The 144,179-nt window shown below is 32.2% G+C and overlaps 8 protein-coding genes across 12 annotated transcripts; 6 read left to right on the top strand and 2 right to left on the bottom strand.

The window, feature by feature from the left end:
* Window positions 1-4,030: 4,030 nt before the first annotated feature.
* LOC137932304 (uncharacterized) lies at window positions 4,031-5,440 on the top strand (the record flags this gene model as incomplete). The annotated part of the gene is made up of 2 exons (XM_068775910.1): window positions 4,031-4,798; window positions 4,874-5,440. Coding segments are annotated over 2 exons (1,335 nt in total), but the record flags the coding sequence as incomplete, so codon positions are not given.
* Window positions 5,441-39,893: 34,453 nt separating this feature from the next.
* On the top strand, window positions 39,894-62,811 carry Mnr (Membrane-bound Notch regulator). Of its 2 annotated transcripts, XM_068775663.1 has the most exons (6): window positions 39,894-40,062; window positions 54,765-54,832; window positions 59,426-59,560; window positions 59,892-60,419; window positions 60,522-60,633; window positions 62,640-62,811. In XM_068775663.1, exons 2-6 carry the CDS (start codon window positions 54,772-54,774, stop codon window positions 62,698-62,700), a joined length of 897 nt encoding a protein of 298 aa, XP_068631764.1. In that variant the 5' UTR covers window positions 39,894-40,062; window positions 54,765-54,771; the 3' UTR covers window positions 62,701-62,811. The 2 variants fall into 2 exon arrangements, with proteins under 2 accessions (XP_068631764.1, XP_068631763.1); XM_068775662.1 differs by having other exon boundaries at window positions 59,892-60,633.
* LOC137932094 (lysophospholipid acyltransferase 7-like) lies at window positions 62,318-65,447 on the bottom strand. Its single transcript, XM_068775661.1, has 7 exons — window positions 65,149-65,447; window positions 64,766-65,073; window positions 64,542-64,693; window positions 64,201-64,412; window positions 63,719-63,892; window positions 63,504-63,642; window positions 62,318-63,424 (listed from the first exon to the last, which is right to left on the bottom strand). The coding sequence occupies exons 1-7, from the start codon at window positions 65,376-65,378 to the stop codon at window positions 63,173-63,175; spliced, it is 1,467 nt and encodes a 488-aa protein (XP_068631762.1). The 5' UTR covers window positions 65,379-65,447; the 3' UTR covers window positions 62,318-63,172.
* Window positions 65,448-66,231: 784 nt separating this feature from the next.
* Window positions 66,232-78,741, top strand: Rint1 (RAD50 interactor 1). The gene is made up of 13 exons (XM_068775536.1): window positions 66,232-66,830; window positions 67,056-67,211; window positions 68,043-68,215; window positions 68,855-69,075; window positions 69,798-70,044; window positions 70,475-70,652; window positions 71,142-71,334; window positions 72,234-72,375; window positions 72,883-73,004; window positions 74,167-74,348; window positions 75,228-75,402; window positions 76,394-76,521; window positions 77,149-78,741. The coding sequence occupies exons 1-13, from the start codon at window positions 66,379-66,381 to the stop codon at window positions 77,357-77,359; spliced, it is 2,580 nt and encodes an 859-aa protein (XP_068631637.1). The 5' UTR covers window positions 66,232-66,378; the 3' UTR covers window positions 77,360-78,741.
* A 103-nt stretch (window positions 78,742-78,844) lies between these two features.
* On the bottom strand, window positions 78,845-117,411 carry LOC137931972 (putative inorganic phosphate cotransporter). Of its 4 annotated transcripts, XM_068775489.1 has the most exons (9): window positions 117,214-117,265; window positions 116,952-117,030; window positions 92,096-92,280; window positions 90,810-91,049; window positions 88,976-89,185; window positions 88,100-88,264; window positions 86,083-86,299; window positions 81,500-81,738; window positions 78,845-80,081 (listed from the first exon to the last, which is right to left on the bottom strand). In XM_068775489.1, exons 2-9 carry the CDS (start codon window positions 117,004-117,006, stop codon window positions 79,893-79,895), a joined length of 1,500 nt encoding a protein of 499 aa, XP_068631590.1. In that variant the 5' UTR covers window positions 117,007-117,030; window positions 117,214-117,265; the 3' UTR covers window positions 78,845-79,892. The 4 variants fall into 4 exon arrangements, with proteins under 4 accessions (XP_068631590.1, XP_068631589.1, XP_068631591.1 ...); XM_068775488.1 differs by lacking the exon at window positions 116,952-117,030 and having other exon boundaries at window positions 117,214-117,411; XM_068775490.1 differs by lacking the exons at window positions 116,952-117,030; window positions 117,214-117,265 and adding an exon at window positions 101,434-101,667.
* Window positions 117,412-120,244: 2,833 nt separating this feature from the next.
* LOC137932303 (ionotropic receptor 75a-like) lies at window positions 120,245-125,424 on the top strand. Its single transcript, XM_068775909.1, has 11 exons — window positions 120,245-120,314; window positions 120,498-120,649; window positions 120,720-120,900; window positions 120,966-121,158; window positions 121,546-121,718; window positions 122,073-122,305; window positions 122,820-122,919; window positions 123,058-123,245; window positions 124,402-124,509; window positions 124,811-124,977; window positions 125,181-125,424. Exons 1-11 carry the CDS (start codon window positions 120,245-120,247, stop codon window positions 125,422-125,424), a joined length of 1,809 nt encoding a protein of 602 aa, XP_068632010.1.
* A 3,970-nt stretch (window positions 125,425-129,394) lies between these two features.
* Window positions 129,395-131,555, top strand: LOC137932301 (uncharacterized). Its single transcript, XM_068775907.1, has 4 exons — window positions 129,395-129,513; window positions 130,292-130,422; window positions 131,084-131,213; window positions 131,398-131,555. Exons 1-4 carry the CDS (start codon window positions 129,453-129,455, stop codon window positions 131,553-131,555), a joined length of 480 nt encoding a protein of 159 aa, XP_068632008.1. The 5' UTR covers window positions 129,395-129,452.
* Window positions 131,556-132,145: 590 nt separating this feature from the next.
* On the top strand, window positions 132,146-141,674 carry INPP5E (Inositol-3-phosphate synthase). The gene is made up of 10 exons (XM_068775872.1): window positions 132,146-132,889; window positions 132,966-133,085; window positions 133,370-133,498; window positions 133,601-133,758; window positions 134,102-134,374; window positions 134,866-134,966; window positions 135,815-135,940; window positions 136,324-136,441; window positions 138,402-138,540; window positions 141,434-141,674. Exons 1-10 carry the CDS (start codon window positions 132,228-132,230, stop codon window positions 141,546-141,548), a joined length of 1,941 nt encoding a protein of 646 aa, XP_068631973.1. The 5' UTR covers window positions 132,146-132,227; the 3' UTR covers window positions 141,549-141,674.
* The last annotated feature ends 2,505 nt before the right edge of the window (window positions 141,675-144,179 follow it).

Here is a 144,179-nt window from a genome sequence, read left to right as displayed (position 1 = left end):
ATATTCCACGTACTAATTTTCTTTTTCTATTTTTGTTCCACTGCTCATGAACGTGACTTGTAGATACGCTTGGTTTTTTATAAACAGACAAATTAAAGTTTTTGTTTACAATTGCTAAATACGAAAATTATTTATAAGGGTATTTGGTTATTTGTGTGAAAGCTTTAATGGCGTGAATATATAACAAATTTGCTTAAAGGATGCGTGTAGATATTCAAAGATGGAGGTGTGAGATATTATAAATTTACAAAATTATATACATTTACAAAAATCGTTTTAGAAAATTCGTATGTACTTGAATTAATCGCTGTTTACTGTGTGTCTGTGCAGACTGTACTGCCTAAAAAGACCTAATACTTTCCTTTAGCGTTCAAATTACAAAATTAATTATAATAACATATTTCACAGAGGTCACTTAATCGAGGCTGATTAGAAATAGATACAAAAGCTTTAAATGCTTTTTCTGACAAACGAGCTATACACACATTTACCTCTTTAAAGCTCTTACACTTATAACCAATTACCCGGTTTATACTTAATAAAGTTGTTTTAATAACAACACATATAACATATATGATAACTTTCAAATAAATTTGTAAATAAAACTAATCTCTGGAAGCATTTGAAAAGTATACCTCAATACATCTGTTTCAAGAATTAATTTAAAATCATCAAAGACTTCACGCTAACAACAATACATTACCCGTATAAGCAATTACAAAAATTTTAATTATCTAATAATTCCGTTACTTTCAGTAGGTTAATAATAAATCATAAATAATAATAATCGAAATATAATATAATAAAAATAAAAATAAATAATAAAATTCGAATTTATTGAGTACACACAATACAATTTAAACCATTATATAAATATATAAACAGACATAATATATAAACCATAATCTTTGATCCCTGTTTAGTAATGTTTTTATTTGTTTTGTCCTTGTTTAACTATAAATCATAAAATATTCTTAGTGAGATAGTTAGGTAAAAATTGTTACTAATTTTATATTTCTAAGCTTCTAAGTTTGTACTTTCTTACTGCCATTTGTTACTGTTTATCTCCAATAAAGTAAATAAATAAATTATAAACTTTCCGCATGCCACCACTAGAAGCAGGTGAAGCTAAAGACCAGCACTGATCAGAATTACCGGTCCGGCCTGCACGAGCTAAGCTGCCTCCTCTTGTGGCGTGTTCCTCAATAACAAATAATGGAACATCCTCAATATTCTGGGTAGAATGATCGCGGGAAGGAATTGGATGCACGCAGCACAAGAGTTGTCATCGTGGCGATCTTTGTGGGAGATTTACGCCTTGCAGAGGGTATATATCGGTGGACATGTTGATGATATTTCAAATATGTTATTGATATTGTACTAAAATAAAGCAATAAATTGTTTTTTTTATTCTTTCATTTTACTTATCATACTGAATTTTCAGTAAAAGTAAAAATTAATCAATCAATACAAATAGTTACATCAACTCTATTCTTTAGTACTTCAAGTCAAAACGACTCTAAAATTACTGTATATTCCTTAATAAACCCGATAAAGGTTTAGCGTTATTACTTAAAAGTTTAATTTCCTGTTACGAGCTTGCCTTAAGGAAACAAATATTTACATCTGATTTCTTTATATAAAAAATTATTGATATTAAAAAAACATCGAATTTTCAACACTACTGTTTTACGTGCCCTAACTAAATTAGTTCATTGTTATATGTGAATACCCAAATATTTTTAATGCTTTATAAAATGAAATAGAACGCAATTAAGGTGGACAGACTATCTTGTTGAGGTCGTTGGAATACACCGGATGCAGCCCGCTTCGCCCGGGTCAAATTCGAAATTTAAACTCAAAGCATCTTTATTCAAGTAGACATTCGTACGCACTTTTCAATCGTTAATTATTTACATCAATAAGTAGTGAGCTACCACCGGCTCGATGCCGATCCGCTGAGAATAGCCGGCCAGAAATAACAGTTGCTCTTTTTAAATGAAATTTAACAATATTTGATGTACACATTATTACATCAACAGTGACAATTCTTCAAAAATATGTCATACTTTAAATTTATTGGGATGTCCAGTTGTAGACGTGATACGGATGAAATGATGATGAGGATAGATAGCTAGCAATAATTTCTATTAGCGGCACGAATTTTTTATGCTTCATTTAACATTTCATAGACGTATTTATTAACATACGCTATCACAGTTGCTAAGGATTATTTACTGTTGTCAACCCTTTATTAGGGCAATTTTTTTACTAAATGATATATATCTTGTAACAGTGTAAAATAAAGAAAGTTATGTATTATGTAAACGGGGAGTTTTTTATTCGTAAATTTTAAATTAAAAACTTAAAATTTGATCTTTTGATCGACATGTTTAAACATTTTTATATAAGTAATTGTAATGCTACTAAAACTAGCTAGACTAAACTAGCTATACGCACAACAAAATGTTACCGAAAACGTGAGCCACCGACCCACTTCGAGTTCCGAGAAAAAAAAAGAATAAATTGGAAGCATTTCTTCTTTTTTTCTCAGCATGCGCTGATAGTGGTCTGTCGGAATGGAACAGTAGTATCAGCTGTTCCCCCTCGCGCCGCGTGAATACATCAGGCGCGGTACAACGGTTTTGGTAGCACTAAAATACGTTAAATATTTTATCAAAAACGACTGTAATTATATATGTAAAAACGCCGATTTAAAACGTTTAAAACCAAAAGTGGCGGTTTAAAACCCCAAATAAATCTTTTTAAACGGTTTAAAACTCGCCTACTAAAATATAAGAACAGTGTTTTTACACATCATTATCGACAATACTTGGTCTTGTGTTAGTTACCTTTGCAGTTTATACCTATGTAGGTAAGTATATTACATATAAAGTACTATAATTATAAAGAAACAATATTACATACAATAGATTAAAATATGTACCTAAATCATAAAGAAATTGTATGATCATCATGTTGTCGAGTGGACTGTGTAAGATTAGCCAGTTTTTTTTATTACTTTCAAGAAAAAGTCGGGTACCTAATAATCTAATTTTATAACAGCTCATTACATTTTAGTTATTTAGTAATGTTTGGCATATTTGGTACGAGTACCTTTATATTGAATCCAAATTTGTCCATTTTTTTACAATACTGGCAACACTGACATGTCTGCACACAACACGCTATGTATGTGTGTGTGTGGTGTGGAGTAGGCGAGCTGGCAACGTTGCATCTTGACGTCTCTCCGCGTGAGAAGTACAAGTGTGTGAGTTTGGTTTTAAACCGAATGAAACTGATTGATAAATCTTTTCAAAATAACCAATATAGTTAACTAGGTAATAGTTTTACAACTTAGCTAGGTAATGTCTACGCTTGGAATAGATAATGTGTTTTGTAATAATATTGCTATATAAAAAAGCCGCCAGATGTGAAAGTTCCCGCGGACGTCGTCACAACGCTCAACCTTTTGTTTGTCTCGCCCACTCGTCTCGCTCACTCGCACGGCGTGCACGATACGCGCTCTTGCTTGCTCTTGGCAGGTAGCCAAGACGCGCAGCACGTGCGCCCGCGGCCGTTGGAGTTCCAGAGAGTCGGATTTGAGCCATGGTTCGATGCGCAACCGCGCGTAGGCGAATTATTCATTTTCCGCGCACAAATTGTTTAATGATTAAATAAACGTTTTTCCACATCACACTGGCTCCCAACCCGTGGCCTACACGCTAATTATCGACGAAATCGCGTATTCAACCGTTCGCCATCTTAGCGTCGTAGAAGAATCCCATCGAAAATTTAACAATTGTGCGTTATCGGAGTGAATTTCGTCAGTGGTTTGCATCTGTTGTTTGCGATGCCGCGTCGCAAGGCTCCAGGCGTCCGTAACAACGTCGAGGATGAGGACTCGGACAGGTTCATGACCGAGGGGCAGCTATCGTCGTTCGCCAAGGCTCAAGCGGAGTCAAACCGCCAGCTAATCGAGAGTCTTTTGCTGCGATCGCCGGCCTTCACCACAGGAGCGCCCTCGCCATCACCATCACCATCGTCGTCTTCGGCTCATCCATCTCCGTCGGGAAACTTCGCCGGTTGCACGGCTCGTTTCAATGGCGCCTCACGCGACTCTGACATTCTGGAAGCATTTATCGACGCGATTGTGATATACAAAGAATGTATAAACATCGCGGACGATCATGCACTTCGTGGTTTACCGATGCTACTCGAAGGAGAGGCAGCTGTATGGTTCCGAGGCGTAAAATCATCGGTAGCGTCGTGGGAGGACGCGATGCAGCGCTTACGCGCTATGTACGGAGCGCCCCGCCCCCCGCATAAAATATTCCGAGACATCTTCGCTTCTGAGCAAGGAGACCGGGAGCAATCGGAAGTATTCATCGGTCGTTTACGCGCCTCGATCGCCAAACTCCCGTATGCATTGGACGAAAGAATTCATTTAGACATGATTTATGGTCTGTTAAATAAGCGTATTCGGAAGCGATTAACACGTGAAAGTGTACAAAGCGTTGACGAGTTGGTCTCAAAGGCGCGCTACATAGAAGATTCTCTGATGGAGGTCTCATCGGTCGCGCAGTCCCGCGCGCCTTCAAATCAGCAAGCAGGAAGTGCGGGCTCGCGCTCGCGTGCGACGTGCAACGCCGCCGCCGCCGCCGCTGTACCTGCTGTGGTAAGCGCAGCGAATGCGCCGAATCGAGGTAAACGGTTTTGTGTTTATTGCAAGAAGAGTGGACATGATCGCGATGAGTGCTCAAGGCTTAATTCTAAAAGTGATCCGCATACAGTTTCGTGTTACGGTTGTGGTACGAAAGGTGTTATTCGTGCTAATTGTGTAAACTGTAATACAAAAAATACGGACACTAAGGATTCGTTCTTTTCAAGCGATTTTATGTCCACAAATAGGCATTTATATTCCAAAACCGAGCAATGTCAAGCCCATGTTTCTTTTGATTGTAATACTGTTTTTTTAAATTCTGTTTGTAATGTATATGATGTGCCTGATGCGCGGTCAGTGGATAACTCGCGTACCGAGCGCTTGCGTCCGGATGTTTGTACCAAAGGCCGTCCAATTTTGGACATAGAGATGTTTGGCTATCGCGGTACCGGTCTATTAGACACGGCGGCTAAACGTAGCGTTGCCGGATCCACGCTGTACTCCTTGTTGCTTAAGTTAGGGCAGCCGATGCGTAGTAGCGTCATGACTGTGAAACTTGCTGACGGTGTAGTGCGTGACGTGACAGTCAGACTGGTGGACGTTGTGGTGATGCTCGCGGGCGCATCAATACCTATCACATTTATTATTTTTCCAGATGCAGTTAACAATGAAACATTGCTAGGCATTGATTTTATACGTAAAGCTGGTTTGGTTATTGATATTTTTAATGAAACGTGGTTCACAGCTGATCAACCTCAGGTCATTCACCCCTTGCGTTGTGAGAAATCACGTAACTACATCGGGTGCGCCTCTGCCGACATGTTGCGTTCGGACGAGGGTATGATGCTGTCACCACCTGAAAGAGCAAGCCTTGCGCAGACATTGCAGGAATGCGAGGACATTTTCCGAGAAGGGGGAGGACCGACGTCATTCGCTGAACACCGCATTGACACCGGCACCCACCCGCCGATCGCCGTCCCGCCGTACCGCCTGACGCCTGCGAAAAAGGAAAGTATTGAACACCAACAAGACCTCCGCAAAGCTGTTAAAGATAAAATTCGTAAAAGTGACAGTCTCGACGTCGGCGACCTCGTATTGATGAAAACGCACGTTCTCAGCAACTCTGCAAAAGGAGTCAGCGCTAAGTTCGTACCTAAACGAGACGGGCCTTACGTCGTTCAGAAGGAAGTTAGCCCAACTACGTACCTGTTAGCGTTTCCTGATAAGTCCGACATTACCATTGGGAAGTATCATGTCTCTGACTTAAGACGCTATCACTCGCGAGAGGGTGAGTGCACTGAGATTCCTGAGCCTGTGGCTCCAAAACGTCCTCGCGGCCGACCGCGAAAGCTTGTGTCGGTTTGACCAGTTGTGAGGTCACTGGTCCTGGTCAAAAGGGGGAGTATGTAATAATATTGCTATATAAAAAAGCCGCCAGATGTGAAAGTTCCCGCGGACGTCGTCACAACGCTCAACCTTTTGTTTGTCTCGCCCACTCGTCTCGCTCACTCGCACGGCGTGCACGATACGCGCTCTTGCTTGCTCTTGGCAGGTAGCCAAGACGCGCAGCACGTGCGCCCGCGGCCGTTGGAGTTCCAGAGAGTCGGATTTGAGCCATGGTTCGATGCGCAACCGCGCGTAGGCGAATTATTCATTTTCCGCGCACAAATTGTTTAATGATTAAATAAACGTTTTTCCACATCACAGTTTATATTTAAGAAAAACATAGTCGTCAACACTAAACGTTTAAAATCGAAATAAATGGGTTTTTTCGGTTTTAAACGGTTTTTTTCGTTTTAAACCGATTGGTTTCATTCGTTTTAAACCGGCCTTACATCTATAACTGTAATATAGAAATATCTGGTGCAGAAATTTTATATTATTATATTATATATTTATAAATATACTAAACCTATAATTTTTATAATTTACCTTTATTGTATTATAATTCATTTTAAAGCTAACTTATTACATCAACGTCAAATTACAAATTAAATTAAAAGAAAACTAGTAAGTAACATTTTGCCAATATTGGAAATGATTATTCAGCATTCTTGATTAGCGTTGTCCGATGTTAAATATAGACTACAGTAACTAATAATTTCAAAAACAACCACAGACAATAGAACATTGATTGTTATACAAAACAACCACAGATAATGTAATATTGTATTATTATCAAATATTTTATTGATATACTTAAAATTTATAAGTAAAAGGAAAGGTATTACTTATTATTCTATTGTCTAGTTGCCAATTTTACAGCTAAATCGAGCAAGCTTTTCGATATTGAGTTGAGAAGAGGGTGTGAACATATTCATACAGGTGGTACGCTCGTTCTGGCGACTCAAGGAAACTACAGTAATGTTTAAAAAAATTTTAACAGCTTATTATTAATTTTATTTACAGAAGAATAAAAATATGTACGCTGAGATTAACGGATGATCTTGTTTGTTGGAAAACGATGGATGCAGACAGCTTCCAAACGGTGTATTTGGAAATTTATATGAAAACCTGTGAAGAGATAATGATAAGGGTCAAAAATATTTTCTGTTATAATTGCTGTCATAATGTGTCTGAAGTGGCAATGAATGGGGTACGTGCGACGGTCATTGGAACTGAAAGGTTCTTGAGTGACGATCACGAGCTGCTGAACACGGCGCGGGGGGTAACCCATCACCAAGTGAACCGACGAAATAGTTAAGATCGAGGGAAATCGCTGGATGTGAGCATCACATGTCCAGTCATCGTGGCGAACTTTGGTAGGGGCCTAGGCTTTGGCTATGTTAAAAAAAGCTTCTTCTCTTCCTTTTCGAAATCCAATCTGTATTAAAATCATCTTTGTTAACTGCAGTATTTTATTACCCGTGTCAAAGTACACTTACCAGCTGGCCGATGTTATATCTTGCCGTGTAATGATAATATATAACCGTTCTGTATTATATACGGGCATGAACCGCTGATTTATAACTTGCTAAAGAAAATATTAAAACTAGTATATGAAAAAGTATTATCGCTCTCGTGCCTTTAAAACTTTATTTCGTTTTAAAATCTGCTTTGTCTTTGGTATGACGACCACATCACCCATGTTTTTTTTTTTGCTTTGAATGTCTGTGACGCTTTTGAATGAAAATGGTTTACGGAATTTATGTAACGTTTAACAAGTTGTACTAAAACAAACAATTTGTTCAGAACTTCAAATATTAGTAAAGATGTTAATAAAAGTAATAATTTTATTATCCAGACGAAAATTTTAATATTTGTGCCAGTACTATCTTATAATCTTATATAAAAGAAAGTTACTCTTCTCTTGAACTAAAGATAGAGTCACAAACTTAAGATAATGAAAAAACTTTCTAGTCGTCCTGACGTATTAAGACAGTGCCAAAGTTATTCTTCGAAAAAATGTTCTAAGAAATGTAGGTAATGCTTATTAAAATGTAAACGATGAAGAAACTTATAAACTCAATTACCAGGAGCCTTGTTTTAAAAAATAACATCTTACTTGGCATTTATTGTATATTAAATCGATACCAGTCCTGTTTTACGGCAGCGAAACGTGATCTCTCACTTTGGTAAGCTCACAGTCGCTTAAGGAGCCAAGGAGAGCGTTATATCCTCGATTTCTTTCAAAGAACTAATTATGAATGCGGTATTTTATTCTACTACTATTGTTTCTGACGATAGTGTCGCTGTTAGTTCGGAGAGCTTTTACAGCTTCGTCGGAGTTCCCGGAACGGAAGGGCCCGTAAACTTACAAAAATTTGACAGGACCAAACGTATTCCAGTTGCACTATGAGGTTCCCACAAAAGCAGTTGCAACGAGGGCCAATCAGCAGTCTACGGTAGGATACGACTCCTACCTCGGATCGCCCATGCTGTGTGGAGGCTGCGGCGGGCGGGCGTCCTAGAAGATGGATCGGATTTTAAATTCTAGAGTAGAGACCACGGACTGGCAAATGCTGCGTAGGACATCCAACCACAAGGCGAAAAGGCGGCCTTGTTAAGAACGTCGTAACAAATGTAAGTCTTTGAGGGAGGCCATTTTACAGCTAAAATGATTATAAAATCGATAGCAGTCAAAAAGAATGTTTTAACATAACATAAACAATACAAATAAGAAGCATTATAGCATGTGCAATACACAACATAACAGTAAACTGTAAATATTTCAGTGGGAACGAGAAACACTAACCAGTGCTGTAGTATCCAGGGAATAAAACAATTATGAATGCTGTTAAGGCTTTGGCATGTTGAATTATAAGAGCAACTTTTTCTGTGTTCTTTATTTAAAACATCTGTTATATTTTTATTAAGTTATCTAAACCGATTATGATTACAATAATACGAAGTTGTTCATAAAGTTTATGCCTTATTTTTTTGCACACACAACTTTGCTAGAAGTATCTTTGGTATTATAAAATTTTCGGATTTTAGTATTTTTTGGACAAATGCTAGTCTGATGACATTTACAATACATCTACATTATTTATTTTATCTAAATGGGAACCTTCCATGCTCCTAGGTTTGCTGTGCCTTATTGCAATATTACCTGAAATAGAGACATATGTACAGATAGACAGATATAAGGCATATACGCATTTGTACATTTCATTAGAAGCACTAAATAAAATTATTTCTAAATGAACCCCTCGTGAAGACAGTTTGTCAAGAATATTTTTTGTATAAATTAAGATAATTTTGCACTTTATGGCATATATATTAGTATTTTTCGTATTAACATTGTACATGTTCCCGATACGTCAATATAGTTCTCCCAAGTCACTCCAACATGTTGCGCACACTTGCGTCAGTTATTTATTAGTCACCTTTCCTATAATCGAATATGAACAGAAAGTTCCTGATTAATAAAGTCGAACCTTTTCTTACAGACGTGCAAGTAAAAATAAACTATTTTATATTTTTATATTTTTGATCATTGGTGAAAATAATTGTGATTTTATTAACTCCTTTTTTAGATGTTAGTGAACAACAATAGGCGATGGACACTGAAATAGGTGGTACAATAGATTACTGTTCATGGCGCAGTATATGTAACACTATTGTGTTTACTAAATTAATACCATAGAGATCATGCCATGGCTCTTTGCAATACATTGGCGTTGACTTTCACCGACTAGACTCTCTATTTTTTCCTACTTAATCATATTTCAGGATGATCCTATCAAAGCAGCTTCGGAAGCCCGTTACTAAAACAACCGAATCCTTTAGCGGGCTAAAGCGAAGCTTCACCGTTAAATCTCTTCTAGCCTCCATCGCATATAAGTTTACAATGAATTTATTCCTAGTTATTTCGTTGGTTAGGACGCAGTTGGTGGCCTAAGTTGTATGTCTTTAAGTATAATTGTTTCCCTGGGAGCAGTAAGTTCTTTTAGCACTATAAGTTTAAAAGTTCCTGGAGATAGAAATAACTTCAGTGTTGAAGAGGTCATCAGCATATTCTTAAGAACACTACATTGCTCCTAGTTTTAGTTTATAACTAAAAGATATGTGTTACTAAACTATAAATTTCATTCGTACTTATATAATTTTAGTCAAAATAAATTATTTTCATTTGCTTGTTTATTTTATGAAACAATCGAATATATAATAATATATTAATCTTACTTTGATTTTCTCTGACAATATTTATAACAATTTTTTTTTCATTTTGTTATTTCAACTATTATTTACTTTTCTATTTGCACAGTCTTAAATCACTCTGAACTTTAAGACCTCTGAAAGACCCTATCAATTTTAATCTACGATAAAAACTAAGCCAGACAGTTTAATCTCTCCTCCGAATGACAATATATAATATATTACAGGGTAGTACGTTAGTTAAACTGAAAGTTTTTACAAATGACCAGTTTAAAAATAACTATTTTTTTAAAGAAACTTTTTAAAATTATTTTTATTTTTCTATAAAACCGTTAGTTTTACTGAAAAAAAAATATACGAAAAAAGAACTCTTTAATAATATTTCCTCATTAAATCTGCCTGTTATTTATTTTTACAAATTTATAGTGAATTAAAAATCACGTATCAGCGTCATAATGGATTAAGCCTGTAAAATTTTTTTTGACTTCTCATTATTTTTTGGTTGCGGGCTCTGTCAGCAATAAAATCTTGATAGACGGTTCGGTTGGCTTTTGGTGATAAAATTCCAATTTGTTCTTTAACGATTTATTTACTACTGCTTTAACGAGTTCAAACTTTAAAGTACCTATCTGAGTCATAATCCACGTGGCGGACGTTCTTCAACACAGAATATTACAACCAATATCAAGTTGTGCGGCACTTGATAGTCTGAAAAGAGAGTTGCTTACAAGCAAATTCAAATAAGCTTTTGCAAATGTATGAGTCATAAAACCTTAGGAATATTTGTTCTAGAAAGATACCTAATATTTTGACCGAAGCTCAAAAATGCCGTTGCAATGACAACGTGGAATGATTTTAAAATTCTACGGTAATACCTCTCGCTGTGTGTGTTATTAGCAAAGACCAAGAAACTTGGATCTGTCGCTATGATCTTGAAACGAAGAAACAATATAATGGATTATAAATAAAAGTAAAATTACGACCTCGTTCTTTGGTCGGATAGTCTGTAATGCAACATTTGTTTTCGAAAACATTAACGACAGTCGTATACTAGCATTTATTTAGGTGTTGTTTTGGAAACATTTTGACCACTATGGGGACACATTAAGTTCCTCCATTAACAGAACAACACTTGGTCAAAGGAACATCTGAGTATTTGCCTATGGAAAATGAGGAATTTTTGGGTCATCTTCTAACCTTATACTTAGCGACTTCAATTCTACGAGAAAAAAGTTCATTGAAAACGGTTTCAAGATGCCAAGAAACCAAAGCAGCGTTCGTCATTGCTAGAAAATACCCCCAAAGAGGAGTAGGTCATTGCTTCTCAAAGTGATTTTAGAGAACGCAATGCCGCATAGATTGCTAAGAGAACTACTTTAATATCAATTATTAATTTTTGTTATTCGTTTCCAACAGGAATTAAGATAATAAAGTATAAAATTATATCTGATTACCTATTCTATGCTAGCTTGCACCATTAATAACTAAATAAAGCAAAAGCCTTTATCATTCGAATCTTTAAATAATAATAAAACAAGACAAAGTCAGTTTTATACTTTCGTTACAGATTTTATACGAAATAAAAAGGAAAAGTAAATGATTTATTATAAAAGTTTAAGCATTTTATGCCTAAAAGCATGTTCACTATACGTTGTTTGTTGATGTATTTTAAGTTGACACTTAATACAAATTTTGCTATTCTAAAAATTGGCACATCTCTTATATACAGTATATACTGCCATCGATGGGCTTTAGAAGCAATATTCACTGCAGGAAGGGCTCTTCTTATTGTCATGTAATATATGTATACTCGGTGTAATAAATATCCGTATTAGACCGCAAAACCGCTGGCCGCCGGGTTGCACACGTTCGATTACTGTAGAAAAAATCTACTCACTAGATTAATCACATGCTTTAGATAGAACTCATCAGATTCATTTCGTGATTAAATCGGAAACAAGATTAATAGTAAAAGGTGAGAAAACATTTATTTTGCCCACATTCGCATTAATCTTCTCTAACTTTACTTGTTTTAGTCTTATTTTTTTGTATTAAAATAAATTGGTTTGCATAACATTTATTTCAGCAAAAAACTCGAAGCCCTCGGCATATATTTATATAAAAAAAAGTTTGAAACGTAGTCACTAAAACAATCTTCCCAGGTTTAAAATTATTTTGAATATTTAATTACAGTAAAAAGTAGAAGCAGTGGCGTACGTTATAGCATATCAATCTTTACTTTGTCAATAAGTAAGATAGAATGAATTTCATTTGTTACGTTAAATATTGCTCTTTATCTGCAAAGAAGTAAGGGTTTATGCCAAAAACTAAGGCACCATAAATACGTAGTTTCTTAAGATTTCGAGATAAACATGGTGTTATTTTGATGGCAAATAATAAAGTTACTGTAATGGTAACAATCATTATCGTTATTTTAGTCGTAGAAGGTACACTGATGTGTCCATCAGTGGACCTCCCTATAGATTTTCATTAGAACTATTTCAGAGCGGCTCGTATCCTGACAACCATAGGCAAGGTCAAAAGCCCAACTGTCCACCTTACAAGTGGACATCCAACACTGCGCTTGCCGGTCCGTAGTCTCCATTCCAGGACCTTGAGGTCCCAGAGGCTATTTATTCTTCACGCTATGTGACCCGCCCACTATAACTTACACAATAATTTATTATATAACGAAATTTCCGATACAAAAACAAATGACAGATAATTTTAAATTTGTGTGCAGCACCTTAGCTTAGCGTATCTTACAAACGATTTATGTATATAATGATTAGTTTACATATAACACAGAATGCTGGTGAACGAACATATTGACAATTTTATTCGAATAAGTTTATCTCTTGGTTAATGTTCAGATTACTGACAATGTTCGACGGTTTTGAATACAACGGCTCTAATTTCCATCGTTAATAGGCAGCCGCAGGCTGAAAATTACTCTCATCGGAGACCAAAGACTTTAATAATTCTAGTAATTAAAAATAATTTCGAAGACTCCGGAGGCGCAAAGGCATTATTTCCATTAATTATTAGTTAGGGCTAGAAAGCCGGTTTTCTTTTGAAATGTACGCAACAAATATTATTCTGTCCTATTCAATCAAGTTATAATTTATGTAGCTTAATATTTTATTTTCGTTTTAAGATTAATAATCTTCGTAATGTAAGATTGGACTATAATAGGGTATCTTTAAATTATTTTTTCCCTTATTTCAAATAACACAAGGGAAAGATGGCCGTTGGCGCCATAAGATTCTGAAGGAGCAAGCGCGGCGTAAGATTCTGCAAGGCGGGCAGATAACCTTGTTAAAGTCGCTGGATACGGGGATCTATGGGAGGAGGTCTATGTCCAGAAATTGACATCCTACAGCTGAAATGATGGTGATGATAATGATATAATCTTTTATATGTTTTTGTTAATAATTTGACTAAAAAATTTGTCCATAATTTTAGCTGTCTGTACCACAATATTGCTTTCTGATAGTTAAAAGTTTGTTAGTACTACTCATTAAAGTTACTTAAAATAATTAAAACAGTTTACTTAATATACGTAAGAATATTGTTTATTCTATCTTATATTTCGCTCCATTAAAATGACAAATAAACCATTTCCGTATTCCAATAGAATGTAGGATAGTACCCAAAGCCGCTTTCGAAAACACTGTTATCGCGCAGTACAAATGGATGAACTCATAAACAAAATAGATATTGAGAAAGATTATATGTGTAGCAGCTGCCAGAACGACCTTAGGTTACAAAATTTTACGATGCTAATGATATATCTAGATATGGCACACTTTTAGCAACATATATCAATTGTTATAATACATGATTTTTTATTAAAAACAATACATTTTTAAATGTAAAATAACTGTTTACAGAATAATATAATTAAATTACGAATAAAAAAGACATATCAAAGTTGTTTATAGCTATCACTATAAATTTCAAAACGCATTGAATAAAGTTATTTTAATTATATTTAGAACTGACTTTTAGGCAATAAGCTACAATATGTATAAAAGAATTATATTTTTAAGACATGATTGTTTAAAAGAATGTAAAATTTTTAAATGGATCAAATTAGTATCACTAATTTATTAGTATTTGCTTTATTAATAGTCCAAAATTATTATTTTATTAATCCTATATAAATATTATTTCACTGACTTGATATTTAGTAGAAATAATTAGCAAAATAGTTAGAAATAAGCGCTAAGATTGATAATATTTACGACAAACCCTATCTATCTTCAGAAGAATTATTTAAAAAGTAATTTTTCTCTGAGAGCTAACATAAGTTACCTAAACTATAAATAGTTATTTGGTTTACATTCTTTCCCCACGCAATACCCAACGTGTATAATACCCATTTTCTTAAAATTTTATCGGAATAATCAGTGAAAAAACGTTATATTTTCTGAACATATATTTAAAATGTTTAAACTTTTCATGCTGTATACATTGTTTGGTTATTAGTTTAAAAGCCTAAAAGAAATGAATAAAAAAGAGAGAAATAGCTCATGAATATTTACTTAATGATAAACCTTATCTAAAAATCAATGGTCAGGAAATAATATATAACATGATAATATATAAGATGCATAGAGAAAAGGCGTTTCAAAATTATAATAAATATAATAAATTAATTTTAGATATTTCAGGATTATCAAGGTATATGGAAGTTTTGGGAAACGTAAAAGTTTTAAAGCTTTATACCAACAAGTGAGCCTTTAAAGCTTTTAATCTGTACTAGCTATTGTACAGTAAAAGTTGTAAGATATGTACATAAAAAATAAATATTTTTTTAAATTGCACCTTCTAGCTAGAACTTCGAAACATATTAACAAAGCGAGTTCAGTGAAAGCGCCACCTGTGCTATAATAAACGTTACGTTAACATTGAATCGAGGCCGATAGTGTGTAAAATGCGCTGCAAAATTTACTTAAAAGCAATGTTATGACAACGTTAGCTTTTTAACGTGCATTTTTTGAGCTACAAAGTATTACACATGATACAGTTTTAAAAACTATATATTTTTAATCAATAAAAACCTAAGATCTCTGATAAAATATATCAAGTTATATTTTATATAATTAATTCTAGGTAAATTTACTTCAATATTTGTAAGTGTGTTTAGTATGTTAGTAGCACAGCGTAGAACGTCCAGTTCACAATGTTGACAGATGACTTTTGAAGGTCGTCGGATAAAGCTAAATGCGGGTCTATTTAACAATTATTATAATTAATTATTATTATTATTATTATTATTATAAATCTTTAGGAGAAGATTTATGTACAGCTATGGATGTCCTTCATCTGAAATGATGATGATATTTTTTTGTAATATTGGATTAAAATATGTACTCATTTTTGGATATCAGGCACTTTTGTGTGTTATTATCCGTAACAAACTTTTCATGGTATGTTCGTCTTACCTTTTTTTGGGTCTACCAGTGTTCCTTTTCCTTAATAGGAAAAAGACTTCACACATAACTTTTTAATTTTACAAGGATATCTATCATGTCGCCATAATTTACTGAACAAACTTTAGGGCCTACGAGTGTAATACAGACGTTATGAAGAATGCTACTAAATTAAAGTAAAAAGGTAAAAATATTGTTCTCCGTCAACGATAGAAGTGAACAAAAGAGAGAAGAGCTCTGCTGTAGAGGCCCTATAATTACATTACGTAGACTACTCAGTAAAATAACAGGATTTGTTTGTAAATTAAAGTATCTCGTGGACATTTCAGAAGTTATAAGCATTATTTCTTTGTGGTCTATTTCTGATAGGGTATGTTCGCAGACATGCCAGATAATTTAATATGTATTAATAAATTTATTTTTAATTATAATATTGTATAGTATACTGATGGACTTATAAAGTTCATCCACATTCATTGCTACCAAACTTTTGTTGAGTTTAAAAGAGTAATAAGCAACATTATTGGTAAAAATAATTTAAATTGCAAATGAAAGAAAAGAAAAACAAAAAATTTCTATTTTTTCCTTGGTATAATTTTATAAAATAATGATGGTGAAAATATTTTGTATCTAAAATAAACTTACGTTAATAGAAAAACAAAAGAATAGAAATAGGAACTGACGTTCAAGAAACAAATCAAAATTTTAAATTTATATCGAAATAATAAATTAATAACGATAAAATACTGATTCCAGAGGTGGTCAAAACTATCCGAATTTCCTAAATAAATTTATAACGAGCTTTATAGATAATTCTTCATAATTTAAATGTATTTAAACACGATCACAGTAATAGAGGCCAATTTAAGTACTCATGGATGAATAAAAATTACGCTGGAAAAATCGAAAACTTCACTCGTAGCGACACCGCACTGTGAAATGAAGTAAATTCAATAATTCTTCTTTCTCTCCAACGCCTCCGCTTACGGAGAGTGAAAAGCAAAATGGAGAAAAATGTCTCTAATTCAGTTTGCTGGCTCTAAAAGGTTTATTCAACGAAGTTTAGTTCAAACGTTAGTTAATATAAGTGACCGTCGGACAATTCTATGAGAATATAAAGATTTAAGAATTACTTTTATTTCTTATTTATTCTTATTAAACTGTTTTTAATGGTATACAGTGATTGTTTATAATGATAAAAGGTTTAAATGAGTGAATGTATAGCTCATTTGCCAACAAAAAGTACTTCCAATCATGATTCGTATAAAATATTATTTTTTCCTATTCATATTCGTCAAACCATTAACTTCCTCCAGTACAAAATATGCAGGGACAGATAATGAACAATATTAAATTTATAATGAAGTAATCCAATTTTAAAAATGCTTTTTCTTACTTTATTATCATAATGCTATTTACCACACATCAGTCGACAGCCGAGGAGCTATACATTTTCCCTTTACAGTTTTAACATTCTTTTGTTTTCAAATACACTCTGTATCCGGACAGACATTCTCAAATTTTTTTTTTTCGTAAAACTTACTGCTATATTTCATAATAAACATGAGCCAAACCAAATTTGAGAAGGCAATTTATAAATTTTTACAAATTAAAAAAGAGCTATTATTTTTTAATTTAGATAAGATATTTATTTTTTTTTAATTTAATCTACATATGCTATAGAAGTTCTATCAACGTTGACTTGATAATTATCTGAAAGAGAAAGAATTGATCCATTGCATATTCAACGGATTAATTTATTTTTATTTAACAATTATTAATAATATTAGTCAATTATCGTTTAGTCTTAAAATAATTGTTTTAATTATTTGTTGAATTTATCTGTGAAATATATCGAAGTAATTATGGTCACCACACAGTATGTCCACCGTTGGACAGGGCGGTCTGCATTCAACGTCCTCCCATGACGACGTTGACTCTTGTTAAGGTTGTCAAACTTCAAGGTTCTATCGATGAAAGACTTATGTTGTATTATTTAATTATGATCTGGTAACTTTTAAACCAGCGTCTGACAATTAATAATTTTTCAATTTTCTTCCCTATTTTTTTTATTTAAGTTCATGGTGTCTGAATCGTTAAGCCTTGAGTTTCACAAAACTGCAAATATAATGTGAGTGAAGATCACGCCACATCAATTAACTTAATTAATAAGTCCATTACTTTTCCCTGTCATATGTTACTTTTATCTAAAAGCACATAGAGTAAATAAACATTTTTACAGACACGTTATAAAAACTTTTTCCAGCAATGTTTTTATACGATTTCAAATCTTATTTAAAACCTGATGAATCGCTTAATTGTCTTCGATAAGCTTTTATGGGTAAATCACCTTATAAAGCGACTGTGCACCGCTGATTACCGAGTTTATGTGCGGTCCCTTAAATTTGAATAATGAGGTAAGAAATTATCAACTTTTGTGGCAGAAAAAAAAAGTAATACTTGAAAAGTTTTATTCAACAAATCTGGAAAATGACATACGCGGAGCTTTAGCTATAATCTGCAAACTAGAACGAAAAGCGTTCATGATGTCTTACTCACAGCCTGCGCAATATTCGAGATTGTTTCGAACAAATTATCCCAAAATCGAAAAAAAATTTTAGAGAACACACCGCCAAAACAAATATCCACCTCACGGCTTTGATTTTGCACCGTGCGACTTCATCTATAAAATAAAGTTATCATTGTCAAAAGTTGTGTTGCGGTGAAGAGTGCTTTGAAAAAGTTTAAAAAAAATGTAGCCTATAGAACGTATGTTATTTATTTTTAATCTTAAATCCTTCGTTTATGCAAAGCGTCATTCATGTTAACTGTTAGACATAATATACAAAGGTTTACTTGGTAATTAATTTATAACTAATAATTTAAAAAATTAAACTTGGTATTTAAAAAGTTAAGATATGAATTTTTTTAAAAAAAGGGAATAATAAAAATTAAACAATACCCAACAATTAATAAAACTTTAATTAGCGATTTGTCAAAGCTTGCTCTGTTATATCACTTTTAACTTTTATGTGGCAAGTCGTCGACGTTTCGGCCAATACATGTCCACTGCAAGGCATAGCCCTCCCCCAAAGATATCTATGAGAAGATATAGTATATTAGTCCCGTTTGGCATGTGAGTTAGCGATCGCAGAGAATGCTGCTGTCCATCTTCTGGAAACTTTTTTGGAAGCAGTGACAATCGTAATTAATGCACAAAGTGTGAATTATGTTCGTTTATAATTCAACACAATTCGTGATTGTATCCAGGGAATGAAACCGGCGACCCACAATCGCAAATCCCAGTCTTCTACCGCTGTACTACCATTACTCAATAATACAATACACTGTACGCTGTGTATCTTATACTATTAATCACTATAATAATTTTATTAATCAAACGTATACTCTATATACACTTCATTCCATTCTGTAATATTCTAACCATTTTAAGGTCTACATTTTTATCTTATTTAAATTGAAATTCAATTATTATATCCCGTAATGATTTTTTCTGTCTGATTTAATTAACACACATTAAAATCAAATAATATTACATTAGTCAAACATTTTATTATTCTTATAAAGATAAAAAATATGCTTAAAAGGCTTATCCTGTGATTATTTACTATTGAAATAATGTTAGTTAGTAGAGTTAATATATTTTTTTAAATCATTATTGTTAGTAATAATAAGTTTTATATAAAAACTAAAAATAAAGTATATTATAATTTTACTGTGAATCCCTCCCTACTTTAGATGCTCCCAGATTTGTTCGTCCCTGCCGAGACTCATTCAGTTTGCTGCATTCAGCTCTTCTCTTTCCTAACGCTCCTTTACTTGCCGTGACTTGTTCACTACCACTACAAACTTAATGCTTGGATTTTACTTGGAATTTTTGTTTAGAGTCCATTAGTTTTGCTTCTTATTTGGTCTTTCTTACATCACTATCTTCTAGATCCAAATCGTTTATTATATTTATGCTACACAATATTATTATATAAGCGTAATTGCATTATGATATATATTATTAACATAACTATTTTAAAAACTGTGTAATTATATTGCTATTTTTATTTTCATTAATAATATAATTATATATTTGTTCAAACTACTGTTACAAATATAATTAATGTGTGATACCTGACATAAATTCAACCAGTTATGTGTCACGATATAAAATCAGTTATCAGAGTTTATTAATATTGAAAAGTAATCAAATCCACGAACGACAAACTCGGACAATTCAGACAACAGTCATTTCAAGGCGTTAATATTTCTCGTTTATTTCAGACGCCAAAATTAGATAAAGTTTTCTTTCGATTTCGTTTTCTAACCTAACCTTCTTTTAATTAAGATGTAGCGAGAACGTTCAGTCCGTATTGTATGACTCTCATAAAGCCAGATCAAGGCGCTAAGTCGGCCACCGGAGGAGAAAATTTACCCTGGTTTTATAAGTAATTCTCAAGTAACTTTCTTCGTTATAGTTTTTTTTTATTATTTTTTGTGTATCTTAATCATTAACTATTTATTAATTGTTAGAGGTGCGATGACTTTCGTGGTACCGAACAATAACCATGTGACACTGGCTCCGTGTTCCTCTTAGGTTTTAGAAACTTTTTTTTTAAATAAATATGTCCAATTATTATAAAGATAAACCATTACATTACATACGCCTTAAATAGTAAACTCCGTTCATATTCACCTAAGTAAATATGACGTTTATTATAGCTAAGGAAAAAAAAGTGGACGTATAAAATATTTAATGTATTATAGGAAAAAAATCAGAGGCTTATTCTCAATGTTTTATGTAAACATTTTTTAGTGAGAATAGATAACGAAACGCTGTTTACATTTTTTTGTTATTCTATTTTTTTGCTAATAGACTATGATTTTTAATATTCTTTTAATCTCTAAAAAGTGCACAAATCAAACACGTTCTCACATTGATATTTACAGGACAGTTTGTCTGGAGCCTTAAAATTCTGGAGTCGATACCACGGCCCGGTAACTGAATCGTCACCGAACGTGGTCCCACGCTGGATGCAGGCTGCTTCCGACCAGTCTTTTTGAAGGTCTTTATCCCACAGTGAACGTCCTAGAGCTGAAACTTCAATGATGCCTTTAGTAAAGTTACAATATTGCTATGGGTTATGAAAATACTAAAAATAAATTTAAATGAAATATTTCGTTTTATTGCAACGAAATTTAGCTGTAAGCCTAAAAAAAACAAATATCACAACTTGCTGAAGGCATTTATAAATTCCAAATTAATTAACAATGTCCCAGATTGTTTATTTTGAAATTATGCCCACAAATTATTTTCTTGAATTTATTAAAAGAGAACTGTCAAAACATTTAAATCAATATGAACATGCTGACATGGCCATCGTTCATAGCTTTCTAATCGAATCAGTGGATAGTTCTGTACACTGTAGCCTGCTTACTGCCATTTTAACTGATAAATATACCTAACATAAATCAGAAGAAACAAAAGTTTAACTCCGCTGTATCTCTTACGTCTAAATAAATTAAAAGTATTTCAGTAGATCATTTCCCACGGGAATAAATTTTACATTGCCTCGAGCACTCCTTTAAACTTTGTGAGCTTTTCAACGGTTTCAATAATTTTAATTAACCCTTAATTATCAATCTTACTTCGGATTAAATTTTTATTCTTAACACAGTGTAAATAGATTAATTTTTATTTAGATATCATAATTATGTTTTCCATTTATAAATACTTTTAAAATTAAAATAATGTTTTTATTAACGTATAAAGTCTAAATTTTGTAGTGTCCGATATTTCAAACCCCCGAAATGGTTAAAGCAATTTGTTTTTGTAATATCTCATTCCCTCTAGAAAATTCTCTAAAATTATTTTAATGACAGCAATTACAGGAGTCTGCTCTTTGGCGAGAGTAATTTTCAGCTAGCAACTGCCAATTAACTACAGAAATAGTATAAGAAAATCATTTGGTAGCCATTTTTAAAATTCGTACCAAAATGTTAGTTGGAAATATAAAATAAAACTTAACGATGAAGTTAGAAGAAGGTAAACTGCTAATCTTATGAGAAGTACACCTTGGAACTCGTTACAATGTAGATAATTCCAGGTCTTTAATTACAAAACATTGTGTGTGCGTCTTTTGCTCTATGATCAAATTCTCGGTGCAAAACTTTTCATCGTCTTTTAAACCGTAACACTTCAGCCATAAGTACTGATTTTTAATTTAATCAAGCCGTAAACTATCAAGTTTTTTATTAATAAACGCAATACAAATATTAAGCGAGAAACATTTTACAAGACTAATATTACTAGCGAGTAATGGTAGTTCACTTAAACTGGTGTTTTTCTATCTAAAAAAATCCAAAGTTTCTAATATTCCGGCATCTTTGTAAATCACGTACACAAAACCGATATTATTTAAATAATTTGTTAGATCGAAGTTATACAACCTTAGTATAAATGTACATTTTACAAAATAAAACCATAGGTTATTTATACTATTGTTCTTGACAAAATAATCAAATATTGTTCATTGTTTAAGTATATGATAATTTAAACAGAACTTCCACTATTAAGTTTCCATCCCAAAGTCAACTGTTCAATATGTCAACCTTGTTACTCCAATTCAAAAGGAGGCTGGGTAAATGGCTTTGGGACAATATGCCCCCTGAAACTTGGCTATGTAACTACCGACGAAACAAAACAAAAGCTTCATTAATCACTGTTTTACCTTTTCGTCTGCTGTCACTTGTAACACTAGCTCGTAAAGCTGTCTAATTGTATACTGTACAAGGATAATTACAAAATAATAATGATTTATTTATTTTAAAGTTAAAAACTGTTAAGTTTTATTATTTATTGCTTGTATACGAGTATGTAACAGCTTGTGAACATAAGACGACGATAGATTATTTATCAGTTCGATATATTTTTGCAATATAAAAAAGCAAGTTTCTATTATGCCATCGCAAATTAAAAAATAGTTTTTTTTTGTTTATTCGTGTAATGACTATAATTGTTTTAATTATTTAATACATTCCACTTAGTATTCTTCGCTAGCAGTGTCAGTATAAAATATTTAAAAATTTCAAGATTGTTAGGCATTTGTTCAGCAATAATTTTAAAACGTTCGAAAAGCCTTTCTTGATTATTTTAATTCAGTTCGTGTAATACACTCATATTTAATCTAAAATTGAAATGTTAGTAAATTAAATCATCGTTAATAAAATACTGTCAAATTGCCACTTGTTCTCTAGTGTCTCTTATATGTCAACGCTGCTAGCTTTGTGGGGCTGTTACAGCTTCGTTGGTCACAAGTGTAATAATTTTATAAAAGGTAGTTCTTTTTTACTTATATGGCAACACTACTCGATCCCGTCACTCTTCGTCAGAGTGGTGGGGTTGAAACAGCGTTTTGATTATTGAGTCGGGAGCTAGGTCACTCGTTCGATAACCATATAAATGAAAAGTTGTCTAGCGGGAACTATGCTAGTTGGCCTGTAAGGGTAATAAAAGTGGAATAAAAGTTTTTACTGTGCTGTAAATTGGAGTTTTACTGATACAAGGTTCGCGGATTTAAATTTCTCTTACTACTAGTTCTAGCCATTCACGGGCCCCACCTTGAATGTGACTCGGGTACACTGATTCTTCATTCCTCCGGATGGACTTGGGAGTTGCAGTCCTCGTTCCGTAGATATAGCAGTTGTTTTTGGTGCTTCTGTAGCTTTCGGTGTTGAAGTTTTCTTCTTTTAAGTGATGCATGTTGATGGCCTCCGTGTTCTTGAGAGGCGGAGTCTTGTCACTGTTGATCAGTTTGAGTCAGTATAAGTCATCAAGCTACTTGGTAGATTTTTCTGAAATTGAGTAGGGTAATTTCATATTTATGCATACAGTATTAGTATCTGATAAGTAATGCTGATATTTAACTTTAAATAAAAAATAAAAACTTGTACACAAATATACAACAAATTAAGCATTATAGTATTGGAATTCGCCACATTTAAAAAAAAAACATATTTTTGTATATCAATTGCTGAACAATATCATGAATAACATTAACATTCAAAGTAAAAATTTATATTATCCAATTATTCCTATAAACAGATATCAATGTATATTTACCTTAATATATTTACATACATATATAAAATATCAAAATGAAAGGTCGGTCAAGCAGCGGTGTAATACACGATTTAGAATGTGTTACTCTAGCAACATATGGTAAGGATGTACGAAGTTAACCAATAAATTAAACCCTTTTATTGTTTAGGAGCTTTTCACGACAGACGTTTGGGTCAATAACTGCGATCTCGTGTTATGTCCAATTATTTTAAGAAAGGTGACAATTTAAGCTATTATAATAAATTGATTTTTGTATAATTTATCGCAAAAATTTAGAAAAAAAATATAGTCATACAAGCATAGAATATTTTTAAAAGAAATATTATTTTACTTTTTGGCTATCAATTTCACAAATATTGATTTCGGCGACACATTTTAAAAGTAAACCTAAACTTACATTTTATTAACATGTTTGCTGCAACAACGAATAAAATTTTTCTTTCATATAAAAATTTCAAGATATTGTTTCAACATTTTATATATATTAAATATAAAATGTATTTGAAATAGCAAAACCACCGTAAATAGATTGTGTGTTTTTCGCTAATTTATTAGTCTAAGTTGAGCAAAGTTTTCATTTCCTGGTTAGAAAATTACAAAACATATCTACCTATATATATCTTGTTGTGTATATAGGTATTTTTATTAAGCTACTTGACCTATATTATTTAAACAATTCAATTTGTTGAAACGAAACATAATTTGTGAGCACGGCGCTATTTATCGCAATCCCGTGTTGTTTCCAGATATTGTTCACAATGGTGCGTTAAAGTAATTTTCAGTATGAACACATGAAATTTCGAGTTTAATTAATACAATCTACATTTATTTTAAATCTATTTAAATTACTTACGGTGGAATAACAGTATTAATTTATATTAATACACGTGTTTGATTTTTAGTTTCGTTCAAAATCATACTTTAATATATGTCAATTATTACTATATAATTATTATTATACTTTATTTACTAGAATTATTGCGTTTTATGTGTACTTTTCTAAACGTAAAACTTTCTCTGAAAATAATTTTATTTAATATTCTTTATTGTACACGTTAGATACATTTAATAAGTTTTACAATAATATACAAAAAAGTACAATGGGCGGTCTTATCATACAAAGCAATCTTTTAATCGAATAATAATTTTAGTAAACAATCCACATAGTGTTTAATTATATTGAGCTGTTCCACGATAAAATAAGACCACTTTGAATTGCAATTGACATATTTTTCATCACTCTAAGTCTGTTCGATGAAAGATTGAATGACAATTTGTCCCCAATTGAAACGAGGCAAATGGGTTGTTAGGCAGGGGTAATCCGCTTTCACTCCAGGATGTTCTGAAGCCACGACTTTTCTGTTGTGTAGGTTACCTCCTATATTCCTTTCATAATTAGTTAATACTGTTGTTATTATATAGTACCAGAATACTTGATGTTGCGGTTTATAAATGCCAACTTTAGTTTTATTATTAATGAGATTTAACACGGTATCTAACCTACGCACAACATACAACTGTAAGATAACCCATATGACAGATTATTTTTTTATTTATACTTTATCGAACACCATAGATAATCACTAAAAAAGAAACAATTTATATAGAAGTATAAGAGGCGGTCTTATCGCTCGAGGCGATTTCAACCAAACAACCTTTGGATGGAGATCAGAGACATGAAAAAGAGGACAGTTTAGGGTGTACATATATACAAATACATACATTACTATACACAAATAGCTTAGCTAGCTTTATTATACTCATTATGATCGTTATCATAATTTCTGCCGTAAGACGAGCAAAACTAGCCATTTATTTTCACTCCTCTTTTTCCCGTTCTCCTCCATAGATTTCCAATAGAGGCAATAGGCAGTAGTAGTAGTCTACATTCAGTGTATTCCGACAACCGAGCAACCCTTCCTTGCGTTTACTGGTTCGCTGTCTCCACTTCAAAAACTTCAAGTCAGAGCGGTCATCGGTTTTAAGCGCTATGTGACCTGCTTACTTCCACTTTACTTTGTCAATTCGTTGGCCTAGGTCTGGTAATTTCTGAAAGAATTTTTCAGAAATTTAACCATAGTCCTTTCCATAGATCAATAGGCGACCGGAAGCTCACTAATGAAGACCTAAATGAAAGAGCATGCTTCACTTCCGTACGTTGTCATTGGTATCAAAGCGTTTCGGTACCTTTGGCAAATTATTTTTTACGATAACAATCATAAATATTTAATTTATTTCAATTCTATTGCTCCTTCATCTAGTAATTCTAAATTATACATCAATAATGCTACCCCTGAAGAATTTCTGTTTCGAAGTAAAATTTGACATAATTTAAATTCAACTATGGTACGTAAATAAATTTTACTGCAATTTAAAGTTGTCAACGTAAACATTAAGGGTGTAGTTTTGGCAACTTTTGCAACGAGGGTACGTAACCAAAACTGTGTTGCTTCTAAATTGTTATCTATGTTAAATGTATAAACTGTAATTCATGTTATATTGTCTCGAGTACTGTACGCGTTTAGTTCAGTTCCTTAACTTTGTGTAAATTAAATTGCTTCATTTATAAATCCTAAGACATTGGAAGCCGCAAGGGATCCTTGAAAGAGTGTGGTAGTATTTTACTTTTTTAGAGGCACTGTTAGTTGGTGATCAAAACTTTCATTTGTTCAAAGTTGAACTAAAAACAAATTTAAAATACAGAGAAGTATCTCAAGTCAAGTATGACTCTTGAAATACTCAATTTATAAACCAAATTATAATTATTTTGTCTTTAAATTACTATAACATACACATTATTTTAACTACGAGGTTACATTGTTACAATATTAAAACATTCTATTCAGTTGTTCCTCCACTACAAGATAAAAATATATGCAAAAACTTTCCCGGTTAACAATCAGCACGATGTTATTATTTGATTCGAATAAGCAGGGTGAATTAAATCAAAGTTTCAAACGACTGCAATTTCACAAACATTGTTGAACTATTTACGTTACTGAATTGTTAATTAAAATTAACCTCCCTCTGATAATATGATGCTCTCTATTGACTTTTGTACTTATCTTGAAAACAAACAGTGTTTCTGTTGCTCATTAATTTAATTTTATGTAAGCATATCCGACGTTAATGCGTACATTGGATCGTCGGCAATCATGTTAAAGTTAATTATTGTTATTTTAAGCATCGAAAGTCTAGTTATTGATATAACTTAAAGTTGGGAACAAACATGTGCTTAATGAAATTTTGTATTTTATGGACTTAATTATAGTAATACCGCTTTCATAGTCGAGTGTATACCATTATCTCGTCACTTGTACAGTAGGAAGCAATTATATGAAAAAGTCCTCTACGGCAGCTATAACCGCGTCATTATCGTGAAATTTTGTTCCACGAATTTCCTCTTTTAATTTTGGAAATAAGTGAAAATCACTTGGGGCTAAGTCCAGAGAATATGGTGGGTGGTAAAGGAGATTGAAGCCAGCACAGCGGATTGCGTTGAGCGCAACTTCCGATCGATGAGCAGGAGCGTTGTCTTGAAAGAACAACACGCCCAACGACAGTTTTCCACGACGTTTTTCTTTAATCGCTTCACGCACTTTCGGGATTAAATTTGCATAATAGGGTCCAGTAATCGTCTGGCCTTTTGGCATGTAATCAATAAAAAGGATTCCTTCACTATCCCAGAACACAGAGGCCATAACTTTGCCAGCGGTAGGAGCAACTCGAAATTTCTTAATGGATGGAGAGGATGGTCGTTTCCAAGACATGCTTTGTCTTTTAGTTTCAGGATCAAAATGGTGGACCCACGTTTCATCCATGGTGACAAGACGACGGCAAAAATTATCCTAATCACGCTGGAACATTTCGAGATTACGCTTGGAAATTTACAAACGTCGCTTTTTGTTTTCGTCGGTTAACATTCGTGGCACCCATCTTGCAGACACTTTTTTGAACCCCAGTGAATCAATTAAAATGGATTGAACGCTACCAAAAGATATCTTTAGGATCTCAGCTATATGTTTTATAGTCATTCTTCTGTCTTCCAAAACCAGATTCTCAACCTTTTTGACATTTTCTTCTGTAACGGAGGTTGAAGGCCGCCCAGAACGCGGGTCATCTTTACAGCTTGATCTACCTCTTTTAAATTCAGCCACCCAGTACGCAACCGTAGAATAGGGTACAGCATCACCCCCTAATGTCTGCTGAATGTCCAAAAAAATTTCCTTCGTAGACATTTTTTTCAAACTGAGATATTTTATCACCGCACGTAACTCACTTTTATCCATAATTTTGACTTTTTAGCAACTCGTTGCACAAAAAAAATTATTACATGCGAACGAACTGACAAAAGCAAGTGACAGTCTGCATAAATATAGTGTGATAGGCACTCTTTACTTTGAATATCGAATTTGATCCAAAAAGATTTCATATATATGCACTTCTAAGAACTTTTTGATTCACCCTGGTATGCATATATTATCACAGACCCTGAAATTTTTATAAACCTTTGGTTTTAAGAATATGTTCTCAACGGAAATGGCATAATCTTATATCCACCGGTATACACGATATGCCCGCTAAATTTTTCATTAATATATTCTATCCTGAAAGCCCGTAAATATGCACATTTGTATAGAGAGCTTGTATAATTGGATTGCGGAGGCGTTAATTTAAAATATGATATTATTTTGACATTATTAAAATAACTCTTTTATTAATAATAATAACATTTATGTTTAGATAGATGGTACCGCTGCGGCGACTATTTTCGCTATTGAGTAATACTTACAATACACTGGATAATACTTTTATGTGCAATTTGTAAGTCGATATAATTAGAGACTTAACCTGTTTTCTTCTATTTAATTGTTTTTTCATTACTGAACTCCGTGTGTTACTTGAAATGCCTTAAAACGACAAGCTATATTCTGTCCTCGGTTTTACTCGGGATTTTATTTATAGAAAGTCCACTTATTGACTTCAGTTGAGAAGATTAGCGGTTAAGTGGTCATCCACGCGGTCTTTTACAGTTTACTTTCACTGTAACCAGAACTTTGTCGTAGTAATCTGGTTTTTTGCTTGCAACGTGCCCGAAATAACTTTGGTAATATGTTGAAATTATTGTACATAGAGTAATACGTATACAACTTTATTTCTAGACAGTGAGCGCAAAAAAATATTACGAAAAGTATTTTAAAAATTATATATTAAACTAGTTGTATTATTAATTATTAACTATCGTATAATCGTCCTATTCCCTTCATCAGCTTCTTGGTTAATAGAAAATAATTATAAAGAATGGCGAATAATTCTAAAGAGAGCGGATATAAAATTGAGAGAGTAAATAAAATAGGTTCTAATGAGTAAAATGTAATCTTATTTATCTTAAAGTATAAATATAAACACAAAATAGAAGCCGACAACGCTATTTTCCTATCAGCTAAGCAATTTTTATCCACGACACCCTTTTGCAAGAATTCTCCTATTATCCTTTTTTTCTGCATGAATCCATCTGACAGTTGTTTTATTTAAATAAAACCCGCTCTCTTTGAGAGGTTACTTTCTCTGATTTGAATATCGTCTGAGAATGCGGTTCTTTCGTGGTATTTATTTAAACTTTAGAATTTTAATACAATTCCTACCGATGTTGAAGGAACAATAGCTTGTTTTATATTAAAAATTAAACGCATCTTCAAGTAAATTAATAAGTTAAAGGTCATTTTCACTAAAATGATATATTACTTACCGAAACACAGATATAAAAATTACATTATCAGCCACAATTCTTTGACCAAACAAAACCAGATGTTATCAATTATTAAAATTACGCAGTAAATTTTTTTACACGTTTTAGAAAGAGTTTGAAATATTGGAAACGAGATTATTCTTGTAGTGGATTGTTAGAATTAAAAAGTAATCTTTAAAAAATAGTAGGGGCGGCAAAGCTTATAAAAGCGGCCATTAGGGTCTAAAACACCGTGTAGTATCAATCGTTGTGAGGCGAGCGCTGAAATATAGAGATATGTATAAATTTTGATGTCTAAAACATCATACGTTGAGATTGAACAAATAAATAAAAGTGACAAATAGTCACATGCCTACACATGTACATACATTTATACTCACTTTTGTTCAAGGTGTAATTGCCTTAATAGTTTGAAGTAAGAACTATTAAAACAGAGTAGTGATTTATGCATTTTCGTATTTTTAAAAATACCCTCCATTTATTCAAACAAAATCTTGGAAATCGTTTATTCTTTCTACTATTGACCTAAGTTGACTGGCGGCAAAACGTTTGTACATCCATAAAGCGACAACCATTTGAATAGATTAAACGCTCGCATGAAATATGGTGTGCAAACTGTCATTGAATTTTCGAACGCTTTATATTTCTGCTTAGAATGTATATTAAAAGCAAAGTTGAGAGAATTAAATGTAGAGAAAATGTTATTCCCTTTATAAATATATGTGTTTTTAATTTAGCCTAGTATTAATATTTTCACCAAAATTTCTTCATCTAAGAACACCGAATACTTATGTAAGAAAAGGACCAATATTTAGCCACTTCCGCACATGCAGTGGTAGTCGTGCAACAAAATGCACCGCCCGCCAGCCCGCAGATAAATACGCATTATTAATTTATTTTTTTATTTAATACACTTATACAATTTAGGTATAACGGCGATCTAAATGCCGAAGGGATTCTCTGCCAGTTTACTGTTTAGAGTGGTGCAGAGATAAAATAATGCAGGTTGGTGAAACAAGTAAATATTATAAAAGGCAAAAACAAAGATAAGAAAAAAATCCGGTACTTGGCATAGGCGATGATAGATAAGTTTTAATATTGAATTTCCGCAGGGTGTACTCATTGAATAATCGGTTTCCACAATATGTCAAGAATGTTGTATTCGTCTACGGATTGTACAAACGCCAATGTGTTTGTATTTTGTAATATATGTGTTATTGACGATGGTGACAAAATAAATAATAGTCATTAGACTTGCAAAGAAAAATACGGTTAAAATTGTAACAAACATCAGTAATATTTATTCTTAATAAAATATTTTATTCAAATTATGTTACAAGTAATCTTAAACGATGTTATAGCATCGACGACTTTTTTAGTTCGAGTTCATAATACACAAAATGCTCAAATCTCAGTTGAGGTTATAAACTGAATATTATGTTTTATACGCTGTCCTAGCTTGTTTAGTTACGTTTGTGTTCAAAACATTAAATAAATGTCATCTTTATTTAAACATATATTCAAACATCACTGGTTCCATCTTGAAGTTATACAACTCAAGTGATATAAATGTATGAACGAAAGCGGGTATGAATCCGCCTAATGTACAACGGAAATAACCCCAAGGGAGGTGAGCACGGTTACCAGGAAATTGGCAATTCATTCTTGTCTAATGAACATGGCTGGAGTGGTGATGAAACATATGCTATAAAATTTCTATTAGAAGACCTGACGGGTTTTAAATAAAAAGACGCTATCTACAAGAATGTAGTTATTTTATATATAGGCCTATAACTATATATTAAAGTAGACTCAAAGAGAAGCCATATCTAAATTACCATTAAGAAATCAATAACAATTAAATCAAAAAAAGAAAAAATAGAAACTAAAATATTGAAATTAAAGTAAAAGAAAAGGACCAATATTTAGCCACTTCCGCTATGCAGCAGTAGTCATATAATGAAATGCACCGCCCGCCCGCCCGCTGATAAATGCGCGTGCGGTAACAATGCGAAACACAACTACCACCGTTAATCTACTCTACACATGTTTCACCCCTCCACGGGGCATCCTCAGAAGATGTTAAATCGACCAGTGCCAAACACCGAGTGAGTGACTACTGCTGCATAGCGGAAGTAGCTAGATATTAATTCCTTTCTTAGTTAGGATGAACTTCCGCAAGGTAACGCCTGATTCTATTACCGGCGCGTGGTCGCCGTTCGAGAATGTTATATTCTTTTAGAGAAGTTAAGTAAAAAAGTGCTACTTAATTCGTAAGGAGTTATTCAGAAATAGTAAGTAGAGAAAAAAAAACTAATTGAAATTAATAAAATAAACAAATATTAAAATTTTAAATAAATATAGAGTTTAAATTTTTACAAATCGCGAAAAATCCGTTCGACTTTTCTGAAAGATTTATTATAGTTTAGAAAGCTTTGAGTCTTAAAGCACAGGGTATCCATCCGGTCCGGTTCCAATGCACCGGAGATGGTCCATTCATTCCACAAAAGCGGGTCCGCACTCGTGCTAGGAATCGATTACTCGTGTTCTAAGGCCTCAAATCACTTGGTTGCTCGACTGCGGAAATGCTGTCCTTTCATATTAATGTGAAAGATAGTACTTTTGTTCAGAATATTATTAAAAAGGTTCGTAGATTGAAAAGAAATGTAGATATGAGAAGATATCGATACATAACAAAAAGAGTACGGAATTTTTTTTTAATTATTTCCTTTTGCATAATACACAATTACCATAATCATAGTCGCACGTGAGACATCCACCCACAAGGTGGACAGAAAATATTGCCAGGGTCGGCGGAAGACTTGTTACAGAACTCTTTATTTACAAATCCATGGGGAGACATATATCAAGCAGTTGATGTATTATGACTTTAATGATAATGATGATAATATGCATTGAAGAACAATGAAGTCTGCAATTATGCAAATAAGTGTCAATTTTGCATCAAATAGAGATGAGGTAAGCAGTAATAAATATTTTAATTTAGGGATAAATAAAGGCAAACACATTAAAAACTTTATTATTGATTTTAATAATTTTGAAAAAAGAACTTTTATGTACTTTTTATATAAACTTAAAATTTTGAAACCAATGTTAAAAAACTTAGGGTAGAAGTTATACTCCCGTATTAAATATTTGGGAATAATTATATCTAAACAAAGGAATATTTTTTTCATCTCTTATAAATATTTCAAATGAAAATTGTTTCATACAAATTCTCCTTATGTATCATATGTGCACGATGCTTGAAACGTTTAAAATCGATACACAAACGGTGCATTAATTATCGTCAAATCTATTTTAAAAACTGTCACGATAGTAGCAATAAAAAAAATGTTAAAACCCTTAACATTTCCAACAGATAATATCATACATGTTAGTTACTATCGTTATTGTTTAGTTTCACTCACAAAGGCTTTTCCCTCTGTGTGTACAATATCCAGTTCGTTGAAACATAAGCTTTTGTCATAAAGTATAATTCAATAATAATTACGAGCGTCTATGTTGGTAAAATGAAGTAATAATTAAGAAAAAAAACTACTGTTCAAGATAGTACATTTACAAACATGGTGATTAATTATATGTATGAAAGCTTTAAAAGGAAAATGTATAACTAATATGCTGCCAATTAACGTTTGATATACTCTATACAAAAATCAAAATTTAAAAATAAAGACGTAATAATAATACGGTAGGAAATAATCGGAAAGCTACAAATTAAAATAAATTATTGTTTATTAACTATCCTTGCAAACTTTGCCTTGCCAAAAGTAATCGGCCTGTCACATTACAACAAAAAAAATAAAATAATATAACTTATTAAAAGTGATCACTTCATACTGGGTGGTTTGAAAGAGATTTAAAAAGCTTTAAGTCTTTTTGCTGACATATGAGTAGTACATTCATTTTAAAGCTTTTATACGTATAACCAAACATCCTGTTTCGTGTAAAATTGCCAGGAACTTTTTTATATATGTATTCACTTTTTTAGTATTAAAAGAAATATTTTACATTAAATATTTGACAGATGATGGACAAGTAATCTCTCGAAATAATTCCTCAAAGGCCGACCCTATATCGATCGCTAAATGTTGATTTTTTTGATCTAGCACCACTTTGATCTTTATCTTTTAGTAGTTTTTTTAATGTACTCTAATATAATAACTAAAATATTTGTTGTACAGTAAAATTTGGCTAAATATCGTTCTGTTATTACATCTCCGGTGACTGAAAAGATTGTCTTATGTTTCCCCGATTTTATGTCAATACTTTTAAACGATGATAATTCTAAAAAGCCCAGCACCAGATTCTCCATATTTTCAGAACAGGTCCACGAATACTGTATGCCGCTACACATAATTTTTACTAGGTTTATGCCTGAGAGCATTATTCCTGAGTAATGGATGATGATCAAAATAAATGAAGTACATAAATCAGGGTCCAAACAAAGTGATGAAAATGACTGATCTCTTTTCACTGTAACTTGATAGGCATGCTATGTACAATGAAGTCCATAGAGATGGAAATATTTCTGACCAGCATGAATTTTTAAAAGTAAAATAAGTATTCAAAGTCAATATTTACTGTGACCTGATGCCGGTTTTCTTCATAAGTTTATAATCAATTACAGAAGATTGTAATTAAGAGTTGTCGTTTATTTTCTTTACATGCTAGCACGGGTATATATTAAATTTGATATTGGATCCTTTCTTTTTTATTTTATTTAAAAATGATTCAAGTAAATATTTCAAACACTTCATTCTCTCTGTACTAATAACCTTGAAAAACTTTGTTAATCAGGTCTCTAATGTAAATGAATTACATAGCATTTCCAAATTTAAATTGTAAAACTAAAGTATTTACCGCAAATATTAACATACAGTCATTTTCATAGCGAATTCTCCTGATACTAACTTTGTCCGTCGCATGGATTCTCATTACATATAATTATCAGACTCCGACTCCAAGGTTCAGTGATACAAGTTAGCACAGTCGCAACAACGATAAAGTTATGATAGAAACGAAGTTACTTAATTAAAATATTTATTTATTTCATAACATCACCACTCCCACCGAATAGAAATGTAAGTTCGAAAATGAAACTTTTTCTGAAGAGATAAAAACTAAATTTTGGATATATCTCAAAAATTGATACATTTAAAATTATAATCTTAGTATAGTTTGAAAGCTAATTTTATACCTAACTATCTTTGAATAATAATATTTGAAAGAATGTTTTCCGTAAAATCTTATTGTTCTTGTTTGTAATTTACGTATTTTTATTTATTTAGAGAAAATAAGGTAACTTTGCTTACCAACGCCATTTTAGGCAGAAAATTATGAAAAAATATTGACAAGGTGTAATGTAACTCGTAGAGTGCAAATATATAAAAACTCTGAATGAAAATGATTAGAGCGATTGTCATTTTCTTCGGAGGAGCAGCGATATAATATACGACAAAATGTCTCTATATGTCTATGAACATTATCATACAGCTTCTATGTCTTGCCATGAGTCGGAAGACGCAGCTTGTCTAGGTCTCTCACTAGTTGTACCTATGACATAGTCAAAGTCACGAAAAGTTGTTGGATGCGGGCCTTGCAAGATAAGTCACCGTGGCGATCTTTTGAGGAAGCTTTTGCCTTATTGTGAGCATCTATTGGCTGATATAATGATGATGAAGTCTTTCTTTCTCTCTGTATGCCTTGAGGAGTATTATGAATATACACAAGTTTCTTGTATTACAAACAAAATGTTAACTTAAAATAAAGATAAGATTGTATAAAAATTACGAGAGATCTTGATCCATTTAAAATTTCGATACTTTGAGTTTATTTACTTTAAAAGTTGTAATCCAAATCCGAAATTTAATTAAGTTAATCTAAACTCTAGCGGCCATTATTGAGGAGTTGAAAGTAATTAATACTCCTGTTTATTAATATAACATCAACTGTCTGGCTTATTATTTACGGACTATAATTGTGAGTTAATGTAAGTGAAACTCTCTAAATAATTGTCCAAAAATCTTACGAAATTATCAATAGGCTTATTTAAGAGAATTGAAGTAAATGGTGTATCAAGAATGATAGAACACTCTCTTAGTCTGGAAATTTTTTAGTCACTTTTGGGGTTTTAGAAGGTAGATCGATGGAGACTGAGCGCTGACAGCTCCTAGACCTATGTTGAGTAATTAAATATAGTCAATATTGAAATTTTTAATAAATTAAAGAAATTATAGAAAGTATCAAGAAAATATCGATATACACAAGTTTATACCTTGTTAATATATACTTGTTATAATTTTTTATTGTGAAGTTTGAAAATCACGTTAAAATACGTAATGCTATAATCATCATTATTAGCGCTAGAAATAAAGATAGGCTTGTTATACCTTTCTCTGGGCTTCTTAAGATTAATAACTTTTACATTGGCAACTGCGTATACGCCCATGTAATGTCTATCAATAATCATCAAAATTAAGAAGTTCATTAAAAAAAAGTTTCAAAAATCCTGCAGCAGTTAAATATTTTTAGCCAGAGTAAAGCTTAGGAATGAATATCTTTGCCAATGTTTTAAAGATATAGTAAAAGTGACCATGAAAAATCCCGTCTGAGTATGTTCTGGCTTCTTTGAAAATCTATGCGCGTTTAGAATCCTCATAGCTTTAAGTTGAAGGTTGTCATTATAGGGGAACTCAATCAATTTCTAGTTCTGTCAAATTTTGCTCTTTTGGTATTTTTCTCATTATGTACATGAATGGTAACTTTAACAATGCGAATATAATATAAAAATAGCCTTTATATCTACTACTAAGTACTCGCATCTTCGGCGAAGACCTCTCTTAAACCCCTTTAGCCATTACGCTCCCGTGCCACAGGCATCCATAAGGGTCCCTGGTTATGGATAAAGATTTCGTTCCGCTTTTTACTTGGTCGCTTTCTTCTTCTTTTCGTGTCTCTTGGCACTCACTTTATTAGACGTTTTATCCATCTGTTGTTGTTCATCCTACCTATACCACTTCAGTAACCTCGCTCTTTCCTACACATCTATCTATTATATAAGTTTTTTTTTTTTATTGATGTTGATATTGTTGGCCTCATCGGGGATGACCTTCTTAGTCCAGTACGTATAATAAGTATAAATAAAAAGCTATTTTTCATGGTGTTAATGTCGACAAAAATGTAAATGAAAAAACCGGAACGCAATAAAATCTGTTGGATACAATACAGTCAGTGCGAAGCTGTATCCTCATGAGAAATTACCCGCTCCATTAGTTTTAATGCGCTCTATGTTTCTGCGGCAATGTTTATCGTTTTTAACTATTTTGTACTTGAAAATAATGCGATCTGCGAACTGTAGTAATAAGGGATTACTAAATTAGTAGCCGTGATTATATAAATTTCTAGTACACATATCCAATGCTTAATGTTATATTATCAAGAATTTTCGTGAATAACATTAATCTGGCAACGCAAATATGTAATACTATATGTTTGCAATTAACATACCATTTACGCTTGAGATGGAATTAAAATATTTGCTTTATTTACTACAATGTTTATTTTACACTTTATGTACTTTATGGTTGCTTATATGTGTAAAGGCTTTAAAGTATGCATTATGCACTTAACATGCATAGCAGCACCGATTCACAGCTTATATAATATCAAAAAAGTAGTTTATGGCACCTAATTAAAAAATCAATAATTTTTGGAATAAAAAAAAACTCGAATTGATAAAACAGTAAGAAAAAGCTTAAGAAAATTGCAGATAACTACAATTTTAAATATATAATTGTTTGCTATCTCTCCCTGCACAGTATTTTTACTGACAAAAGTTATTCGCTTGTCGAATTCCAATAGAAAAAATTAATTAACGTAACATATTTCAGAGTGATCACTTTACATAGAGTGATTAGAAATACTTATAAAAACTTTAAAGTCCTTGGCCGATAAATGAGCTATTCATTCAACTCTTAAAATGTTTACACCTATAACTAATCATCCTGTGTAGTAAAATGAGAACACCATCATCATATTAATACTAAATACGGCCCCACGTTGCCGCTCGACAAACAATTGAAAGTAGAAAACACCTTTTCGAAAATACTAACCCGTATAATAAACCAAAACTTGTTGAAGATAAGACGAAATTTATTTGCAAAGCGAAAATCTCTGCTCAGCGACTTTCCATTGCCCCGCCCCAGTCGTGAATCGTATTTTAAATCCTTTTTATCTCTTTGGTCCAAGTGAAGTGACAGACCGGCCTGTGGCCACTTAGTACTCTGGTTGTAGCCGTATTTCACTCGAGTCAGTTACGGCCATTTTTACGATTTCTCGGTCACACCGTTTTCGAAACGATGGATCTCTCGCTCTTTGTATTTATAGTGAAATATATAATTCTGATAATGAATTTATGTACAATTAATGAAAACTTTAATTGGTCTTATGTGCAAAGCAAAAGATACGCTGAAATATTAAACAAACCTTTTTTTAATTTATTTATTCCAGAGATATATTATTTGATTTTGCTTGTGTTAACAGCAAGAATAAAATGTTAGTAACAAAATAGTTTTATTTTCTTAATGGTGTTAGTTCAAGGTTAGCCTTATGCGGTGAAAGACCACTCGTGCATATATATGTTCATTTTTGGGGGGCGAAGAAAATTAAAACTAAATGTCTGCGATATAATGTACATTACATGTATACAGGAACTATATATACTATCTTGTACTATTTATAATTTTGACTCGAGCAGACTGGCTGCGACTAACTCACTGATAGCGTCCGAATTCAAATCGACGTTCAAATTTGAATGCAAACACGCAGCAATAATTTAACTCTAAAAAGTATTATGACCAGAGTAATCAGTCATACGGAGCTTTCTCTTGCAAAAATAATTGTTGCTTTGTCTCAGTTTTTAAACAAAACGAACAACATGTCGATGGCAACGACGATAACGGCAATGAACTATATATTTTTAAATTTTAATAATTTTCCTCTAAAATTTGGTAATATTAAAAAAGAATATTTTATTTTACTAACAGTATATGTGCTGTTTGATAACTAAGTATCTATCTGTAGGTTATGCATTTTTATTGACGTTACAAAAAAAACTTGGAATTCCAATAAAGATCATCATATTTTACTTTTGAAAACTGCAGTAAAATGTGCGTATGCAACTAAAAAATTTTGCATCAAAAATGAACCGTAGTTTAGCGTAACAAAAATGTTTAAATGCATTTTACACCGAAAGCGGCAAAAATAATGAACCGTACTGCACGAGCGTTGAGTAAATTAAAACTAATGGAGCACTTAATTTCTCAAGAGGATAAAGCTTTGCACCGACTTTAAATTTTATCCAACAGATTTTAGCCTCTATAGTTTACTAAAAATTTAGGTTTTAAATATAAGTAAAAATAACAACATATAGTACAACAAAATTTTCAAATATGAACAGCTAGTTCGACTGTAGAAAAACTTACTTAATTTATTGCATAAAAGTCACATATTTATGTACTTAGTACCAATTGTAATAAATACTCTTAAATAAAATTCGTACCACATTTCCTGACTATGGGCACGATTCCAATAAGACATAGATTACAAATTTTCTAATTCGTAAAACCAACAATATTTTTAGTAACACTAAACCTATGTAAACCTTAATGCTATGAGATTTTTAAAAATGCAAAACCTTAGTCTTTAAATATCGTCGAAAATTAAAAATAACACCGTTTTGATTTTTTTTACTATTTACTATTATACATGTTAATATTTAAGAGTAGGTTTTCTTTTAGCAGGGGTTGTATGTAGGCTTTGTTCCATACATCGAATGGTAAAAGAAAGAAACCGGAATGCATATTTCATCATACAACAGCGAAAATTTTTAAGCCAATTAAATGATAAACTATTGTAAGCTTCTTTATTATTCAAGAATTACCTCGTGAGAAAATAAACATTCATTTCATATTAAAAATGAAATGAAATATGAAAGATCAATTTAATAATATGATTAAGCAGCAGTGGAAAATTCTTTGACAATGTAAATATAAATATGAGAGTTGTGCATAATTTATAAAAGTGCGTTCAAAAACCAATTTATTCTTATATGAATTAAGTAGCAAAAACAAAATCGCACGTACATTAATTTTTATACATTTTTTTAATAATACCATTTAAAATTATATAACTTTAATGTTTAAGACTTTGATGTATTTAAAAAAAGGAATGTAAAAAACTTTGAACAAACGTCATAACATTCAATTTGACATCTACGTCAATGTCAAATGCTGTCTTGTATCTTGGTATAATACTTTAATGCGGAATTTGTTACATACGAACCTAACTTAGCCGCATTGCTATAGTCGTTTAATATTGACCTTGTGATAGTCGACGAGACCAGACAGACAAGTGTATTATTGTGTCATTATAACGGGATCAAATCATATATTTCCAGGTACGTAGTTATTAGAAAGTGTAAATATTCAAACGTTAAATTTCACTGTAAGATTCCTGCTAACATTATATGAAAATTAGTGAAAAATAAAGTAAGTATTCTGTTTATGTCCAAAACAGAAAGTAGCTACAATTAATATTCACTCATTTCCTTATGACGCACATTAACCCATTCATCGATATTAAGCAATATCACATGGATGACGTATAAAATTTATCACTTATCAATTTAAAAATAGTTTAGATACTCAAAGTTCATGCAAATCAATATGTTATTATTACAATAAGTTTACCATTTTTATTTCAGAGTTCATTTCTTTTTGTTTTGACATTATTCTGTATATATACTGTTTATATCTTATATTACATCCTGCATGTAATTAAAATATATAGTAGATAAGTTTTTATTTAAACATATCACATGTAGCAGAGCATGTAAAACCATCCATAGAGTATACTTTGCTTTAGTTGCTTGTGCTGTGATTTGCATGTTCCGTTTTGCATTTGCCTAAAGTGGTAACATCCTGTTATTTCTAAAACTAGAATAATAATAGTTTTATATTCATTCATCTATTTATAACTAGAATAGTATTACTAAGAATGAATGAATGAAACAATGTTCAAATAATTTAACAGATGTTTCAGTCTAAAAAGTTTTTTTTAAAAGTGTGTCTTTTTTAATACATACTTACAAAGAAGCTCACAGTGATATAAATTCCAATTTTAAAATTTGCCATTAAGTAGCAGGTAAAGCAGGTATTTCTAATAATGGTTCCCAGTAGTACATACCATCAGCTATTGGGCACTATAATTTTTCAAAGGGATGGTTTTGGGTTCTATGGCCAACAGGGGATATTATAAAAACTTATATTTTCTTCATTAAATATTTTGAATGTATAAATTACATGTATAAATAGCAGACATTTAAATTTTTACTTATTATTTAATTTATAACAAGAGGTATTAAAATGTCTCTTGTTATTGGTTCAAAGGCTGTAAAAGTTTGAGAACTAGGTCTTATATAAATTTAATTTCAGAATGTAACTTTCTTTGGTAATTGGTACCACTCAATTTCATGTCAATGATTTATTTTTTACAGTATTACTTTTTACTTGTGTGTATAAAAGGCTTCACATAGTCATTAGCAGTTAAAAGGATGCTGTGCAGGTGTCCACATTAAACTATATTTAAAATGTTGTAATTCCCAGTAGTATTTGATAATTCTCTTATCAATTAATGCCAAAAGAATGCTAGAATGTAAATTATGGAAGAGAATATTAATCTGCCAGTACAATATAATTACAGTTTTGTGTTTAATTTTTTTTTATTCAGGTTATGATACATAATTTTTCTTATTGCAAACAAAAAAATTAAAAAATAGAGAAGAAAAGGGTACTTCTTAGCATATCATGGATCCACTGTGCAAATGGTCGGTTCATCACAAGCAAGAGAGGGGTAGAGTGGAAGTCTTCTTGCCATGCTTAGGCATCCACCTTCGCTGATCAATTTCTTCTATATGTACAATTTTGTTTTTTTTTTATTTAATGATTATAATTTTACAGTTCCATTTCACTTTGCAGTTGCTATCATTTTTTACATTCTCATTTAGTAAGAGTTAAATCTTTAGAATGTTCTTAAAATAACATAACATGACATTACATCCAATACTTGAATTTGATTAAACTTCAATTTTGTTTATTATATTATCTGCTACAGTTACTTTTGAGCAATAGGATTGTCAGTTAGGGAATGGAATGTTTCTGTCGACTTCTTATGCTAAGAAATACATAAACATTCTTATAATGAGGAATATACAAGGTTACTAATAACTCAATGTATTCCTGTGGAAGGCGTTGACGGAGTCAAAATAGAAAAAATCTTATTATTTATACAGATGTGTAAAAAAAATTCTTTCTATTTGTTGGCAATGTTTATACATTTGTTCAGAATGGGGCAGTATAAACAGTTGTGATTGTTGACTATGTATGGCATTGTAAATTATGCTATCTAGAGTGGTGTGGATTTGATCAGTTCAGCGCATTGGACTTCTCCCCTTTGGCCTTTTTACCTTTGATCATGCCTGTAATTATCTTAGCTTATTGTTATCTCAAGGTTCTCTCCATCTTCAGGAGCAATGTGTTCAAAATCGCCAAGAACTCTTTGTAGGCATAAAGATGAATGCCTCGTTGGCATTTTGAAATCCTTAAAAATGGAGACGTTCGCTCATTGCGTAGCAATCTCTTCCAGCATCACATCTGGTTTATGATTATTATATTTCAGTCGTCTGGCAAGTTAGTAATTACCCTGTGAAACTATCAATCCAGTATAAAACTCCACTATACTATTTCTTATTTTATAACAATGGTAAGTAGTATAGAGAATTCTGCATTGTTTTTTTGTGTATACAAATACATCGTTTTTTTTTCAAATAACTCATGCCAGTTTCCTACAATACCCATAAAAGCACTGACAATAAAAACTTTATTTGTTGCCCAAAATGCGCGGTCAATTATCTTTCCATGAACATTTATTGCCTAAACATTGAATATAAATACACATATTAACTCAAATATTGACTTCGTAATGTAACCTACATTAACGTAGTGTATTCTCAAAAGGTCCATCCATTCTAAAAAGTTTCTCATGCGTGAACAGTTCGCCATAAAGACGTCTAGCTATGTGAGGGATAACTTCCTTTCGAGTGATCTGGAAGCCCAGTGGGCAAACGAAGAACAATTATGGCATCACGCCAGCCATAGTTCGCTTACATTGACGATGTGTTGAACACGGAATCGTTTCGTTAAAAATGTACATACACCAGCAATAAAAGTCGATGTTTGATGCTGAACACGTTATTTTGTTTCTGGTGTAATTGAAATCTAAGCGACCATATATCACGAATAATATTTATAGATTGAATTTGTTTACCTTCACCTAATTTTTTAAAAACATGTCAGACTTCAATAAGAGAAAGTAGATAAGTATTTTAATACTTATTTCACCTACCTTCATTAATTTGTCTCTACTTTTATCTCCTGCCAAAAGTTTAATTTTAAAAAAATGCGTTCAGGGTTAAATTCGTTATTATATATTTTATAAGAAGTGTTAAATAAATAAAATGTATAAGTACCTGTTCCAAGTCTTTTATCCAATGCTAGGATCTAGGAAACAGCATAACGCTTGCTTTTAATAAACTATGTTTGATAATTTTGCCAAGAATCTTTCTAAGAATAGATATCAAATGGATACCGCTAACAGACATAAATATTGTAAGTAGTTAAAACAACATTCTTTTTATTACAGCCAGAATGTCCAAAAAATAAATCTATAGCCGAAATGATCTATGACAATGTTGTCTGACCGTAATTGTCATTGTATTAATTAGTTTACTGATAATTATTGCAAATGCGAACTTATTATTCCCGTACGGCGGATACGTTAATTACCGCGAACGCTATCATTACGTAAAGACAAACAAGCTTTGTGGAATTTCCTACTGTTTGTGACGTAATAAGACAATTATGTTGTCTGTTAGCAATATCTGTGGATGCGTCCATTACAGTGTATAGGACGTCTTCATCTTTGTCTTTTTTTAACCCTATCTAAGGTCATTTACGGTAAATTAAAGTAAAAGGAATCTGTTAATCGCAAAAAAAGCAAATACTTATATCCCCTTGCCCGGAAATTTTAAACTGCCTTTCAATTGCCAAATGTACAGCACATTTGGTACTAAAAACATGATTAAAATTACTTAACAGTTCTGAAACACAATTATAATGGCTATGGCATTTCAATATATATATTTTTAATATAATGTATCTAATCGAAACAGATCAACATCTGCTTAAGCCTTTAAAGCAATAGTTTTCATACGTAAAATCATATGTAGTCCGGGTCCGAAGAGTCCGGTTATTAAAGGTGAACGCCAAAGCATTGCAAGAAGGCAACCTTAAACCTGCTACGCGAGTCATCAGTACCGAGCGGGTTTCATTCCATTACATGGAACTGGGGGTCTAGATATGATAGAACTCTCGAGGATCTCTTCTCAGACCCCTCGACAGCGTCTTCCGGCCACTGCGAGTGCCAGTGTTTTAAGCATAATTAAATCATCTGTATATTTCAAAATAGCAGAAATTAAATCTCAACCTGTTAGTAATATTCATTTATCCATATTATCAGCGTGGCGGTCCTTGGGGAATCTTCTTCCTTGCAGCGAGCGTCTATCGGCTGATATGATGATAAGAATTTACACTATGTGGATGACATAGGTTCATATATGGTGACTACTTGTATACGTCAAAGGCAGAATGCCTGAAGACCCCAATTTGTTAGAAATTAACGTTAGATTCAACTTCTCTGTCTCATACTTCATCTTAAAGCCACGGTTCTAAACGCGCCCTGATTTGAAAAGAGCTCTCGACAGTTTCGTTTTTTTTTTGGTAGTTACTTTTACTGTTACAACATCCTACAATGGTAAAGTAATTTAATCCCGAGCTATATTTAAATCCTTTACGTTAAAATTATTTATACAAGTCTTTTTTTATAATTTTTTAAAATTGATTGCAAGATAATTGAAAACATTACATGGATATATTGTAATACCGTACACAGATGCCCATATAAGGGTAACCAATTTTATGAAGCTAACAAAATCGTTTAAAAAAGATACATAAGATTATAAAACACTTATGAAAGCCCTCCTGTGTACATATATTTTGTAACACAAAATGTAGTTTCTTGTCGATACTCCGGTTATGCTTTGGCTGTGATCCAAAACGTGGAAACAGCAGTACTTTATCGCATTAGGACAAATTCAATCAGTTCTCGCTTCGCTTAATACATTCGTTTAGTTTGGACGGCTCCAAAGATTTACCCTTGCACCATTACCATGAGATAAACCTGTTTGATTATCAACATATAGAACTCTTTTCAAAATTTCTCATGCCGGTTGAATACACCTTTTTTGTGAAGAGTTTTTAAATGAAATTTTACGGTGTTTTTACCACTTTTTTTTGCAGCTTTTCAAAATTTTTGCAGCTATACGATTTTTCAACATGAACTTTATTTCCGTCGCTGACACGTGTTTTAATCAAGATGGCCACGCCTCATGTCACGTAGCCTTTCTGATCGCAATATTTCACGAAATTCAGCTGTTGTTATTTGTACTCTTTGGATTATTTTTATGGAGTTATGTTAAAGATGAGAATGAGTTAGATTTAAAAGATTTAAAGAAGTATATACATTATATACATATACATTTGCTGTCAATTATAGGAAGAATATGGAAAAATCAATGATTTCAAAAATTGTAAATTATGTAATGTTAATATTTTAGAAACAGCGTTTTTAAAATTCTTACACTAACTTTTAAAAAAAATGACATTTACCCTATGCCTCTGTAAACCATGTACAATAGAAAAATAAATTAATGTAACATATTTCAGAGTGATCCATTAATACAGTGGGATTAATATTAGGTACAAAAGCTTTAAAGCTTTTTGCTGACAAATGTGTTGTATTCGATCGAATTGATTACAGGCTTATAATAATAATAATAAAATTGAGTAACTATTATAATAATTATTCAAAGTCTTTAGTTAACGAAATAGACACTGAAAATAACTAATGAGATCGACGTTTTTAACAAATGTAGCGGTATGTATACTTGGTAGTGGTAGATATCTTTTATCATTCTTCATAATTATGCAAAATATGCTCTTTAAAAAACAATAAAAAATTCGCACATAAATTCCTTGGTACTTTTTGAACTTAAAACCAAAGTTATTCGTGAAAAACGTCTTACTACAATTTAATTAAATTCTACTTCATGTTTTCAAACATTTAGCGATCGCAGATGGTCTATAACTTTGGTAAATTTTTTATTATATTACTGCAGAAATAACGAGAAAGATTTCTCCAAGTATAAGGGTCATTGACTATTCGCGTTAAACAAAACAAAACAAAAGCTATCATAAAAAAACGTAGATAATTAAAAGGTCGTTGAATAAAATATTTTTTAGCGAATTGTTATGCGGTTTATTTTATTTTAGATCATTCTATTGTTCCGACAAAAATAATTAACAAGGTTTGAACTATAATATAAAGACGACCAACACGCCGCAAACAAAATGAATCGAGCTTTAATGCGGTAAAAATTAAGATTCCGTAATGACTAATATTCTTAATAAGTCTAAAGTGTTATGGTTCCAGAGATATCTAGATAAGTCAATACATGGTAAAATGTATTATGAATATGTAGCGTTCATTTAAGAACTCTTGCAGACCACTACGACCACGATATTCTGTTTTAAATAATTCTTGGACGTTCAAACTCAAATTCGAACCATGATTTAAATTCGGACGCCGTCGGTAATGCTGCTATCATCTAGGCATTTGGGCTAACTTGTGAGGAGGTAATATGTGCACGGGTGGTATATTCTAACCACCCGCTAAACGCATATATATACCTACATTCAATGATAAAAATCCCCGAAGCAATTTCGATATTTATTCAAAGCTTGCGTTAAAACGAGATTGATTAACAAAGCCTATTAGTATATTAAAGATTATATAGAAGATAAAAATGACTGGAATTAGGTTAGTTAGGTTATGTCCACGTGAAGTTTTTGTTTTCACCGGACAAATTATAATATTGGCGTTAAATGAGTAACTATCGACTTTCATGCTTCTACATATTCAAATTTACGTTGTTCATCTTGATTTTTCGAAAGTTATTAGCGAAACCGAATCTAAAAACTATATGTATATTTGTTTAATTGTTTCTGTATACATACATTAATCGTTGTATGAATCATCTTATAAAACCAAAACGTTTTGGTCAAAGTTAGAAGTAATTTTATTTAAACCTAAATATATACGTTGTTGATCGCACCGTTTGTTCATTACACGGAAAACGTTCACAATATTTAACCGACAAATACTTCCAGCTCTATGATCTCATTTACAAAACACCCAGTCTTATCTCTCGTGCTACGAGCAAATTGTGTTTATGCGATTCGCAAATTATTGTGTAAATTTGTGATACACGTATTTATTGTCTTTTGTTCTATTTAATCTGTTCACCCTAGTGAGTTTTTTTAATTTTTCTATTAAAGTACAAACGGAAAACGTAAATGAATAATTTACATCTAACGTATATATTTTAATACATAGTATCCGAAATAAACTCTATGAACAAATATTTATATTAAATTTTATTATGGAACAGTAAGAATTCTTTTTTTAAGTTATATATTTCTTTATCAAATTTTCTGCACTGCTAATTTATATATATATATGTGTGGACCACCTACGCTAGCTAGTCTTTGGTAATTACTACAGAGTCCTAAAGCCCCTATCCACTGCCACTACAACTTACCAATCTGTTGAGCTATGTCGGCTACTTTCGTTCTTCTACGGGTCTATATGTTCCTGATTCGATTTCGCGGAGAAACTCCGGGCATAGTCCTCTCCATGGCTCGTTAAACAAATGAGCTTCACGATGAGATGAGACACCACATTTCAGTGACACAAGTGATAACATAGATTGGTCGTAGGCTTTTATCTTTTATTTATTCATAATAAATTTTTTGTCATATCTCAAGTTGCACTTTATAAAGAATATTCTATAAATTCCATGTGAAATAAAACGCAGTCTGAAACGACAAAGAAAAATGAAATCCTATGTAGTGGCTGGATATAGCAGCAAATCTACGGAAATGTGCAATATTCTGACTTTATAATATTTTTATTTAGTCGCATCATAGTCCACTAGGGTTGGCCGGTATTCTCGTTATCGATAGATTACTCTATAATGATAAACATCACTACATTTATAAGATTTCAAACAGGTATAGTTTTGAAAAAATCTCTTTGTACATAAATTCTAATTTACTTTGGTTTTTTTAAGTACATTTACTTTTACATGCCTATTACTTTATTTAGTTAAAAAAAATTAAAGTAGACATGTTATTCGTACATACTTATAAAACATCGCGTTGTCAAGAAAGTGTTGGTATTTTGTTTATAGCATAGATAAAATAGGTTATAGTTATTAATATCGGTTACTTGGGGGGCCAGTATCCGGTTATGCTACAACCCTAGCCCCAATGCGGGAACAAGGCGAGGATTTCCGTCGTTATAAATCCCCGCACGCGACATCCTCACTTTACACGCGCCACATCCCGGCAAACCGTGAATTTCTGCACTGAAAACCCAACCGTGATACACGGCTCCCGGTGTTTTAAAGTACTGTAACATTACGACTACTGTTTGCGACAGCTTCTACGTTACTTCATTTTGTCCACGGCGAACCATTTTTGTACGAAATCTTTTGTATTGGTTAAAAACTAGGGCTTTAAATTTTGCATTATGACGCCGTTGGCCAGCACCGAAGACTCAATGTCTTCTGCGTTGATCATTGGGGACTGTGGTATAGAGCGTGGTTCAAACTTGATTGGACCAGTGCGTGGAACTGCCGCCTCGTAGTTGTCGTCTACCCAATTTTGATAAAACTGTTTTCTAAGTTGTCACCGAATTCCATGGCTATGTGACAGTCTACAGAATTAATAACATTCACCTTCAGCACCACATTCCAAACGTGTGAAAGCATAATCTGTCCGCTTTCCTTAAGGTGCAAGTATTAGCCCTTTATTTGAATATGGAGTACACATACGTGATAGCAAGCTTTTCCTTTAGTCTTGCTGGAGATGTCTCTATCATATTTGATGCAGCCGTGTCACGTTGTTTTAGCCATCCCGTAGTTAGTAAAAAAGAATTACGTAGACATACCTAGACGAGGCCAGTCTAGGTAATAGGTACCAGTAAAACCGGTCCGCTCTGGGGATCAAGCCAGTATAATATGTTAAGTTCGCGGACTTAATTCAGATGAAGCTGCTAAAGCCTCCCGGACCGACAGTAATTACATCACCAGAAACAATGCAAAGATATTGGTAATTGTGAAGTCTGGGTAAGCAAAGCTACTGAATCGTTCTATGTCTTAAGCGTCCTATAAGCTCCAGTTTTCCAATACGGTAAATAATCATTATTTTAGTCTTCAATTTGCTAATCGTGAAGTTTCACCATTTGTGCTTGCCATTCTATCCAGCCTGCAATGTTAACACTCGTAAGTGATATTCTTACGATTACGCCTATTTTATAATTTTATAGCTATTGTATATATTTCATAGTTACGGTATGAGTTCATAGATATGAACTATCGAATAACTTATCATCGTGACATATTATTGTCATACGATACGAATTACACTATTAAATTTAACCTACGATATGTAATTCTGTATAACTATATAAATCAAACAAACAAAAACAAATGGGTGATGACATAAGTTTTAGAGATAGCTGAAACTAATAGACGTTGAACGTCATCATGAAGGAATATAGTCGTTTAGAATTGAAGTATGGAGGTGACAGTGTAACCGTTAAAAAGGCCGTTACGGACCCAAGTGATATACGAGCCACTAAGTGTCTCTGCGCCGCTGTCACTTCACGCGAAGCAAAAAGATAAAAAGCATTCCGAAATACGATTCACAAGTGGGCCGGAGAAATGGATAGAGAATCGCCGGGCACGGCTTTATGCCCGGCAATATATCTCTCGTATCTCTATCCAATTTCTGCTCTATGGCGTGTAATATCCCACGGCGATCCTTTTAATTTTTGCCTCGGCCTTTAATTTCAGACCATTAATTCCAGTCTTATAACCATATATTTGCTGGAAGAGATTTTTTTGTAATCCCTCGGGATAAGAAATCTTTGCATTGCGATTCTATGTTACGTCTAATTACTTACTTGAATAGGGTTTCCATTTTATTTATCGTGAAGATTTTCATTTGAATATACAGGTTGATTGGTTATAGATATAAAAGGTGTAAATATATAGTCCATTTACAGACAATAAAGTATGCTACACGTTATCCAAAAATCAATGACCACATAAATTTTTTTTCAAACTCGGGTTGCCTCTTATTAAAATAAATTATTCTTTGTTTACTATCTATCTCTGTAGTCTTTTTACAGTCAGTTTTTGATCTGTCGCATTGTAATAAAAATATTTCATGTTTTAGATTGATCACTTTACATACATGATGATTCGAAATAAGTATGAAAGGTTTTACACCTTTAAATAATCACCCTGCATGAAAATGATACAATTATATTTTTTTTAGACTTTTGGGATAAATCATAAAAATAATAAAGTGGCAACGAAAACACCAAAAATTTATTTAAAAATTTTGCTCCAAAAATAGAGTAGAGAAATGTTGGGGAATGAGTAGAGACTGCTATTTGTCTAGTCGAGCGTCGCGCTACAAAACGACGTAATAATGTGCGGCAGCTTAACTTGCCAACATTTTGCGAAGAGAGCGATTTAAAACTTGACCGTCCACGATGTCGCTACTTTGCCGAACAGCTTCCAATTAATCTAACCCGGTTTCGACCAGCCATGGATTTTATTTTGTTCTGCGACTTTCAAATCTCTCACTTATGTGTTTTGACATTATATTCCTTTTTATTAAGCACCGAAAACTTTTATTAATATATGCCTGCAAATGAAAGAATTATGGTCTGCGAACTATACAAAATAAACGACATTTTAATTTATTTCAAATTATAAAACGCGGTGTTTTTCGTTCACTCCAAATTTAAACTTTCAGTTATGCTCCATTGACATTGATTAACCAGTAATAACGTATATGTACATATTCATAGCTATATACGTATTTTCTTATGTATTCATGTACTATATGTGTCACATTTCAAACGCGTATTATCTTGTAAGAACCAATTTTTACTTAATGCCTAGTTAATACTATAATTTACCACTGATATATTTGATTTTCAGATAGAAATGTTTATCACTTTGAGATTTAGTTAAAACTAGCTCTAGAGAAACCAATGTTTGTTAAAAAAAATTGTTGAAAATATTTATTAAAAAGGTCTAAGGCATGAACCAAGTGAAAACAATAATTTTTAAATAATCCAATTAACTTAAAATTGAAGAAGGATGAGCGTCGACTCGTTTTAAAACAAACAAAAGAAAAACTATTGTAGCAATTTGAGTTGCAAAGTAATATTCTTTTTTTGCGGAGACATCTTTTTGACATGCGTACTTTTTTATTTTAAACTGATATTAAAATTTTGAACATTAGTTGGTTCTGGTTTTACTGCTGAAATCGTGTTTTAACAAAAAAAATACTCTAAAATGAATGTACTATAAACCAATAATAATTGCCATAAAATATTAAAATGAAATTAGTTAATTGACTTTCTTGCATCCGAAATTAATTCGCTTTTTTTCTAGGGGCGTGTGCCATAATGAGGCATTAAATAGACGCCTAATTGCAAATTATCGCGCCTTGAATACCCTCTATGTCTCTTTGGCCGAGTGAAGTAAATTGCGTGACTTCGGTGGCCTCGACCCGGTGTTATACTGACCTTTGCCATTCTGACGCACCCCTCCCTGCCTTCAGTTTCACCACCTTAGTAATTTGATTTGCTCCAATCCGAGATTCTTTTATTTCGCTCTAATCTATCTCTGTATCTTTTATTTACTTTTATTTAATTAAAATCTGTATCAGTACTCGTTTATATCTCTCTCTCGTGTTAACTAATAATTTTTAGACAATTTTTTTTATTTAAATTTGTGGTCTATAACGATAGTAGCAAAAAGTCGTTCGTGACCAATTTTGGTTGTTCGTCGATCTCTTGTAATGTTTGAGGAATAATTTCATTTAACTACTTTGGAAACTGTTTAAATGTTTACTATAAAACACACATTCACAAGTCATATAACATTCAACAAGCTATTGAAAAATCAGTGAAAAGTCAAATTTTTCTATTATTAATTTTTCAGGTAAGAAAAAAACATGAAACTGAAACATTCAGATAACTAATTATTAATAATTATTCCTAAAATAAAATTATCAAATGCTCTGTACATTTTGATATTTTTGTGTATCGATAAATAAGTTACATCGCAATTTATAGAAAAATTATGCATTTTAAATAAAGAAATAAAATTTTTTAACTCTCGTAAAAAAATATTTTTAGTTATCAAAACTCTTGTCGGAAAATTTATTTTCTTCTAAAAGCCTACATCTCAATAACATTTTAAGTGATTTTAAAATTCTTTTCTTTTACTTATGGATACATACTTCGAATTCACCTAATTATAAAACTCAGTGTATAATTGTAGATTAAATTTCACACCTCCCTTTTCCTCTTACACTAAGCCTGTGACAACTAGTCGATTGCAAGGCACTTTGAAGATAATATCTAATACGTAATTATGCAAAATTTTGATTAATCTAAATTAATAAGATGTAATTGATTTTAATTATAGTGTAATTAATATTGGACGTTCCTTTAATTAAAAAATCAACATATATAGAGTCAAAATTTTGAATGCCGGCAGCACAAGATCGATCAGATGATGAATTATTATATAATACTGTATTAAGGAATATATTATTCGTCGTTTCATAGATACCCACTGAAAGTCACAGGCCTCCTCCAAAGATATCTATGGAAGCTACACACTAACTGCCACGCTTGGCAGGCGGGTTGGCAATATGGTATTATGGTACGAAAAGGACGTTGCTGACCATTCTCTTAACTTATTTATGGGCAAAGGCAATCCTACGTAATTAATGCAAAAAATGTAAATAATATATAATAGTGTCCCAGGGATCGAACCCGCGACGTACTATCGCAAGCCTCAGTCCTCTACTGCTAGGCTAACACGCACATCGCGCATTATTAGCAAAACGGAATCAACAACAAACAAACGGAGAAACAACATATACATTGCTTACCATATGTAGTTTCTTTATTATTCACCTTGCCTTCAATGATATGTCCTCTGGTATCCAGTAACAGGAAACATAAGAGCGGAATGTTACTAACGGTATTTACTGTGCAAGGGCGCGTCTTGTGTCGATGCAACTAATTTTTTTTTATATTCTCTTCATCAAGATAATTTCAGCCGTACGACATCGACTGCTGGAAATAGGCCTCCACCGAAGATTTCTAATAGTACCGGTTGGAAATGAATTATTTTCTTATCATAACATTACTTTTAAGCAACAAAACAGTAATCTCGTATGATGCGCCACAGAAGGTACTAATAGTAGTTAGTTAGTTAGTAAGTGCGAGTTCTAAACGATTACTGCGTGACGGCTTAGGCCATAGTCCCTTCACGGGGACTCCTCGGCCAGGTCAATTCCCCTAGCTCCCACCAAAGCGATCGCAAAAACTCGGCGGCCTCTCAATCTTCGTGTGTTATATGTTTGTTGTGTTATGAATTAACATGTCAAAAAAATATTCTAGCCAAATTTCGTTACGAGCTGTTGTATGAAAGTATTTTTTTAATAAATGCCCTCTCAACTTGCTGGTTGAATATTGTTAAATATGTTCTTAACTGGCTTACTCGATGAAAAGAACATCTGTACCAAATTTTAAAGTTCTAACCCTTAGCCCAGATTCCAGAGATATCGTGATAAGTCAATTTGTTAGTGTAAATCTGTTTTATGCATAGATTTCTCATTTGAAAGCAATACAAGCATCTCACCGTGAAACATAATAACAACCCTCACCGTAACTAATCACGGCGCAACGCGTAGAAACCGCGGCAACCCCACATCGTTTGTTAACACAACACGAACGCCGGGAACAAGAGATAAATGCAGTTTGCGCTTTACATACAACTCCTCATAAGTCTAGGTCCGTGTGACTCGCTTTGATTTCACGAACTCGCGCCGTATATGCTGGGAAGGTACTTGCATTTCAGTTTTCAATAAAGGTTAACAACTTACGCCGTAATCCCCGGAACGTTTACTCACCTGCCAGAAGCGCAGTTGGTAACGAGGTTATATGAAACAGTTTCGGGCGAAATTGCTTTGGGAGTGTACACCGGTGTCATAAAGTTTGGACGGAGCCGTCGGACAAGCACCACCTGTTCGTTCGGCTCCGTATTATATTACGTGCCGGCGAGTTATTAAGTACACGCTGCGACTCATTGGGCGTTTTGTTCATAGAAATGACGCAAAACACTGGGAAGGCGAGGAAATTTTCTTTCATATAAGACATATGTTCTCAAACTTTTATGGACTACTGTACCCTTTACAAGGAGAAATATTTCAACGCCTTCTTTTACAAAATAGTTCATTGTTCAACATCAAAAACCTGTGCAGATTTTTACAATTTCCCCTACTTTTATCGAATCATCCTTGATTGGGTAAATTATGATTTTGTTACCGCCTTGCATAGATTTATAACCAATCGTAAACTGAATCAATTAATACGTAATGCTTGTGTAATATTTAATATTGTTAAATGCCCACAAGGTGGATGGACTATATTGTTAAGGTCCTCGCTAAACGCTTAATACAGTCCACTCCTTACTAATCTTACTGGAAATCTGTGGGAAAGGCACCGAACATAGGTCCAGCTGTGGACGTCTTGCGGTTAAGTTGTTGAATGACACACGTCTTCTAATTGTTTAGAAGAACCGTGTGTCGCAGTCGTGCCTGATGAAAGTACAGCTTAATGCTCTTTACCGCATAAGGTGTATTGGTTTGATAACTTTAATATTTCACATTCGAGAGGCATATGTGTGCAGAACTAATTGTTTAATTTCCCGCTAAAACCTATGCTATGGTGTTATTACAACTTATATTTTTCTTACAGGCTCTCAATGGATTGGAAAACAGCTCTAACGGTGCTGAGCTTGGTATTCTATGCGAATGCTTTTTCAAGTGAGTATTGATTATTAAGTTTACAAAATAAAAATTAAGGTGTCATTCCTAATGGGTAGGATAGGAAGTCACATGTTCGATATTCGATTCTTGGTATGCGAAAAAAGTTCGATGTTCAATTCTTGGTATGCGAAAACAAAATCTTAAAAAAACTCTTATGTTATGAACATCTGAAATACATATGACATCCACCAAACAAAAACAGGTCCAAGCAGTGAAAGAAGCTTGTGGCTCAACGGTAGGATGACGATAAATGTAAAATACTTAATAAGTAAGTAATCTTTTTTAATTTAATAACTTACTGCTAAGTTGAAATATTTAAAAGATTTTAATTCTACAAAAATGAATCATCTAGTACGCCACATAAATGACGATTGAATAGACGAGAACGGTTCGACTTATTTGGCAATTTTTTCTCATATCATCATTTAAACAAGTGAAGGTATGGGAAGAAAAAAAATAGTGGAAGTCCCAAGCAAAACAAAGACGAAAATCAAAAAAAGATGTTTGACAAAAATTCCTCGTCAAACATTAAAGGCGTATTAAGATGTAATCAAAGATTAAATAGTGAAATTGATTTCTGTAATCAAATATTTTTAAATTGCAAGAATTAAATCGTTGCTTTTAGACTTTAAATAAGAATATAAATCGTTGAATCAATATATTAAGTGATAACTCTGAAATACTCGTATATGTTTTTTGTATTGAACTGCAACAAGCCAATAACATTTGACGGTATGAAGCCTGTCGAAGCACCTAATTAATTATAAAAAATCAACTTTAGTAATGTCAGCACGTAAATGGGAGATCACGTACGATGCATCTGAGCCTCAACGACTCACTACGTATACAACACCCTTGGTTCCCGTAAGTTACGGCGCCAATCCATTACCTAATGTAGACATAAACCTCGCTCGAACCCCCCGGTGAAGTATAACAAAACAATAAGCTATGATTAGACCTTGCGGTGCCGTTTTCCTCTTTCCTGTTATTTATAAAGTCACAAGTGTCTGAGAATTTTTCGTACACTTCTGTTTTGATGGCTGTGGTGTAATTTTTAGTTAAAACACCATACAGAAAGGCCTTGTGGAAAGACTTGTCCGTAAAAGAGAAACGATGCAAGACATAATTTCTTCAATCTATACAGGGTGATTAGTCAAAGTTATAAAAGCTTGAAAAGGATGAATATATACTGTATGGTATTCCAAAAATCAATGGTTTAATAAATATTAAATAACATAACGATGATATAGTAAAGAAAACCGTTTTTATAGGATTATTATAAATTAAAAATGATTATTGTTTACTATCTGTCCCTATAGACAATATGTTGCCGGAAGTAGTTAATGTAAGATATTTCAGGGTGATCACTTTATACATGGTGATAGGGAAGAAATGAAAAAAGAGAAATGAGCTATACATTCATCCCTTTGAATCTTTTACATTTATAACCAATCATCCTGTATAATTCGTCTTATTTTGCCACGAAGATTCAGGGTCAGTTTGGCATTTTATTGTTTAAAAAGACCTACCATTATTTTATTCCTAACCAATAAAATTGAGCATAGAGTATAAACAATATCTTGTTTACGTGACGTAAAGTAAACAAAAGCAACCCAAATCTCTGTTTTCATTAGTTTCACGGAAACATTGTGTAGATAATAAATATCTGAGTTAAATATGCCAGATAAAAACAACCTATGCCAAAATAAATGAATTATGTGGAAAAATGTCACAATAAATTTAAATTTTACAGTTTTCGAGTCAAAAGGCACATGATAGAATATAAGACAAATTATTGAAAACAGTTTAAATAATGATTGATGACATCATTACGTCTTAATGATACCAAAATGAAAATGGTTAATTTTTATTTTAATGCTTGTACTCCACGTCTTTTCGGCTTCAACAAATTCGTCGAAATCAATGTTCGAGGACCCGGAATCCGAAAAATTCGTCCCGTCTGTTGAACATAAGCGTCTCCCATAAATTTCCAATAGGACCGGTTTGAAGCGGCCTGCATCCTGTCTTCCGACGACCTTAGCAACGTTGTCCACTTTGTATGCGAACGCTGATATTGCCCATCCACTTAAATATTCGATCTACTAAGCTTTGTTTTTTTTAATGGTCCCCGTTATTGGGGACCTCTCATACTCCTTATCTTGTAGGACAGGGTTTAATATTCTTTAATGATATTTTCACTTTCTTATTTCTGTACTCTTCTATCAATCATCGTATGATCTATCTCTCCTCTTCTTTCATTCTAAAATTTTCTATTAATCTTTTTCACACTTGTTCCGTTCATTCATCACCTCGTTCCTCAAATGTCACAATTCTGGGTTATATCACATTTCTTTACCTTGATTTGTATTTATTTTGTGCTATCTAATTAGTTATCAGAGGTACGCATAAACCTCTTCTCTGACAGCCTTCGGTTGTATAATATGAGTCCGGAGAGGATGGCACTGAGTCGCAATTTTGAGGATAATATTCCGTATTAGTTTGTTTAAGAAAGCAACAGTTGAGCTTCTAGCCGGCTCTTCGCAGATAAACATTCCGAGGTGGCGGTAGCTTACTGCTCATAACTAAAATAATTTTCAATTCAAAATTTGAAACCATGACAAAAGCTAAATATTCAAAATTATAAATAAATCGTATACTTAATTCTTTGTTTTAAAGTTACGAAAATTTTCCAGAAGCAAGATTCAAGTCGTGAATTTATATGTTAAGAAAGTTTCTCTATTTATTTAGAAAGTTTAATATCAGTTCACACCAGTTATAACAAAAATGGCGAATAACATACTTAAACTTGCTCGGGGGCCCATCCTTCATTTCCATTTTATCATTCTGTTTCCTTTTGTATAAGTTTTTTTTTTCTTATAAGTTTGTTTGTTATTGTATGACTTGAATTCGTAACAATAATCTTGAGGCGCTAACGCATATTACAACTCCGGCGTGAAAAGGATAGGAAAACAATTCAGCGGTGAAAAGTTTCTCGCTTCGGTTGCCTTATATTACTTTCGATATTGACTCTCCGGGGCAACGGTGAGCCGAATCTAAGTACATAACCTTGTATATGCAAATGACCCTTTTCCCTTACGACCGAATTCTTTACCCGGTCACGATTTCGGGTCATAAAAAAGGGCACAATTCCCGAAGTAACATGAATAAAATTTATTCATCGAATGTACGCACTTACATTTCGAACACCTTATTATATCAATAACTAGCCCTTTCCAATTGACTGTATCATATCACTAGTTTTTAGATTGACTCGATCGTTTATATTGCATTCGAACTATTTTCTATATATTTTTCTAACCAATTTCTGGAGGTTGAATAGGTGGCAGCTAGTGCAGGAGAAAAAACTTTAAACCTATTTCTAATCATTCTGCAGAAAGTGGACACTCTCAAACTCTGTTTGAATGTAATAGGCCAATATCTTTTGGCACTGCATAAACCGCACGGTCAGATAGTAAACAATAATTGATTTTAATATGTATGATATTTTTCTTACAATATTATCGTTACGTTATTTATTATCCCTGGAACCATTATCAGCCTTAAAAGGTTATACACCAAAAATCAATCCTATGTAAAGTGCGATATAATGTCTCGAAAAAAAAAACAATTTTTAATGCAATGACGGTACAGACTAAAAGTACAAATACATTTTTATTGTGACAGGTCTAATGCTAGCATACCATATGAATAGGTAACGGTTAAAAATCGATTCGATACTAAACGCGATTCAAGTGTCAGCGCAACCCAAGGTTGTCTTCCGGAAGCCCATGCCCAGTATCTCGGTGAAGCGGTCCACGTTAGCGACTTTCTGTCTTCCCGATCCGGTGGAGTCATTAATGTAAAAACCTGAGCCGAGATTCCTGAAGGAACTTAGTTACTGTGAAATGATTAAAATTAAGCGCAAATGCGCTATGCTAAATAGCACTTCACCACCCTAAACCTGTTGAAGTTATAAATACCTCAGGCAGGCCGCACTTGTCAATATTTTTATACACCGTTAATTTACACCTAGATACGATGTTACAATGTTCATAAATACACTACGCATTTATGAACATTCGGACATTTAAGCAAACATTTTCAAAAGTCCCTAGATGCAGGTAATTTCTAACCGTTATTATAGGATATCTATCAGTGGTAATAGCCCAGCGGTAGAGAACTGGAACTTGATAAATCGTGGTTTCGATTCTCGGAATACAATCTTAAATAAGTCGTATTTAATGCAATAATATCAAACGATTACCAACCCAAGCGTGGCGATTATCGAGGCCTATGTCTTGCAGATGGCCTCTAGGTGCTGAAACGAAAACAAAGCTCTAAGTCCAAATGTACTCGTACTCTACGGCTGCAATGATAATGTTAATGGTTGAAATTGTGATATTAAAGCGATGAATATATTAACTTTACCGCCATTTCGAATATTATTTTATGGAAATAATCGTAATTTCATTATTTTGCATGTTATAAAACGTCGGCACAATGCGATTGCCATTACGAATAACACGAAATTAATCCCCGATCAGTTTTATATGACCTGAATAAATAAATCTTGTTATTATTTAATTTCAGAATATGGACGAACGTGCAAGGACATAGGATGTCTAAATAGTGAAGTGTGCGTCCTAGCAGAGGACCCATGTACTTTTGGACACTCCACTGATTGCGGTACATACCCTACATGCAAAAAGAAGTCAAAAGTCGAAGGTAACAAATTGATTTAAATAGATTACAATTTTCTTATTATTTTTTTAACATTACTCGTATTAAAATTTTTATTTATTATTAATTTACGAAATTTACTATGTTTATTATGTAATTATATCTTGCATATAAGTATAAATTAAAATTTTAAATCTTATACATTTTCTTATAGTAAAATTAGAAATGTAGCAAAGACTTTATATTTCGATTCTTATATATGGCTAATAATGTTGACGATGGCTAATAAAATTATTGTACATTATCACCAATACATAACAAATTAGGGAGATATTTTTTTCTTACATATTTACTATTTTCAATTATTTTTTTTCAGGATCACATGCAGAACCCGCTCAACCATCAGTTCCAAAACCCCCACCACAATCACCTTCAAGAGACTTCGACTCTCCGCCCAATTATCCTGCACCGGCACCGCCCCCAGGATCGTCAAATAATGGTGGTGGCGGTTCTCATGGAGGAAGCTCGCCATATGGTGGTAACTCACCGTACGGAGGAAATTCACCATATGGCGGCAATTCACCTTATGGCGGAAATTCGCCTTATGGTGGTAATTCTCCTTATGGTGGCAGTTCACCATATGGTGGAAATTCGCCATACGGTGGAAACTCTCCCTACGGTGGCAACTCGCCATATGGGGGGTCTTCTAATCGCGGAGGAAGCAACCCATACGGAGGTGGATCTCCATACGGAGGATCGAATCCGACTGGAACAAAGAGTCCTTTAGACAATATATTTAACACATTGAACAAGTTTGCCAGCGGAGGCGGTGGTAGTGGAACAGGCGGCGCAGGTTTATCAAACATCTTCGGGAACATTCTGGGAGATCTAACTAAAAACGGAGGTTTGAGTGGAATTTTGAATACTAGGCCCCTTATGGAGAACCCTAATTATTCATCACAAAGTACGAATTCAAGGAGTGCTAACAATCAACATTATCCGTCAGGATACCAGCCGATGTATCAGACTCCAAATCAGAACAAGAACTATGCCCAAAATAACGCCCATCACAGCGCTGGTACCACAAGAAAGCCGGTCAGCTATGGCTGGAACTTTGGGTAAATAAGCACCAACATAATCAGCCTTAGTGGTGTGGCTACAGTTTTATAGCTTTGCATGATACTTTAAAATTCTACTCATTCTATGTAAGCACTGTAACCATTGTAACTTTAAGTTAGAGTACTTTTATTTTAGCTTATTATGATCGTTAACATTAATATTTAGAACATTGTACAAATTATAACACACTAAAAAAGCAATTAAAAATCGATCGACTTCAAATCTCTCACTATTAGAAAAGGTAAAAAGAGTTTGATTTATTTGCATGCATTATGCTCTTTGGTTCTCTGCGGTGTTTTTCTCGCTGTATACTAACTCTTTTTTTATTTTGAAAGAAAAGAAAATTATCCAAATGTCAGTTTTTTTATGATTCTCAAGTCACTAAGCTTTTAGCCAACTTTTTTGTTAATTAAACAGTAGATTATATACGATAATATACTCAAATTCTAATAATGGCGGGAGATAAGTAAAATTTGACACTGGTAGAATAAATAACATTAAAAGATTTTCAGGATACTTTCGCAGTACCTATATCTACCTCCATAAATTACTACGTGAGTATTATTTTTTACAGTTCCCTTGCTACTGACCACTGGTCCTAAGAGACATTACATTTTATTACAAAAAGTAATAAAACCAGATTTAGTGTGACAAAGAACATTGAGTTTTTAAATTTACGGTCAAGTTTCTTGCTGGTATATATAACTAAAGTAATAGTCATAATTATTTTATTTAAATTGTACTCTGAAATTCTATTTTGTTGCTTTAAATTGTTCATAATAATCAAGTAGAAACAGTAAAAAACAAGAAATTGTGTATATAAACAGTAGGCAAAACACAAAGATATAGAGCAGTGGTAGCCCAGGGTAGAAAACTGACTAGCGATCGTAGGTCGCAGGTTCGATTCCCGGGACACAAGCCTATATAATTCACACCTTGTACATTAATTATTGCCACTGCTCACAAAAAAGTTTTCAGAGGATAGGCAGCTTCATCCTCTGCATACCATAATTCCACACTGATCGCCAACTAAAATGCCAATCCTGGCGATAATGGTAAATCCCCCATATATCTTTGGAGGAGGATTATTCCTAGCAGAGGACATCTATGAACTAAACGTCTAAAAACACGAAGTATCAACAATAGACGTCTTAGGGCTTATATTAGAGAGTCTTAGCATAAGACGACAGTCAACCTTCTATCCCATTTAAATTCCGTAAGTCATTTTCATTTTTTTATTCTAGAAAGTGATAAGCGGTGCCACAGTCACCTGTTTACAATTGACTTGGTCAATTTATGTGAGTGCTGGGACTACCATATGATTTATTTAAAATAAACCCTACTATCATGGTTTTTCTTGGCTAGAGTCATTAAAAAAATCCTGTAGAAATAATCAAAAACATGTACATATACAACAGTTAATAACATTTTGGTTAGGCATTAAGGAGGTATAAATATTCTTATGAATCTCAAGGTTACAATAAAAATATGCTCCCTGTACATAAGTATCTCTTATTTGAACAGTGTGATTATAAATATAATATGAAATGAATTCTCATATATTTAAGACCAATAAATAAAAATACCATGTGAAATTGACATTTGTATTTAATAAAATGCAATAAGCTTAAAGTGTCACTATTTTCAGAGAGATTCCTATTTATTTTAAGATAAAAAACTGAAATGTGTCACAACAATGTAATATACTAATTTTGATTAACAACTTCATATTATTAATACCATTTCTTCTGTCTGCTGAATACTCTTATTTTTTATAATGACCTTTTAGAATCTAAACATTAAATATGAATTAGATTTTATTGACAATTTTCACTGTAACTTCTATGTTTTTAATAAGTAATAGAATATTGTACAATATATTTTTAACATTAATAGTGTTAATGTAAGTTTAAGTAAACTGTAATACTCATTATTAATTTACAATCACATGTACTGAATCTAAAAGCACTTCAATTATTTCAATAATTATATATTTTTATTTCAGTGTCACAGTGGTGTTGACATACCTGGTACATCTTTATATCCAGTTTGTGTTACACAACTAATATAAATCCCTTATTGTGATATTTGTTTGGTGTCTTGAAATTAAATGTTACCAGTAATAAGTTATGTATGTTTACTAAATATAAACATTAAATTTTCATTTATTCTCGTTATATGTTTTTTATTAATTTCACCCGACAGTCAATGTGACAGTATATTTACTCTAATTCCCATTTAAATATATGATTACCACTGGTAATATTACTTATTTATAAACATAGCTTGTTAATATAGTTTGATAACAGATTATTAAATATGTACTGTTTTTTTCTTGCAAGGTAGACATGGTTATTAAATTTACTAAGTTACTCTATATCCAATCAGATAACCATTTTATATGTCAGTATTTATTCTAAAATGTCAAAATTGATCTAATAAACCCAATAAATTAAATATTACTCTACAATCTAACCCAAAGTTAAAATAACCCCATGACTGTACTTAAAATTATCTAACCATAATTGAGCATTACCATTATTTTGAGTTTACTAATTTTTCTCCCATATTTGAACTTTCAGGCATCTTTTTAGGATTTCTAGATTTAATAACTTGATTGAGTAGCAATCCCACAATTAAAAATATAAGCCACACACCATACCAATAATGATACATAGATGTATAATATAACCATATTCTGTCAAAAGTCAAAAGTAAAAATGCAGCGGCTTGATAAGATTCTGAATGAGATCGCAGGAACCACATTGTGAAACCTATAATTTTCTTTTTCTGTAAAACAAGGAAATATTACAATATCATTTTAATTAAATAGTAAAATTATACATGTTATTATAATGATTATATTTACCAATCCTGTGGCGTTTTTATAGAACAGTTTAAAGTATATATCCTCAGCCATTAAATAGAACGGACAGAAGTAAATGCAAAAGAAGTAACCAGCATGGAAACCATGCCATATCACTGACACAAACAAAGCTGCATGTATTCTGAAAAAGAGTAATTAATATTGAACACAGCAATATATTTAAAAGCTATGATAGACATTAAGGATGTTTAACTTACTTTAATGGTTTTACAGGAAACCTTTTATATACAACCATCGCCACCCAATATTGAACTGCTTTGTTCCATACTTTCATGGAGTCACGTAATGTTACAACAGTCTCACAACCCCACACGTCCATTGATTCTACTGTTTTGAAGTCATATTGTGTCATTTTAGCTTCATCATCAGACCTTTTGATACAAATATAAAGAAAAGTGAAAATGTCAAATATCATTTATCAACTTCTCTAGAATTCATTACAATGTAATTTTGACTAGTACAAATCATAACAGGGCTTTTTTATATATACCTAATGAACACAAAAACCCTATATTCAATGTGTCGGGCCATTGACATTTCTTTATTTCTGTTCTAGCATAATATGAATACTACACACACAACACTACACTTTCACAGATGTTAACGCTGATTTGAAATTCAAGTGAGGCTGCTTTTGGACAACCAATTATATTATATTGCAAAGTAATTATGTACTAACATTTCTTTTAGTTTTAAATAACCAACTGTTGGACCATGTCCTGTCCGGTTTCTGCCTTGCACAGGATAAGCACCTAAACCTGCTGCTGTACACACACTCTCAGCCAATGTCATGCCAGAGTAAATTCTTTGTCTGAATGCAGCAAATAAGGCCCATGGATATAACATTCTATAAAAAAAATTCCTGTTGTTATGTTCTTCACTCAGCACATACTGCAAAACAAATAACAATATTTCATTTTAACAGGCATAGCACCTATAACAAGCAATTAATTTAACACAACTTACTGAATGTAATTTTATAAAAAATCAATCAGATATCACCATAAATTAACAACTTACCTCCAAAGGCCAAAGGTTTGATATAGCTAAGTACAGTGAGACATACAGCGGAACAACCTTTAGTGTGTTGATTGTAAAACCTGTGCAGTCAACATACTTGCTAAAAGGCAAGTGGAAGTAATCATCAAAAGTTCTGTATCTATAGTAAGGCCCTAAAAATATAACTTTTTTACTTTAAGTTCTAATAAGATTATATTAATAGATTAAACTATGATTATACATACCTGTAAGTAACCCTACATAAGTGAAAGTATAATGGAACAAGTCTCCAAAACATGGGTTAATAATTTCAATAAATTCATCATCTCTTTCTATTTCCTTTATTTCAACATCTTTATGCTCTTTTTTCTTTGCTTTTCCTACCCCTAACCAAGAACCATTTATTTCAAATGCCACACCAACAACTCGTAAAACTATGATCATTTCTATTAGATTTGTTTGACCTGATGACAATGGCAAACCAAATTTATCTGCTAATCGGAAGAAAAACAAGTATCCGAACATGAAAAAGAATGTAACTATATGGCAGTACCTGAAATTTAAAGTATTATTTTACTTTTCAATACATATATATTGAATATTCATAACAAAAATCAAAAATGCTTGCCTGACTGTGGTTAATTTAATAAATATTATACCAAGAAAACCTGAAAGAATAGGATGTATAGCACTGTATCCAGATACTATTATTATGAGAAGAAGTCCTACCATGGAACCGATCCATTTTTTTGCATGCAATGAACTTATATTTCTGTAGTAAGGTCCTATGAAAACACTAAATAAAAGAAGTCCTAAATAAATAAGGTCGTTTTTATTCTTATTTAAAAAAGCCCACATTTTACATAGATTAGAACTAGTAAGTATAAAGTTTAACTATTTATTAGTGTTTACAAACTCACAACCCCTTAAAACTCTTAAATCTCATTTTTAATTGACAGTGACAGTTTCGCATACAAAGATTAGTACGTTGTTGCTGTCAATACCAATTGTTTATGTGCCTATTTCATTCACAATTCGTAGGACAGCGGCTCATACTTCGCTTACAAGTTTTTATATATTTGGCAACGCCACAGAAATTAGTATATTATACAAGTATTTCATTTTGTCGATATTAAATAAATAAATTTAAGATCGGGGAATTATATAGTAATTTTCATGTTTTGCTAAATTCTACTTTGATAGCATATAAATACTTATTAAGCATGTTCTAAAAAACAAATTTAAGTTATAATGATTTTTTTCTAAAAATTGTATTACTGAGTCATATAAAGCATCATGTCCTATTATTTATGTAATGTAAATAAAAATATAATAAAAGATATGGATAAATTTGAAATTATAAACAAATAAAAAATAAATTAACATTAATTAGATAGGTATATACGTAGACGTTACGTAAAGTGCCTAGGCACCCGAGGCTCTGCGTGGAAATCGCAACTTGGGTTGTCATTCGATACAAGTAGCAATCCGACTCGAGGATGCGGAAGAATGATGAACTCCGGCTTCATCAGTTGCTATTGTCGGATTATCGGGGTTTAAGAAAAAACATTAAGAATATTACATGATAAGCTACAAAAAATACTCTTTTAAAATTTATTACTTGAATTACATTTTTTTAGATGGTAGCACTGGTAAAAAGAATGACAAAGTCATATTCGTTAATGATTCTATAAGATACGTGTTTGAAATACGTTTTATGACATTTAATTATGATCGATCACGATGCGATTCTCTTTATAACTTAGGTGATTAATCGTTCTTAATAAAATACAACAGAAGCATTAGGATCCTAATGCTCGAAACATTATTTTTGTAAAAAACCATTACAAACTCCATCATGAAACCACAGCTTTCAGAAGATGACAAAATCGATATTATCAATAACCTTAATATAAAAATCGGGGCTGATATTTATAATTTAACAGATGCCCGTGATTATGAAGATGAATTGCAACGCAAAAAACAACATCTTGAGGCTTGTATAGCTAATTTTTCCACTATACATGTATATAATTTTAATAAAGCTCCCCAATTGCTGCCCTTACAATCACTACTTGCAAATGACAATTTATCGGCAAGATATTCGATGACCATTCAAAAGGCGGAGCGGAATTCAAACCAAATCGAGGATCTTAAAACTAAGAGTGACAAATTGAAAGAAAAGATAGTAAATTTTCTTAACAGAACTGAGCCATTGAGGACAGAACTTACTAAAAGATTTTCTACTATTAACAGACTAGAAGGAGCGCTATTGTATTTAAAATCATTTGAAAAAATTGAAGATCTTAGGTAAATTTATTCCATTTTTTAATTATTATAAGGACCTATTATTAAATTTTTACAACATATGCCTTTCTAAATTTTTCTAAAAATATTTTGAATTGTCTGAGATTCAAACCATCTAATTGTTTTACAATTTAACCATGATTTTGCAATGTAAATGTAAATTTATTATTTGTGAAAAATATCATTTGGGTAGAATTTATTAATTATTTTTTTTAATAATTGGTTTAGTCACCAGATGAAACAATGTCGAGACGATGAACAGTTGGTACAACTTTATGGAGAACTAAAGAGCATGTGTAATCAGTACCAAACAGGACATCAGGGTGCTTACATTAAAGAGTATAAACATTACTGGCATAATATTTTGAAGGATAACTTCACAAAGTAAGTTTGAATTATTTTTATTTTAATCTATTCATATATTATAATTCTTTAGTAATTTATGCCTTTTCAGCCCAGAGTTATATTAGATTAATGTATGGAAAATCTGTGTTATTGTTGCATATTTACCTAAAATTGTATGATTGGTTAATAATCTAAGCAATTTATATAAAAAAAATTCCAGACTGTATATATTTTATTATTACATATACATATATACATATGAGAGATGGAAAACTATACTTCTTGATAAACTACATCCACTTGTATGTAATTTATACACCTACTTGTATGCAACTTGTAGAGATTGAAAATAGTTTGTTAGTATATCAATTATATTGCTTCTGTAATCACTGTATGGCACCACAGACAGAACATCACCTGTTCCATTTCATTTATCTATGATTAACACTTGTGGAAGCAGTACTCATGCTTGTTTTTCCACAGCTCTCCTCACTCCTTGCTTTCCTAAGATGTGGTTCAGGGGTTTTGGTAGCACTATGTTAGTGATTGATTTTTTGATTGATTGAATTTTGTAGCAATAACTCCTAGGTAAACAAACTCATATTCCTATGTACACTGGAATATATATATATTCTCATGTTATAAAGTTTTTGCTGTTGATTGTTTATGCAAAATTGTCTAATTTATATGAATATACCAGTTTATTTAGAATTAAGGTACATTTCATTTAATATTTTCTGTCTATATTCTACTTTCTTTAGGCAATTTTATATTTTTAATTAAAATCATGTAATTCTATTATATTATTATAGATGAGTAATGCTATAATCAAATCATTATTGATATTTCCAAGATTTTTAATCTTTTTAGGCATTATGAAGATGTTTTAAAGTCACTAAAATGGCCATTTATATCATCAATGGATAATTCACCAGCTTCAAAAGAAGTAATGTTAAAGTTTAGTAATATTACCAAGTATTTATTCCTCATACAAGAACCGGAAGACTTGATTCCTATCAGTACTTTAGAAGATTTACGACCAGGTACAGATTATTAATAAAATTGATTTGATATTAAACCTTTTTCTCTTGCAGGTTGTGGTGTTCTCTACGTTCCTTTTTATAGTGTAGTTTTATGAACACTCCATTTTAACTACTCAATACAGGGAGATTGGTTACATGTAAAAGCTTTGAAGGATATAGTTTATTTGTCAGGAAGAAGTTATAAAAGTTTTACACCTATTTCCAATCGCTCTGCATGAAGCACTCACTCTGATATATATTTTTTGTAATTTGACAGGCCAAGGCCAGGTAGAGATAGATAGTAAATAAATTTTAATTTTAAATATGTAGTAATCCTAATTTTTCTGACCATATTATCATTACGTTATTATTTCGGAAACTAATGTATCTACAGAGAGAGATAATGAATATAATTAAATTTTGATGCATAGTATTCCGAATTTTGAAAATGCTCTTTTGAAACAAATAATTTTTGGACATGGTGGACCCTCTGTTAACTGATTGCAAATAAGTAATAAATTTACCCTTTTAAAGCTTTTACACCTTTAATTAATAATGTATACATATAAAAAATCTGCAACTAAGAAAATAGCCTATTAATCTTTTGCTAGTATAAAACATACATTTACATTACTTTTGCTAATAATAAAGAAATTGCAGGTTCAACCACATTTACTTGTTTACCGATGAGGATTTTGCTTCGGCCTTTGAAAAAGAGATTCATGTTCCATTTCACTGGTAGCCGTCAGACGGCACGCATTGATAGACCCGAGTGGTTCTTAACTCAAACGCTTACCTGGATTAAAGATCATAGGACATTTGTCAATGACTATGTACAGCCTATAGCTGATAAATTGGAATTGGTGCACATCAATGCAGTGGTTAGTTTATTTATTAATATTGTTAATAAAAGTAGAGATCATTATCTGTAAGTTATATCAATATTTATATTAATTAAAATAATATTCCTATTGTCATATTTGCTACTTACAAGAAAAAGTCTAAACATATCCTAATCTGGCTCATAATAAAGTAATATTTTGCAGCAAGCTTAGGTTCCTGACGAAATCCTCACTAACAATGACCTTCATAAAGTTTATTATAGTGCTACCGAAACTCCTGTACCGTGCCTTAGGAAAGCGGATAAGCCCAAGATAAACAGAACAGAGTGATCGATACTCGCCTCGCCCTCCGTCCCTCCTCGTATACCTAAGGCGCGGTACATCAGTTTTAGTAGTATTATAGTAAAATTATTTATAATGGTCGAATATGGAAATAGTAAATTAAATAGAAATATTGGTAGGAGAACAATATGAATGTGGGGGTAGTAACTTCAGAGATATTTTAGAAAGCCGCGTCGTCAGCACTGCTGACATAACGATTGTCGTTTTGTTGCTTACTTGTCATGTTGTATCATTGAAAGAAAGCTTATATTACATGCAAAGAAATTGTTTGCTAGGTGTTAATAAGAACAAGGTTGAAACTTTATATGATTTATTAATAAGTTGCTGCACTAAAAGTCAATAACAACATGTATGCTATGCTTTGCCGATATGTACAATGTGAATGGTCTTGAGTAAAAATATTATTATTACCTTTTCAGGATGAATTTAATAATGGCGTAATATCATTTGCAGCAGAGAGACTTCATACTGTTTTAGGATTGTACATAACACAAGGTCAAAAGGGAGAAATTGTGGATGTTGATGCAGCATTTGCACATGCGGTAGATGAAACTCTAGGTTTTCACAGAGAACTCCAAAGTGTAACAGGCTATCCAATGAATATGGTACTACATGTTCTCACAAAAGCAGAACATTTTATTAGATGGATAGCAGTTGAAAAGAGATGTAAGTTTATAAGAAAAATTTCAAAACATAGAATGTACTAACTCATCAGGATATCTCTGGAACAATTATTCTGTTACCATTCTCTCTGGATTTGAGTTAGCATAGCTCTAAATAACTAAGCTTGTGGGTTCACATAAATGCCTTGGTCAAACCTACCGTTATATTATTTATTTCACTAGATTTTTTGTACTTCAAGATTTCACATTGCTATAACAGCATTTATATTTTTTTTTTATTCTTTCCTGTTTATGTTCCATGGGTTTCCCAGATAGATTTTGTACTATCAAAAGTAATCAATCTTCACCGTATAATAAAATGAACATATAAAAAATAATTTTAGTCATTTATTTAATATAACAGTTACAATTATTAATAGATAGCACCCTTTTTTATATTTGTGCTAATTGTTAATTTTTGTGTATCTACATAGATGCTTTATCTAAAATGGATGAAGCCCTGGGAAGTGAACAGTGGAGCGAGCCAGTTGCAGCTGGTGTTGAGGTGGCCGTTGGCACTGTTTTATGGGTCCCTAGAAGTGCAGATTGGTTTATTGCCCTCCTAAAGACTATAGAGGATCGTTACAGCATGTTGCCTGAACCTGGACATAGGTTGGAGTTTTTTAATAACTTAATATTATTTATTATAAATTGTTATACAGATAATTAATAAACAATTAAGTAAATATTTGTAGAAAAGAAACATTTAAATATTTATTTTACTATAATTATACTACTCATTGAACAATCTGCTTTTAATACCCTATGTTGTAAAGTTGTTTCGCCTGCTGATGTTGCACATGTCAAAAGTTATTTTACTATTAAATTTAAAAAAAAGAAACCTTTTCCAGGCTCTTTATTTTCTTTAATAAAAAAACTTTAATAAGCTAAAATCACTTAATGTCGGTTTGTTTACCTTTGATCTTTTAAAATTTTTTAATTTTTTATCAATACATAAATGTTTAACCTTTTTTAACATGTATCTTAGATATCTCTGTAAATATTAGATAGGATGGACTATACATTAAGTTACATAAATTGTGCTAGACATATCATTCTGTATATCCTCGATATGTCTCACAATTATGATGTTATTAATAGGTTACAGTTTCTGGAGCTTCAGTTGGAGTTGATTGAAGAATGGCGAATTCGTCTGACGCAGCTGATGGCAGCGGCGAATTCGTCAGTAAAAGCGGACACATTCCTCATCATTTCTGGTCCTCATCCGTTAACAGCTGTCATAAATGCTAGTCACTATACGCGAACGGTTCTTCTACAATGGGCACACTCATTGGTATGTTACCTGCCTTATCTATTGAAAATATATGCTCTTTTTCTTGTGTTGTAAGCTTAATTCCCAACGGAGAATGTACTGCAACTTGGTTGGTGCAGGAGTTATTCATATGGACAGTAGCATTTCCAAAACAAGTGGCACTGTGAATTACATCTATTTATATTAAAAACATTATAGTTGTATAAAATGTTCATCTCATTATCACGGGGTGAATAAATATTTAAAGAGGTTGTTAGAATATTTTTACTTTTAAGACGGTAGTCAAAATTTGAAAACCTACAAAATGGACTTTAGATTTTACTGGTGGTGGTAGATCTATAATAACTATAGTAACATCTGTTTTTGTTACAAATAGAACACATTGCATTCTAGTTTGAATAATATTAATCCTGAACAACTCGGAAATAGGCCTCCTGTGTAGATTTACAATAAGACCTGTCGGAAACGGTATGAATTAAGCAACTTCCGACGACCTTAATGAAGACGCCTGTCCATCTTCTGAGTGAAAGTCACATGTCCGCGGTCTCCACTCCAGAACCTTAAGGCCTAGTTATTTCAACAGTGCTGCTTTGCTAAGAGACGTGATATAAATGCAAACTGTCATCATCAACATCATTTTACTTAGAATACCAAAAGGAACGATTGGAAGTGGGCTACATCCAGCGTCTTTCGGCGACCTTTAAAAGGTCGTATGTTCATAATCGGGTTGATCTCATACGCTGCTCTTACCGGTCCATGACTTCACTCCAGAAACTTAAGGCCCTAGCGGTCATCTGTTCTGCGTGCAGTAACCTGTCACTTTAAAGTGCCTATTCACTGGCCTATGGCAGTTACTTTCATTATCAATTACATTTTAGAAGTACATTGTCTTTTTTAAACAAAAATGTAAACATTTACAGCATTACTTACAACTACACTTCTATCGTCGTCAATTCGAATATTTCACTCGGCAACAGCACAAAGATGAAAGTTCAGATTCTTCGACTAGTTCTGGTAGTGATAACACTTCTGATGAGGGAATTAAGGAGCCCCCAAAAACAGGTATTAACATTTCTTAAAGTTCTTTCAAAAAATCTTTTAAAAAAAACTTAAACACATGTCATAGTCTGTTTGGCACTATATAATTATGTAAAAAGTAATTTTTTTATATATCCTATATGGCCAATGTTTTATTCCAATATTTTTAAATCACCGAATTTGGAATTTCAAAACCTAATGAAAAGTCCTTATTACTAAGAATTATTTTTTATTTTACTTTTTGACTACTTACATGATTATTATATAGTTACAGAATTTATTTTAATATCAATGAATCCTTATTTCTCAATCATTAATTAATTTTTAGTCTGTGTAACTTTTATTGTATGAGTAACCTTAATTTCCGAACATAGAGATAGTTTAAAAATTTAGATATGAGGCTGGTAGTCCAACTTAGAAATCTATGGCGGAATAATAGTATTTATTAATTATCTGAGATATTTTGAAATAGTTTTTTTATTTTCTTTTTTAATGTACCTTCATATGTGACATAATTTTGTTTTTTGACAGATGATGAGATTCGTAATGCCATGTCCATAAATGAATTAGATTTCAACTCAAAGATGATGGCATTGAATGAAATTTCCCGCAAGGCTTCTACTTTAAAAGAACCGCCGCCGGATTTTGAATTAGTAAGTCTGTGACATTTTAGAGCTTAATAAACCGCCTCTGAATTTTCTGATTTCAATGTAATATATTAGGAGAGATTTAGAGGTCCAGCCGTCTCGAAGGCTCTTGAGTCAGAATGCTAAATACATTCTGGGTGATATTCTAACCCAAGGTTGTCTTGGGGACCCATGTGCAAGGTCATTCCTTAAAACATCCGTTCAAGCGATCTAAAAATTTGCCTGGCTTGCCTAGATAAGCCATATAGCAACTGTTGAGTTTGTGAACTGTTGAGATCAGCGTTCCGAAGCAGCGATAGCTTACTACTTATATTTTTTTTAATTATTCATACCTGAAAAACTCTTGAAAATTTTCAGTGTGTGGATCCTTAACGATTTTAATTTTCTTAATTCCATTTATTACTTAACCGTACAATACTTATAAAGTTAAAATAATCGACGATTCAAGAATAGTGCAAAGAAGAGTGCTTACTTGAATAGAGATATTTGGAAATTTAAATGAATTTGTAGTTTAAGTTACGCGCCTTATGCGCCATGTTGTCTAAAGCCCTCGGAATATGTGGTTGTTAATAAGGTAACAGTGACCATTCATCACAAAAAAAAGACTTACATAAGGGTTACTACATTTACACTGGCTTTGTGAGATATGTTGTTGTCTCTGTTTTACTATTCTAAAGGACATTGAAAAAAATAGTGTAACTGTTCGATCCGTTTACAATTTTCGCTTAGTAAGACATTAGGCTAAATTGGTATAAGAAACATGTGTACAACAAAGCAAGACTGCATATTTACAAATGCACGCACATCTATATGTGAGTCTGGATGTTTTCGGTTTTTTTAGACCTCTATGACCGTTGCCTTCTTAACCCTTAAATGCATGACATTTATTTAAACTTTTAAAAATATATATCTTGTAAATAAGTATACTACAATGCAGGAAAACTTATAATATTTTTATACTTATTTATTAAAAAACATTATGTTTCAGATACACCACACTATGCATTTACTTTTAAGTGTAGTACTTATTTTACGTATAAGTGGTATATTGCAGTTTTTCATCATTTTGCATTCGAGGGTTAAGGTGAATGGCACTACCACACGCCAAGATGCGTTGAGGTCTCTACACTTAATAGTATTATAAAAATTAATTATTTTTGTCTCATAGACGGTTTCAAACAAGAGCGTGAACACTGAGTTGCCATCGGACACAGATCAAGCGGAGGAAGCGGGAGTCTTCGGCGAAGCTCCGGGCTTACTTGCGCACTTGCGGGACTCCGGGCTCGCTTCGCTCTCCGAACACATTTTGCTCGAGTTCAGTGCTGCTATACATGATTATAAGATGTTGAAGTTAGTACATGTTCTGTTAATATTTTATCATTTCAGCCATACAACTTCCACAGTTGGATATAGGTATTCCTTATAGATTTCCGAAAAGACCGGTTGGGCATCGCATCCAGGGTCTTTTGAAGATATTAACAAGGTCGTCTATACAACTTCTGGATGCAGTTCATACGCTGCGTTTGCCAGTCCGTAGTCTCCACTCCAGAACTTTAAGGCCCCAGTGGCCATCAGTTCTGCGCTCCACAAATCATTTACTACTTTAACTTGCCAAACTGACTATTTTGGTTCCATTCGATTGTTAACAAATCTCCTCCTTCCTGATTCTTTTTTTTGTAGGGACATCCTAAGCATAATCGAGCCACAGAGGCTCGTTGAAGAACTGAGCTTGCCAATGAGGCCTGCAGTAAAAGGCCATGATGTATTACCAGTTAAACTGGTCGAAGAAAGTGAATAGTCCTATAGCCATCGGACGGAGACAATTTCAATTTAAATAATTGTCTAACACAAAAGACAAACAAAAACATATCGTATCTTAACCATCTAGCTATTGTTAGCATGCATGTTATATTTTGTGAAAATTAAAAAACATTTTTTTTATTTTCTCATGAAAATTTTCATTTCTGCTATAGAAGTGAAGCGATTAAATTAACACGTGATAGGTCTCCACACAGATTTCCAATAAGACCGGTTGAAAGAGCGCTGCATCCAGCGTCTTCCGGCTACCTTAACAAGGTCATAACCTTAGCGTACATCTGTATTAATTATTATAATTAGTAGTAGGTATATAATGCAGCTGTTTTGTGTAGAAATATTGAAATTTTGGTAACACTATATTTCGTATAATTTATACTTAATTATGTATATAATACTGTATCTTTTCTCTAGATGGCACGCGATGATGGTGGTGGAAGAAAAAGCGTTGACGGTGTCAGCTTCCCTGTGCGGGCCGCTGTCTGCACTATGTGCTCGCGTGGCTGCAGCTGAAGCGCGCCTCGCCCCGGCACTCACCGCGCGACTGCGAGCCAACCTCGCCGCGGAGGTTGACCAGTACTTGCTGCGGGTAAACCTCACAATCAGTCACATTATAAATCAGTAAACCGCTCACAACACCTGTTACTTCAGTTCGCCGACGCTCGAGGCTCATTAACAGACAACAACTCCCAAATGTGAATAGGGGTATAAAATTCCCAAGGACGCGGTACCGCTCCTTAGAGAGCTATGAAGTAGGTAGTACGGGTCCTCGGCGATCACTGAAGTGGGGGGTACCGCTCCTTAATGAGAACGGAAACGGACTGTACCGCTCCTTAGTGAGAGCAGAAGCGAACTGTACCGTTCCTCAGCAAGTGCAGAAGTAAGCGGTACCGCTCCTTAGTGAGAGCAGAAGCGGACTGTACCGTTCCTCAGCAAGCGCAGAAGTGAGCGGTACCGCTCCTTAGTGAGGTCAGAAGCGGACTGTACTGTTCCTCAGCAAGCGCAGAAGTGAGCGGTACCGCTCCTTAGTGAGAGCAGAAGCGGACTGTACCGTTCCTCAGCAAGCGCAGAAGTGAGCGGTACCGCTCCTTAGTGAGAGCAGAAGCGGACTGTACCGTTCCTCAGCAAGCGCAGAAGTGAGCGGTACCGCTCCTTAGTGAGGTCAGAAGCGGACTGTACTGTTCCTCAGCAAGCGCAGAAGTGAGCGGTACCGCTCCTTAGTGAGAGCAGAAGCGGACTGTACCGTTCCTCAGCAAGCGCAGAAGTGAGCGGTACCGCTTCTTAGTGAGAACAGAAGCTGACTGTACCGTTCCTCAGCAAGTGCAGTATTGAGCGGTACCGCTCCTTAGTGAGAGCAGAAGCGGACTGTACCGTTCCTCAGCAAGTGCAGTATTGAGCGGTACCGCTGCATAGTGAGCGCAGAAGCGAGTTGTACTACTTAGTTAGCGCAGGAGCGGGCCGTAACGCGGAATGGAGGGTGGTAGTGGGTCCAAAAAACTATTTTTAATACAAAAAAATCGAGCAGTCAAAAATTTTTATTTTTTTTTATACGTGATAGCTAATAAAAATGTTTTTTTTAGAATATGGTGTTATCGACTTGGTTCAATACGGGCGGCACGATGCAGTTCACTTACGATGTCAAGAGGAACCTCCTGCCTGCGTTGGCGCCTCCTTCGAAGACTGCCTCGCAGCTAAATCTGCTTCCAAAGTACTTCCTTTAATTATTATGGTATATAATAATATATGGTACCGCTGTACACCCGTTGGGAAATCTCGCAAAACTAACACAAGTCACGGCAGTTTCAGTTGGAATGTTTCCCACGACGACCACCAAACTATAATATTCGTAACATTCTTAAATTTTTATTCAAAAAATTGTAAAATTTTTAAACCCAAAGTAAAGGCCAAAGGGTAAACGTCATTAATTTTTGTAATATTTTTTTTTTTGAAATTACCATTATATGCGCTTAATCATTTTATTTCGGATTGATGTTAATTTATAAGACTTCCCATAACTTCCGAAAATCGAAGAAAGGAATTTTTTTTACTTATTTTTATTTTTAAGTTCTTTTAAAGCGGTTACCCAAGAACCTAGTGAACATAATGTGAAAATAATGGAGTCTAAAGTTATCTAAAACTATCAGAAATTATCTATGGGCGTGAAACAAAATCAGAAAATTAATTGAGAAACAAACACTACTCTGCTATATATGTTATAAGTCCTAATACTATTTTTAATGAAATGTTAAAATTACAATTAAGAATTGCTATATACTTTTGTAATTATTATTTTAATATTCACCTATTGATATATATTAACGTTATTCTAATCCAGCCTTACTGAAGCGTGTAAACTGCTCAACTTGGATTATGAAGACGCCCGTCGCCTCCAGAGCCTGATGTCCACCCAGCGTCAAGCGGCCCTTGAGAGCCTCTATGCCTATGGCATTGTCCACATCCATAGGTCTGAAGCCCAGAAGATTCTAAGCCAAAGGACGGACCTGAATGACTCTACCTCACCATCTTCAGTCATGGAATTATTCTGAAGTTTCGAAGGAGGAGGCGTCTAAACCTATTAGGTATGTAAAACGACAACAGAGCACACTTTTTTATTGCCTATTTAATTACATATTATTTCTTGCCTATGGATATTAGTTATATATTTATTCATATCATTGTGATAAATAATAATGTTTTGACTGTTAAAATTTTAATTTTCATAAATATTTCGTTGTCAGAAAACGTATTTGCTGTAAGTTTCAAAATATCTGTACCGTTGTCTATATATAATATTTTACATACAATCACTATGTTTTATATCGTGACAAAAATAAAAACATAAAGAAACAGTTCTCAGTTATTATAGTATACTAGTTGTCCTGGCTATAATTTGAAAATATATATTTTTTTAATGAACGCCACCTCAATCACTCGCAGGTGGAATTCTGTAAGATCCATTATTACCTTATCTCTCTTCTAAATTTTAAGTCTCTACGCCTTGTGGTTTCACAAATATTATGATGAGCCATTATATAGGAGAAAGTAACAACAAAATATTTTCCTATATGCAGAAGTTTAAAATGATTTTTACAACGTACTTTTTTATATATTAATTTGAATAAACGTAAGACATTGAATTTTCTAAACTTTTGGTAGACTTCAATTGTCTTCAGTTGTCAATTTCGGCGTGTTTAAATATTTTTTTATTAATTTTATTTATTAACTTTTATCAAGTGTTGCTCTTGTCGTCTTTACATGAAATGTGAGCCTCCTCCTTAAATATAAAATGTGTAGTATAAGTTCGTGCAATGCACCATTAGGTAATAATGCTATTTGTGAGTTAAATGTTGTTATAATATATTATATGCTTGTAGCTTGTTGCAAAAAGCATAAATGGTATAAAAATGGTCGTAACCATGACAGACATGTTACTCAAGCTTTAGATTTAGTAGGTTTAACATAATTATATTTAGTCTGTGTAACTTTGGTACTTTATCGCTAGCAATATAGCGATGTCACTGGTTGAAATGTTAACACCGCGACCGAAGGTAGTGAAGAAGGCGTGCGACGATTTCACTCGTGTTAATAATAAGTATTAGTTTTTGGTAAACCAATTTTGTTTAGAATTCATTAGTATTTATTTGTAACTTAAAGTATTGATAGCTTGTTACACTCTTTGCTAATGTATCTTTCTTTTAAAAAAAGAATTTTTTTTGCAGTTCTAGTTATATCACCAATATTCATCTTTATTTTTGTTAAATAAGAGTTTAAGATAAATAGCAATATGTTCTTTGTTTTCAGTATTTGTAGCGATGTTTTTCCTTCCGCCCGGCTATCGAAAATTTACCTTTTAAATCTTACATAAAACTTTTATATCTTTAAGCATGAAGGGAAAGATGATTTTAAAAGTGTAAGGTTTTAATTTAAGGGAAAAAATTCCTTGTTTTTTATTTTTATAAATTTTATTTTGTTATTTAAATGTTTTATACTTATTATAATAAGTGAAATAAAAGAAGACATTGTTTCTTTATTTATTTACTTTATATTATACGAAAATATATGTTGTGATATTATACAAAATAACCTATTATCTCAGTTATAATTATAAATTAAGACTAAAGCGCAAAAAATGCTTAATGATATAAATTATTTGTAACGTTTTAAAACACATAGCGACTTCAATGGCACAAAACGCGCTCAGAAACAATACTTATCACTTAAATATTATTTGTTCACAGCCTTTTGTTTTGTCTTAATAATGTGAACAAAATAAAATGTGAAAATGCTTACGAAATATTCAATAAACAACAATATTTACAAACGCAAAACACTCTTAAATCCACATGAGTACATATATTGAAATTATTTAGATAATTATATTGTCAAACAAAGTTAAATGTTAATTTGTGTTGACAATTCGTCGTGTATTTAATAAAGTATATTCCAACATTTGTTTAATTTTATTTACGTAATTAATACGTGTATAACAAACCATAAAAATATAATAAACTAAAGCTATCACATAGCACTGGCAGCTTGAAATTATTTTCAAGGAATCTTCAATATTTTATAGAATACTTCATGGTTTTTGTACTTAAAACAGGGTTACCAGCACGCGCTAAATAAACTAACAAAAAAATTCTAAACTACAATTGTGGACCGATCACTAGAAATCAAAAGCATGTAAAAATATTTCAAAATGTCTAGTTATAATCGGAGATCGGATATTCTGATGCGTATTTACTTAAAGTTAAAATGTTGGCTCATATCCCTCGATGGCTTAAGACGAAGTTCTACGACCAATATGTGTTGCCAGTAATTACTCACGGCGTTTAAACATTTTATGCATTGGGCTCCGGATTTCTCTACGAGATCGAATCAGTAATGAGGATTAACTAGTTGAAGTGACTGATCAGGCTAGGCTAGGCACATATGCATTAGAATATCTGATTTCACTTTGTAATGGATTAGTTGATACTATGCAATCACAACCACCCCACGTCTTATTCAGCCCTGTGTTAACAGGGAACGCTTAAATGTCCCCACAAAGAACTCTCAAAGTAGTTTTCCAAAACGATATTATAGTTTGATATCCATGTTGACGGAATGTACTGTTGATATCTCAACCTCCTGTTGTTTCCTGTTGTCCTGGTTTACTTTGTTCCACCACTGTTCGTCACCGGAGGCCCACGCCACGAAGACCAAATTTGTCACGATAAATACGGCAAGGGTTATCCAAAATACTAAACGCCATTGAACGAGGGTACTCTGAAATGACAAAATTATATATTTTTACACCTACCTTCGTTAAAAGTTTTAAATTCTACTATAATTTATTCACAACCTTTAACTATCTAAACGAAGCAACTATTCATTGAATTCTAATTACCAAAATTATTGACGAATCCCTAGATTTCGTATAAAACCTTATTTTATTAATTTATTTCGTTTTGCCAAATAGTATTTTTAAGACTTAGGTAATAATATCAATACAAGATGATTAGTTAAATAATTTAGTTAGTTAAATAATAAAACATTTCTGTTTTTAATAAACAAGAATATGTTTTGCTATATGAAACCTTTTCTAGACGTTCACAGTTAAAAGCAAGAACACCTGCCTTATTCTGTACATTAAAAAACGATATTTGGTATTGTTGGGCCATAAAGAATCCAAAAGTATTTTATTGATAAAATTATTTAGTTGGTATTTTTTTAATCTCAAAAAAAATTACGCATACATCGATAAGGAGTAATTAATAATATGCGAATTGTTTTCTAAAGCACTGCCATTTCTTACAACATTCTCTTTTTAAATAAATGTCATGAAAAACTTTAATTGTTTACACAAAATTTCATGAATTGTCGAATACTTTTGTGTAATATTTTTAATATGAACTGTATAGACACCCTATAGTCTACATCAGCAAGGCCCTTTTTGCGAAACATTGACACTTTCATAACTTTTAAAATAAGTGAGTGCTAAACATACACCGTTGCTGTAATATACGTCTAGTAAAGTTCAAGTTCAAAATAAGAACAAATGGAGAAACAAAGTTAACAAGGTGGACACAAAACAATTCTTATAATATTGTGAAAAGTTTTAAAGCAACTCATGGTTCATCATCGCCTTCATTTCAGCCGTAAGACGTAAACTGCTAGACTTAATACGCGTATATTTAAAATTAAAATTCGAACAGTGTATACAACAGTTTAAAGTTTTCTTTTGGAAATAAAAGGGATACGCACATCAGGCTTTTTTGCTATAAGCACAGTTTTCTTTGGCTAATCCTAGACTAGAATAGATACCCCCTATTTATTAATTATCGAACATATTCTTTTCCGCAATATATGCGATAAAAATCTGTCAAAAATAAATGTTAACAAAGCACGAGTAAACTATTAGAAGAATATAAGAGTTTCTTAAGTGATAATAAACCTTGAAAATGAATTCCTTTAATACTGTATTAAGAATATTGTAAAAGAGACAACGAAATAAAACGTCTTTGTTTGTTGTGGACTCTTAACAGGTCAGTGTCACATTTGGAACCTCTGAGGCATTAAGTTGACTCTAAATTCTACCAAATTGGCCACAGATTAATAAAGAAGACAATCATCAACAATTAAGACGTCTACAATGCCATTATTTACAAGAATTTAGATAAAAAATGTGAGAATGGTATGCTTACATCGGGAGTTAGTAGTCCAACCAAGTAGGGCGCTATTATGCCAGTTATAGCTCCAACGCCGTTTACAATCGCCATTATGGTTCCCGCATAGTTGCTGCTAAGATCGAGTGCGTTGACTTTCATACCCGGGTAGAATGCACCCATAAGTCCCATTGATGCGGTGAATAATATCACGACGGTCTCCGTGTTGCAGCCCGAGTAGGAAGCTAGGATCATGCAGATACCGGGACCGACCGATGCTGTAACAAAAATATAATAAGTTTTAATTTTAATACCTAGCAATCGGTAGCGCGCGCTATTTGGACACCGATGTGCGCGCTCGGTGGTAAAGAGATGGCTCTTAGATAGTGCCAACCCATCTTGATGTTGCTTGATAGATTAGAGATTTATAGGTATCACTGTACCACGTACTGTCAGCCAACATAGTGTATGCCTATGTGTGACAAGAAAAAAAAAACAGATCGAGAACGCGTCAGTTGTATACTTAAGTTATATGGTATTGTAGTTGTGCATAAAACCGAGGGTTATACAGGGTGATTGTTTGTTTTAAAGAGGTGAATACACTGTTCAAAAATTAATATTTATTATTGTCATCGAAAAATTTTAAAGCTTTTATAACTATTATCAATGACTGTGTATTTATATGTATAAACCATATTAATAATTATTTCCGGATTTAAGTTACAACGTATTTTCCACGATTAAAATTAAACTTGCATGTTTTTACCATTTATATATTAGACCATTCTAATGACTAATAAATAATGTATCAGGTGCCACATATCACATGTGATTACTGTAAGGCACATTTTTAATTTGAAACGATAATATTTAAGTTTTTGTTTCTTTTACAAATTTACACAAGTGTTTCATTTACGATCTGTATTCTTAATTCTCGACAAGACCAACACAATATATTGAACATTGTCGTATAAATCTCGATGTATGTGTGGTAGTAGTTAGGTTCACTGTAAAAGAAACCAATCTATTCCCTGTCACCATCTATCAAAATATTGTCAAATTCGATCTAAACGTTAAGGAGTATATGTTAATAGGTGTTTAAAAATATTTTGGACCGGAAAATTCGTCTTATTTTAATAATTTTAAATCTACAATTATTAGAATGAATACCAGTTACACGTTTAATTCAGGTTTTCTAAATAAATATGTGTTAATTAAAATTGCTAATTTCTCTTTAACACAGTCCCAAGCATGTGTTAATAATATATTAGATTAATAGGCATATTTATTACGATTAAGATTTCCGTAACTATTTTACGAAACCTATAAAGCCAATAACGTGTTTAAAAAAAAACAAAACTATTAATATTTTCGCAGAAACTATAACAGATTCAAGGTTAATTTGTAAACTTGCCAAAAATTTCCTACGGCTCTCAATTTTTTAAACATTGTTTGCAAATAACGAAGAAATTTCGTCACATAAGAACATGACTACAGACAAAATAATTGTCCATTTCGTAAATAATTGTCTTGTGAAATCAATCAAAGTTACTGAAACTATATATACTAATGTATATATATATATATCAAATATATATACTAATATTTTTAAATACACTTTTTAAGATTGGCGTAAAAATTCAAAACTATTTTTGGTGAAAATAAAGCTTGGCAATGAATTCCTCTACTACTGTATTGAAGATACTGTAAGTCTCCACCGATAAAAACATTTCTGAGTTTATTGTGGGCTCTTTTCAGGTAAGGGCACATTTGGAACTTTCGTAAATTTAAATTGAAAAATGCCATTATAAAAGAGGACAATCTTTTTTTAGTTTCTATTAAATTGAGCTTGTCTGGCATTCTTCCGTGACGTACAGGAATGATACACTAACAGTATTGTAAATTATCATAATTGGATAATAAAATTAATATATGGACGAGAACTTGTTACGAAACGAGTACGCGTACTTTAATGTTAGCTAAAGTCCTAAGACTTATGGATCCGTAAAACAATATCAATTGCAATAGGACGACTACATACGTAGCTTTTGTACATAGGTTGATTTTATAGGCTTTAAAGGGGGTGAATGTATTGCCGATTTTACAGCAAAAATCTTTTAGATTAGACCTTAAAGATTTTACTTCGAGTTCCATTTAGTTTGTTCAAAGTGATCGGTCTGACACTTTATTGGAATGCGACAGGCCAATATTTTCTGGTAGTACAAAGTTTGCAGGAACCGATGGTAAATAATTATTAATTTTAATACATAGTAATACTAATTTTTGAAAACGCACGCTTAGTATTTTATCATTACATAGTTTATTATTTTTTGAACACGTTGTTCCATACTTTATTTGACAGCAAATGAGTCATACATTACCCATTTAAAGATGTTATACCTAAAACCAATTATCCTTAACATATATATCGTAATAACTGGTAACACAGTCAGGTTGTGCTGACAGTATCTGCCGGAACACATCACAGCTATGCAGTTGACTTGCGACACGCTTTCGCCTTGTTAGCGATTAGTATTCTTTCCCGATGGGCACAAGCCTACAACGAAATCTTGCACTATAACGAGTACCTTTCCCTTCGATTGGTATTTAGGTGGCCAGCGAAGGGGCGGATGTTTCCGATATAGGAGACCACTGAATGTTGTAACCGTTCTCTTTGTTGATATTAATTACGTGAACAATTCAAAAATTCAATCAATTTCCATCACATACATGTTTATGTTATATAAATTTAAGAAAGGTTTATTTTCTTAGTGACTATACTATAATCATTTACTAAATTATATATGAATTATATTAAAAATGATAGACTACACGGCGTAATAAATCTAGATTTTTGTTATGAAATAATTATTATTTTACGTAAGGATTACTTCTGGAATACCGTGTCCAGAAGTCATGCTCTCACAAATTATGTAGTGATGTATATAAAAAAACATTATAATTATTGTTAAATATAATAAGTGGAATGTAGCAGAGTTATTGATAACAAAGTAAAACATCTTTCTTCTACGTCTGGTTTAGCAATTATTTAATTATTTGTCATAATGAGAAAATTTATATCTTATAAATTAAACCATGCGGGTAGTCCTGCAAAGGTTAAGTTATAATTATGTTACGTGCTTCGTGACAGGTCTATGCCCAATGATGGACTATGAAAATATGTATTTATTTTAATTATAAAGATCATAAGCAACTCCATGAAAAGTATCGCAGTATCGTGGTTCGTCGCCGTTTCAGCACGAAGTATCTATGGGAATATACCATAATCACCACGCTTTGTAGGCGGGTTATTGATCGCATTGCCTTATTATGATATACAGAAGAAGCTGCTGCCCATCCTCTGGAAACTTTTTTATGTGCAGTGGGAATCGTATATAATAAATGCACAAAATTTGAATTATGTAATGTTGTAGCCCGGGAATCGAACATACGAACTACGATTGCTATTCTCAGTTCTCTACCGCTGCGTTGCCACTGCTTGTTATAACCCGGTACATGAAAAAAATGATAATAGAACGAACTCGTACTTTTATTTTGTTATAAATAAATAACTCCGAGATCTAATTTCGATTCTTATCTTAATAAATAGTATTATGGATAAAACTATAGAACATTTAAATTCATCTCTCGGGCTCAAAAGCTTTAGAGTATTTTTTTCATTTTACCTAAAAGGAATATGTTTATATAGTTGATAACACAACAGAGTTCAGCGTCTAAATTGAGCGGGACCGGCGAAGTGTCCATTCAACATTTTTATTGTTCTATTCAGAAGCGGTAAAAGGAACTACATATTGACATGACGTCAAGCAACCGGCAAGGTAGACTACGAGATTCTATTCGTTTACGCAATTGAACAAAAGATACACATATAATTAACTTAAACGTGTAAAATTGTTTATTTTGTACATACGTGACAACTAAATATAGTTAAAATTTTGAAATCATTTTACTGTTTCGTGTGTTATTTATTTGCGAATAAATTACTTTACAAAGAAAAAAAAATTACTTTAAATAAACAAAAACAAGCTACTTACCTATTTCTTTTTCTTATTAAGAGATTATTCATCTGTCATATATCATTTATTATTCAAATATTTAAATTTTATATTAGACGATAGTTCAGGCATGAATGTGTACAGTTATAAAGTGCATACAAAACAGGGAAGCACCTTAAGTAAATGTTAAAATATAATGTTTATGTACTTCGCTAACCACACATAATGCTTTACGGTTGCGTAACAATGTAATTTGCAATTAGAATTAAAATCTCGGACAATATGCACTGGGCATAACTTCATGCTGAACTGTAGGTCACATTTAAACGTAAAAGCAACACATGCTACAATTTCTGTTGCAAAATAACCATATCTATAAATAAATAACCAGATAACTAATAAAATATTGTTTGAAGGATCACCTACTCTCTTGTTTGAACATGTCAAATAGCAATAACTAAACACTCTATTACTACTGCTCTGAAGAAAGCAGAGAATAAAATATTATGGAAATAGTTTATCATTGATTCTGTCAACACGTTTCAAGACGGTCGTGAATTATAATAATGAAGAGACGACTAAGAAGATAAATAAATAAAAACTTACCGATAGTTGTAAAAGTCTTTCTAGCGTTTGTGACGGTAAGCCAATTTCTCTTCACCATTTTATCACACATCCATCCAAATATGATAGAACTGATCCACATGACGGCGTAAGGTAGAGCAGCTAGTGTGCCCGTGCGATGTATGTCGAACTTTAGCACGCCAGTCATGTACTTCGGGAGGTCCGTTACCATTGTAAAATATCCATAATCGTGACCGATCTGAAATGGAACATCACTGAAATTTTCTGACAGCTGATATTTCAATGAAACGTGCTGAAGTACTTATACATAACAACATGTATTAATAAAGTTTTAACGTATCTGAAAATGGAACATTTTCTATAAAATTGATGTAATATATCAAAAAAAGTGTAATCGAGATGTCACGTAAGTTTTCTTTATCATAATTATAATAATTCGAATTGTCACATGATAAATCACTTTTTAAATAGAGTATCAACATTTCCTGGCTTATATATCATGTAAAAAAGGTAAGTGGCTATTTGTAATCGAAATCATTTTCTTTTTGTTTTGACCTAACTGACACTGCTGTCCAAGTGGCGTTTGCAGATTTCTCGGGTTCAAGAAGAATGGGCGCAGAGGGCGCGTAGCCTAAACCCTCTTTTAAGGTAGCAAAGTTCGAAGTATCCCTAGGAAGTCGCTCGGACTGCTACATATTACTGTTTTACCAGATTGTGTGGTTTTGTAAAAATTAATATCGCCATTGCTCACGAGCGGTGAAGGAGATAATTACGAAAGAACTGGCATATCCTAAGACTTATTTATACCTAATGTACGACGTAATAAAACAATCGTCCCGTATATATTACATATAGACATATTACTTGTATATTTGAGAACACTTAAAAAAATAAAAAAATGTAACATTTTTAGGTGATCAGAAGAGAGCCTAAATGATAAAATATTGCTTGTTTATTAATTTTAGTTAAAATTAAAATCAAGTAAGAGATTGTTTAATATGTGACAGGCTTGGTGTGTACAAGTCGGTTAACTTCAACACGTCCATGCCACGTGTTACGAATTATAAATAATATTTGTTTGATATTTCTATTAACGCCATGTCGGGCGCTATTTCACACCATCTAAAAAAGTCAAGGTTCTATCAATGAGTACCATACAGTTGTTATAACGTTAGTTTCAACCTGTTTTACTTAAATGGCTCAAACTTTTTGATGTCACATTTATACAATAAACGGTTAGTGATAAACGTCGAATGAATTTAAAAAAAATCGTATCCAATTTTTGGCAATATACTCTATCTTGTCATTGACTGAATTCTATTATATATATGCAACGTTATATAAGATTTGTATCGTTCCCATTTCTAAGGCATGAGTCTCCTATCAGAAGGAAGGGCATGTAAATCGCCACACCTAGTGTCGATTCGATTTATCTCTTTTTTCGTCTATCATGGTTCAAATTCGCAACCGTAAAATCTTAAATTACTGCTCTGAACCAATAAGTTATTACTGCAAATGAAACGCTATTTGATTAAATAAAATGTCATTAAGATTTATTTAATACTTTTTATGTTATACTTTTATATTACGGAAATCAAATTAATTTGTGTTAATCGCGATATATGCCTTTTCTTAATGCAGTAATAATTATAATAATCCAAATTGTATACCTCAAGAAATACAAATCATTAACGTATCTAAATAATTGTAATATAAAAAGATATATAATGATATTGCGACGAAAATAAAATTAATGAATAAAAAATTATACAAAAAAATTTTGAACAAATATTGTGTACGGCATTGAATAGACGTTGTTTAATAGCCTACAGTTGAAAACAGCCCGAATATTTGCTAATACGCACTAATAAGTGTTTGTTTTTTACCCAGAAAATAGTATTTACGTTTTACAATTCTAAAATTTTGTTATTACTTGTTGTTCACATTTATAAAGAACTAGATAAGAATTCAAACCTTTTTATACCGCATCTACAGTTTACAAAAATGAAATAAATAAATGAGATGATGCAATGTTTACCTGTGCACAAACCAAAGCCCATAGCGGAACTGACGTAAAGATCGCTTTCCAAGGTATAGCTGAAGGTTGGCTATTTTGCGGTCTTCCCAGCGCTTCTTCCAAATACTTCTTCTCTTTATCCGAGATAAAAGGATGCGATTCGGGATCATTGTAACATAGTATTGCCTAAAAGAAACAGAATAAAAAAATCACATAACATTCGTCTTGCTACATGGACATATACGTACATAGAAAACATCTCAATAAAAAAATATATATATTACACCAAATACGTTAAATCATATGCAAAACCAATCTCTTAGATGCACTTTCGTAATGAAATTTTGTGTAACATCTTGTTACAATGAATAATGTTACAGATTACGATCTTTTTTGTATAGATTATATAATCTCTCTGAAAAAGTTATGTGTATTTCTTTCTTGTTAACAGGATAAAACGTTAACTAGCACTGAGTTACTATAAACTGTAATACTACTACTAAAGTAGCAGTAGTTTATTTGTACACGGTACCATAAGCAAGTGAATTACGTATACAAAAAACTGCTATGAGCTTGAATAAGCTTTTTTATATATTAGATACATTTACTGCAGACATTCTTGTAGGACTTTTCTTTAGTGCAGCTTTTATTAGCAATAACATATTATAAAATAGTACTCATAGCGCTACTTAATTTAATGTTAAGGACATATGGCGACCAACTTTTTCGCTTCCGTTTTTTTTTTTCAAATATATTCCTTTACATTAATTTTGATTGCTGTTATAATTACTATAATATATCTTAAACCATAAAGATTACAATGTGGCGAATATCATTAAATGAAAATTAATAATGATGTATTACAACAAAATACATTCATATGTAAAAAAAACTTACCCAAAGTATAAACCATAATATGCCAACAGCGCCGAATAAGTAAAAGACGGATTGCCAATCGCCAGATTCTTTTATAACGAGCCCAGAGAGATAGGTGCCGGCTATGTTACCGATCTGGGCCCCACCAAATACAAGTGAACCCATCCGTCCTCTCTCCGAGACCGGCGCCCATCGGGCTAACATTGCATTCAGCGCCGGGAATGTTGTTCCCTAAAATCATTTTACCTATAGTAACACATGTCAATATACACATTACATAACACGAAACGAAATAATGAATCATGTTAAATGTAAAGTAGAAATATTTATAAACTTCCGTGTTTGAAGACGATAATTATTTAGAATTATTGTACAATTCCATGTAAACATTTAACACAGCGAATGGATAAATTTGAGTAAATTAAAAGCAGGCAAAAGTGGCAAACATTTACGCCGCATAAAATAATGAAAGGAAATGTTGGCAACGTCATAATTTTGTTCATCTTTCTTTTTTAGACTTCAGATATGTGTGTCATCCAAACGATGCAACGGCTCGCCGAAACTGTTGGAAGGCCATTGGTACAAAACGCACCATGAGCATACTTCTTTTGTATGTTGAGTTTACAGAGGAGTCTTTAACATCTAGTTCTAGTTGCGAAGTACGGATGTCTCTCATATCGTTATGAAAAGTTATAAAGGAGAACATTGTAATTAATAACTTTTTTATACTAGTACGTGATGGTAGTGTAGGCCGTTCATCAGAATTTAATTATTATGCCGTAAACATTAGAATAACGTCATTATAATATTCTAGGATTTAAAATATAAACTACCAGTTTTTTAAATTATTCAGATTATTAATATTTATATTTATTTTATATATAATACAATTAAAATGTATTGCCTAGTATTAGTTATGTAATAATATCAATTTATCCTAGTAATATCAGTCTTTTAATACGAGCATATTAGCTCTGCTGCGATGTTATGCTAAAAATATAAATAATGTTTTGTTATCATGAACTTTTTTAAACAGGACAGTGCTAAGCAGAGCCGTATCATATGAGTTCCTATGCCACAACCCATCTATCTTCATTAGCAATGAAAACAAATGTCATATTACCCTAAGATTTGAAATGGTCTTTAAATTAGTAATTTCGTAATCCATGACCTTCTTTAAGCGGGATAAAGTAAGGCTTACTCATTACCATTTGGCAATTAAAAGCATTACCTTGGTACATACATCGACGGCATATTGCAAAACAGATCTCAGATCAAATTTATTTTCTGTTTTCTAGCATTGGAATTGTTCATAAAGAAACTGTGCATGTAGTTTTGTTATACCAATACTTATCTACAGTAGTAATTATTATTCCAGTGTACTTTTGTATACAGTTTAGTTATTGGGTTACAGTTTAGTTACTTTTACACGTATTTCTAATCACACTGTAAAAATAGATCACTACGAAACGCTTTTGTAATACAACAAGCCCATAATTGGAGGCAGTACAAATTCTGTAGAAACATATACTATACAAAAAAAATTGAAAAAGGCTTTTTATTATTATGGTATCCTTATGTTTATTATTTCTGAAACCTTTAAATTTTCGAAAGAGTATCATACGTTAATAGACGGCAAAAGAGCTATACATTCACTTTTTTTTTGAATTTACACCCATAAGCCATCACCTTTTTTATGGATTTCGACTTTATAATGATTTACCCTCAAGAAGCTGCCCGTTAATATGTATCATTTAAAGACTAAATCTATTACACGGGTTCAGTACAAATTTTCAATACACAGACATTATCATTATAAACACATTAAAATCACAAGGTTTTAAATTATACTTACTTCCCCTAATCCTTCTAAGACACGAAGAATAATTAGTCCTGTGGCACCTCCGAGGCCCACGGTCCAGGGTGTGAGTAGCGTGAAAACAGCAGTACTCAGCACTCCGAATCCCAGGGAGTATTTGCCCCCGAACCTCTCAGCTAGTATCCCTCCTGGCAAATGCGTCACAATATACCCGTAATAAAACGCACTAAGGATAATCCCTTGAGTTTCCTCATCCCAGTCGTATCCACTTATTTCCTGAAATAAAAATCGAATTATAATTGCAGTCGTTTTTAAAAAAAGATGAAGGAGTGTATTATGCTTGATGATAGGCTGATGATAACTTCAATGTTGGTACTGGCTGGATGAGAAAGTCAGAGAAGAAAGTAAGGCAATCTTGGAAAGTATCTGAAAAGGTTCTTAGGGTCGTTGGAAGAACAGGCCTCTTTCAACCGGTCGTATTCGAAATCTCTGGAAGAGACCTATGTCAAGTAGTGCATGGACATTTGGTCGACAAACACAAGACCGTCGTGACCATATTTGGCCAATCAATGATTAAAGTAGTAAAAAATAAACATTGAGGTTTATCTTATAGAATGTCTAGAATGTGCCATAATGTCTCTTCTGTTATGTGTTTGTCGACCTATTGACTTTTGGAATTTTTTTTTGATACTACATCCGAACATGATTGAGTAAACCCTATATTTGCAACTCCGCTGACGGATTCTTTTAAATTTATTATCCCCAATCCTAATTATTACCATTTAAAACAAATCCTCATTATAGTAATGGAAGAAAATTTGTAACAATATTGTTACGTACTATGGGTTCTGACTCGGAATGAAACACCACTGGTCCACAAGAAGTCCTTTATCCACAAATCAGACGGTCACCCTACTTTAACTCGGAGTATACTTTCGTTTAGTTCAAAATTCGTTTCCAAATCGCTCAAGAAACCACTATCCAAATAACGAACCAAATAGTCACTTTGTATCACTGATCATAGATATTAATCATATAACTCAAAAAAACAACACTGAACTGTCGACATGGGGAGTACACTTATTTATCCTACGGAGAAGGTTCTAGTAAGTTAGAAATAGTACTCGGTTAGAATTTCCGAAAACCGTACACAAAAATCTATAACTTCAAGATCATGAGTGTTTTCGGCTCTTCTTGATTCTACCTAGGGTACCGTGTTTATTATTTAGAGGGTTCTGTAACTCGTGCTTTATAACAATATTATACGTATAATTTAGCTGCTTTTTTTCCGTTCCAGTAGCTTTTATAGAAAAAGAACTTACGGTTGTTTCACCCATAGCCTCTTCTACGTCCCCTGGACATGAGCCTTCTTCGTATGCAGGTGAATGCGCACGTCTTCGTACCATCTGCGTAATTGCGATATTGAGACACACCCGCATAGTGTAGGCATTCGCTACTGCCAGAAAACCCATGATGGCCATCACCCATCTTTGCGGTATTATGAACACTGTGAACAAATATGAACATAATTGATATGGAATTTCGAAAAATGATTTTATTATATACGCTTTTACAATAGGATCCCAGATAATGTTTAGAAAGCTTCTATAGCTAGATTTAAGAGAATTGTTAAAGAACGCAGGTGTACTAAGGCTTACCACACTATAAATAACCTCTCATAAGATAGCACACCTTATGAATAATGTGTTATATGTAATTCAATATTATTTAAAAAAATGAATATCGAATAACGTAAATGGTGGATTTAATTAGAAGTCAGTAAAGAAAGTACAGTTATACTTAAATTATTTATATCTATATTTGTAAGCCACTGACTGGGCCGCTTAAGACCTTTTTATATTATTAAATTTTTTTTTTAAACTTTTTATACTTGACAGCTTGTGTCGTTAAGCGCCCGACTTGTTCTTTTGTTTTCGCTTTTGTTGTAAATTACTACCACCATTTAAATTTATTTAATCCATTTATACAGTCCACACGCTCGCCAATAACATTCATAATTTATCTGTAAACAAAGATCCACCTTGTGTGTGGACATTCTTCGCTCTGCTTGCCTTAATTTACTCCAGAACCTTAAGGTTTCAGTAACCAACTGTTTTGCTCTTTGTACGGCCTACCCGCTGCCAAATAACCTTGCCAATCTGTTGGGCTATGTCGTATTAGTTTTGTTTATCAATGTATCTAAACATTCCTAATTTGATTTTCAAATAAGAATGTCTAAAGGATATTATCAATACCTATCGTTGTTGTGGGGAAATTTATAATTTATATGAGTGATTATTTAAACACAATTTAAATAATCACTCATATAAATTATAAATTATTAGTGTATCCGACAAGTTTATGACAAAACCTGGAAAAAAATACCTATTATGAGTCAATAGAATATGTTGAATTTTAAAATAAGCAAAGGAAAATGGAATCCTCTTGGGTAATTCATGTGAAGTCATATAACTTGATTAACTCATCGGGGTTTAAAAAATAATACGTGTTTTTTCAATCGATGCAAACGAATCAAAAATTGTGAAACTTCACACGACAGTCTTTTATTAAATTTGAGATAGAAAACCAGTCTCTACACATAAAATTTTAAAAAATCTAAAATTATTTTCATTTTGCTTAAGTTAAAGCATTTTTTTCGAAACAGTGTCAAAGAGATTCAAATAGGAATTATTTACCTATTTTACTTGGCTTTTTGTTTTGGTTGAAAACTTGTCAACACTTCTTTAAGAATATTTTGACAAACATGCCTCATTAGTGTAAATCCCGTGCCGGTGCGGTGTTAGTTTCGAGAAACTTAATGCTATGCACCTTAATTGCTTAACATGAGTCTTTGCCTTGTTTGTTTAAAGTAACTTGAAGTTAAGTGAAACCAGAAGAAAGTTTTGTTTTACATAACGCTTTGTATTAACTTGGGATTCTTCTTTTCATGACAATTTGGCATTCTCTATATACGCTAACATAGATTTATATATTTCAAAGTAATTATTATTTAGACTATACAATTTCTTCTATAAAATTCAACCAAAGTTTCAATCAAACCGATTAAGGGAATGAATATTTGCCTAAAGTTATTTTTTGACTTTAAAATTATGATGACATTTTAGTATGAGTTTAACAAATAAACAAATTATTATTAATTTATTTGTTATTAAGCGTCCAACTTACCCTTCGAATCCCGTGATTATCGATACAAAGAACTTTCCATAATAATAAAAATAATGACAATTTGTACTTTCATATCATTCGAAATTATAAAAAGATCCCAATGCTTAACAAAACACTGCATATTAGCCACAGCCAATCACGTAGAGTGAATAAGTACTAACTAAAACTGACCAACGTACAGGATTAGACTGTACTAAAAGTTTAGAAAGCAGAAAGAAAAGATAGGAAAGAAAGATAAGATATTTCATCGTGTATATTATAGTTATTTAAAGCTTCTCATTGCGGTGGAATTTCAGATGAATAATCCAAAAATAAAACATTTCGTATTTATTTCGTACCGTCCTTGCACAATGTACATATATGAAAATTTCAATCTTTTCCATTACCTCAAAGTAATAATTGCGGAAAAATATCGTTCATATGTTCTCATGCGTAGAATGCTCTTGATATGAATAACAGAGCATTGCGAATAGAAGGAAAACGAAACATTGTAGTGAGGATGTTTTGTTTCCGCTTCCCCGTTGAAAAAGATTAATGAACTACGGTCAAGGTTGAGTAATTAATTCTATTGTTACCATTTGGAGTCTTTAGAGGCTAATTTTTATTCTATACAAGCAGCCACAGAAACGTTACCTGTATAGAATTTCTCGTAGCTTACAGTCATGCGTCACCAGTTTGTCATATATACGAGTAACAATGGCGTACCACAAACAGTACCACCGGCAATTAACCTATTTATAAATGCATAATTACAATAAAACTGTAAACTGCAATGGTTTATTGATTATTTTAATAGTATATTTTTTAAATACCCTTTTAATAAATAACCTTATTTACATAGCTTTTATTGCATGTCTTATCTCAGTCCCTTGTCATCTTTCCCTGTGTTTCGCATTCCGTGAGGGCCTCCAGAGCAACCTGTTCCTCTGAATCTTAAAATAACAGCACTGCTCTTAGCAACAACTCTTTCTATAGAATTGTCTTTCCTTCTCTTAGCATGACTAAAGTCTTAAAGTTAGTGAACGATTCTCGAGAAGCATTGCTTGATCTTGAGAAGAGACAATAGTGAGGATTAATCTTCCATGGCGGTCGTGCTGTAATGTGACAATACGTGACAACATAGTTTTGTCGTTTGATTCGCTGCGCATGATTTCGCTTCCCATTATTCTAGATAAATCCAAAGTCTTACCATGTTAACTACCAGTTAGAAACGTAAACTTTGAAAAAGAGTAAACGAGATCTTATAGATATTTCCGAGTTTTAGTGTTGGTGGAAAATGCTTCAGATTTCATGAAATATATTCCGCACTAAAGCTTACTACGAAGAAGAAAACCAGGATTTACCAGCGAAGGGTAGTGGAGTTTTTTGATCACATAGCCACTCAGGTAAATGTTCGAAAGTTCTAAGTACCATCAAATGGCACGACCAAATCCACTATTTTACTAAAAACTTTAAACTGCGGTTAATAACGCCAGAGATAAGGATAAATTAGCATTATTAAAAGAAAGATTACTCAATGTTCAGGGGATCACGACCATTAATTAAGCATTAAGGAAAAAGATGTGCGATGGAGGAGATTCTAGATAGCTTGAGAATACGGTTAATAAATTAGCGTGAACATAGATTTTTTTAAGTATTTAGATGTTTATCTTAGTATAATAAATCAGAAAAAAGTCTAAACAAATAATGTGTAGTTGCATATATTTTTATTCACAACGACTGTTGAGATGACAAACATTCAACGCATAGATGTGAACAATCACATAGGTAGTTTTTCTTCACGATGTATAGCTGGCCAACCAACCATATAACTAGGAGTGTATTGTACATTTGTTATATCACCACATTCAACTATTGTATTTGTTATATTGTGACGTAAACTGTTATATTGATTTAAATTGCTGACTGTTGAATGGTTACTGCTACAGGCGAAGATATAGATATGAGATTATTAAACGAACTTAATCCAGATTTAGAGAAATATATATTTTTGTCAGTGATAAAGACAGAAGTTTGTGTCCGTTTTGTAACGACTTGACTCTTTCCACGTCCACTTAGTTACTTTTACCTCAGGGCATTTGTGATAAAAAGTCCCGTTATATATTTGACCAGACCAGCGAGTACGAAACCTTTCAAGTGGTCTTTAACGTCCGCAGACGATGTCCGAGTGCAAATAAGGAATATCTTCCCGAAAATAAATTTTTTCATAAGTAATTTTCTTTCTACTATACTCGGGAATGTAGCCTAGATCACACGGCACACGTATTAAATATTTAAAAACAACGAACTGTAAGTAGATATAAAAACGTAAAGTTATATATTATCATCAACCAACTATACAGTTCAATGTACTTGTCAAAAATAAAATATTTTGAACGGTCCAACCGATGGACGACAAAGACGCGGTAACAAAAATTAACTTTTCGTTTGAAATTAATTACTATCTTATGAAAATAAAACCCCAGTTTACTTTAACATTGACATTGAATATTAGTTACAGTATGGGTAGCCATAAAGTATTATTTTATTAAAATTATGTATTATATAATATTTAATTTAATTTCTTTAGTATATATTATTTGTGGTCATGTTTTTGGAGGGACTTCGTGACAAGAAGAGAAGGTAGTTATAGAGAAATGCGGATTTGTCTGTACTTTAACTACTGTACGTACACACACATATATATATATATATATATATATATATATATATATATATATATATATACAGCCAAATATGCATATAGTTTACATAATACTTCATGTAGCACAGTGTATGGATATATTTATATAAAAATATACAAAAGGTGCTACAGGAAATAATAAAATAACCGTTCGATTTTCAAATATGGAACAAAGAAATCAATTTCAATGTTCTTGTCTTGTTCATATTGAAAACAATTTTTGAATCGATATTCAAAAACGTGTTTGTTCTTTCCGCTTTTGAGGCGTTTGTGGAATATCAAAATGCGTATTGCATGTCCCCGTTAAAATACCCGTTGGTGGGCATCGAATTGCAGGCACAAATCGGACCCGATGTTTTCCTTTAATGGATCGATAAAATTGACATCGGTAAGGAGAGACTACTTAGCTCTGCTCTGCTCGTACTGAACAGAGTGAGTTGCCTAAATTGGCATTGGAATTGAGAAACTCGTTAGAAGTGAAGCTTTTTGTCGCACACGGTGTGCGGATTTCTATCGAAGCCGACGACCGGTCTTGCGTTCCGTCGTCACTCGTACTACGGCGGGTTAACCAGTTTTGCCTGGCAGACAGGCTGGCGTTATCGATGTCGCGGTAGTTCGGGGAGAATCGGCCATAATTATTCAACACATCTTTCTGAGAAAAGCGGGATATTGTTATAAAATTATTTATTAACGACATGTCATGTTAATGATGAACTGTCGCATGGGATGACAGTAATGTTTTTTTTATATTTAATACGAATTCTGTGTTATAAAAATTCATATTAACGATGATTTAAAGTTAGCGGCATTTTGTAGATGGGTTGAATTAATTGATATCGAATCGCTACGGGATATCATTTTTCTTTTGCGAGAGAATTTTTAAATAATCAAGCAATTTAATACAACCTCACTTGAGCGCTTGCGTGGGGTCTACAGCAGGAATCAAACAAGCGCTCGTCTAATTGCAAGTCGTTACAGGAGAGTAGTCTGACGGGCTTGGCTCCCTTTCACCGTAATGCTGTAAATCAACTGGCTGTATAGTTTCGCGTTTATGACTACGAGTAGGCGGGATAAATGATAGAGTTTAACTAAGGATTCCGATTCCCAAGGAAATAAAGCATCGTAAAAGTTTTTAATGGAAAAAAAAACTCATTATCACAAACATGAACGATATTTTTTTGGTAACATTAACTAGACCTTCGTATGGCAACACTGTTGTTATAAGTCAATTTATAGTTAGACTAAAAAAGTCGCGTTGCTCTTTTTACTCTGTCAAATCTGTTACCTTTTTTAAAATAATTTACGCATATTTGTACAATTTATTTAAAATCAATCATATTTATAGATAAAGGTATAATCGGTTTAGTATACAATATACACCGTCGTAATACCAATATTAATTATTATACATATATTCGTGACGGGATATTAATAGAATGATACGTCTGAACACGTTGAAATTAAAATTTTCTTTGTTTCAGACTCCTTATATTGGTAACTACAGATGTTATGCACGACTACGTTTATCAATAGTAACTTGCTAGTAATTCAAATTCTGTTTAATCTTTAGCCAAAATAAAGATTTTTGAATGTCATGATCGTATCTCATGACACGCAAATTAAGATAAAGCAATTACCAGCCTGATGACATTTTAATTACAATTACATTTTTATTTAAAAATTCGCTTAACTGATTTTTTTATTTGATGATGGTAATTTTAGCCATAGAACGTCCATTGCTGGACCAATATCATGCATCCCAGCGTCTTCCGACAACCATAAACAGTCTTATGGACTAACTGTTTTTGGTTTATATTCTAATTATAATTATTACATTTCTAGAAATCATTCTAAATAGTAATTTATTTTACAATAAATACTGAATAAAATGTTATAATAAACAGAAGTCTCTTATCTTTCTTCCATTTTTTTTTAAATTCTAAAGAAGCAATTAACTTTAGCTGCACTTGCTGCAGGTAATTAAATATAATTATTCAAATACTACATTTTAATGGTTTGTGAATGTTCACGCTCTGAAAACTGCAATGCGAATGTTAACTACGTATAGGATATAAATATTGTGGTTAACCTTGAGGGCGCCCAAATGTACATATGCTGCAAATGCGCCTTCAGGCTAATCGCTTAAATATTTTTTGTTGCACTTCCATTTGAATTATGTTTTAATATTATCTATGACTTTGTTTTAATGCCTTGTTATATTTTTTATGTCTAAAGAGCGGTATTAGTTGGTCCACTTAATCTATCATCTCTATTTCAACTTCACATCCCTCAATTACAAATTTTGTAAATAAAATCGGTTATTGAACTGACACAAATCATCGCTTCAGCCTATATACGCCTTCTGTAAGATATAGACATCCACCAAAGATATCTATGGGGCATATACCATAATTGCAACGCGTGGGCGATGTGTTGGCGATCGCAGTGTGGTATTATGATACGCAGAGAATGCTCATCTTCTGAAAACTTGTTTGTGAGCAGTGGCAGTCCTGAATATGTCTTCTCGGAAATCTAACCCGCGACCTACTATTACAGGTCATTGTCCACTATTGCTGAATTGCTACACAAATGGATATCTCCAAAGTATTTCTAATTAATGAACATTTTACAAACTCAAACCATTAAAGAAGGTAAAGAAATCTATTGAAGATATTCTGTAACAATTTTTAAAACAGAGTAGAGTTTAAATTTCAAATTAAATGAATGTCAAATTGTTTTCATTATTATAATATAAATAGTATTGCTATGACTTACCTAAGTTCGAAGGAAATTTGTAAGTTATCTCATTAAAAAAAACAAATTTAACAATTAAAACGTCATTTCTTCAAGAATTATTATTTTTACATTTGTTAAAATGTAAGTGAGAAATCTCTCTTAGTTTTAAAAATGAACCTGTTACGTTATGGATCAATGTATACGTTCAAGAGCAAATAACTTAATGTCATAGGTACCGTTCACTATTCATAAAAAAGTACTGTTTATATAGTTGTATACAGGATGTATGGTTGCTGGTTTTAAAGTGGTGAACGTATATGGTTTTTAAGCCTTTTTACTTAATTCCAATCACCCGTGTATAGTAATCAATCTCTCTGAAATATGTAACATCATTTTTTTTATTGGAATGCGACTGACTAGTAACTTCTGGCAACACTAAGCCTCTTAGTATAGAAAAAAATAAATAACTTTTATGTATATTATTTCGAATTTTCAAAAAGCTTTTTCTTACAATATTATTTATTATTTCTGAAACCATTAATTTTTGGATATAAAATATATTAATTTACAGCAAATTAACGATGAAACGATATAATCACCCCGTTGAAGCTTATACACCTATCACTCTATACAGTTGCTGTCACATTTTAAATTGATGAATATGAATTTATGAAAACTTGTTTCAAGATTGCCCATTTATAGATGAAAATTAAAATGATTAACTATTAATAATGGCTTTCTGTCCTATCTTCTCATTAAGAGATAATAAGTTGAACGTAAAGCGAGGCTCACGTGGACTAACAGCAAAGTGGAGAAACGTGCAGGCTATTAAAAAAACATTTTCTGTCAAACTGGAATGCAACAATTGCTCTGACTTCACAGATAATTATCAGATAACACTTATTTTAACACACATAAGGTTGAAAATAAATTTCGAATTAACCGATACATTACAATTGTTTTCTAAAGAGAGTCTAATTAAAAACTATACAAGAGAGTAAAAAATCCGACGTCATTTTCGTAAAATGAATTGGAATGCAATGTAGAAATGTTGGTTTTAAAAAAATAACAAATGTCATTTGCATATGTTGTATCGATGTGTTAATTACAATACAGTAGTTCTGAAATGTATAATTTTCCTCATGGCCGCATGTAAATTGTATCTGTGAGCATACCGCAGCTTCGATAAGAAAGTAAAAAAAAAACAAAGTTTATTATTTAAGTTCGTAACGAATTTAGTATAAATGCGAAATTTAACAAAATAATTAAAATGCATGCAAATTTGCTACTTCGCTACGGCAGATGAGGGTCGGTATCTAAAGGCTCAGGGACATAAAGTACTTAAGTAATTACTGTTTAAATCATATTTGACAGAAATTCAAATTTTCTAAAAACGTTAAGTTTATTTTTAGTCAAACATTCCAAATTTAAAATATGTCAATAAAAACTTAAATATTCCACTAATCTTGCGTACTTGCGTTTTTAAATACACTTTAATTTTTAATTACATTTAATTAAACTTTTAAATATTTCACAGTTAATTTTAATAAAACATAATGATAACCCTAACAGTATTTAGTTTTTAAGTAATTAAATATATTTCTTAAAACTGATTAAATTGAAGTCTTGATTATTTAATGTCAAATGCAACGAGTGAAGATAAAAGCTCAAAAAAGATAAATGCACGTATTTAATACAGTACTTATTAAGAGTTTCTTATTAAAATACTTATTAAAAAAGAAATTGATTTTATAATCTATGCCGTAGAGATCGCATCTTTTGAATGTAAAAGTCCAGATTTTAAAGTTAGAAACTATATATTTAAATAACTTAAATATTTCTAATGCTTGGCTTTTACTACCTAAAAATCTACGAGACTCCGAATCAGTCTGAACGGATACTTATAATATTTTTCAAAATTAACTATCCCGAAGGCTTTCTAAAATTTATACTTAAAGTAAGTTCGTCGCCTCGCTTTTTTTTTTGTTAACGTGTAATAAATTAAAAAAACTCTTTATATTAAACGTAATGAAAAGCTTGTATAAATAAACTTACGCTTCGATAAAAATAATTTCCATCCGGCCAACATTTTGAATATTTAATAACCACCATACATAAAAACACTAGAGTTCAGAACTAATATTACTTTAGTAAATTAAAACTGAAAGATTTGAAACCATGAGAATTTATTATACCGAGTAAAAATCACTTAATGTAGGCGATAACGTGGTGCGACCGCGCTGTAGCCTCAAAGAGTGGTCATGCGCGGTACAAACACAGCCTGCAAATACGCGTCCACGCAACTCCTCCCTCCCTATATACCTCTACACTCGCCACCCGCCAAATTGCATCCACTCCGGATAAGTGTCAAAACCATCTAATCAATTGAAAAATAATTACCAAGTAAATCACATTATGTAACACCACACTTCCGTCTATACAAAACGTCGCATAATAGAACAACCAGTTCACTTTTGTAACATAGCTTCGACACCCGGACACACTTGTGTCTCACCGGGTTTTGTAACAATTGAAAGCCATCTTAAGAAATACCGTTCCGTTATCACAGTAAACATTGAAGGCATGTAAGCCCTCTAGTTATGTTTCTATTTGTTTATACCCGAACCTGTGTAGAATATGTACGCATTTATTATGTAACATTTATATGCTGATCACAGTTAACCTCAAATTAATAAATAAAATGGTCAACATGGAAGATTTACAAGTTAGACAAAATTCATAGAAACAGTTTTCCTGCTCTTCAAAATTCACACTTCATGGTTGGTGTAAAATTTATAGCGCAACTGTGTAAACGTTATCAAAAAAAAGATTTTATTCGTTCATTGTACATATTTATACATATTTAAATATATTTATAATAGTGATGCTCGTCATATTTTCTATCACAGTGTAAATTGATAGAGAAGAATCAGGAATACTGATATCAATAAATAAGAATACTAGTTAATAATTACATTTAATACAAAATTAATATTAAATAAAAAAATTGACAAAGGAATTTTATTATAAACTCTTTTTGCGATCTATTACTATATTATACTAAAAATAAGTATGTTATACATATACATATATATATATATAGTATATAGCATATTATATTTACACCTATGTACTTACTCATCACGATATCTCTGAAATAATAAGGTTTAAAGATTCGAAATGTAGAAAAAATGATTTCTAAGTAAATGTCAGCTAATAATGGTTTTAACGAAATTACAGCCGAAGTGTTCACTAAATTCACGAAGCGCGCGTGGTATAGCTAGTTTATATAGTTAGGAAACATAAAAATATACATAACACAATAATTAAAAGAATACTTAATGGTAACTACTATGCGTAATGAATATCAATGGTACAATGGTATTCATATGTATTAGGTTTTCCTTTAGGTTGCATAGATAATGTAATCTCAGAAATTACTTACAAGTACCATTTAAAAAAAATTAAGATGATTTTCAAAACGTTCACTTGCGGACATTATTTAATTTCAAATTAATGCACAGACAAAAATCTTATTGAATCCGAAATTTTGCTTTTACTAATTTAAAACTAAGTGCGTCGACACACTTCATACTTACATTCCTGTGTGTGTGTGTCGTGGTGGCCTATGGTAGTTTATCATGATAAAAATTAAAAGCATTTTTGAGTAATCTCCTTATTTATTGATTTATTGTCTTGGTAGTAATCAAAGATCACTTACGAAAATAACTTTTTTATTTCGTCTACTGAATTCTAACATGCATTTGTTGCCACTTAAATGAATTTTTATTTCATTTAGAGACCGGTGTTTTAATTCACTCCCTTGTTTGAATTGGACGTTGTATCGTTTTACCATTTTCTTTTTATAAGAACAATAGCACAATAACAAAATAGACAAGTCATGGTTTTAAAGACTTATTTAATTTTACCTTAATTGTGTAAGACAGGCGTTACATTTTATACTAAACGTACTGAAGCAATGAATCGAACTAATAAATGTTTGCGTCGATCAGGTTAACCCATTTGAGTGCGCCATGCAACAAGCCGCTTGCCGCAACACCTGTTGCAGTTAGCGGAGAAGAGGCGAGTGAAACTTAGCGACCAGTTCAAAGAACTCGCTCGGCGGAAACTTCCACGGGGAGCGATGGCAGGCCCGCATACTACGGCATCGCGTAAAAACCGTATTAAAAAATATTGTCATACATCATCTGCCGATTTCTGGTATTCATGGTCTACCGTGCCACTCATTTAGTGTTACTAGGTCACATGCCTGAGTTTTAAAGCCTTGATTTCAATAAATGGATATGTTCTCTGTTTATATCCAAAAAATAAAAGGAATCGCCAAATGTTACTATGAGCAGAACTTAAGAACGATCTATCGAATTCGTTTTATTTTTTTATATTTTCATTAAAGCAAAACAGACTTACCTCGTATGGAAAAAAGGGAAAATTTGCGAGAAAAGTTTGTAAAAACAGCAGTTTTCTTTTTCCGTACACATATTAGAGTAATTTACACTTATAAAAAACACTTGTCTCTATTTTTCAAACATTTGAAACCATATAAAATAAACACACGAAATATATCGTGTACGATAAAGGATGACAATGAAAATCACATTATAGTAAAATCTTGCAATGTATGAAATAGAAAACATACTTTTGTAAGTTAAGTAAGGTTTATTTATTAAATAACAAAAATGAAAATTCTAAAATGTAAATTAGGATAATACTGTATTAAATATAATACTTTAGGTATTCTGATTTTTTAATAGTGGTAAATGACCAGACCAACAAGGTTACTCCTTGGTAATACAGTCCGGAATAATCCAGTGATACAACTATTTTGTTATAGCAGACTTCTGTAGCTGTCAACTAGAAACTTAAAATGGTAAGGTTTCATTAAAACACTAATTCGTATAATAATATAGTTTCAGAATTAACATTGTTAATTCTGAAACTTTAAAACTGGCAAACAGCTTTAAAAGCTTTTGGTTATAAGGCTCCATCTCTGAGTTGCACTGACAAGCGCCGTGAAATGATATTGAAATTTGACGCTAAAATATTTAACATTGTTTCAAGTAACAGAACCGACTTGGATCTTCACAAAGGATATTTATAATTTAAGTTCTAAGAACAAGAAAATTGTAAGGTCTAGAAACAATTCCGTATATTATACATATGCTAACCATCCAGTATGATTAAGGATCTCACAGAATGAGGCGCAATTTTTCTATTGTATACTAATGTACGCATCAATTAATATTTACCACATTTTATAAACACAAGAAGCACGCCGCCATTTATAACGACATCTGTAATTAATAAATGACCACGGCAATTTCCACTAAATCCATAAAATGTAAAAATCGGTGCGTCGAAAGTTTGTTTGACTTTTTGCTGATTTGTTTACAAACATACATAAACTTTTTTATTCCTTTATTAATAACGGACGAGATTTGCACTCCAGTTTCTTTCATTTACTTTTGATATTACAATCATATAATTCTGTTTGTCGATTAACCTTATGTTGTCTTCTTCTCACATAACGCTATTGTTAATATTTTACACAATTTTCCAAAACCATAGAACTATATATTATATTAATAACAATTTAATGACGTGGCACCAAAGCTATTTTATTTCATATTAACTTAATCCGATTTCCAATGTACTGTACCGCAATTAAATACCTTTTATTACGTCTATAATAGCATTAAAATCTAATTAAACTAACAAATTGCCTATTATTATATTATCATCGTCAAATGTTTTATAAAGTGGCGCACAATAGTTACGATATCTGTGTCATCATATTCTATATGATTTAAAATTGAACTCCGTATATTTAAAATATTTATTACGTTCAAATAATTTTATGACAGACCAGTCTGCTTGAATGCAAATATTATTCGATCCGTATCTTTACGAGCTTTATGAGGGGCAGTGCACTACCACCTTTGTGTTTTTCTTTCGTCTTCTTTGGCGAGCAATATAAAAGCCAGTTGTGATAACTGTAATGTAATAATTGCACCAACAAGAGTGCGACTATCCTACTACGTGTATTCGAATTTAAAATCAGCGTTCAAATTTATAATTAGAACAAACCATAATATGTTATGAAATTATTAATGATTACGATGGCCAGTACTAATGTTATAAAGAGCGTTTTCGTTTGAACGTTACATTTTCATTTAAGCCGCCATTCGGTGTTTTCGGGTACATCCAAATGGGAATAATAAACCCATTTTAAATCACAGCCAGAATCGAGGTTCCCTCTTTCTCAAGTGAAGTAACTGTTACTCCATAAAGCGTCTATAGAGGCTAACTAAAGTTACGGTCTAAGATGAGGCTTTTAAGGGATTTCTAGAACTCAGTTATTGTAAAAACGTTTGTACTAAGCGCTCTTGATACTTTGCATTATCAAACCAGAAAGCTGTAAATGAAGAACAAACTGCATTCAGTGACATAAAAGTAGTTCCCAGCATAATGCTAGTACGTGTCTTGGTTCGTTTTTTAAAATAAATATGTGTATGTAAATCAAATTATTTGTTGAACAATTTTACATTTACTTACTACTACAAATGAAAAAACGATTCTGACAGAAACCCATTCAGACTTTCAGAAAAAATATTTGCGCAGTTTATAGGATAGTATTTAAATTTCTTTTCCGATAATTTTTTGCGATGTCTTTTACTTATCATAAATTTAGTAAAATGCAAGCATAGTAAACACTCTGCTGCAAAGTTTTTTAACCATTTTAAGAAGTAAATATGTTGTTATATTCGTTCATTTCTATTGTCTCCAATTATTATTAATTTAAATTTCCAACTATATTAAGTATCTATAAGTTACAACTCGTATTAGAATAAAGTAATGCAAATCGATGCTAATGTGAAGACGATTACGTAACTCTGATTAAAATCGTGTAATAAATAGCGTCCTCTGTTGATAATGTCTTCCAATAGATGTTTTTATTTTCATCTGATTATAATAAATTTAAAAACATAAGCTTGAGTGGAGTAAAAAGGCGTGAAATCTAATTTGCTAGTAAATTCAAAGACAAAACTTATTATAACCACATCGTTTCATCTCCTAATAAATAAGATAACCAAAGAAATAGAAAGAAATTGTTCATATTTATAAATTATATTGGTATTAGCATTGGTGCTTGATTTGTTTTTCGAACCGTATTTTATTACAAATACATTTTAATCTTAAATTTTAATTACTTCTTCTTCAATTAAAAGCAAATTTTGCATTTATAACTTTATTGATTGATCCTTAACAATAAATGAGATACCTATAAAAATGTTAAGTATTAGAATTTATCAAACGTAATAAACAAAAATATAAAAACTCTTTGGTAAAAAACAAACGCGGGTTCAAATACCGCTTAATAGTGGACGAGTATTTTATTAAGAAAAGAAGTTATTGTAAAAAACGAAAGTTTTCTTAAATCTTGTCAAAAAATGTTGATTTTTTCAAATTTTTTAAAGTTTCGGTTCGTGCATACAGAAAAATACAGTCACGTTTAATTATTATTAAATATCAGTAATAATTAACACTTTAAAATATGACGCGGGTTGCCTGTGCAAACACACATATTTGCTAACGACTTTAAATAACTTTAATATCTCAAGTATAGGCTTATATCCGTTACGTGTTCTTAGAAGACCAACATCAAACAAGTCATGGCATGTTTTTGGACATTTATAAAAACATGTTTTGAAACATTTTACAGGAATATTTATATAATTAGTTGGCAACATGTATAATAAAGTTTATTAAAGACAATTTTTGTAATGGCCGTGTTTGTAACGCCGTACCTTATAAAATTTAAAAACAAGGTGTTTAATCACAGGTGTAAGAGCTTTAAAATGTGAATATCTTTTGCAGAAATAAGTGATTTCAAAAATTACATATAACGTAATGTTAACATTGAAAGAAAAAGCGCTTCTAAATTCATATTACTACACATTGTGACTTTGTACCGCCAGAAGTTAGAGTTTTTTCCGCGTTTGAACGTATCAACACCATTATAATCATAAATATTCGCCATTGCAAAAATCAAAAATCATTACGAAGAATAGATAACAATTTGCAAAATTAATTTGGCAGATTTCGACTTAGTTTCCGACAAATTAGATTACGCGGTGCCAACAAATTACGTACCAAAATTTCAGTTGGCAGTAATTTTCTCTTACTTCGATTCTTGGCACATTCCATCAACACATAACAGTAACTTATTTGGTAGTAATGACTTTTTACATAGTGATTAAAAATAGCTGTGAATGCTTTAAAGCTTTTGGCTGATAATTTGGGTGCAAATTAATTTGGACACATATCATAAAAATTATTTTAATTAAAAATGGTATTTAATAACTTAACGCAAGATAGATTCATAGCCTTCACTGCAACAAGGAATTGAAAAACTTGTCACGGAATTATGTCTATAATATTTACTGTCTAATGTACCTTACCTTTATTATTACATTCGCCCTTTCGAATACCAATTAATTAAAATAGTTCTCGCTCCGTCTCAGTATATTATTTCAGTTCGTGATATAAAAGCATTAATATAATGCTATTTTTTACTCTGCTATTTATTACTCAATTTTATCTATGATAAAAATAATCAAGGAATAAGTATAAAATTTAATTCTGGCGAATTAAAATATGATTTTTGGATATTTTTTTTACTTATCGGTAATCTGAATGTATTTTGAAAATATTGAGAACCCGCTTTCTGCAATCATAATCTAAAGTTTATGATGGCCACCAAAGTAAAAAATCGTTTTCTATCTACATATAAGATACTCTACTAAAATCTAATTAGGAATGATGATGATGACTGAAAAAACATCGAAATTTAAATAATCAGATATCATAATATTCATACTTATTATATTATAAAGGATAGGAATTATTCACAAAAATTAACTGATTTAACTTAATTTATTTTTGCGATATCATCTAATATTAAGGTTGGTTGAGTCGGAAAAACACGAAAAGGTTTGAAATTTCTTCTCGAAGTATTAAAAAGCACCTGTGTTATATTGTTTATTTTGTTATGTCAGCAAACCGGTAACTAAAATACCGGTATTAAAAATTTATAATTTTTGTCATTTTATTTACCTCAAATTAAAACTTCATCACTTAATATCTAATGAACTATAATATATTTTTAATAAAAAGTTATTAGTCTTTATTTAATAATAATTCAATAAATATCCTATGATCGTTTGTACCGAACTTTATTACCTAGTTTTCTATAAAATTTCGGTATTGTTGACAATGCATTGACAGATTAAGAAAATAATTTTAAACTGATACTTTTTTAAATACGAATTCAAGTTTTTCATAACATAATTTAAAAATTAATGCTACTCTAAATATAAACGTATTAGAATTTTTTTAAGAATTAAATAAGTTTAAGGAATATATAGTTTTCGATTATAAAAAATTACAAAAACCTTATAATGTAAGACGAAATAATATAGTTCGAATTTTGAATTATTAATTAGTAGATTATTGAAATTAAAATGTTTTTAAAAGGATAACAGCGTAACCGAACTTGACTAATTGTCTGTTACGGAACTTATTCTGGACCAGATAATGGTGCAATAATAATTTAAACACGTCTTCGACATTCCGAAACTATTGCACCCCGCTAAAGAGTTCGTTTTAAGAACTGTCGAGGCTATACGAGAACTTTGTCCCACTTTACATTTTTTCTGCTGAATTAAATAATTGAATTGTAGCGATTACAGAATTTTGCAAACGTTTAGTGTCGTAACAATGCTTATTGGAATATTGAATTGTCTTTCGATTTCCTTTCAGAAACTGGTGATAACGCAAGGTTAAAGCACTGACCCTGGTACCGTCGGTGGATAGTTAAATGAATTATTCGGTCTATTTTGGGATTTATTATTAAACGCTAATCACGCTTCACTGGTGTAATATTGTACTTTATAGTAATAACAAATTGTAGTTAAATATGATTTCTTTACCATAAAATTTATTTATGTATAATATATACTTAAACATTCGAATATTGATTCGACGATTCACAATACTGTCACACAAATAATTAAACGATTCTTTAGCTATATATTTATGTTTAACGAAATTAATTATCTAAGCACAGGACTATAAATATTTCTCATGATTCTTAGTTGTAAAAATTAAAAAATAGTAACAATTACAAAATGGTAAGGGTCTAATATGTATTTTTGCACTACTTATTATGTGCATTAACAAATTTTGCCGTATTTTAAAAGAAAATAATTCTGATTTTATATAAATAATAAAACACGTCAAAATATTGGTTTTTTATCCACTCGTAGGTAAACCAGCATTAATTATTTTTCATTTTGCCAGTATTATACCTTGGCTTGTAGGTACCCAAAAAGGTGTCAAAATCTATACAACGTTTTGAAACGAATTGCAAATTTATGTGCCGTAAAATGTTTTGTTACCATTTTCGTAACCATATAATTATTTTTTTATATACTATCAAGTGTTTTTATCATTTTCACTTTCAATTTTTAATATCAGGCTAACCTACGTCATTCGTGATTACGAAGGAAGTCTATAACAATTAATAAACATCAAAACTATATATTCATATAGCTACATATCCTCAAATACTATCGCCTGCATAAAAAATATTATTTAAATATTAATTGTGATTTCATTATATGCATTCGATTTTTAAATATCTTATTAACATTTTGGCGCTAAAATTATTTTATTAACATTCTATGATTGAGTGCGTTTGTATATTAAACAAACAACTGTGCTATTATAAACACAAACACTCTGGAAAAGTAAACTAAAACACAATAACCATATCTTTACTGAAAGTTTTAAAATATGAAATTGTACAATATCGTCGAACAAGATAAAAGTGTTAGCATTGCGGAATCGAATCAAATCGTTTTAAAATGTGTGTTGTACACACATTTTTAGAACATCTTTATTAAATTGCGGAATCATTTTTATTGATTATGGTTTATGAAATAGGATATTCCATACTTAAAATTGAGCAGTGGTAGTCCAGCATTAGAAGACTAAGATGTAAGTTCGTCGTAGGTCGCGCCTTCGATTTCCGAAAAAAAGTCTTATATATAATTTACGCTTTGTGCATAATTATGGGATTGCCGCTAAACAAAACAAGTTTCCAGAGGATGGGCAGCAGCGTCCCCTGCGTACCATAATACTACACTGCGATCGTCAACCCGCTTGCCGAGCGTGTAATTCGTAAAGCGTGATTTGAATTTGATGAATCCTTGAATATTGCCATTTTAAATAAAAACATGAGATCACTGAATGAAATTAATAGGAATAAATAGAGATTATTAATATTGTTTGTTTTATTTTTGTTTCCTTAACCTCTTGTTTCCATATTTAATTATTAAATTAAAATAGTAACTATTTTTACAGTTGGTTGAGCTGCTTCATATATAACAGTTTCTGTATAACAACATAGTCCTGCTTATTAAAAAAAAAATAACAAACTCTGAGTATAAACGTGTAAAGATGCAAGTTTTTTAAAGGAAAAAAATTCTTAGGGGATTTACAAATTTATACAAACAAGATGTACCTTCCTTTTTATATTTATTCAATATGTAACTCAACAATTTGCATTCGGATTTCATCACATTTTATCCGCAAGACAAAAGGAAATACAGCGGTAAGCATCTCTCGTATTTAGTGAAATAATGACAATTGGTTGTTCAACTTGAGGAAATAATTAAAAAAATAAAAGTTGCAGATATGTTACGAAAGATGAAGAAAATGATTACCACATGAATTGTACAGGTTTTTTTAGAAGGAAATGAATAAAAAACTTGTTTAGACCGGTGGTGGGGAAGGCCATGTTCGGGATTTCCCTTCGAGATAAGAGTTCGGAGATACTTTGACGAATAAAAAGGTTCGACATAACCCACACGAATTGGGAACGAAGTAGCCGTGGGCAGGCTTTCATAACGGACAGAACTTATGGCTACTTGAGCTTTAAGGTTCAGGAGTAAAGACCACGGACCAGCTGCCACAGCGTAGGATGTCTATTCAAAAGGTGGACCGCCTTAGATCTAACCAACCCTATTGAAAATCTATGGGTAATTCCTATGTCCAGCAGTAGACAAAGACGACAATAATGTTGATATAGTATTTCGAACATATTATTTCGCTAAAAGAAAAAGATATGAACACACTACGACTTTGTTAATCTATAACAGACATATAACATTGTATAGCGATGTTAACATTTTCCCGTTAAGATATTTGTACTTGAAAAAGAAATTCCGTAGTTAATTAGTTTTTGTAAAGGATCTTTTGACCGCAAAATGATCGTCGTTATATTATTGATCTTTTTGATTTTCTTTTCATGGTTATTTCGATCCATAACTGTATGTCCTTTGTTTGATATTGTTATATTTGTTATTTATTTGGTATAGGAATGTGCAACTCTTATTACACCATCAATGGTTTCTATTTCCCAAATTGTTAATTTTACTAAAGATATACTTGCGAGTTTTCAAAAGAACCTTTGTTCAAGTCTTTACAGTAATGCGGTGAAATATATAGATTTGCTTAAAATATGAATTCTTTGGCACCGATCAAACCATACGTTAATTGTTAATCATAAATATGAATAAATATTTACTTATTTATTTATTTAAACACTTCCTGTATAATTTATGTGTAGCGGCGAACTTAATACCGAAGCCATTCTCTACCAGTTAACCGTTTAAGCATTGCAGAAATAAAAATATAATAAAATTGGAAATTTATTAAAAAAAAAGAAGGGACAAAATCACCAAGTTGAAAAATATATGGTAAATATACTAACGGCTACTGCAAACTATAATTATATATAAATATATCATAATATATAAATTTATATATGTATATATATGTTTATATATATATATATATATATATATATATATATATATATATATTTATAAATATGTGTGTGTGTGTAGAAATATCTAAATATACTATTAATACAAATATAATATGTGACAAAGATAGTTAGGTTACTTGTTGATGTCTTCGTGAACACACATGATCGGAAGAATCGGAAATAATTGGAAGGCCGAACCATAGGACGATTGACTGGAAAGGCTTCTAGGTTGATATGTCCTTTTTAATATCTAACCGTACAAAACCATTATTGCTAAACTCAAAAACAATATTTACCCAAAAAATCAAATAATAAACAGGGGTGTTCTACATGCAAAAAGTTATACTAAGTAAGCACGATTTTTAAATTATGTACATCGGAAAAACGTCCTTTTAAAAAGATTTTAAAAAGACCTGGTTACCTATAAGGCCTTCTTTAAATCTACGCACGTGTTGAAGTCAAAGTATTTAGCACAGGTAAGTGTCGCGTAGAGTCGTTCTCGCATACCGATAATGTGCACCTTTCACTCGCCAATAGAGCGCGCCACCTTCTTTGCGTGTATACAGGAATGAGCCGGTGTCTTTGATTTTTCTTCTCCAGCTAGGTTTACCACTAAGGCACGAAATCTTTCACACCAATGGTATTGATAGTGAAATAATGAATAAGTCACGAAAGTCAGGATTCATTATAAGGTTACAATATTCAATACAGACTGTAAAGTGAAAGCCATAAATTATAATTTTATTTTTCAAATGACTATAGGCTGTAATATGTTATCTATGGCCAAAAACAAATGTCAAAAGTAAAAAAAAAATATTCATAAAACATACACCTCAATTTTAGTAGAATCTTGATACCTGTTCGTTTTTAAACGTAATTATTTAATAACATATTAATTTATACAGTAAATTTTCATAAAAAAGTCGTATTGCCAATTAATAAAGAATTTACGACTAAAAAATGTCCATCGATAAGACAAACCAGGTGAAAAAGCAAAAACCACTCTCATAATTGATTCGCTTGTAGGTAATTGCAGGCTCTCAACCAGTCTCAATGCGTAAAAGCACGCCAGACTGCCTGGCTACAAGACACACAAAGGTAAATGTACGTTCACATATTAACAACCACATATAAAATAATATGCAAATGGTTCATTAATTTTAAATAGATTTAACATTTACTTTAAATCTTATTAGAATGTATCGCTATGGATTTTAGAAACAGTTAATAACATCAATAAATAATTAATGATGTCCATTGGTTTTTTACATTCATTATAAATTAAAACGATAGATACAGACGGAAATTTACCTTATCACCATCATTTCAGCCATGAGACATCCACTGCTGAACATCTCTCCTTAGATTTTGTCTTAGATAGAGCCTTAGATTTTCAATGAGACCGGTCAGAAGCAGTCTAAGTCTGGCGTCTTCTGATGCCCTTAACTCTTTATACACTTTATCGATGTACTTCTTATTTTTTCCACTACTGAACCATAACGCCACAGCCGTTACGTAGCTTGCCCACTCCCGTCACTTCGTTTACGAGTCTCTTCATTCGATATCGAAGAGAAATGCCAACCACAGCCCCATTACTCGTTGAGCGACTATGAACATTGTTAATTTTTTGTAAATTATTTATACAGAAAAAAATTGTCAGATATATTTTAATAAGTATGTCATGATTGCTTTGCATAACCCTTAAATCATTGTACAAGGATATATTGACCGAAAACACACTTCGGAAAGTCCAGATTCAGAAAAAGTTTATGCCACACAGAGACTATAAGGAAATTATTTTAAAAAACACGACCTACTATTTTTGAATAGGTGATCTTAAGACATTGAAAGAGTGATAAATTAGATTTTTTACGCATAAATTTCGTCATCGTCAACATTTCAGCCGTAAGACATCCATAGCCGAACATATGCATTTCCGAGAGATTTCCAATAGGACCGATTGAAAGCGACCTGCATCCTGCATCTTATTAATCTACAAGAATATAGAAGAATTTTTTTAAACTGTGGATTTAGATAATATAATTGCATTGCGAATTCCAATCAAGGATCCGATTGAAATGTATAACCGATATCTCATGAAAAGGCGAGGTAGTTTTTCTCGCTTTTATTATCACATATAGTTATTAAGAAAACCTTTATAAATGATGTATATTGTATAATACAGAAAAGAAACCAGGTATCCTGTAAAAATGTATATTGTATTTTCCAAAAGCAAGTTAAGAGCATGTTTAATAACTAAATGAAGCGATAGACAGCAATTCGTCTTCAATCTAAAACTAGATTCAATCCTCCATGCGCATAATAGGTCTCGTTTATTAGTACATACATATACTCAGCTATCCGTTGCAGGTAATATTATGTAAATTATAGATGGGTATTCGCGCATTCTTTTAATATTTTTGTGATAGTGTAATGATTACTATGCATAGTTTGCTTGCGTAGAATTCTCAAGTACTTCGGCCACATGCATGTGCACACGCATGCGTCGGTGATATAAAAGTTAAAAAGGATTGAGGACGATCACCGTTCGTTGGACTAGTACAGTTACAAAAGCGTGCAACTCCACCGTGCACGACTTCATAAAAATATTCGAAAACAGAAAATTCTGAGGGAAATAAGTAATAGAGGCAGACCACTAGCCTCAATAATAAGAAATCAACTAAAAATAATAATGTTTGCTTGCCTTTAAAATATTTAAAATGTATAAATCATTATATAATTTAAATTTGTTATGAGAAAAACTGAATCACAGCGTTCGTTGAATAATTTTTAATATTGGTTTTAATGCCAAGTCGCAAACTGTGATACAAAATACGGGTCCTGTGACCTTAAATTTTTACTTACCTTTTAACCGGTCTGTTAGGAATAGAACTCGTGATCTAATTTATAGTCAGTTACAGTTCTGAACCACTGAGCTATAACAGCTCATAATTAATGAACGTTGCTAACCGTTAAGTAAATTATTGGTATACGTAGCCCAACAACGAATTATGTACGCAGTGGTTGTAAATATCGCCGCTAGTATCTCAATTATAATGTAATAACCTCTGTGTAATGACGGTAGTGATTGGCAAATGTGATAAAAAGTATGGCTTCCTTATTCTAAATTTAAATCGAGATCATCGTCCCTCGCCACGGTGAGGTGGAGAGCTAAAATTCAAACGGTTTTTTTTTTACAATTGAAGCTATTACAGTTAGGTATCTGTCACTGATTTTTTTTTGTAAATATTTATCCATTATAGGCTATGATGGCAAGTGTTTCATTCTTAAAAATGTCATTATATTTTGTGAGTTTAACGTTTTCTACAATACTTAACAAAAATAAAAAAAAAGATTATTATTCATCAACTATATTTAGTATACTTAATCATGACGTTAAAAGCTATAAAATCCTGTTTTTTTTCGACGGTAAAAGAACTGGTGTGTGGTAGTGTTATAATACAATTAATAATATTATATGGTTGGCATTTATTTTTGCATGCAGTATTTATAGGATTTTTCGGTTACATTAACATTACTTAATGTAAATGTTTTGTTACCGAAAAGTTAACATGAAATCAAGGTTATTTACACACCAATATTTACTAGCTGTTACTAACTTCTGGCAAAGACGGTGATGACATCTTTTACTGTCGTATGTGAATACCGAAAGTGATATTGTGTGATATTACGATATAAAGACATAAAAGGGTAATTCCCTGACTGACAGGGAAAATTTCTTGATTAGCCAAGTTTGCCAATGATATAAGTTTGAAAGAGAATAATAAATTTATTTAATACTTTACAAATATTTGATTTATATACTTTATTGCTGCATTATTCTTAGTGCCTAAATTATTAATCAATTCCATGACGTACCTTATTACTATAAATTAAAATTGAACATAGGAATTATTTTAAGCTTTTGTCCATATACTCAAGTCTTGTTTTAATAGATGGCTATTTAGTTTTTATTTATTTTTAATATTTTATTATTTGTTATCGTAATTACCTCATACGTCTATCACCATATAATACACATACATACATACATATAAGGGCATGCGCATCTTTAAAAAATTTTTTAAGGAATTTTACCTCTTTCTGAAAGAAAAAGTAAAGAATCCACATATAGTTTTGATTTTTAAACAATACGTTACATTGACATTGAATGTCATAATAATTATTATTGTTTGACATCGATCATAATAATTTGAAAATAGATATATACCTTCCCCCTAAAATTTTATTTTCTTAAAATGATGAAAAGAAAAATTATTTATTTTCACAATGTTTATTCAAACACAGTCAATCTTCAAAGCATCTATGCATACATTTTTTTTTGTATATTTCCTATTAATGAAATAGTAATTGTACAATTATTTAATAAAAATGTAAAAAGGCGTAAGTAAAGTATCAATACTGTATATTTTTCTTTGTTTCAATGAAAACGATAAAATCACGGCGGACAAATAAATGCATTATTTTTCTATGACTCAAGAAAAAATCAATTATAAATTTGCAATGTTTATAACAAATCACAGATAGACTGCACGCCCTCAGCGTATGCTTACCTGCGATACCGGTACATACCAGGCATTTATCTACGTTGTAGCAGGTTTTCCCTTAGTAATAATAGAAACTTTGCAGGAGTTTTTACCACCACTTCTCTCCGCGTTAATGCGACACCGGAGCACCTTAGAACTTGGCGGCATCGCAAGTCGGTGGAATGTTTAATTCTAAAAGAACAGCTGCGGAGTTACACTACTGCCTATGTATTTGCAGATTACGCGGGTTAGGTAGAATCTCTCGTTACTATAAAATGATTTCGACTAAGCGCCATTAAGGGTCTGCCACTTTAAACTCCATAAATTCAATTGAGTAAACAACATTTGTAATTGACATAAAAATTATCAGCGTACCTGACTGACATAATGAAGATCGGTGTGTGTGATTAATTAAAGGTGTTCGTTCTGTAGGGTTTTCACATTTTATTTTAGATTCACTAACAGATTGTAGAGATGATAGTAAACGTTCAAAAAATTTCATTATACTCTCAAATGGAAAAAAAATATTTTTATGTGTATTTATTAAATATTTTAATTTTTACATTAGCACGTATACACTTTACAGAGACCAAATTACAACTGTAACGATATTATCATCCCGTGTTGCATTATTTTAACTATGGACTGGTTGATAAAACTAAAAGGGCACAATTTATGTAAACAATGCAGTTACCAACTATAGTTTACTGTGGAAAAGTACAAATGCGATCAAACATAACGTTTATTTATAGTACTCGTTTTATTTGACCATTAATAGGTAAATATGTATTCATTACAATTTTGTTCTTAAAGAATATTTGATTTTAGTTAATAGTTAATAGATATTTACGAAAGAAGGAAAAGTACACAAAGAGCTCGTAATAAACTTTGTTTTGTTCCACTGCATGCGATAGTCAATATTTACAGTACATCAATATAATAAGATAAGCATTGTCACTAAGTTGACTGACCGCTAGTTTATCGCATTTCATTTATTAAACAAATATAATCAAGATTGATTTGAAAATTCTTCATTTTAACTTCATCATCGATCTGGCTGCTTAGTACAAAGTGGTTTTCTTAAATATTACTAACCAAGTTTTCATAGTTATGTATCATACGTTGAACATGTTTTAAGATGAAAATCGAACAATCAAAAAGCAAGACACTATTAACTTTTGAAATCTTACATAAACCATACATGTACAGAGTGATTGGTTATAGGTGTACAGGCTTTAAAGTGGTAAATGAATGGCTTATTTGCTTTCAATTACCATATGCTACACTCTATTCAAAAATCAAAGGTGTCAAACGTAATACATAAGGAACAATAATTTCCTAAAAAAGGCGTTTCCAAAATTTTCACAATTCAGATTACTACGTATTAAAATTATAATAAATATTATAATATAGTTTACTACCTATCCGCGCAGGCTTTGTACTGCCAGAATTTATTGAGCTGTATTTGAATATAAAGAAATAAATTAATGCAATATATTTCATGCTTTTTGTTGACAAATGGGCTATACACACCCCTCTACATACCCCCCCCCCCTTAAGCTTTTACACCAATAAACAATCACCTATACAAAAAAGTACACAGACGTAATAATTATTAGTCTAGATTAGTGCGGTATAATAAAATTACATGCAGTTTCCTTATGAACAATTCCGAAAACAGAAAATTAATTTTATATTTTTTCACGAAGGAAATATTGATATCAACATACTGTAATAATATATAACGAAAAGACATCAAGTTTTTATGTAGAAAAACAATGTTATAATTTACTTTCTTCCTTTTTTACGACACGCAAACAATTAATTGACAGATGTTAATATTTCTGCATGTGTAAATATTATTACGGTTTTAATTTATACTAAAAAGTAGTAAGACGCGCGATTCACTTAATGGGAAAACTCAATGTAATACAAAATCCTACGTTTGATCACTAGGAAACTCGACACCATATATGTCTAACTAAGGCGCTCTTAATCATAAATACATTAATGTTTACATTATACTGTTTGACATAAAAAAATCTATGGTTCGTACGTAAAGTACTCCTGTATGTACTCCTCTAACAAAAAAGGTCTGCAACACCCCGTATAACTTAATCGAGAAAGTGGTTTATAAAAAATAATTAATTGTTAATTAACATGTTTTGTCATGATTCGTATCCCGATGCCTTTAAAATCAGTAATATGTTCCAGAATTTTAAATTTCTACCAACAAAATAATAATTGAGCAACAACCAATACCTATAGCAATGTCTGTAATATTTTGATTCATCAGTATTATCATATAAGCTCTAACACCTCCATTGCTGGCGTAGATTTTTTTTTATTTTATTAGCTCGCGGATTTCGGATCCGCGAGCCCTGAGTCCGATGAAGCTGTAAAAGCCAAAACGGCTAACAGCGCCCATCAACTTTCGAATATAGCCGTGCTGGGAATACGCCTCCCCCATAATTTACCTATAGAACCTGTTGGAAGCGGCCTGCAACCAGCGTCTTCCAATGACTTTAACAAAGTCGTCTGTCCATCTTATGGGTGCACGTTTTACACTGCTATACCGTAGCCTCGACTTCAGTAACTTACTGCCTTAACGGCTATTTGTTCTGCGCGCTATGCCCACTGCCACTTCATATTACTACTGCAACTCGTCAAATAAAAATTACAATTAACGATAAATATTAATTAATGATTGTATGAAACACCTCTTACGACGGCTTGTAAGATCATCGTTAATAACCAATGATATATACAGATATTTAACTTATGATCATTACGACCATTAGCGTCCGTAGGCTCGAGGGAAATAATGCAAGTCAGAACTTGTGTGAAATATAATCAAAAACTTTTTTATCGCAGTGCATTGAAATAAACAATATAAGGTGTATTTATTTTAAATCCAATAAATATTACACATCTTCAAAATCTTTTTAGGTTTGAAAATAATAGTCACAATTAATAAACTATTTGCGAAATAAAAATTAGTGTAAAAATATAAAAACACATATTTATAAAACTACACGTTGTTTGAAGATAAAAATGAAAAAATAATTGATAAATCACAAGCGAACACGAGAGCAAAAACTAGTTCAGAGAAATGCATTCGTATTGCGAATCCTTTGCAATTTTAATATAATCGGTTGACTAACAACTTAAAGCAGCAATTTACATATAATTTATTTATCCTGCTATAATTTATGTACAAGCTATCGTCGTTCTAGTGAGCAAAGTGATGGTTTTGAATTGACTGAATAAACATTTTCCATAGCTTAAGAAGCAGTTGCACATAATCTCATATCTAACTTGACTTTTGTGAAACATGAAGAAAGTCTTTACAGCTGTTATTTTGATTTTAACAAATGTTTACGCGTACGAAAAAATTCAAGAAGCTATGGTTGGCGATGTGATTCGAGAGTTTAAGCATCCGAAAAATTTAATTGCAGTGTTTTGCTGGTCGTCTTGTGAGTTTTATGCTAATAACAATCTTACTGAAATAAATGCGTAATTGTCGTGTCTTGAATTCACACAAATTATCTTTAACTTTTTTTTAAGTTTGACAGCTATGTATAACGTCAAATGACTAACATTTATAAAAATTATAAAAGATTATGTATTATAATAAAATTTTATATTATGTATTACAGATAAAAAAATTAAGTTTTTTAAGTCTCACGGACAAAATATAATTATGCAATTTTCTGACATTCTTTCAATACCACCAGTTCATGTAATGGAACCGCACACCATGATTGCAGTAGATCTTAACTGTCCTAACGTTTCTGTGTTTTTAAAAAAGGTACTATTTCGATTGATTGAATTAAATGGGAGAAGAACTTGATATTTTAATTAATTTTCTTTCTGTTCAGAGCGAGGAAGCACGATACTTTCATTCACCTTACCGTTGGATAATCTTCGACAGTGGCGATATTAAAAACCAAAACAATAGTGACTTTGTACCGAAAGAAATAGAAAATATTAACGTGTACCCCGATGCAGAAGTAATGAACATTAATAAAATTAAAAAAGACCATTACATTCTAAACTTTAGTGAGTATATTACAATCAATAGTAACTTCTTTTTAAGTTTATATTAAATATATACATTGTTCTAGTTTACAAAGTGGCCATTAATACTGCATGGCGAACTGAGCGCTATGGTGTTTGGAAAATGAAAAATAAATTACAAAAAAACAATAAATGGGTAAATACCACTTCCATCCGGCGGCTGGATTTAAATGGAACTAAAATTACAGTTGCATTCGTTATCACTAATAATGACAGTATGGGACATCTAACTGATGGAATGTAACGTATCATTTGCACCTTCTTTTAATTATTAGAATAACTTAAATATACTGTTTCATACGCAACAAGAAAATTGACTTGTTGCAGTCATAGGACGTCTAGTGCTGGAGATAGGTTTCCTCTATAGATGTCCAATAGGACCTGAATTCAATGTCTACCGACGATTCTCCCCATTCCTGATTCTATCTAAAAGAGAATTACAGCTCTCATCATAGCACGTGGAGCAATTGTGATGCAACTGCTTGCCAATGAAGCCCAAAATGTCTAACGGGGGCCATAAAAAGAAAGAAGCCCAAAATAAGAAACCAAATTTAGAGACATATCGAGCATACTTGTACTTTAACTAAAACTTTTGAAGTTCTTAATTAAATAATAACATGTTTTTAGCAACGATCATTTAGATACAATAACAAAAGCGAATATACTATCAATGATGCATTTAATAGAGTTTATTAATGGCAGTAAAAAATTTGTTTTTGACAAGACCTGGGGCTACCCACAAAATAATACATGGAACGGCATGATGGGATATTTGGTCAGAGAAGAAGCGGAAATAGGAGGTAACTGCTTATTTACTTAAAATAGTTTTATTATGTATTCTCTAATAAATTATATTTCTGAAGAGCACATTAGCAAATAAAAATAAAACTATAAAAGGTTGACGTGGACACGATTTATTTTTTAAGATCTACTTTCTGATTTTTATACAAATATACAATCGAACCGACCTACCTTTTCTTTTACTACCATTTGTAATAATGTAATGGAAACTTCTAGAACAGTCATTTATTATAATCATTCAGAAAGTAACAATTAATAATGTTTTGTGTTCTACTTTTACATCATTGAACACTTTGTCTTTACAAAGATTTAAGTGTTTTCCTACAATTAAACTATAAAATATTGCATCGTAGGAACTCCAATGTTTTTTACGACAGTGCGGATTCCAGTTGTGGAATTCATTACGAGCCCAGTACCTTCAAGATCCAAGTTTGTATTCCAACAACCGAAACTTTCATATGAAAACAACCTATTTTTATTACCTTTTCGAAAATCGGTATGGATTAGCATCGGGGGTCTGCTTGTTCTTCTGTTTATAATATTATACACAGTAGCATTTTGGGAAAGGAAAAAGAATAATGATTCGGTAAGACTAATTCAATTAGTGTATATATTTTATAACATTCGCCAAATAAAATAAAACACGAATAACAGGTTAAATATTAAATGAAAACAAGGAAATCTCATTATCATCATCATGTCCGTTTATGTCTATAATCCCACTTCAAATCCTTCTTCCCCAAAGATCGCCACAACCTGTCTTGCACAATCAGCGACTTCCCACGATCTTAACTATATCATCGGTCTACCTAGTGGAGGGCCTTCGCACGCTACGTCTACCGGCCTGTATTCATTACTTATGAACCTTTCATCCTGTCGGTTGCGCGCGCGATAAGCCCCGCGCACTACCACTCCAGACGAATAATTCTTCGAGCTATCTTTGGTTAGTTATAGGTTAGGTTAGCTGTCGTTGGTTCTTCTGCGAATAGCCTCATTTGCAGTCGCTGCGAGCATATCTTCTCCATTCCCCTTAAAGTCACCTTCTTATAAGGCCATATAAATCTGCTGTGAAATTTAACCTAAACATGTAATCATTTTAGAAAAGTGATGATGCTGGAATTCTAAGAGCGAGCGCTGCAGATTGTGCTCTTTTAATTTTTGGCGCTACATGTCAACAAGGAAGTCCTGTAGGACTCAAAGGTAGTGTTATTAAATATACTTGTATTTATATTTACCACATGTACAACTAACACTTATTTATACGGTAATGTTTTTATGAGTGTGTTTGTGAAATTTCTTCGTGCTTTTATCTGCATATATTTTACACTCAATTTGTAGATGCCTTGGGACGAATAGTTTTGCTGATTCTCTTCTGGACGGTACTGTTTTTATACACTTCGTTCTCAGCGAATATCGTAGCTTTGCTACAATCGAGTTCATCGAAGATAAAAACCGTGGAAGATTTGCTACAATCCAGGATGAAGTTTGGTGTTGAAGACAATCCTTATAATAGACATTATTTCGCGGTAAATTTTTTTAGTTTTTAATATTTTTTGCTCTCTGTACAATAAAACTGAACCATCAACCGACCAAATGGTTGGTTATTATTATAATGTAAAGAAAAGCTGTATATTAAATAAGATTATAAAGAATAATTGCGTAGATAATACTTTGCAAGTTTGTTTACCGTTGACAACCAATTTTCGACCTCAGTTTTCCGTCATTGAAACAAATATTTTATATTCAAAAGCTTGTATTAGCTGCACATTGAGTATCAAAGTGAATGCGAAACCGCTGTCCTGAGGTGGAGCTCAAGAATAAAAGATCATGAGCGTCGTCGCCGCGTGCGTTGACGCCGAAATGACGGGACGAAGCAGCTGATATTCTTCTCAGATTCACTGCGCGTATACCTAAGGCGCGATACTGCGGTTTCACCAGCAATATAATTAAAGAAATCTATACAAAATATTATTTTTCTTTAGTAGTCATTCTAAAGATCTTGTTGTGATGAATGCAGTGTAAGGTACCATCAAGTAGATATTAACATGCACGTAACTAGCAAGCAGTAATTTATCTAGTGATTGCGAATTTCAACGTTTCATTTTATATAGGCCTATTAATACCACTTACTTATATATACTTGAAAATATTTGTTTTCAATATTCTACCGCTGCTTATAAAAACAAGGTGGAGTATCGTAATCGATAAGTTTAATTTTGAAATTTCAATTGAGTTATGAAAAATGCAGGGCGAAAGATACTCTAACCTTTTATCTTTAGTTTTACATAAATCTGTTCCTTCTGCTTAGAAACTATTTCGTGTATTGAAGATTCACAAATACAACAGTGCTTAAATAACATGTTTTTACAAGATGAATGAATAGATATTTACGAGTAGTTTCATCTTTATCATTTTTGCGGTAAGATGTCCTCGGCTTGACATAAGAAGAGGCTTATTTAATAGATTTTCAATCCGTCCTCCAACGACTTTCTCTAGGCCATTTGTCCATCTTTGAATGGACGTCCTACGCTGCGCTTGTCAGTCCATGGTGTCAACTTCATAACCGCTGGAGTTAAACACAGCGGCCTTCTGTTCAGCGCAATGTGGCTGAAAGGAACTAAAATTACAACATCCTTCAGTTTCTCTAAATAAAAATATAATTTATTTACTTAATAATAACAGACAATGACAGAGCCCACGCGAAAAGCATTATACGAAACAAAAATAGCGCCTCCGGGAGTAACACCACGATTCTTAACAATGGAAGACGGCGTAGAAAAAATGCGCCAGGTAATACTTTAGCCATTTTATTTATCTTTATGTTTACAAAGTATTTTTTATATTCTGATATATTAAAGGGACTCGAAAGTAATGTCGTTTCTGTCGACATATTTTACAATAAAATTGATGGATTTTGATCGCTCCGGCATTGAAAATTTGTATGCTAAATGGCAAAAGGTTGTTGATAACTTGTTTATTAGAAATAAAAAATTGTTAAAAATGAAGTCGTGTGAATTTAACTTAAGAAAGCGACATTATTTTCAGTCTCCCTAATATATCATATTAAAATACAATATTTTTATTTTTCTAGGGACTTTTTGCATTTCACATGGAAATTGGTGTAGGATACAAGTTCGTCGGTAAATATTTTGAAGAAGGTGAGAAATGTAGCCTATATGAGATACAGTATCTTCAGGTTACAGACCCATGGATAGGTGTACGCAAAAAATCACCATATATTGAACTATATAAAATTGGGTGAGTGACATTTATAATATTTAAAATAATAAAATAAAAAATAGTATGTAACTATTGTGTGATTAATATTAAATATTAATAATATTAATAGTTATTTTTAAAAAATGTTATAATTTTTAAAAAGGAGAACTGTAAGCAACAAAAAGTACTAATATATTCTTTTTAAGTTATTGTAACTAACTGAATACTATAAATAATCTCAGAACTAAACGCCTGATCGAACATGGGCTGCAATACAGAGAAAATCATCGGTGGTATGTGCGGCGACCCACGTGTTCGGCAGGAGATGGTAACTTTGTGTCAGTGAGCATGTTCGACTGTTACCCTGCGCTTTTAGTGTTATCCTATGGAACACTGATAGCATCTGCATTGCTTATTATAGAGATATTGTATCGTCGTAAGGATATTATATTAAAAAAATTTAAAAGATCAAACATTGGAATGTAAAATATACAACATTCGAAAAACCATATCGATACAAATATTATATTTATTTTAAGAAGTACATGATAATTCAGATAAACCTTAAAACACTACTTTAAAATACTTATTTACGTTAGTAATATAAAAATTTTACACTTGTAACGAAATTAGTGTAATATAAAAATATTTTAGTTTGTACGTTTAATTAAATGTAATATTTTAAAATATATTAAAACTTAATTATCAATCTTCATTGTTTGATGTAGAGTATCTGTTATAGCACTTAAACCTATAGTAACATTAGAATGTTCTTGTATTATAATGAATAAATAAATAAAAGTTTGAAGCATACTTTATAATAGTTAAAATATTTTATAATCCTAACATTTTAAATTGTAACATCAAATTATAATCATTTATATAAGGCAGTTATTTGGAAGCCTTGTTTGAAAGTGCAACCCATTGTTTATGGAATCACGTGTACCGTTAATTAGTAGGTGTAAAATAGAAACAATTATGTTAGAACAGAAACCGCCTCTACGTTTATCGTTGGAATAGAAATTACAACCGACAATTATTTTCAAACAAAACCATTAATTATCTTAAATGTATTTTTATCACCACGATAAATTAGTATTTAGCCGGAGTATTTAAAATAAATTTATTATATTGTTGTTACATTTATGCCGCAAACGTTATTTTTACCAAAAATTGATCATTAATCCTCATCGTACCAGCGGTAAGACGTCATAGATTACCAATAGGACCGGTTAGAAGGAGCCTCTTAAGCCTCTTCTACCACTTCAATGTGCCAATTCACTGGGCTAAAGAAAGCCTTTATCAACTAATCTCCTCAGGCCTGTTTCGATCTCGAAGAGAAATCCCAAGCATATCCATATGCCATGTTGGTACAGGCGTATAGAACAGTTCCCACCAGGACTGCAGGAACAGGCCTATGTCATATAATTATGCCGTCGGACCACCTAGTAATGATGATTAAATTAAATTTTATTTCACTATATCTTCATTCCACAAATATTTAATCGACCTTATACACATCTAAATTTTAACTAATACACATTTTGTCATTGCTAAATAACCCATAACAGCTTGAGTACATTGTCGTATTAGTCGACACATTTAAAAGTGTCTAAAAAGTATTTAGCACATTTTCTTCGTTAGCTTTCTTCTCACTCTCTCTCTCTCTCTCTCTCACTCTCTCATCTATCAAGTAGGACATAATAAACATAAACATTTCATAGATATGTATAATAACTATTTAGGTGTACCTTATTTATCGTTGAAAAGAGTTTACTTTCACAGATTACCACCGGTGGCTCGTTTAACAGCAACAAATTATTTAACAGCATTTCTGTTTAAAAAGTTATTTAATAGAAATAAAATTAATTGTTACAACTTTTATTTCCAAAACAGAATTACAATTAAAGTTACTGCGCAAAACACAGAGTGATACAGATTGAAGTGTTAGATGACACTGCAAGAGAAATAAATGAACTTAAACATTATAGATGTTTAACTTCATCTAATTTTCAAAAATACAGATGACTAAAACTAATTTATGTACTGGTATTAAATATTTTTTCATTCAATTTTTCAATCGTATTATTAACTTAATCTATTGATTGATTTCTTTGTTTTTTGTTATGGATGTTGTAACTCTTTTAAGATAGTAAAGCTCGAGGGTTCCCGAGAAGCCTTTGCTCGGACACTCTACTTTACTCGGACGCTACATACTACTTTTACACCGGATTAAGATGCCGACGAGCTTTGAGGTCGATTCGACTGACGCACCAAGAAGTGACTAGGCTCAAAAGCCCCTCAGCTTTGTCTGTCACTCGTCGATTCTACCCGCCTAACAAACACAAGGGCGCCTGAGAAGACCGAGCCTCTGTTGCCATTGCCTGACTGATATCACTGCTACCACTTTGGAAAGCGTTAGTGCTGGAAAAAGAAGTTGCAAAAGAAACTTCAGCAAGGCTTCTGTCTAGTATGATCAGCGGTAGGCGTCCCCTGTGATACGGGCCAGCTTCCTTTCCTCTGAGACCGGTTGGTTATCGAATGGCGACGATGATAGTGTTCAGTGTACGTGGCTTGTCTTATTGTCGTCACGTCGTCCGGAAGCTCGAGTACGTGTCTCTGTATTGGGTGTGAATATATTATAGATGGGGGCAACAATGATCAGTGAATTTATGTGTTGAGCGGTAGGGCTATGAATGCCCGTGTTAGGAACTGGGCATTCAGTACGTACCCGTAGTCCCACGCGTGAACCCGTTCTGTACGACTTGGAGTCTATGAATGACGCGTTTATTAGCTAAGCACACGGGCTTACATATGTAAGGACGGGTTTGATTACAACTTTATAAAATGTCACTTTATTTGACAGTGACATTTTACTTCGGCTATTTAGCAATGGATAATTTTTCGCGGCTTTTCGACGTGTGTTCAGTGAATTTTTCCTCCAAGACGTGTGTTACCTAGATGTCTAACGATTTTGTGTCACCCATGGCACTCGACTGTCCATGAGTGTGATCCGAGCTAGATTGATTTCTAGTGTTCATATTAAACATAGTATTACGCAGTATGGAACTCGATGTTTTATGGTTATTATGACCCATAGTTCAATGGCCGTTTGTAAAATTAAACTCGGGAGATACTTTCCGAAAATAGGTCTAATACTTTGCTTCTACTACGCATTTAATTATTAGTAAGGAAATTATTGTAATACAAACTTTATTTTTTACATTATGTAAAATTTTATTGCATTATAATTTATCTTATAGCATTATAAATACTTGTATAGTAAGGTTATTTCCCGTTATCTTTTCACCAACTTATGTTTTAGTTAAAGATGTAATAAGTTTTTATGACGCCTGCACTTATCGTCATTACACTATCCATATAATCTACCATAAACATTTAACTCAAATGCGAAAAGAATGACAGTACTTTTTGTTTTTTATAAAAAAGAATTTCGGAACCACCTTTTATTTTATTTAACTTTTGTTTATGAAAAAAATATTTATAATATAAAATCACGAAAACCTCTATTGTTATAAATCAAATTCTATTTACTTGTCTAATTTTTTTTTAACTTTATCTCTTCGCTTATATATGTAGACGAATGGAGGAAAGAATAGTTTTGCCATTTACTATTTTTACTTTGGCCGAAAAGCAATATTTGCCACAACATTTAACATTTAAAAAATGAAAAAGCTTATTTTGCCAAAGGAGTCCATCTTATTGACTTCCGGTTTAGGCAAAACAGAAAAATCACAATGAATTTTGGATATATACACTAAATCGCAGCTAAGGAAGTTCAACGAAATGGAGAGGTCAGTAGTTATTAAAAAACAAAACACGCTATCAATTATTTGTTCTCAATATAATTTAGATTCTACGGACACTCTTAGACCCTGCGTGATATTCATATTGTTCGTGAATTTCTAGTTCCTATAGACATTGAGTGATATTCATATTGTTCGTGATTTCTAGTTCCTATTAACAGAGAGTGCCTATACGGAAAAAACGAAATAAAAAAAAATTGCTAAGATTTTACCCGACATTTTACTAAAAATAGTACTTCAACTTTTTCAAAATACATCGAATATTTACTTAAGTAATTCGTAAAAAATTCATGTCATTATTCAATATCTTTTTATAAACATTTCTGATCTTCAAACTTTCAAGTAAAATAAAATCAAAACGCCATAAGCATTTTATATGTATTTGAAATATTATTTAAAAAATTATTGTATAATTGCAAATAATGACTTATAACAATAAAGTTATAGACTAAACTAAATTCAACGGAAAATTCGAGAGTGAAAATAATAATCATATTAAAACAACAATAACTGCAATAATATAAAAATACATCAAAATCTATGAAAAATATCTCAGTGATAATGAATAAAACAAATGAACAATCACTGATAAGATAAATACTGAGTAATTCAATAATTGGTCCGTCAGCCTTTTAGTACTTAGTATCTGTCTGTTTAGTGTGAAAATCAAAGGAATTAAGAAAGAAAATGGATATCAAAATTTTCGTAGCATTGTTGTTTCTATTTAGTGTAACACGCACAATCAACGGTGAGTTGTATCATTTATTTTCATAGCTTAGACATCCACTGTTTGAAAAGTGAATGACTACTTCGTAAGTGCTGCAAACTTATTATATTTACTGACCTTCACATAGACATATTTGTGACAATGTAATCGATAAAAAAAATCCAAAGACTAAATAATAGTAACATCAATTACTAAACTATAAACACCAAAATATTAATTTTATTAATATTTAACTAACTACAATAAGAAAAAGACTAATCTGTTTAAGTGATTTTTATAATTAGCGGCCTAGGCTAACAGAGCACTTTTTAAACACTGAATATAGATACTTTTGTGCTTCCTGAAACACAGATTTGACTTTCACAAATAAGTAAAACATTACCTTTCAGAAATATTACTGAACTTCAATTTCAACTACGATTAAACTAGCATAAATAATTTGTTAATGATACATTCACAGAGTGTATTACTATAGATTAAAGTTGTATTATAAAATCTCAAAATACATAACAAAATTTCGTGTTTTAACGTTGTTTAGCATTGTTTTTTTTTTATAAAAACAGTGGTACCGGTTACTAAAAAACTATTAAATGAAATGATAGTTATGTACAGTTTTGGTTAATAAAAAGTACATCTAATAAATACAACTTTAACTGTAGTTAATAATATATAATCAGCTTTTTTACGAATTTTACCTGTAGAGAACTATTTACAAAAAAACGTACAAAAAGTGATTGCAATTTTTTTACTCGTCAAATGTATACATACGATACTCTTAGACAAAAGATAAATTTTACAGCTCAACTGCGGTGTTATGCATGCAGTTTTTCGTCGGTGGATGTAGATCGATCGTGTCTGACAATAACAAACTCAACGCCATCTGTTGATTGCCGTTACACTTATTGCACAATCATGCGACAGGAATTTATTGTGAGTGTAAAATTTGTGACATTGTTTTAGTTTTTATATACGGTTTTATTTTAAAAATGAAACCATAGCAAAGTTTTTTTAAGATTTTTTAGTTTATTTAAGATTTTTTAACTTGCAGTATCTCGTGAATTTTCTGTTCATAAAAATTATTTTTTTATTAAAGTAAACTATTAACTAATTTTAGCAATTATTTGTATTAGTGACTGATTTTAAGATTCTTTCGTACCGTTTAATATTTAATTTTAATTTTAGTTATTTTCATGACAAGTCTTTTATTGCTTACCTTATAATAGTGATTTTTCTAAATTACCTTTTAATTATCGTTACTTGATTACAATGTCACGGTATTAAGGTAAGAAATCACATAATTGAGAAATTACACAAATGAAACTATGAGACTTCAAGATAAGTGTAGCTAAGGATTAGTAAATAACATATTCAACCCTGTTTGTACGATGGATGGCTTACACACAAAAGTTCCATTCGCCAAATAAATTTTACATGTTTTAAGTGGATAAAAAGCGCTAAGAAAAACTTGTTTTTAATTTTCAATCACGCCACCTGCAGTCTTTTCTTGTCAATTCTTTAAAAAAAAACGTACTAAACACTCGAACGTAACTACACTCGAAAATGATGACATGAATTTGCTATTTAATTATAGGACCCCATCGGTGTAGTAGCAAGTTTTACGCGCGGATGTGAAGAAGCTCCTGATTATTTGAACCATGAAATAACCGATTCGACATTTAGAACATTTTATCGAGCTTGTACAAATGACTTATGTAACATTGGTAAGAAATTATTGTTTTAATTTATACAAATGTCGGTCGAGAATTTATGAAGTTGACATAGCATAACTTTCTAATACAGTATACCTAATGCATGAAAATGTTTAGACATTCATTTTTAGACATTATTTAGACATTCATTCACATACATTATAAACAGAAATTTTAAAATACAATAACATTTTAGGTAATGGAATCCAATCGGTGGTGGGAGGTTCTCTATCTCCTACTCCAGAATACAATGGAATAAATCTATTAGTGCCAGGTACCGGGAAAGGAGTAATTTTAGAAAATAATATTTGTATATTAGTCATAACACTGTGTTTGTTTTTTGTAAATATATAATTAGTAAATACAGTGTCTTTCATTTACGATTTATTGAAACGTTTACCAATTTTTGGTTATTTTACAATCTCATGAATGTGTTACATATAAATATTTTTGCAAATATAACACAAGTTATGAAAAAATAAATGTTAGCCTTATGTTATCATAGAGTTGTAACAAATTGCTGGTTATGAATTTATTTATTTTATCGATTGTAGTAGAATAAAGCATTCGTCGTTATTATTTGTTTAGCTACAAATAATATTGTATGGTATTTTGTTTGATCTGCATTTGTTTTACCTCAAATCTTTTTATCGGAACTATATAATATTTATAATAATTAAAATTCATAATAAGATCGATATGGATCAGCAAATAAGACAGCTCTAATTAAGTTGTGATTACTAAAAGTTTCCATAGTAACTTCACAGATGCACAACAAAAGAAAGGTTCAATGTAAATCATGAGTTATTTGGTTGAAGTGTTTAAAACTTTGAAATATTAGAGATGAAAAATGAATTTTATTGCGAAATATTTTGTATACAAACATTTTGAACGTGTCCATAAAAAAGACTGACATCTAATTCGAACAATGTCACTTTGAGAAGTAATTATAGGTTAAGTTATCTATTATTAGTAAAAAATGTAATCGTAACTTAAATTACTAGTATTTTTGGTTTTAAACCAAACATGACAACTTCTCCTACCAGGACCAAACAGAAGTTATCTTTGCGTAAACGGTTATTTGTTAAGAAATCGCCAAAAGTAGGCTGCTATGTAGATACTGATTCCAATGACGAATTTAGCCAGTCTCCGTCGCGTCCTATGTCCCCTGCAGATCCGTTCTTGGCGCAAAGTGCACAAACAACTGAATTCAACACAGATACTAGGGCAGATCGAAAAAATTCTGGAGTAGATCTACACGCAAGTACCTTAACACAGGCTACCGACAACTATAGTAACGATGAAGAAAACAACCCCAAGTGTTGCAAAACATTTTTCAGGAAATCTCGCCCGAGAAGCTTAGCAGAAGGGCCTAACTCTAAAAATGGACCTACCTCAAAACCACCTAGTCCTTTAAATAACTCCAATACAAGTTTAAGTGATCAAACTATATCATGCACGCAATCGAAATCTGATGAAATTCCAAAGGCCACTGTCATATTTCCAAAAAGTGATGATGACCAAAAATTGTTTGACCATTCTAATTCACTTGAAGGCATAAAACCCAAAAGTAAATTGTTTGTTAAGCGCTTGTCTGCTGATCATTTGATATCAAGTGAAAGCAAACCCCTTTACCATTCCTCATCTCCTGAAAGTGACAGAAGCAGTTCTTTAGACCGTAAAAGAAGGTAAGTTATATATAATTTTACCATTAACCAATTGTGTGCAGTAAATTTGATGTTTTTTATGTTTAATTACATTTAGGACAAAATCCACCATCACAAGGTCAGCTTCTCGCGCTGGCAGCACTGACAGCTTGGCTCGCAACTCACTACTAGCTGCACAAGTGCTGCGACTAATACCTACGCAGGAAGCTAGGGAGAGGTTACCAAATTCTTTTTATTTCTCTTTAAATATCTGGTACAATTTTTTTGTTTCAAATTGTATTGGTCAAATTCAACATGTTAAAATTTCATATACAATATAAAACCATTGATTTATCATATCCATTACTTGGAAAAATAACATATTGAGTTATAGAGACAATTGGTCATGTGTAATATGCTTGTTGTAACTTGCTGCTTATTGCTGCATTTACATACTTAATCCTTATAACAAAGTTTCTTTTTACATATTTATGTTCATGTACTATGTTCTTAATATTATAGAAACTATTTATATGGGAGATTAGCATCACATTCTCTGTTGGGAACAGCAGAATTAGAGCATGTGTTTCCTGATAGAGAAGTCAAAATATTTATAGGAACATGGAATATGAATGGCCAAGCACCTCCAAGGTAAGCTTTCTCTTTATTCTATTTTCATATTTTAAACAAGACATTGTATTAAAAAAAATTTTGGAACAAAAAATAAATAAAAAAAGTACAATTCTTTTACAGAGAGTTAGCTGATTTTATTTTCCCTAGTCAAGTAAAGCATGTGCCAGATATATTTGCTATTGGAACACAAGAATCTTATTCAGAGCGTACCGAATGGGAAATTACAATTCAGGAAGTGTTGGGACCATCACATTTGTTACTACATTCTTATTATTTAGGTAAACATTTTAATGTTTTACTATATAATAGGTATTAAAGTCTAGTTTCTCAACAATTTTATGTACTCATCTAAAATACTCTTAAAAACTGACCTTAACAAAATAGATAAATAGTACATCAGGATCATACATGTAAGATTACAGTTTCATTTTTAATATGTTTAAATTATATTTATGTTTTAGTTATACCTAAGCACTAATAACAATAAATATAAAATTATGTAGATGCTTATAATTGTCATAAATAAATTTAAGGTTAAAGTCAATAATGGACATATTTTATTCATGTTTAAAACATGTTATAAATAATGTTTTACATATACTATTGTCTTTCAATGTGCAGGAACAATCCATCTAACAGTATTTATAAGAAGAGATCTGATTTGGTACTGTTCTCTGCCAGAAGATGCTAGCCTATCTGTTCGTCCTGGGACTGCTTTTAGAACTAAAGGTGCCGTAGCAATCTCTTTTGCATTGTTCGGGTCAACTTTTCTGTTTGTTACGGCGCACCTTACAGCTCATCAGGAGAAAGTCAAGGAAAGAGTTTCTGATATTAAAAGAATTATCAGATCAATCGATTTGCCAAAGAATTTACCCTGTAAACATAGAAGTAAAGGTGAGTGTGTTATGAAATACTAAATCTGGGTATCAGAATTAACTATCACTCAAGAGTTATGGAACAGAGCCATTAAGAACTTGTCTTAAATTTTTAGGGCTTCACTATGGAGATAATGCGAAACATTAGCACTTTTTAACAAAAGAATCAAAATGTTAAGTTCAGTAATTTTTTTTTTAAATATGTTATGAAATTTTCATCCATGTATGATTAAAAATAATATTAACATGCAATATTGACTCTCTTCATCATCATATCAAGTTAATATGATATTTTCACTAAAATGAATAAAATGGAGTTACTAGTAATGTTAGGAATAAAAACTAGAATAGTGTTGGATGTGTTTATTTTTGTGTGTGATTCCTCCTGTAATGATAGGTATCAATTATTATAGGATACAAATAAACAACTGTTTAGCAAAGTATGATATTATGCTTATGAAAGTCTTTTAATTTTCTTATAAGTGAACAAATGATTTTGTATTGCTTCAGATGTAACAAATAATTTCGACTATGTGTTCTGGTGTGGAGATTTGAACTTCCGATTAGGTGAACCTCGTGCTGCTGTGCTACGTTGGATTGAACAAACTGAGGTCCGTTATTTTAATGTTAAAAAATTTATTATGTTTAACCCAGACTAGACATTTTTTTGATAAATATTTACTTGATGATAAATGATACGATTGATCGACAATATTCCAATACTAGATAGGAATTTACGACCACTAAGTCTGTAGGTAAGACTCCCTAGGTGTCCGAGCTTTTTCATTACAAAGTAGTAAAAGATATAGCTCCTTTAGCAATTTGCCGCCTGAAATTCAGCGAATCTTATTTCATCATAATTTCAGCTTTCGAACATTCAATTCTGGACATAGGCCTCCCATTTGATATAGAGTACTTACAGAGTTTATCTTTTTAATGAATATGGTTCCAATTATTTACATTCATTTCCGTTTAAACTTGAAAACGCTTGCGATAGCAGGTTGGTAACTATAAACATTGATATGTATGTTAAATTTTGTTTTAATTTACATAACCTGTCGCCGTTTTTTGGACTTTTTTTTCTTAGTTATTTACTGAACATATATTCCACTGACATGAGCGCCTGTTTTTAAAATTTCGTTTTTTTACAATTACAAAAAAAGGAAATACTGAATAATTATTTCCGTTTTTTTACTGACGTTTCTACATGTCAGTGTTTACTTAGCTAAGTTACTCTAGTCTTCTAAAATATTTGTAATTTACTGCTCTTTTTTATTTAAAACTAATAATATTAAATTTTTGTGTTGAAGTATAAATTATGTTTATAATTAAATGAAGACCTTTCAATCTTTGTTTTTAATTGATTTACTATAAAGATGTTTAATATAAATGATGATTTTAAACAATTGGACTTGTTACAAATTTTATTGAGATTAAATTAAAAATATTTGTTTGGCAGTTCCCTCTGCCGGCGTATCTACCGCACGGACTACTTCACGCTGATCAATTAACTGCCGTATTGGAGGACGGGGCGGCGTTCCGAGATTTCCGAGAAGCGCCCATCACTTTTCCACCCACTTATAAGGTACAGCGTATATTAGTTTATTATATAAACAACATTTTATTTGGCGAAAATATTGTTGATTTAACACGTAAATTATTATGTTTTTTCACGTGTTTACTGTGGTCTAAAGTGTTTTAGGGAAAGAGGGCCTTCTTACAATGCATTAGTGTTTACTTTCACTTGCCAAACTCCTCTCGCTACCTAACCAATATTAAAATAATGCTCCTAATGCTGCATTAAAAATTCATTCCAGAAATGAGCTGGAATTTGCTACATTATACATCTTCTGATATTATTAAATCTGTCTAACGAATACATTTATAGGTTTGATTAATTTTTACGAATAAAATCTGTGTCATAATTGTTAAATAATCAATTAAACAATTATATTTATTCATTGACAGTATGACCCGGGCAGCCAACAATTCGACACGTCCAGCAAGCAGCGGGCCCCGGCATATACTGACCGAATACTTTACAAAGCTCGATCCATGACCACCAACTCGTCTTCTGCTTTCTCTGGTAAGTTTGCATAATTAAAAAAAATATTTAAAAAAAATTCTTCTTCCACCAATTTATACTTATCGATTTCAATTCAAATCGCAATTTAGGGGCGTCCATCTGTTGAAAATTGGAATAATGAAAATGTATGCAATTTATAAATTATCGCAAAAACGATATACCTGCTTTAAAAACCTGTACGGTGTCGTAGCGGCCCGGGGGAAGGGGGAGAAGAGAGCATCGGCCTCTCCGTTGCGTCAGTCTACTGTCAACGCTTAGAGCGGTGGTCCTTATCCTCTCTTTTCTTTAGCCCCACCTCGCCGCATTGTCCATTGACGCGGTACAACGGTAGCACTGTACTAACCCTACAAACTGGAAAATATTTCGATGGTTATAGTATATTTATATTTTACATATGTAAGAACTTTTTCACCTTCATTCTGTGTAATACAAAACATTTATTTGAACCTAGACTACTTTTGTTAAGTGATTAAGGGGGTGTGAGCGTTTTATAACTGCCGACTCTGCACTGGCTGGCCGCTTCTGAACGTTCAACTCGTGAAATAAGGTATTTTTCCAGTAGAAACGAATTGTTAAAGAAACGCGTCAAAAGGGCGTGAGCGTTTTATAACTGCTGCCCCTGCACTAGCTGGTCGCTTCTAAACGTTCCACTCGTGAAAAGAGGTATTTTTCCAGTAGAAACAAAATGTTAAAAAAACGCGTCAATAGGGCGTGAGCGTTTTATAACTGCCGGCCCTGCACTGGCTGGCGAAAAAAACAGCGAGAAGCGGCCAGCCAGTACAGGGGCGGCAGTTATAAAACGTGAGCGCTCTACGGATGCGTTTTTTTGACATTTGGCTTCTACTCTAAATAAACGTTTTTTCACGAGTTGAACGTTTAGATGCGGCCAGCCAGTGCAGGGGCGGCAGTTATAAAACGTGAGCGCTCTACGGATGCGTTTTTTTGACATTTGGCTTCTACTCGAAATAAACGTTTTTTCACGAGTTGAACGTTTAGATGCGGCCAGCCAGTGCAGGGGCGGCAGTTATAAAACGTGAGCGCTCTACGGATGCGTTTTTTTGACATTTGGCTTCTACTCGAAATAAACGTTTTTTCACGAGTTGAACGTTTAGATGCGGCCAGCCAGTGCAGGGGCGGCAGTTATAAAACGCTCACGCCCTATTGTCGCGTTTTTTTAATATTTTGTTTCTATTGGAAACATACCTTATTTCACGAGTTGAACGTTTAGAAGCGGCCAGCCAGTGCAGGGGCGGCAGTTATAAAACGCGAGCGCCCTACGGGTGCGTTTTTATGACATTTGGCTTCTACTCGAAATAAACGTTTTTTCACGAGTTGAACGTTTAGAAGCGGCCAGCCAGTGCAGGGGCCGCAGTTATAAAACGTGAGCGCCCTATTGTCGCTTTTTTTTTTTTGTTTTTACTGGAAAAATACCTTATTAACAAGAGAGATTACTTAACAGATTTACCAAAGTCATTTCTCCTTCGGATTATATCAATGCACGTATTCATAGTATAGGTTTACGTATTCCAAGTATAAATGTACTTGGTGCCGCCCGGCCCTCTTCCTCGGGTCATAATCCTTATTGCTAAGAGTCGTGGCCCCTCCACGGATGCTTCTATAGGGAGAGGTTTCTTTGAAAATGATTAAGTGCGTTCTCGCATCCAGGGCTATTTAGCCACTCTGAGCTCCTGTAGCCGCTTTGTGATTTAAATAGCTACGAAGTTTTGGGGTTAGGTTACTGATGATCAAAGTTGACTGTTTTACGGCCGGATTTAGTTTACCTAACCAAGCATCATCATCATCCTTTTGCATTTTGGTACGGCGGAAGATTTTGTTGAATAAATCTCCATTTACGAAATACCAACAAGAGCAAGTTGTACTAATGGTGGACCCGGACAGTACACGGTGAGAGTGCGGTGTCATTGCCTCAATACTTAGGGGTAATCAATGTTTGGTTTAGGGCTTCGACGCGTTAGCACGGTACCGGCAAGCTCGGGACTGAAGTGTCTGGCGTATAACTCGGCGCAATCAGTGTGCACAAGCGACCACAAACCCGTGTGGGGGCTCTTCTCCGCAGCGCTTCGCCCCGGCACTGACGTGTAAGTCATAACTTTTCGTATTTATATATACTCATAAAATTACGAAGTCAGTCAAAAAAGTTTTTACATTGTATGCAAGTAATCCACATACTATGTCATTGTGGCGATCATTGGAGAAGGCATATACATTGCAGTGGACGTCTATCATCTGGCATGAGTTAATAAATGAATTTGTTATGAAATATTACAGGGATGGTCAAATTGCGGCTCGCGAGCCACATGCGGCTCTTTGAACGGTTATTTTTGGCTCCGATTGATTGTCGAATTATTTCAATACTTAAATTTATATCACCTATGTCAGGTCCTGAGAAATCGAAACAAATTACTATTCTGGATAATAATTATTATTATTCCACTATAAAATTAGCGAAAACCAAATACCAATCATAATGAATTAACCGGCATCTTTAGGTATTATTAGGAGTGTTGCCATATACGTGTGCCATTATATCTAACTTCAATCCTCATATTTTATACTTTTGTTTAAATAATTTCAATAATATGATTTTTGTAAAAAAAAACATTGTTTTGCGTGATTTAAATGTGTATCATATAGGAATTGCTGCTCACAAAAAATTTTCGAAAATTGGTTGCACTATCAAAGAGCTTGACCACCCTTGGTATATTATTTAATATTAGTTTTTAGCTGTCGTATTTCTAAATATACTACTCAAAACAAAATAGGGCCCACCATCATTTTGCCCCTTAATTTATGTGCATACATGATTATTAAATTTTTACAATTAGTAGATGTTGAATTAGGGTTTTACACATTAAGTAAACACAAAATAACGTTTGAATTGTTTAATTTTATCGCAATACACTCAAATACACATTTTTAGAGAAAATGAGCACTAAGTAGACTGTCAATAAAAACTTTTATAGTCACTGTTTGTTATTAATAAATTTGCCGGGAGCTTTCCTTTAGTATCAAGTAGGGTCTCCTTTGCTCCGTAATCACACTCTGAGCCTATCTGGAACACTCTCAATAAGATGAGTGATGTTTTGGTCGGGTATTCGTTCCCAACAGAGTTTCAGCGCGTTTATGAGGTCCTGTTGGCTGTTAACGTGACTATGGGTCTCTTTAATACTTTTTTTCAATTGATCCCATAAATGCTCAATCGGGTTGAGATCGGGACTCATTGCTGGCCAAGGTAAAACCGAGATATTGGCATCAGAAAGTGCCCTCTGAGTGACCCTAGCTGTATGCGCACGAGCGTTGTCTTGCATAAACACAAAATTATCACCTACTCTTTGTGAATATGGGATGACATAAGGTCGGATTACTTGCTCGACGTAACTGGCTGCAGTGACCGTCCCTTCGTTCAAGATCACCAGCTCTGTTTTGCCTAACAAGCTTATACCGCCCCATATCATCATATTCGGGCCCCCAAAACGATCAGTACCGTGCATGCATGGTTCAGTAAAACGTTCTCCTTCTCTTCTCGACACACGTACACGTCTGTCATCGCTAAAAAACTTAACTTTACACTCGTCTGAAAAGAGTACTGTCCTCCAATTGTCCATGGTCCAGTCCAAATGCTCACGCGCAAACCTCAAACGTGTTGCCCGGTGAGCCCTTGTTAATTTTAAACGAATAACACGCATCCTAGAATGTTGCCCGTCCTCGTGGAGTCGATTCCGAATGGTTTGACCACTAACGCGTGTGCCAGTAGATTGCCTTAGCCGGGATTGCAAGGTCCGGGCGGTTGTCGTACGGTCCCGTCGCGCAGTCAATCGAATGTACCGGTCTTCTTGAGCAGTTGTGGCTCGAATCCTTCCTGATCCAGGTCTTCTAGCCACACTACCTGTCTCCTGGAACTGCTCCCATACGTTTCGAATAGCTCGCCGTGACACACCAAGGCGAGATGCGACGGATCTTTGCGATTCTCCCTCTTGAAGCAAAAACAACTGCCCTTGTCGAAGTTTCCACATCCATATGACGACAAAAATCTGGCATTGTAATCGGGAATAATGCCGAAACGAAAAAAAAAACAGCTAAACAAAGTGTGATCAAAGCATTGCGTTTAAAGCAAGACTGAGAACACAAACGATTGAAAATTTAAGAAATGGATAAATTTAAGCACTGTACTTTTTTGTCTACCCACTTGAAATCAACAAAAAAGTTAACTATTAAAACATCATTATGAACTAATAAACATGTGTGCTAGAAGTAGTAGTGCTTCATTTTGTCAAAGATTAGTACATTAGTTATTTATAAACACGATTAGAGACAAAGTTGCGGTGGGCCCTATTTTGTTTTGAGTAGTTTATTTAGTTTATAGCAATAGAGAAAATAAATTATTGGAACATATTTCAGAGTATGATCACTCTAGAGATAAAATGTAATATGAATTAATAAACGTCGCAATCGATAAAAACTGATCGATGCAACTGTTTAAACGAAGCGTGTGGACTGACAACGCGAGAAGTTTAATTAGCCGTTATATTTTCTTATTCTTTAACTGTCGTTAATTGTACCTAGAATCAGTCAGTATTACAATTCAGTAGCCAAACACTAAATACAACAATAGTTTCTGCAAAAGCTGTACAGCTTTTACAGCTACGAGGGGTAGGGGAATGACAGTTCCACCGTCAACGCTCGCGGCAATGGCGCCTATCCTTTTTTCCTCTGTCGTCAGCTGGCGGCGCTTGTCTAAGGCACGATACAGCGGTAACACTATAATACTCAATGCACGACTAAAACAAGCTACCTTATAATTTATTCCTGTAAGTAAGACTGGAGTCAAAAATGTGTTATATATTTTAGCAACAGTCAAAGATATACAAGAGACATCATCACGTCACGACAGTTCCGTAATTTCGGTTAATTAACTTGATTCGCTCATTAGTCTTCAAATTTTAATAATTTATTCACTAAATATATTGGCAGAGTACCGCTGGCAGCTGGCCTGTTCAACAGAGAAGTGTACCTTGAAGGTATAAAGCGGCGGAGAGCTTTACTTGACCATGCACCCGGGACTTCTGCAGTTTGTTGTGTACAATAGAGACTACTATCTTTACTTCTTCGATGTAGCGCTTGTCAAAATTAAGACATTCTAAATTACAGATACTAAATATCTTATTAGTATGTAGATCTTATTTAAAAAGGTTAAACATTAGACTAATACAAAATTACCACAGATTACACCATATATGTTGTAATTATTTTCCATTTTTATAAATTGACAATTATTGCTAATATGTTTAATAATAAATTAAAACCACAAATGTTTTAATAAATCAAAAGAAGTTATATATTCCCTTGTATTATTTTTGTATATTAAAATATTCAAGATAAATGTAGTACACACATCGGTTAAAAACTATTGTTTAATAATCAGGTTAGGGAACTCTTAATTTCTACTACCACGCATATTTCATACATATATAAATACATATATATATATATATATATATATATATATATAAATGTATGTATATATATATATGAAACTTTGTGTATTCTATGCAATTTGGCACATTTAAAAATTATGTACAAAGTGGTAATTTTGTATTTTAAAATTTTTATGTTAGTTATGTAATATTATTGAATCAGTATTAATTCGTAAATGAGATCCTCGTGTGATAAGTATAATGTTACATAATTATTGTTTTACAAAAAGGTACAATTTGTATGTAACATTTTTTTACAGTTATGATTGATAAATGTTATTTTTGTTGAAAAAAAAACCCTTATTTAAATTTTATTTTGTTTAAAGATTAATAATTAGTTTATGAATTTAAAATTCATCAATAACTTTACCTTACCAAATATTCCGATTTAGTTGTATGTATTTTAATAAAAAAGACAAATCTAGTCATAATAATTGTCGTAGGTAAATGAACAATGTTTATTATAAATATCAATTAACAAACAATTCTGTTTACTAAGCGTATTTATAAATTGATTTATGAATTTTAATATTATTAATGTGTTTAGTATTACTGATGTTATGTTAAGGCTGATAAAGAGTATTAGCAAATTTAATAGTTTGAAAAGAAAAACTAATAATTTTCACTTGATTAAAGATCGGATACACATTATACTTTAGCTAAGAAATAATGGAGACAGCTTCAATCTTTAATAACAGTTTAATTGCAAAAAAACTATTTACACTATGTGCGCACAAACAAGTGTAAGCTCGTGCAAGTAATTTTGTAATTATCAGTCTTATTACGCTCAAATGTTATTCATAAGTGCTTTCCATACTAGGCCAACCATTTCAAGTATATGGAAATATGCAACCAAATATTTGATCTCTGGACATGACGTAATTCTTAATAACAAAAGTTTATCAAATAATTATTTTTATAAAATCAGCTATGTAATTATAAATTATCCATTTGCATCATAAACGTGTATGTATACGCTCAATTTTTCCGGTCAGTGTTACTAGAGCGTATATATACTCGATTGCATTGAAATTAAATATATAAGTTGAAACAACGTACTTGAGCAGTGGTAGCCCAGTAATAGAGGACTGAGAGTCTTATATAATTGATTGTTACTGCTCACAAACAATTTTCCAGAGAATGGATAGCAGTGTTCTTTGTATACCATAATACCACCACTCTGTGATCGCCAACCCGCCTGCCAACCGTGGCGATTATGGTATATATCCTCATAGAAATCTTTGAAGGAGGCCTATGCCTTGTAGTGGGCGTCTATGGGCAGGTACGAAGAATAACACACTCCTTTACAATATAATATCACACAGATAAGAACTGATATTGATAATTGTTACATTGCTTGAAGGTAATGATGATTTGTTATTTTGCTTCTCTTTATTAATAGCTGAAAAAGAACAGAAGGTAAACTATTTATCTGTCTGAAAATTGTAACAAATAAACAATACCATTTTTATTTATTTTAAAATTATCCACAATTTAGAAAAAAAAAATATCTCGGGTCCTTTTTGTTCATATATCCATATGATGTAAATGAATTAAATCATTCCTAGCTTTTAAAGTGTATAGTGAAAAAATTACCTTTATTATCTTTTTAAATTTTACTAATTCGTATTCGTAAATGTTCTCTTTCTAATTTATAAAGAATGCTTTAAGTGTCTTATTGTGTACTTTGATGTTTGTACATTCTATATATCAAACCATTGATTATATAATTTGTGTATCCTTGATAGGTTTGTAATGAAGTATTAAGCCTTATTCTACATAAATGTAGAATGTGGATTATAATTCAATTTCCAAGTGAAATAGAAATTTAGTTTATTACCGTATATACCGCATAGCTTATCATGTTCAATATTATTTTTATTTTTTTATAAAGTTCTTAATAATTTAAATAGGTACTTAAATTTAAATGTAGACAAACTTTAGTTCATATTTGTATGGCAGCAAATTATCATTCATTTGAATAAAAGGAAATTACAATGGAATAGATGATGAGGTAAACTGCAATTCCTACTACAAAAAATCTAATCTGGTCGATAGTCTAAAAATGTTATGTTTTGTATTTAGAACAGCGGTTGTAGACTGCAGGCCATTTCTGGTTACAGCTTAATATTTCCTGCCTTATAACTGTGTTAATTGGACCGTCTCGTGGAATGTTGTGAACATTCCTAACTAATTTAGGTGCTGTGATTTATATTGATTCTAGTCTGATATTCATTCCAAAT

Source organism: Battus philenor, unplaced genomic scaffold (genome assembly GCF_028537555.1).
Source record: "Battus philenor isolate CCGP_79_NKW_IND1 unplaced genomic scaffold, ilBatPhil1.0.hap1 SCAF_9, whole genome shotgun sequence".
In the NCBI taxonomy this organism is placed as follows: Eukaryota; Metazoa; Arthropoda; class Insecta; order Lepidoptera; family Papilionidae; genus Battus; species Battus philenor.
This window is presented reverse-complemented; position numbering and strand designations above follow the sequence as displayed.

What these genes read in the sequence shown, in the direction of transcription:
- Mnr (XM_068775662.1), top strand. Translation starts at nt 54,772, where the DNA reads ATGGATTGGAAAACAGCTCTAACGGTGCTGAGCTTGGTATTCTATGCG. An exon ending in AAAGAAGTCAAAAGTCGAAG is followed by an intron (nt 59,561 to 59,891) that starts GTAACAAATTGA and finishes ATTTTTTTTCAG; the next exon opens with GATCACATGCAGAACCCGCT. An exon ending in AGCTATGGCTGGAACTTTGG is followed by an intron (nt 60,634 to 62,639) that starts GTAAATAAGCAC and finishes TTTTTATTTCAG; the next exon opens with TGTCACAGTGGTGTTGACAT.
- LOC137932094 (XM_068775661.1), bottom strand. Translation starts at nt 65,378, where the DNA reads ATGTGGGCTTTTTTAAATAAGAATAAAAACGACCTTATTTATTTAGGA. An exon ending in TTATGTAGGGTTACTTACAG is followed by an intron (nt 64,694 to 64,765) that starts GTATGTATAATC and finishes TTATATTTTTAG; the next exon opens with GGCCTTACTATAGATACAGA. An exon ending in TTTCCTGTAAAACCATTAAA is followed by an intron (nt 63,643 to 63,718) that starts GTAAGTTAAACA and finishes ACTCTTTTTCAG; the next exon opens with AATACATGCAGCTTTGTTTG.
- Rint1 (XM_068775536.1), top strand. Translation starts at nt 66,379, where the DNA reads ATGAAACCACAGCTTTCAGAAGATGACAAAATCGATATTATCAATAAC. An exon ending in GATAGCAGTTGAAAAGAGAT is followed by an intron (nt 70,045 to 70,474) that starts GTAAGTTTATAA and finishes GTATCTACATAG; the next exon opens with ATGCTTTATCTAAAATGGAT. An exon ending in TACAATGGGCACACTCATTG is followed by an intron (nt 71,335 to 72,233) that starts GTATGTTACCTG and finishes AAACATTTACAG; the next exon opens with CATTACTTACAACTACACTT.
- LOC137931972 (XM_068775488.1), bottom strand. Translation starts at nt 117,340, where the DNA reads ATGAAATTTTTTGAACGTTTACTATCATCTCTACAATCTGTTAGTGAA. An exon ending in AGGCTATGGGTGAAACAACC is followed by an intron (nt 91,050 to 92,095) that starts GTAAGTTCTTTT and finishes TTTTTATTTCAG; the next exon opens with GAAATAAGTGGATACGACTG. An exon ending in AAAGACTTTTACAACTATCG is followed by an intron (nt 81,739 to 86,082) that starts GTAAGTTTTTAT and finishes TTTTTGTTACAG; the next exon opens with CATCGGTCGGTCCCGGTATC.
- LOC137932303 (XM_068775909.1), top strand. Translation starts at nt 120,245, where the DNA reads ATGGTTGGCGATGTGATTCGAGAGTTTAAGCATCCGAAAAATTTAATT. An exon ending in AGTGTTTTGCTGGTCGTCTT is followed by an intron (nt 120,315 to 120,497) that starts GTGAGTTTTATG and finishes TATGTATTACAG; the next exon opens with ATAAAAAAATTAAGTTTTTT. An exon ending in AGAAGAAGCGGAAATAGGAG is followed by an intron (nt 121,719 to 122,072) that starts GTAACTGCTTAT and finishes ATTGCATCGTAG; the next exon opens with GAACTCCAATGTTTTTTACG.
- LOC137932301 (XM_068775907.1), top strand. Translation starts at nt 129,453, where the DNA reads ATGGATATCAAAATTTTCGTAGCATTGTTGTTTCTATTTAGTGTAACA. An exon ending in TGTAACACGCACAATCAACG is followed by an intron (nt 129,514 to 130,291) that starts GTGAGTTGTATC and finishes TAAATTTTACAG; the next exon opens with CTCAACTGCGGTGTTATGCA. An exon ending in TCATGCGACAGGAATTTATT is followed by an intron (nt 130,423 to 131,083) that starts GTGAGTGTAAAA and finishes ATTTAATTATAG; the next exon opens with GACCCCATCGGTGTAGTAGC.
- INPP5E (XM_068775872.1), top strand. Translation starts at nt 132,228, where the DNA reads ATGACAACTTCTCCTACCAGGACCAAACAGAAGTTATCTTTGCGTAAA. An exon ending in ACTACATTCTTATTATTTAG is followed by an intron (nt 133,759 to 134,101) that starts GTAAACATTTTA and finishes TTCAATGTGCAG; the next exon opens with GAACAATCCATCTAACAGTA. An exon ending in GTTGGATTGAACAAACTGAG is followed by an intron (nt 134,967 to 135,814) that starts GTCCGTTATTTT and finishes TTTGTTTGGCAG; the next exon opens with TTCCCTCTGCCGGCGTATCT.